Source organism: Dama dama, chromosome 6 (assembly GCF_033118175.1).
Source record: "Dama dama isolate Ldn47 chromosome 6, ASM3311817v1, whole genome shotgun sequence".
In the NCBI taxonomy this organism is placed as follows: Eukaryota; Metazoa; Chordata; class Mammalia; order Artiodactyla; family Cervidae; genus Dama; species Dama dama.
The window spans coordinates 19,454,631-19,565,000 of NC_083686.1; the positions used below are offsets into that span (position 1 = coordinate 19,454,631).

At 41.8% G+C, this 110,370-nt stretch overlaps 3 protein-coding genes and 2 pseudogenes across 9 annotated transcripts in view; 4 read left to right on the plus strand and 1 right to left on the minus strand.

Moving 5' to 3' along the window:
• Positions 1-9,470: 9,470 nt before the first annotated feature.
• Positions 9,471-45,051, minus strand: ENOPH1 (enolase-phosphatase 1). Of its 2 annotated transcripts, none has more exons than XM_061145698.1 (6): positions 44,752-45,051; positions 20,129-20,230; positions 18,216-18,418; positions 16,330-16,462; positions 13,931-14,054; positions 9,471-10,561 (listed from the first exon to the last, which is right to left on the minus strand). In XM_061145698.1, the coding sequence occupies exons 1-6, from the start codon at positions 44,833-44,835 to the stop codon at positions 10,422-10,424; spliced, it is 786 nt and encodes a 261-aa protein (XP_061001681.1). In that variant the 5' UTR covers positions 44,836-45,051; the 3' UTR covers positions 9,471-10,421. The 2 variants fall into 2 exon arrangements, with proteins under 2 accessions (XP_061001681.1, XP_061001682.1); XM_061145699.1 differs by lacking the exon at positions 44,752-45,051 and adding an exon at positions 44,428-44,539.
• Positions 45,052-45,755: 704 nt separating this feature from the next.
• HNRNPDL (heterogeneous nuclear ribonucleoprotein D like) lies at positions 45,756-52,609 on the plus strand. Of its 4 annotated transcripts, XR_009693371.1 has the most exons (9): positions 45,766-46,438; positions 47,248-47,416; positions 47,513-47,674; positions 48,163-48,294; positions 48,451-48,565; positions 49,092-49,262; positions 49,556-49,647; positions 50,020-50,124; positions 50,804-52,609. XR_009693371.1 is itself a non-coding variant. In XM_061145700.1 (8 exons), exons 1-7 carry the CDS (start codon positions 45,996-45,998, stop codon positions 49,624-49,626), a joined length of 1,263 nt encoding a protein of 420 aa, XP_061001683.1. In that variant the 5' UTR covers positions 45,768-45,995; the 3' UTR covers positions 49,627-49,647; positions 50,804-52,609. The 4 variants fall into 4 exon arrangements, 2 of the variants coding, with proteins under 2 accessions (XP_061001684.1, XP_061001683.1); XR_009693372.1 differs by lacking the exon at positions 49,092-49,262 and having other exon boundaries at positions 45,756-46,438; XM_061145700.1 differs by lacking the exon at positions 50,020-50,124 and having other exon boundaries at positions 45,768-46,438.
• Positions 52,610-61,518: 8,909 nt separating this feature from the next.
• LOC133058492 (ATP synthase F(0) complex subunit C1, mitochondrial-like) lies at positions 61,519-62,569 on the plus strand (annotated as a pseudogene).
• Positions 62,570-64,293: 1,724 nt separating this feature from the next.
• LOC133058678 (growth hormone-inducible transmembrane protein-like) lies at positions 64,294-65,172 on the plus strand (annotated as a pseudogene).
• Positions 65,173-96,557: 31,385 nt separating this feature from the next.
• The window catches only part of HNRNPD (heterogeneous nuclear ribonucleoprotein D), a 17,041-nt gene continuing 3,228 nt past the window's right edge, over positions 96,558-110,370 (plus strand). For 2 of the 3 annotated variants that reach the window (XM_061145703.1, XM_061145705.1), the window contains exons 1-4: positions 96,558-97,071; positions 107,820-107,988; positions 108,591-108,752; positions 109,977-110,108. In XM_061145703.1, coding sequence (XP_061001686.1) covers positions 96,839-97,071; positions 107,820-107,988; positions 108,591-108,752; positions 109,977-110,108 — 696 coding nt within the window. In that variant the 5' untranslated portion in view covers positions 96,558-96,838. Of the gene's footprint in view, positions 97,072-98,948; positions 99,006-107,819; positions 107,989-108,590; positions 108,753-109,976; positions 110,109-110,370 lie in introns of all 3 variants that reach the window. The other variant, XM_061145702.1, reaches the window with a different exon arrangement.

The window sequence follows — 110,370 nt, forward strand, 5'->3', positions numbered from 1 at the left end:
TATTTAGAAACAGAATTGTGGCAGATGCAATCAGTTAAGATGAGGTCATGCTGGAGGAGAGTCGGCCCCTAATCCAGTCTACTGGTGAGCCTGTAAGTCAGTCTGTGAAGACGCAGACACATGGGGAGAAAGCCACTGGAGATGGAGACAGAGATCAGAGTGATGCCTCTGCACGCCAAGTAACGCTGAGCATTGGCAGCTGTCAGGAGAAGCGAGAGACAAGGGGCGGATTCTCCTTCGGTGCCTCCAGCAGGAACCAACTCTGCCGACACCTTCATTTCAGAGTTTTGGCATCCAGAACTGTGAGAGAATAAAGTTCTGTTCTTTAAGCCACCCAATCCGCGGTTCTCTGCAGCCCTAGGGAACTAACACAATATTGATGTTGTTAAGTCGTTAAGTCATGTCTGACTCTTTTGCAACCTCATGGACTGCAGCCCACCACGGGATTTCCCAGGCAAGAATACTGGAGTGGGTTGCTATTTCCTTCTCCAGGGGATCTTCCCAACCCAGGGATCGAACCCATGGCTCCTGCCGCATCCCCTGCACTGCAGGCAGATTCTTTCCCACTGAGTCATTAAATGAAAATATAAACATAATTGCTGTTTGTAACTCCTTTTTTTTTTTCTCATATCTGGTTTAAAAGACAAGGGCATAAGGAAATGATTATAAATCTATGTTCATGGGCACACAATAAAGATGTAATTTGTGACCAAAATATAAGCAGAGGAATGGCAGAGAATGGAGTTATATATGAGCAGAGTTTTATATCTATTAAAATTAAGGTAGTGCTAATTAGAAATGGATTGTTGTAAGATGTTAATTATAACCACCCAGAGAAAATATAACCACCTAGGAAAATACAATAACTCAAGAACATAATGTAAAAGAAACAACAAGGGAATTAAAATGGCATACTAGAAAATACTTATTTAACACAAAGGAAGGCAACAATGGAGGACTGAGGAACAAAAATGATACAAGAAATACAGAAATGAATTTTGAAGTATATAATGCAGTATTGTTGACCATAATCACAATGTTACATGTCAGATCTCCAGAACTTATTCATCTTCTAATTACAAGTTTGTACCCAATAGAAAAATGACAGAAGAAAGTCCTTACCAGTAATTACATGAAATGTGGAGAAATGAACTTCAATCAAAAAGCAGAGACTGGCAGAATGGATTTTTAAAATATAAGCCACTATACACTATCTACACAAAACACATTTTCGATGCAAAGGTAAAAACAGATTGAAAAGAAAAGGAGGAAAAAAGTCATGCCGTGTAGACAGTAACCAAAACAGGACTGGAGTGGCTATACTGACATCAGGTAAAATAGAGGTTAAGACAAAACTGTAACAAGAGACAAAGAAGTTCACTCCTTATAATGAAGGGCCAATCTAGCAAGAAGATTATAAACACATATAGACCTAAAACAGAGCACCAAAGTAAACGAAGCAAAAACAGTCAGTGGAAGGAAGAAACGGTTCAACAATAATACACGGAGAATTGAATACTCCACATTCAACAATGGAAAAAAACAAGTAGAAGACTCAATACTACACACCAGTTAGACCCAGTGAACATCCATAGAGCACTCACTCCACCCAACAGTGGCAGAAAACAACATTCTTCTTCAGGGCACAGAGAACATTCTCCTGGATAGACCATATGTTAGGCCACAAAATAAGTCTCAATAAATTTTAAAAGATCAAAATCATACAAAGTTCTCCAAGTATAATGGAATGAAGTAAGACATCAATAACAGAAGGAAATTTAGAAAATTCACAAGTATGTGGAAATTCAACAACACACTCTTAAATGACTAATAAGTCAAAGAAGAAATCACAAGGGAAACCAGAAAATACTTCGAGATAAATGAAAATGAAAACACAAGATACCCAAACCTACAGGATGCAGTGAAAGCAGTATTCAGAGGGAAATTCCCAGCTATAAATGACTATATTTTTAAAAGAAAGATCTCAAAGCAGTAACCTAACTATCTACCTTAAGGAACTAGAAAAAGAAGAGCCAACTTCTGCTTCAATACAAGCAGAAGAAAAGAAATAATGAAGATTAGAGTGAAGATAAAACAGAGAATTAAAATACCCAAAAGTTTGTTCTTTGAAAAGATCCACTAAACTGCTAAGTCTGTAGACCTCATGTTCTCTCTTCAGCTTAAACTAATCTTACTTTTTAAAAAAAAAAATATTTATTTTTGCTGTATTGGGCCTTCATTGTGGCACGTGGGCATAGTTACCCCTTGGCATGTGGGATCTGAGTTCCCTAACCAGGGATCAAACCTGCGTCCCCTGCATTGGGAGGCAGATTCTTATCACTGGACCACCAGGGAAGTCCCTAAACTCATCTTACTTTTATGCCTACTACTCCCCTGAGACTGCATTTGTCTAATCCTAGTACCACTGCTATTCTCAACTGACTTGCTTACCAGTACCTAACACATCTGAGCACTCTCTTCTTCATCTGGCTCACATGTCACTCCCCTGACTTTCCTTCCTCCATGCCCAATCCTTTTCCAACTTCTTTGCTGACTTCTCTCCTTAGCTTGATCTGTAATGTTAGAGCCCAAGGGCTCGGTCTAGGCTTTCTATCAACATTCTTCTTACGTGTTATATTTTTAAAGGATAAATGACTTGGGTTTTGATAGCATCTTCAGGCCATTGAACTCACTAATCTGATTTCCAGCCAGGGCAAGACCCTCAATTCTGGGCTTGGGCATTGAACTCACTAATCTGATTTCCAGCCAGGGCAAGGCCCTCAATTCTGGGCTTAAATTCACTGCTTGTTAGTCATGTCTACAGTGGCATTTCACACTTGACATGCTACAACTCCTCAAGCTAAAAAATAGAAGTTTTTCTTCCAAATCCAATCAATAAACAAGTGCTATCATTGTTGCCTCTAAAACATACTCTCACTGTGTCCACTTCCATATATTTCCACTTCTGCCATCCTAAGCCAAGCCACCACCATCCTTTACCTGTATTACTGCAATAATCTTGTCTTAGATCTAGCAAATTGTCTCTCTCAAGCACCATTTTATTCACAAACTGGAGATGTTATAAACCTAAAAACATGTCCCAGACACTCTAATGTGTAGGAGCTCTAGGTTAGAATTCAATACTGTCCATTAAATGTACTAGCACAAAGTTAATAAAGAGAAGCAAGACCCAGAGGCAACCTTCCTATTGGTACTGCTGTTGGTAAGCAAAGTGACAGGGTACCAGTGTTTGGAAGCAGCTGTAACAGGCTAACTTGGGATTCCAGCGTCTGGCCAGCCCTGCGTAGCAATGTCAGTGGTGGCAGGATTCTCAAACTCTGGACTCAGCTACTGCGGGTTTCCGTCAACTCTGTAATCCAGCAACACCACCTGCCACTACTCCTCCTCTAGTCCTTCCCGTTGATTCCACAAATGTCTCACTCTGCGTTTGAAATCCCTCTCTGAATAAAATACCTAAAGCGGCTTCTGCCTTGGCATTCAACTCTGATACATCTAACTGGTTTTCCTATGTCCACTCTTGCCCACCCATTATCCATTCTCCATCCAACAGAGAATTCCCTTAAAAATATAACTTGCACCATGCCATCTTCCATTTAAAATTCTCTGGGAGCTTCCCACCACCTGCAGAAAACAACCCAAACTCCTTATTGTGGTACCAAGGCCTGACGACTTAGTTCCACCTGCTTCTCTGATGCCATCCAGCCACTGGCCTGCTCTCAATTTCTGAAATAAGCCAAGCTTTGCCCTAGATCTTTACTGCATGCTCTTCCATCTTCATGGAATATTCTTCCTTCCAGTTGCTTGTCTAGTCTTTCATGTTCAGATTAGATGGAAGAGCATCCTCCTTGTAAAAAGCCACTGTGTGCTATTTTCTCTTCAGGGCACTTACTGGTGTCTAATTTTCTCTCATTTATTGTCTATTGACTGCTTCCTCCAAAAATGAATGTACTGAGCCTTCCCTGGTGGTCCAGTGGTTAAGAATCTGCCTTGTAATGCAGGGAATACCAGTTCCATCCCTGATCAGGGAAGATCCCACGACTCTGGACAACCAAGCCCATGTGCCACAACTACTGAGCCCAAGCATGTAGGGCCCAGGAGCTGTAACCAGTGAAGCCTGAGTACCCCAGAGCCTGTCCTCCACAAGAGAAGCCTCCGCAATGAGAAGCCTGCGCCCCTCAACTGAGTAGCCCCTGCTTACCGAACCAGAGAAAGCCCTCTGGAAGCAGCGAAGACCCAGCACAGCCAAAAGTCAATGAATTAAAGTTTTTAAAAAAATGGATGTACCCTGAGAGTAGGGAGGGACTTTATCCCCTTACAATACACTGTAAATGCTTAATAAATATTTGTATGAATAACTTGGGTAAAATCTGCAGAGTGAATTTTATTTCTGTTAGAGTGACTCCAATGCTTTGGCGAAAACTACAAAATTATTCTTAAACATGAGGTTGAAGATAACAGCAGTTTACCATCTCGGCACGGGTGGTGGGAATAACAAACTCTTCTAGCACATAGTACATTCAACTTTGTACTCCAAGGTTTTGTTTTTTTACCCCAAACAAGTTCATTTTAACACTGCATCTAGAAAAACCAGTTATCCAAAATCACGGATTTTTTTTTTAATGTGACGTAGGGAACAAAGAAGGAAGAGAAATATTAGTGGCTAGATTTCATTATCACTGCTGTTTTTTCCCAAACTACTCTGACTTCCGCAACATCATGTTATGAATTTAAGGATAAATACTGTCATGGATTTAAGGATAAATACACTCATTTTAGGAGAAGGAAATGGCAACCCACTCCAGGATTCTTGCTTGGAGAGTCCCAAGGACAGAGGAGCCTGGCAGGCTACAGTCCCCGGGATCACAAGAGTCAAGACACGACTTAGCAACTAAACCACCACCACCACACTCATTTTGGGGCTTCCCTGGTGGTTCAGACAGAATCCGCCTGCGATTCAGGAGGCCCACGTTTGCTCTCTGAATCAGGAGGATCCCCTGGAGAAGGGACTGGCCACCCACTCCAGTATTTTTGCCTGGAGAATCCCATGGACAACAGAGCCTGGCGGGATAGTCCACAGGGTCTCAAAAAGTTAGACACGACTGACCGACCAACACACACACACACACACACACACACACACACGTCCTCTCTTAACGCTACCACACACACACACACACACACACGTTCTCTCAACGCTAACATACACACACACACACGTTCTCTCTTAACGCTCACACACACACGCTCTCTCTTAACGCTCACACACACACACACACACACACGCTCTCTCTTAACGCTCACACACACACACACACACACACACACACACATTCTCTCTCAACGCTACCTCCTAGCGCCATCTGCTGTTACTTTGGGAGGACGCACACTTCCTAGTCCCCAGAGAAACAGCACCCTCTGCTGGACAAAGGCTGCCGTGCACCTGTCTTGGTGAAAAGTCACCAGTTAAGCTCAGCAACTCAAGCCAGCCTTGCAGAAGGCCTAACAGGAAGCCCTGCTACCCCAGAAGTGCTGATAAGATTAGAGAAGCCCCTTCGTGGAAGGCTTCTCTTCTAAGAAACCAACTTTATCGACCTAAGATCGAAAGTGAGTGCTCCTGTGGGAGGGAGCACAACTAGGCTTCCCCGGTGGCTCAGATAGTAAAGAATCTGTCAGCAAAGTCGGAGACCTGGATTTGATCCCTGGGTCAGGAAGATGCCCTGGAGAAAGGAATGGCTACCCACTCCAGGATTCTTGCCTGGAGAATTCCATGGACAGAGGAGCCTAGTGGGCTAGAGTCCATGGGATTGGATATGACTGAGCGACTAACACAAGGCAGATCTGGATTAACAGGAATAAAAAGAGCCACAGCTTTAAGAGGCCTTTGTGCCCTGATATCTCTGCAGGCAAAAGCGAGGGGGAAAGTCAGTCATTTGAGTCCAACATTTTGTGACCCCCATCGACTATACAGTCCATGGAATTCCCCAGGCCAGAGTATGGGAGTGGGCAGCCTATCCCTTCTCCAGGGGATCTTCCTAACTCAGGAATCGAACCAGGGTCTCCTGCATTGCAGGGGACCAACTGAGCTATCAAGGAAGCAGGTAAGATGCTTAGCAAATTTAGTACCTTTGTCTCTTTCTGGAAATTCCAGAGGTGAGATTTTTCTCCTTTTTCTATTACTAAGGATCATGATTTGACCTGGACTCAGCTCCTAGCTCACTCCCTACTCTCCAGGCATTTTTTCTTCCTCAGAACCAGCCTATTTGATAACTCAAGTTCTTCTAAGATCCTTTTCCATCACATTAATTATGAATGCATTTCTTAGGACCTCAGAAAGACCCCACGCACCTTTTCTTTTTCCCCTTTGTTCCCAGCCCACGCTGACAAACTGAATCTGGTATTTCAGTTTTCTCTTAATTTTTTAATCTATTTCTATCCTCACCTACTCATCATGAATTAGTGTTTCTGGTACCCGTTTTAAAAACGTTTTAACTGGAGGATAATTGCTTTACAATATTGTGCTGGTTTCTGCCATACAACAACATGCATCAGCCCTCAGGTACACATATGTCCCCTCCCTTCGAAGTTCACTCCCACCCCTCACCCCACCCCTCCACGTTGTCACAGAGCACTGCGTTGAGCTCCCATGTTATACAGGAACTTCCCACAAGCTAGCTGTCTCACACGTGGTAGTGTATATACATCAATGCTGCTCCCTCAGTTCATCCCACCCTACCCTGCCCCCCACCACATCCACAAGTCTGTTCTCTGCATCTCTCTTCCTGACTTACAAATAGGCTCATCAGTACCACTTTTCTAGATTCCATGTACATGTGTTAATACCGTATCTAGTACCCTTTTTATTATGCATAGTAAATGCTTCTAGCTGCAGACTGAATACTTGTGTTCCCCCTTCCTACCCCAAATTCTTACGTTGAAGTTTAACCCCCAAGGTGATGCACTGGAGGCAGGACCTTTGAGAGGCCTTTGGGGCCATGAATGGGATTAGTGTCCTTATAAATGAGGCCCAAGAAGCTCCTCCACCACCACGTGCGGTGACAGCGACAAAGACAGCCAGCAGCGAGGGAACAGGCCTCTCCCCTTGTCTCTCATCTTCTCCTGCGAGAACACCAAAATCGCAACTAGCTGCTGAACCACCATCGACAGGGGGATGTTGGAACCCACCAAAAAAAAGATATCCCCTGTCCAAGGACAAAGGAGAAGCTGCAACGAGACAGTAGGAGGGGGGACAGCCAGGTTAAAATCAAACTCCATACCTGCTAGAGACTCTTGGAGGACACAAAGAAAACCTTCTGCACACCAGGACCCAGAGGAAAGAAGCCGTGACCCCACAAGAGACTGAGCCAGACCTGCCTGTGAGTGTCCAGGAGTCTCCTGTGGAGGCGTGGGTCAACAGTGGCCTGCTGCGGGGACAGGGCCACTGGCAGCAGCTGTCCTGGGAGGCTCAGTGTGTTGGCATAAGTCCTCTTGGAGGAGGTTGCCATCAGCCCTACCACAAAAGAAAAGTGAAAATGAAAATGAAAGTCGCTCAATAGAGTCCGACTCTTTGTGACCCCATGGACTATACAGTTCATGGAATTCTCCAGGCCAGAATACTGGAGTTGTTAGGGGAAGCACACTGATTGAAACTGCCCACCCTGGCCAGGCACCATAGTAACCATTTGCATGAGTTGTTTTATGACAGGAGATCCTGATAAGGAATATGGAACTAATAAGCCACCACCAGCTAGAAGAGTTTGGGAAAGGTCGAGAGGAGACACTGCCTGTCCGTCCACTTCCCAGAATCCCTCTCGCTAGCAACCATCTTGGCTGAGCAATGCGTGCGCCACCAGGAAAGACTCTGAATTAGAACGACTGGCCAAAGACAACCCGGAAACTTATCCCATCACCATAAAACCCGAGACTGTGAGCCACGTGGCAGAGCAGTTCTCCTGGGTTCCCTTACCTACTGCTCTCCACCCGGGTGCCCTTTCCCAATAAAATCTCTTGCTTTGTCAGCATGTGTCTCCTCGGACAATTCATTTCCGAGTGTTAGACAAGAGCCCAGCTTCGGGCCCTGGAAGGGGTCCCCCTTCCTGCAACAGAGTGGTAGCCTTTCCCTTTTCCAGGGGATCTTCCCAACCCAGGGATCGAACACAGGTCTCCCACATTGCTGGTGGATTTTTTACCAGCAGAGTCACAAGGGAAGCCCAAGCTCTACCATAGAGGTATCATATGACAGCTCGACCATAGAAACTGCAGACTCCAGGACTGGGCAGCCTCAGGCCCCACCCATCAGCAGAAAACTGGATTAAAGATTTACTGAGCATGGGCCCGCCCACCAGAGCAAGACAGCAAGCTCTCCCCAGATGATGAATTCACCAGCACCTTGGTCTTGGACTTCCCAGCCTTCAGAACTGTGAAAAATAAAGTTTTGCTGTTTCTAAGCTACCTAGTCTCTGTGATTTTGTTATAGCAGCCTAGAGGGACTAAGACACTCTCCAGCTCAGTTCTCCACTGGCTAGAAACTGAGCATTCTCCTTTTCATTTCTTTCTGATCTCGTCCCTGGTGCGTAACTTTCTCTCATTCCTTCCTGACTTTTCCAGTTGTTCCTCTATCATTAAGCCATCCCCTTTGTCTTCTCATAAGCTTTTTCAGAATCTGTATGAAGTTCATCCTTTATTACCATTTGTGGCTTTACTAACACAAATTACTCCCATTTCTAAGATTTGCTTACATTCATCTCCCTTTTACTACTCTTCTATATCTTCATATATCTTGCAAAGACCTTGAAGCTGGGGAAGACTGAAGGCAAGAGAAGGGGATGACAGAGGATGAGATAGTTGGATGGCATCACTGACTCAATGGACACGAGTTTGAGCATAGTCCGGGAGATGGTGAAGGACAGGGAAGCCTGGCGTGCTACAGTTCAAGGGGTCACAAAGAGTCAGACATGATTGAGCGACTGAACAATAATATCTTCACAGTCCTTAGATTTCTTAATGAGCTACTACAACACAGAAACTATCAACATAAAATCTTTTATGTTCCCTGTCTTCTCCTGTTTGCAAGGCTACTAAAATTATTACTCCACAATTCATTCATTTTTCTTGATTAATTGGGAGAATAGTTGCCTCCTCCAAGCATTATCTTATATACCTCAAACATAAGATTCTCAAAAATCTAAGAAATCCACTTATATCTTGAATGTTTACTATCCAAATGAAATAGTAACTACTAAGGCTACCCATATATATATATATATATATATATATAAAACTCAAATAATGGTCAATGATTTTCTACTGGCATCCATTAAAATGCATACACACATAAACACCCATATCACAAACAAACACTCACAAAAGCTAAACTAAAATTCTTATTTATCCAATCTCTCTTCAGCTACTTTTTTGCTTATGGCAGTAAGTAAGCTTCCATTAAAACTGAGTGAAGAAGAAAATGCTTTTATTAATCACATGAAACTGACATGCCATCCCATTAGGCTGAACCAGGATAAATAATGCTGTTATAAAATTTACATTTCTTGCATCCATTTCATATTAGATATCAGGGCTCTAGGTCTTTTGGACAAATTTCAGTAAACCATTTATTTTTTAATAGTAAATAGGAATTAACATATGTTCTCAAACTGTGCTAAGAAGTAGTTGGCTGGGCAACTCTGAAATCTGTAACAATGGGCAGGATTAGGGCTATTTGGTTAAACCTTAGGAAGCACATTTCTATTTCAGCTGTTACATTAGTGCATCTTTTCCACTGGTAAGGCAACTGCTTGCTATGGGTACCACAATGATCAGCAAGTTTCTTAAGTAGCAGACACTTGGTTAATCAAGACTTACATGCATTTTCTTTCCCAACTCTGCTCTCTTCTGGAGCAGAAACAAATAGCTTTGTCATTTGTAAATAGAGATTAATAGTTTCAAATTAGGTTGTTGTAATCTTAAACTCACAATTTAAAAGGGGAAGTAAATTATTATTAGGAATGTCTTTGAAAAACTTCTAGTTTCAAAATAACAAGGCTTCTGAGAAACCGCTCAAACCAAACTATTTTGATACTTGACTTGATAAACATTAACACATTTGACCTGTTCAGTCATAATTTCTTCTCTCAACTATACGTTGCCCTCCATAACGGTTAGGGTTGTGGTCCCAAACAATTTCTACACATAGAGCATCTTTAAAATAAGTTTCCTTTTTACTGAACAGAGATTCTTTTTCCCACTTATGTGCCTGTGAAAGTAAGTCTGAACATACACACACTTAACAAACCTTCCATGTGTGTTTATCTGTATTTTTTTAGCAAATGCCTTTTACCATTAGAATAAAACTAGACGACAGGGATGTGCTGTGAAGACAGTCTGGTCTCCTCGGGGCCCCTCCCCTAGGCTGAGGAAGGCAGGTACAGTTCGCTGAAGGATGTGATGAGGCTGAAGTGGGTCTTCTCATCATCAGTTAACCCTGCGTTGCCCGGTCTTACCACCACGGCCACATGCACGTCCGCCTCCTCAGCAGCGCTGGCCTCTGCGAGAAGCAAAAGACGTGTCGGAAACAGCAGAATAGGATGCTTGGGATTTGCTTCAAAGCAATCAGAGGGAGGTGGGAGTGCAAGAAACAAGTCTCGGGACTTCCCTGATGCTCTTAAGGGGTTAAGACTTTGCCTGCCAATGCACAGGGTTCGATCCTTGGTCAGGAAAGTAAGATCCCACACGCCTTGTGGCCAAAAAAACCAACACAATAAAACTGAAGCAATATCTTAAGAAATTCAACAAAGACTTTAAAAAAAAAAAAAGGTTCATCTCAAAAAAAAAAAAAATCTTAAAAAAAGAAAGAAATCTGGTCCAGATTCTATAACTGTTGAAGCTAAAAAATAGGCACATGGGGACTTTCCTGGTGGTCCAGTGGCTAAGCCTCCAAGCTCCCAATGCAGGGGGCCAGGGCTTGATCCCTGGGCAGGGAACTAGATCCCTCATGCTGCAACTAAGTCCCAACACAAATAACTAAATAATCTTAAAAAAAAAAAAAAAAAAAAGGCACATGGGGGTGGAATTATTGTTTTAAATAGTTTTAAACTTTTCCAGAAAACATTTTTTCAAACACGTAACTGTCTGACAGACTAGGAGGATGGCGTATCCTAGACTCCTGAGCTTTATTAACCGCTTATGAACGCACAAAGACAGAGCCGTGTCCTGCCGACAGCTTTCTTCCATTCCCTCCCATCAGTCCTCCAGAGACCTGAGCTGCTTCCCAGAGGACAGGCTGTCAGGAATAATTCCAATTGAACAGATATGGGACAAATGGAACCCCAGGATCTAATCAGGCTAAATACCTACTTATACCTGGAGCCCAAAGATGTTATAACCCTTGGCTAGACTGCCCCCCGTTTTCACCTGGCGGATTCCTACTCTTTGAAATTCAGCTCAAGTATTCTATCTTCTAGAGCCACCACCATCTGTGTTAGAGCATCCTAGGTGCTCCGTGTAAGTTCCATCGGGACAATATGAGGCACATCCCAAGTGGCGCTGGTGGTAAAGAACCCACCTGCCAATGCAGGAGACATTAGAGATCTGGGTCTGATTCCCTGGGTCGGGAAGATCCCCTGGAGGAGGAAATGGCAACCCACTCCAGTATGCTTGCCTGGAGAATCCGATGGACAGAGGAGTCTGGAGGGCTACAGTCCGTAGGGTTGCAGAAAGTCGGACATGACTGACGAGACTAAGTATGCACAGGACAATGTGACCCGACCCGTCACTACCTGCTGTCTCTCTTCTCACTGGGCTGTGAGTGCTTTAACATCAGTGACAGCATGGATGTGTTAGTCACTCAGTCATGTCCGACTCTTTCCAACCCCACGGCCCGCCAGCCTCCTCTGTCCATGGGGATTCTCCAGGCAAGAATACTGCACTGGGTTGCCATGCCCTCTTCCAGGGGATCTTCCCAAACCAGGGATCGAACTCAGGTCTCCTACATGGCAGGCAGATTCTTTACCATCTGACCCACCCGGGAAGCCCATAGCATGGATGGGTAGAAATAAAAACAGGATTAGTCAGAACTTCCGTGGTGGTCCACTGGTAAAGAATCTGCCTGTCAATGCAGGGGACATGGACTTGATCCCTGATCCAGCAAGATTCCACACGGCACAGGGCAACTAAGCCCTATGCCTCAACTACTGAGCCTGCAACCCTAGAGCCGGTGCTCTGCAACAAGAGAAAGCCCAAGGAAAGCAACAAAGACCCAGCCCAGCCAAAACAAACAAACAAAAAAAACAGGACTAGTCAAATGAAACCAAGTAAGCCACATATTGCGGGGGATATCTCTAACATGTCTCGGGTTACAATCCCCTGCTCCTTTTGTTTCTATCTGAAAGATAATAGCTAATACCTTGTGTTAAATTAGCAGCTACTATGTGCCAGGTACTATGCTAGGACCAGAAACAGGAACAAAGCAAAGGTCTTGTCTTCATGGAGTTTTCATTCCTATCTAAATCTTTCCAACAACCCTTAAGTAATTAGCTTTACACTACCATCCCCATTCTACAGACATGGAAACTGAGAGCTAGCCAGTGACAGACCTACAGGTGGAAATCATGTGTCAGGCTCTATGGTCTGTGCTCTAGAACGAAGGTCAGCAAATGACAGCCTACCGCGTGTCTTCGTGAACAGTTTTGTTGGAAACAGCCAGGCCCACTCACTTCTATACTGTCTATGGCTGCTTCTGCATTTCAAAGACCAGAGTTGAATAGCTGCATGGCCTGCAAAGCCTAAAATATTTACTGTCTGGCCCTTTACAGAACACTACTATCAACTCCTGCTCCAGAGCACTACTGCTCTGAGCGGTCCCTGGACCAGCAGTGTGGGAATCACCTGGAAGCTTGTTAAAAATGCAATGACTCAGGTCCTCAATGTGCAACTACTGAATTAGGACCCGCAATTTAACAAATGACTCCTCTGCACAGACTGTGAGCTTTGATCAGAAACTTCAAGGAAGGAAAACTGGCAAGAGAGGAGGCACTGCAGGCAGACATAAAATACACGTGCAAACAGTGGAAGGAGGAGACAGGACACAGGTCTGCGGTCAGAGAGATGGGCAAAACAGGGCAAGAATCTGAAACACATGCTCTGGAATTCAGATCTGGTGTAATAAGAATCCCCAGTAGTTTCTCAACCTGAGGAAAACAGAACAACAGAATGCATTAATTAAAGGGTGACGGGCTTCCCTCATGGCTCAGAAGGTGAAAACTCTGCCTGCAATGCAGGAGATCTGGGTTTGATCCGTGGGTCGGGAAAATCCTCTGGAGAACAGAATGGCAACCCACTCCGATTATTCTTGCCTGGAGAAACCCCATGGACAGAGGAGCCTGGCAGGCTACAGTCCATGGAGTCGCAAAGAGTTGAACACGACCGAGTGACTAACAGACTTTCGCTTTAAGTATGAGAAGTAAATGGGGCAGAGCAGTCTCTTCTATGTTCCCACCTTCTGTGAAAGGACTGTCACCTCCCCGAAAAAGAGTGCTCCACACTCCCCTCCTCAGATGCATTCACTCAGCAGCAGGGCCACTGCCTTCCATGCACCCCGAGTTCCCAAGCACAGTTCCCAAGCACCCCTGCCTCTAGCACAGTCCTCTCGACCAGCAACCCAGCTTCTCGACCAAGCTGAGTCATCACTGTCCACGTGGGACGTGACACTGGTTAATGACCGTTTAGCATTAGACCTCTTACCAAGATCACCACCAGGCAAGTTTTGTCCGTAAGCATCCATTTGCAGTTTCCTTTAGAAACCTGTTTCATTTCTCATGGCTCCCCATGGAAACCTTCTTTATGAAGGCTAAGTGTTTCCAGTGCCCGGCTCTGCTCCCAACCTGGAGTGTACAATGCAAGAAGTCAGATTACTCACCTCGGGAAACATCCGTCAGAAACAAGATGTTGTTGGTTGAACAGCCAATGCTGCTGGCAATCTTTCGGTAACTCTCACTCTCCACTTTGTGTCCAATCTTGGTATCAAAGTGACCATCCACAAGCTGAACACACAGGAGGGGAAAGAAGGATGCTATGAGCATATGTGCAATCCAGCCCCTCTGGTTCTCATCCCTTTTCTTTGAAATAACCATCATAGTCACTTCATCCACTCAAGAAATATTCCCTGTAGGTCTACTTCATAGAGAACTTTGTGGAGGCTATGAAAAATAAAGTAAGATTTTATAGAAATAAACATCTGGAAGAAGGAAACTACTGATCCAATGTATATAAGATCATTCTGTAATCTTTTCAGCTTTCTTTCATTTTCAATTTTATATCCAAAGTCTTTTACATATATATGCCCTATTTTCTACCATTACAATACTATATGCACTCAAACTACTTATGGACTAGGTTTTACCTCTGATGAAAAGGTTCTCCACATTGTCCTTTTGATGCCACCATGAACGGATTTCTCTAACCTGCCTCATTACTAAGCTGTTATCTTACTTCCAAGAAACTTTGATTTTCTAAATTAAACATTTTGAAATTCTATCTAACCCAATATTTTATCTAGCATTTTTGAGCAGTAATAGTGGCAGCCTTCCCAGGTAGCTCACTGGTAAAGAATCCACCTGCCAATGCAGGAACTGCAGGTTCGATCCCTGGGTCAGAAAGATCCCCTGGAGGAGGAAATGGCAACCTGCTCCAGTATTCTTGCCCAGGAAATCCCATGGACAGAAAAGCCTCGTGGGCTACAGTCCATGGTGTTACAAAGAGTTGGATACGACTGAGCACACATACACATTATATAATGTGATCTCTTGAATATTTTCAGAACTTTTCACAAACTAAAAATAAGCCTAACTAAAAACACTCAAACTAAGAACAATCACTCAAAGAAATTAAGGTATATTAATATTATGATTTTTAAAGTTAAGAATGGTTTTGCATATTTTCTTTCTCAAGTCTGTCCCACAATGAGCAAGTGGAGAATAAAGTATTCATTACTGAACCTAGCAGGTAATTATTACATCCTGTCTCCTATCACCTGATTGTTTTATCAGAGATAGCAGAAAAGAAGCTTAAATCTGTGTTCAGAGGAGAATAGTTACCAAACAATGAAAGGGTTTTATCAATGAAAGCATTTTATTTAATATTTGATTTAGAATTAAGATGAAAAGAAGGAAAGTAAAATGAGACTGTGACAGTCTCCAACCAAACCTTTCTCTGTGTATGCTAAAGGGTCAATAAATATTTATTTTTAAAAAATAGTTAGCTCAGTAAACTATTGTGCTACATTAAGTTTGGCCTGTATTCAATTACTCAGCATTTTTTCTCTTTTCCAATGACCATCCTGTCCACCAGGGGGCACAGGGACAGTGGGACAGAAAAGCTAGCCAGACTTTTCTCAGGTACAAGAAGTGTTCAAAGATGGCCTTAAGTTATTCTGTGCAATAACATGGCCAGTTCTCTTCAAGAAGAATGAGGATTCTGCTAAAATAAAATCCATCTCCAAAGTACCAGAAACAAAGGAAACTGCCGTGTCCTCTCAGGCACTCAAGAAGTCTGTGTGTCCTTTTCCGAGACCCAGGTTCCATCCCTGGGTCAGGAAGATCCCCTGGCGAAGGAAATGGCAACCCACTCCAGTATTTCTTTCCTGGAAATCCCATGGACAGAGGAGTCTGGTGGGCTGCCCCAGATGGGGTCGCCAGAGTTGGGCACGACTTAGCGAGTAAACCATCACCACAAAGTTATGCGCCACTACTATACATCTTACCTGATACCTTCAACAACCAAAAGAAGCCATCAGTTTCCCTTCCTGTAGGCTGACAATTTTCTAATACTGACAAGATAGCTGGTTGACAAGCTAACTCATGGCTTATTCAGCTGTGATAAATGTGTGTGTGTGGATGGATATATAGATAGGTCAATCTATATACATATATAAATAAGTATATATAGCTAGTTTCAATACTATGGTCAACAGAATCACTTAGGGTGGATATTTTAAAATGCACATGCGTGGCCCTCACCCCAGACCTGCTGAATCAAGATGTGCTACCAAGTGGGGCTCAGGGATCTATATTCTTAACAAACTTCTCAAGTTCCTTATGAGCAGCAAAGTATAACAACTTCTTACAAAGTGGTGCAAACTCTGGAACTATGGCTACAGTTCACCCTTCCATAATGTAATCCCCATTTTTTCCACTTTTTTCAACTCGCACATATGTAAAGGCAATTACCTGAATGCTGACTTAGTTTATAACTGTAGCACTCACAGTCACTATTTTATGCTTTGAGAGTGTCCAAAAAACAAAGTAATCGGCAACCTACCTCAAGAATATCTCCCTCTGTAGAATGCCCAAATAATAGTTTCTGTGCTTCCACGCTCCCTGAAGAATAGACATACACCTTCATTCCAGCCTCTCGCCACTTCCTGACGGCCGGAACCACGTCTTCAAAGAACCTAGAGGGAAGAGCACGGAGGTAAAATGCAGGAAAAGGTTATTCCAGCCAGACGAAAACCAGTCACACAGCTGTCACGAGCTTCTCTATTTGTGGACAAATGGACACCAGGAAAGCACCTCCATGAGGCTGAGAGCTCCTGCAAGGGTCATGAGCGTGTCCCCAGCGTGCCACCATCACAGCAGGTTAGGAGCAGTTTCAGGGGAGAGGGGAAGAGTTTCTGACACATAGCCACCCTAATGACAGTAAAAAGTGATTATGGACAGAGATAAAATAAGAAAGCAATTTTTTGATGTCCTAAGGAATTCCAAAAGCAAACAACAGTAATACTGCACTGCTGTGTAATCTTTAATTAGTTCATGACTAGAAAAGGTTATGTCCAGAGTGCCTTAAGAAAGCATGGAAATGCTTTTAGAAAGATCTGTACACAAACAACTAAAAAAAAAATTGGGGGGACTCAAAGCTATTCGTCTTCGATTAGCTAGCAAACAGAACTACATTTCTTGAAAACTAAGAAAACCTCAAGTTTTACTCTACAGAAAAAAATTATGGAACGAATCCGTTAAGAGACATGTACCATCTCACATATGCTAATCAGCAAAGTGTTGTGTCTGGTTTTCTGGGTCCTGACACTAACTTGTTCACCAATTCTGCGATGTATTCTGTTCAGGAAGGGAACATCACAGGAAATGGGTGAAAAGAGAAGCATGAGAAACTTGGGAGGTGGAGCCAGTCTGTTATAGAGGATTACCTGGAAAATGCTGGACAAGTCTTCTGCTGGATGAAACACAACTCAATATATTACACAAATTGAAGGAAAGGGATCAACGATTTAGTTAAAAACCAGTTCACATAACTGTGAGTTACTTCCTATGTTACTTTTCACTCAGAGGCAGGATTATTCTATGTTGAATCTATAGACTGATATTGCTCTAAAGCAGGGCTTAGAAGTCTAAGATGATTTACTTCAAGCCCTTGGTTTTATAATTAAGGAACGAAGAATACGAGAAGGCAGGGCTGACTCCTGTGACATGGTCTCCTGGCTCCACTCCTCTGGGTGTTTTACAGTGTGCACTAACTGATATTGATTTCCACATCACTGGCCTAGCCTGAAATTCTCAAGCATCCTTAAAAGGTAGAAGCCCCCTTGTAAAGCACCTAAAAGGAATGGCATCTCAATCGACAGAAGAAAGAAATATAAGCAGCTAGTAAGTCTTGGGTCTCAGGCTTTACATCAGGCAATGCCCTAAAATCCTAATAGATGTGACTTACTAAGACTCTCTTAGCAATACAGGACTCGGGAGTCTCCTTTGCAGGAGTGCTCAGACCCCAAGGTCTGTGGAAAAGTGCGGACACTGAGTAAGCCCGCAGTGGCGGGTGCATCATTTCACAGCATCCTTCCTTCTCCAACAGAGCGGAAGCAGGTGATCTAACAGTCCTGGGAAGCGCCCAACGGTGCCATCACTCACACCCTAAGGATCAGATATGACTGAGCTCAAGGAAGTCGCCGTTTTCTACAGCTGGGGTTAAAAGTTTCCAACCATCACACCAAGCCAGATATAGGCCTGGGCAATTTAGCTGGGTGAACCAGCTTTGAAAAAACAAAATAACACACTCACTTGTTGGAGTAAATAGAAGGTTGATTTTAGCTACTTTGCAAATCGTGCAACTAGCACCGGAGAGAGAAAAGCAGTGGAAAATGCATGTGCTTCAGGGGGCGGGTGAAGTGTTGAGTCACTTGAGGGGCTACGTACTCTGCTTTCATGTGCCCCGCCTTGAATGCCGCCCTCCACATGTGGCCCTGCAGCTGCTTCAGCGCCGTGGTCTTCCGGTCCAGCGACATCTGCCAGTACACGTTATCCACCACGGCCTGGATCATCCACTGCGGGTCGTCCGCCCCATTACCAGAGGCTGCCGGGATCGGAACAGCCCCATCCAGGTGGGAGTCCTCTTCAGCCTTTAAGTCAACAACAACACGAAATCTGTGAAGAGATCCCTTAAATGATACCTGAAAACTAGCAGACCCAACTTTCTCCAACTACCGTGAGCTCTGAGCCCTGTCACAAGTTAAAGTATCCTATGCTTTGGGACTGAAATGAATGATTCCTAAAAAATAGTGGATTATAATTCGTAAGTTTACAACAGCTTTCCTGTATCACTAAAGCTGAAACTTAAACCGAGAGGCATGTTGTGAGAAGAAAGAGCATAAAATGATAAAATGTTATAATAAGACCTGGTTTGTTGATTCACTTACTAGGATCAAACCAGGGCTTCAGTTAAATCTCATCATTTTCTCTGCACTATATCTAACTGAGGAAGAAATCAAGAAAATCTTAGTTTATGCTTGGAATTCAATGAAAAGAAACTAGTGAAGCAATGCCTGGGGTTGGTTCACATAGTCTCCTGCAATCAGCCCACATCTTGCAAAACCCTAGTAGCTATTGAGCCTGTGACAATGTGTATGCCCAACCCCTAAAGATGCAATGATTCATATACTACAATGGGGGAATACATATGTATGTTTCCACAACAAGAGTTGAGACACCAAAAAAGGTGAAGAGGGGAATGTTTCAGACTAACCCTGAGTTATCTGGAAAATTTAACAAACCCAAATGCCCCATGCCCCAAAGGCTGTGACTCTCTTCAATCCGAACTCCTCAAAGAACTTACAGAGCCTCCCACACTGTCTGATGTAGAAAATTAACTCTAAAAGGACTGCCAGAGAGCTTGCTCTGCACAGCATGTAAGACCTTTGCCAGTGAAGCAATTTTAATAAGAAAAACGACAGAACAAGAGCTCCACAGAGCACAGTCGTGGGGTCAGAGCAGAACAGAGCATGTACAACTAAAGGCAGGTATAAAGACTGGGCAGAGGGGCATTCCTGGTGACTCAGTGGCAGAGAATCCGCCTGCCAATGCAGGAGGCACAGGTTCGATCCCTGGCCCAGGAGGATCCCACATGCCACGGAGTAACTAAGCCTGTGAGCCACAACTACTGAGCCTGTGCTCTGGAGTCTGGGAGGCACGACGACTGAGGCCCACGCACCTTAAAACCCACGCTCTGCAGCAAGAGAAGCCACTGCAGTGAGAAGCTCTTGCACCACAAGAGAGTAGCCCCTGCTCACCGCAACTAGAGAAAAGCCCGTGTAGCAATGAAGACCCAGTGCAGGCAAAAAATAAAATAAATAATAAATAAAATTTTTTTAATTAAAAAAAAAAAGACGACGACTGGGCCGAGAGTGAGCTGGCGTGAGGGGTGCGGGCCCAGGAGTTCTTCGGCCGGGCAGCAGGGCCTTATGCCGTGGGGAGGAGACAGTGGAGAAGGAGGTTAAGAAGTGTAGTCACAAAGAGACATTCGTGAAAAATGTGACGAAATGGCCCAAGACCTTTCTGCATTCCACCCAGAAATGACTTAGTTTTATAAATACATGATATCTGCATGCAACTGAAACAGCTTCAGAAAGAGGCAACTGTAGAGACAATAAACTGCCATGATCTGGCCATTTAATTACATGGATTCCTAAGCAGGCAAGTCACGGCAACTTTCACGCCCTGTGAATATAGAGCGCTTATTTTAAAATAAGCCCAGAGCATATTCTAAGCCTTCAGGCATCCGCAGCTCTAACACCCTTGGGAATGTAGAAACAAGGGAACAGAAACATCCCAACCTGTTTCCTCAGAAGACTGACATCCTGTTGGCACTCCTCTTCTTCCCAATGTGTCTGCAGATACTCTTTAACATTTTCTTTGACGTAAGGAAATAAAATGTCCTAGATAGAAGTGCAAAAGAAAAAAAAAAGCATTAGCTTTTAGTTGTTTGCATGAGATCAAGTTCTTTAAAAATCACACCTCAGCTAATTCTAGCAAACAAGACACTGAAAGTTTCATTGAAAATATGAAAACTGTTGCTCTGGACATGAGTTAAAGACAGAGAAACGAACTAGATCAAGAGTCAGCGCCTACAGCCCATGTGCCAAATTCAATCTCCTCTTGTTTTTGTAAACGAAGTTGTATTGGAATATGGCCACACTCACTAGTTCACAGGGTGTCTGTGGCCACTTTGGGGTCACAATGCAAAGGTGAATACTTGTAACCAAGACCATATGGCCCTCAAATCTCAACATTTAGTATTTAGTCCTTTATAGAAAAAGTCAGCCGACCCCTAAACCAGATGGCTAGACCACATGTCCTTGAGGGTAGGGATCAAGACTATCCAGTTTACACTAAGCACCTGGGACCTCGACATAACAAATATCTGCTGACAGAATGATGTCCATGTATAACAAACATTTTAAAAATACCTGATCATCATGATTCCTGTTTGGAAATCAGAATACCTACAGAATATCCTATGTATTCTTTTTTTAATTTTAATTGGGGTATACTTGCTTTACAATGTTGTTAGTTTCTTCTGTACAACAAAGTGAATCAGTCATATGCATACATATATCCCCTCCCTCTTGGACTTTCTTTTTACTCCTCCATCCCATCCATCCTATTCTGATGTGCAAAACAATTCAGAAATAACCTGTCAGTAACCCATGCACTGGGAACAAGATTTCTCTTAGGTCAAAATTTTCATATTTACTTGCAATTGTAGCATATGTGTCTTTTCAAATCCAATGTGACACATTCAATAAAAACTGAGTGTCAACTATATGCCAAGTGGGGCTTCCCAAATGGCGCTAGTGGTAAAGAACTGGCGTGTCAATGCAGGAGACATGAAACTTGAGTTCAATCCCTGGGTAGGGAAGATCCCCAAGAGGAAGGCATGGCAACCCACTCCAGTACTATTGCCTAGAGAATCCCACGGACAGAGGAGCCTGGCAGGCTACAATCCATAGGGTCACACAGAGTCGGACACAACTGAAGCGACTTAGCATGCACGCATAAGCTAAGATAGGCTAGTGGGCCTTGGAGACGGGGACTGAAAAGATAAACAAGTCACAATCCCTTTTTTTTCCCCACAATCCCTTTTCTCAGTAAGTTTCTCAAGAATCTAGTTGGGGGGGAGGGGGGTGGTGATAAAATGATGCAGTCACTCTATAAAGGAGTCTGGCAGTTTCTTTAAAAGTTCAGCAGCTTATGATATGACTCAATGATTCCATTCAATGTTCCTTCCTAAGAGAAATGAAAACTGTTCACAAAGACTTGGATGTGAATGTGTCATGAAAAAGTAAAAGTGTTAGTCACTCAGGCGTGTCTGACTCTTTGTGATTCCATGGACTATAGCCACCGGGCTCCTCTGTCCATGGCATTCTCCACGCAAGAATATTGGAGTGGGTAGCCATTCCCTTCTGCAGGGAATCTTCCCGACCCAGGGATGAAACCTGGGTCTCCTGCATTGCAGGAAGATTCTTACTCAAGCCACCAGGAAATGAGTCATACTAGTGAAAAAGTGGAAACAATCCAAATGGCCATCAACTGGCAAATGGGTGAACAGAAAATTCATACAACAGAATACTGATACATGCTACTGAATGGATGAACCTCAGAAATATCATGCTAAGTAAGAGAAATCTGACACATAACCATATAAGATATGATCCCATTTATAATGAAATGACAAAAAAGGAAAATATCTAAAACAGATACTAAATTGGCGGTTACACTGGAGTGAGGAGCATGCAAATGCCCCCCATCTGTGGGGTCGTGAAACTTCCTCAACTACACTCTGATAGATTACCTCCAGGTGTAATAACTCTTTTCTCCTCTGAAAGTTAACACAGGTTTGCTCACAGAAATTTTGGAAAATACAGAAACGTATAAAATACAAATCATGATAATCTCATGATCATCTTTCTTTAGAGAATTTTTTAAATAAATAAATCAGAGACTTCTCTGGTTGTCTAGTGGCTAATGCTATGCTCTCGATGCAGGGGGCCCAGATGAGATTCCAGGTCAGGGAATTAGATTCCACATGCCGCAACTAAGACCCAACACAGCCAAGTGAATAAATAGATATTAAAAAAAAAAAATACTACTTTAAAAAAATTAGTGAGGGGGGTGGGGGAACTATAATGCAGCACAATGGGTGAGACAAGAGTATGAACAGAATGCTTGGCAGACCCAGGGCGTAATGGGCCTGCAACAATTTTAGCAAGGATCAGCCTGAAAAAAAAGGAAAGGAACAGATGCCGTGAATGTAGACACCAGATAGACAATTCAGACAAGGGCTTACATTTCAAAGCAAAGTCTATAATCAAGTTGAATCCAAGAAGTCTGCTTATTTAAACTGACTTACTCATTTATTTATTCAAACATGTCCTGAATGCCCAACACAGGGGCAGGCCCTTGCATAAAGGCTGAGGATATAATTGTGAGCAAAACCCACACATGATCCCAAATCTCAAGGAGCCAAGTAGCAGAAATAGAACATTATAAAGATGGTATTTTAATAAATTGTACAAACGAGAGGTATAATATTAAGGCATAAAATAGCAAAGTCTGACCTGGGAGGGAGGTCAGAGAAGGCGTCACTGGAGAAGTGACCACAGAACTGAGATCTAAAGCAATGATTCTCAAAGTGAAATTCAGGAGTCCTGGGGGTCCTAAGAACCCTTTTAGGGGGCTCCACAAGGTCAAGCTATTTTCATAAAAATACTAAGATTATTTGCCTTTTCCACTTTACTCTTTCCGGAGTGTACAACAGAGTCTTCCAGAGTCAACACAACGAGTAATGCTACGAGAGACCCAATGTAGATGAGAATCCAGCCATCTTCCAGCCAGCTTATAAAATGCAAAACACTGTCTAAAATAGTCTTCCAGCCACATTTTCCGAAACAAACAAAAGAAACATTTTTCATAAAATTATATTATTGGGGCTTTCCAGTTGGCACTAGTGGTAAAGAACCCACCTGACAATGTAGGAGATGTAAGAGATGCAGGCTTGATCCCTGGGTTGGGAAGATCCCCTGGAGGAGGGCATGGCAACCCACTCTGGTACCCTTGCCTGGACAAGCCCATGGACAGAGGAGCCTGGCAGGTCCATAGGGTCGCACAGAGTCAGACACAACTTAGCACACACATGCATATTATTTATTAATGTTAACAAAGCAAAGGGGTTTATTGTTTAAAATGAATAAATATTTTAAAATGTTTCGATTGCTAATATGGTAAATATTGATCGGTATAGCCCACATAAAAGTTCTTTGGGGCCGCGGTAATTTTTAAAAAATATTTATTATTTTTATTTGGCTGCGTTAGGTCTCAGTTGTGGGTCTTGGGCTTTCCCTGAAGCATATAAGATTGCAGTTCCCTGATCAGGGCTTGAACTCACATCCCCTGCATTGGAAGGTAGACTCTTAACCACTGGACCATCAGGGAAGTTGGGTCCTCAGTAAATTTTAAGTGTACAAAGAAATCTTGAGAATAAGAGGTCTGAGAACCACCAAAAGGAGATAGACCTAACCTGGAGAAGACAAGAGGAAAGAATTCCACACAGAGGAAATGGTGTGGGTAGGAAAAGGCTCCGGTAGGGTCATCACCTGATTGAAGCCGGGTGTTTTCAAATGTTTCAAATGTTTCTGGGGATGTGCAGAGGCCCTGAAGAAAAGCAATCCTCATCCCTGCAAAGCGGGCTCACTTACTGTAAAATAAGAACGGGCTCCAATTCATGAAGCACCAGCACGTGCCATCACAGGGTCATTGTGCCCGACAGAACGGCTGGCTTCTGCGGATTAGTGCTAGCTAGTACCAGCCCACCCCCCAGCTCCATGCTGAAAACCACTGATCTGTGTTGTCTCCCTTCCTTCCCTTCCCACTTCCTCCTTATTACTTCTGGATCATGAGATTTCTAACTAGTAACACTATTACAAGAGAGTAAACACGGGCAAAAAGAGAAGAAAGAGGCTGGTTGTGGGGGGGGGGGGGTGGAGGATGGGCAAAATAGATGGAGAGAATTAAGAGGTACAAACTTCCAGTAATAAAATAAATAATGGGAATGTACTGAATAGCATAGGAAATACAGTCAATATTAATGTAATAACTCTGTATGGTGACAGATGGAAACTAATCATGGTGATCATTTTGTAATGTACAGAAATATTAAATCACTACGTTGTACACCTGAAACTGATTTAATATTGTAAGTTTGTGATTCTTCAATTGAAAAACAAAAAAAGGAAGCTGGCAGACAACTTATTTCATTCCCTGCTAACAGGCCCAAGGGATGACATGATTAGGACATAGCTAACAGATTGTTATGAACAAAATCATGGGTTTTTTTTTTTTTGGTGTGCATAGCATTTTTCTGACTCAAACAAGGCTTGGCTCCATAATCAGAACTTTTTTTTAACATTTCAGAAGATTCAACTCTAAAGTTCAACTTAAATTGCACTCCCAAAAGAAAATATACAACACAAGAAAATTATTACGGATTTTTTTTTTTTTAATGGTAGGACTCTTCATACTATGTTATTCAAATTTCACCTGCCCTAGTAAAAACAAAGAAGTCATTCAGTTTGCTTGTTCTCATGTGGCATTCCAGTAGCACTCAGCAGATTCTGAAGCATACAAACTGTGTGATCAGGCAAAATTTTCAGCATATTTGACATAAAAGTTTTGTTTAAGCTCAATAAAAACTTTCTTGATCTTAAAGGAAAACAAGCTAAGATTGATAGCTTTCTTTTTCTGCAAGAGATTCCTTTTACTGTACTAATACATCTCTTAATTTTTTTTTATTGACATATAGTTGATTTACAATGCTGTGTTGGATTTTCTTCTTGGCCACACCCTGTGGCACGTGGGACCTTAGCTCCCCATCCAGGGATCAAACCTGTGCCCCCTGCGCTGGAAGGCAGAGTCCTAACAACTGGACCACCAGGGAAAGTGTTAGTCGCTCAGGCATATCCAACTCTTTGCGACCCCATGGACTGTAGCCCGCCAGGCTCCTCTGTCCATGGACTTCTCCAGGCAAGAACACTGGAGTGGGCAGCCATTTCATTCTCCAGGGGATCTTCCTGACCCAGGGATTGAACCCGTGTTTCCTGCATTGGTAGGTTTACCCTTTCTGATATATTTCTGATTTTCTTTAAATAGTCAAGTTTTCCTAGGATGTTCCTCCTCATGCCTTCCTCTCTCTGGCTTAGCATCTCTCCTACACTCATGCACCACGGCAGGACTGTAAACCAGCCCCTACTTGAGAGAGTGCTATCTGAGAAGATGTAGCAGCAGGAAGGTGCACATACACAGCTCTTCCGCTCCTAGGCAGACATACCTGTGCAGAGAGGAAAGCAAAAAAAGTGCTTACCGTCACACTGGGGAGGCTGCAAGTTAACAGAAACATCCTAAATCATCATCAGCTAGAGAATATAAGGGCATATTCACACTCTCACACTCTAAAACATTAGTTAGCAGTTAACAATGAATGTACTAAAATTGTATTTATCAAAAAAAAATTGTATGTATCAATATGAACAGAAACTCTAGCATATGAATAAAATTAATACAAAATGATATGTACCAAGGGCTTCAGGTATAGCTGTAATGTTTTATTTCTTTAAGATCTGCAATAAATATCATATGAGAGTTTAGTTAGCTTTGTGGATGGTGTGCAGTTATTACATTAGTCTTTATCCTTGCTTATTTTAAATGTATTAAAACAAACCAACTCTGATCCCTCATGCTACACCTTTCTCATCTGGTCCTTCTCCAGCATACTGCCTCCATCATTCCTCAACTTCTAAGCAACTGAAAATACTCCCCATGGAAAATTTTTGGTCAGATTCAGGGCCACTCAGAGTTGAAATCCTCAAAAACTTTTAAAACGCATACAGTGCTATACTCTTTGTGTGCCACAAAATCGAATTTCCTATATCCAGCTTTATTGGTACCAAGAACCACTCAAGAGCCTGTTGATCCTGAGAGCAGGTACAGACTCTGGGCAGTATGCCACGCCAGGGTTCCACCTCTTTCTTTCACTAACTGTGTTCAAGTAACTTATCCTCTTTGAGCCTATTTTCTCATCTGCTTATATGGCGATGATAATACCAAGCAAAGTCACTGCGGTCACTAGAGGTAATTAGATAGACAAAAACACCCAGTTCCTTACCACTAATTATATACTCCAGCATAAACATTTAAACACAGCAAGATCACCTTTCCCCTAATTTAATGACAAATGATAGCAGAGAAGTCCCCAGAGAACAAATCACAATGATAACCAATTCATTCCTTCAACATCTACTGAGGACTTACTGAGTGCCACACGTTTCTAATTATATATATTTTTATTTACTTCTTGGCTGCTCGGCATGTGGGATCTCAGTTCCCAGACCAGGGATCAAACCCGGACCCTCTGCAGTGGAAGCGCAAAGTCCTAACCACCGAACCGCCAGGGAAGTGCCACCAGACATTTCTGATAACGGAGTGATACACCACAGACCTCATCCTCGGAGAACTCACAGAAATAAAAGGTCCAGATTTCAAGCAATTCTGTTTAGAAGAAGCTTCAGAAATTAGAATCTATTTTGGAACTTCTGATCCTCCAACTTGCCTCTTTCCTCTACATGTAAAACTCCCCTCTGCACTGTCTGTCTGCACACAAAGGGAGGCAATGAAGTTAGAACTCAGGGTAACTGGAACTGGGAGGTTAGCAGACTGAAGTCTATTTTAGTGTGAGTGTTACTGCACAACATAAAACTACATGGGCCAAATAACTAAACTGTGAAGATTTTATCCATTCTTTCAACATCCTTACTGAGCATCTATCATGCAAAACTAATAAAATGCCTTCAAGATGCTTATTGTTATTTTTTTATTTTTAAAAGCCAACAATTACAGTCTGATAGGTACTATGGTACCAAACTGTTGTTGTTGTTCAGTCACCCAGGCGTGTCTAACTCTTTGCGACCCCATGGACTGCAGCATGCCAGGCCTCCCCGTCCCTCACCATCTTCTGAGGTTTGCCCAAGTTCATGTCCATTGCATTGGTGATGGCAACCAGCCATCTCATCCTCTGATGCTCTCTCCTCCGTCTGCCCTCAATCTTTTCCGGCATCAGCGACTTTTCCAATGAGTCGACAGTTCGCATCAGATGGTCAAAACACTGGAGCTTCAGCTTCAGCATCAGTCCTTCCAACAAGTATTCAGGGTTGATTTCCCTTAAGATTGACTGGTTTGATCTCCTTGCTGTCCAAGAGACTTGCAGGAGTCTTCTCCAGTACCACATTTCAAAGGCCTTAATTCTTTGGCATTCTGCCTTTTTTAGGGTTCAGGTCTCATAACCATACATCACCACTGGGAAGACCATAGCCTTGATTATATGGACCTTTGTCAGCAGAGTAATGTCTTTGCTTTTCAACACACTGTCTAGGTCTGTCATAGCTTTCCCGCCAAGAAGCAATCATCTTCTGATTTCATGGCTGTAGTCACCATCTGCAATGATTTCAGAGCCAGAAAGAGGAAATCTGTCATTACTTCCACCTATTCCCCTTCTATTTGCTTGAAGTAATGGGGCCAGATACCATGATCTTAGATTTTTAACTAATATTTAATTTTAAGCTGGCTTTTTCACTCTCTCCTTCACCCTCATCAAGAGGCTCTTTAGTTCCTCTTCGCTTTCTGCCAATAGAGCGCTATCATCCACATATCTGAGGTTGTTGATGTTTCTCCTGCCTATCTTGATTCCAGCTTGTAACTCATCCAGCCTGGCATTTCTCATGACGTGCTCAGAGGTTAAACAAACAGGCTGACAGCTGACAGCTGACAGTCCGGTCGTACACTTTCCTCAATCTTGAACCAATCAGCTGTTCCATACAGGGTTCTAACTGTTGCTTCTTGACCCGCACACAGGTTTCTCAGGAGACAGGTAAGATGGAGGAGGAGGAGGATTAAATGGAGAAGGAGGGAATAGCAAACCATTCCACCATACTTGCCATGAGAACCTCATGAACTGTATAAAAGGACAAAAAGATACGACACCGAAAGATGAGTCCCCCAGGTTGGAAAGTGTTCAATATGCTACTGGGGAACAGCAGAGAACTACTAACAGCCCCAGAAAGAATGAAACGTCTGGGTCAAAGCGGAAATGACGCTCAGCTGTGGATGTATGTGGTGAAGAAAATAAAATCCGATGCTGCAAAGAACAGTACTGCATGGGAACCTGGAATGTTAGGTCCATGAATCAAGGTAAATTGGACATTGTCAAGCAGGACATGGTAAGAATAAACACTGGCATCTTCGAAATCAGTGAACTAAAACTGGACAGGAATGGGTGGATTTAACTCAGACGACCATTATATCTACTACTGTGGGCAGGAATCCCATAGAATGAACAGAGCAGCCCTCATGGTAAGAGTCCGGAACGCAGCGCTCAGGTGCAACCTCAGAAGTGACGGGGTGGTCTCAGTTCACTTCTAAGGCAAGTCATTAAACATCACAGTAGTTCAAGTCTGTGCCCCAAACACCGGTGCTGAAGAAGCTGAAGTTGATTGGTTCTATGAAGACCCAGAAGACCTCCTAGAACTAACACCAAAAAATGTCATATTCATCACTGGGGACTGGAATACAAAAGCAGGAAATCAAGAGGTACCTGGAGTAACTGGCAAGTTACTTCAAGGCAAGTTTGGCCTTGGAGAACAAAATGGTACCAAATTAGAATGTTCTAAAAACAAATTTTTTAAAGCTGGTAGTAGGACTTCCCTGGTGATCCAGTTAAGACTCTGCTTACACTGCAAGGGGGCATGAGTTCAATCCCTGGTCAAGGAGCTAGGATCCCATAGTGCCACTGCAGCATGGCCAAAAAATAATAAAGAAAGAAAGAAATAAAGCTAATGCTTATCACCGAAACCTGCCCATTGAAAATTTTCAGGCTTTAAAAGTAATTCGAGACCAGCAATGATAAATTCTTTAACTTCAGTTATAATCCACTTATAGGCAATTCACAATTCTACCGTATGAAAACAGCTGCTGTAATAAACCCAAGATTCTACAAACATGTAAATATTTTTAGTACACCAGGCACCTAAAGGGTTGTTACAGTTTCAGTAGTATGTATGAGGCTTCCCTGGTGGCTCAGCTGGTAAGGAATCCCCCTGCAATGAGGGAGACCTGGGTTTGATCCCTGGGTTGGGAAGATCCCCTGGAGAAGGGAAAGGATACCCACTCCAGTATTCTGACCTGGAGAATTCCAGAGACTGTATACTCCATGTGGTCGCAAAGAGTGGGACACGACTGAGCGACTTCCACTTTCATAACAAAAGGGGCTTCCCTGTTGGCTCAGACAGTAAAGAATCTATCTGCAATGCAGGAGACCTGCGTTCAATCCCTGAGTCAGGAAGATCCCCTGAAAGAGGGCATGGCAACCCACTCCAGTATCTTTGTCTGGAGAATCCCATGGACAGAATAATCTAGTGGGCTACAGTCGATGGGGTCGCAATAAGCTGGACATAACCGAGACACTCACACACACATGACAAAAGGCTATAGAACTAAACAACAGTACCTGTCTTTCAGGGGACTATGATTATTAATAAATTCTACTAAATGCTAGTGGGGGTACTATGCAAGCAGCACTTTATATTACTCTGCACAGCTCAGTGATAGCATTCTGAAAGAACTCCATTAAGGGCCACAACATTTCTGAAGATCTAATTAAAGAAATTGCTGCATAAATGTTCAAAAGTCTAGATATGGATTTGCTTTATTGTCAAGTGGTTGTTTTAATGAAAAGGTCATAGAATCAATAAAAATAAAACTGTTGCTATATTTACTCATGTCTCCTTTGAAGAAAATGGGCAATAAAAAGGTAATGGGTGATACTTAAGAGTACTACAGCTATTTAAAGAAACTATTTTAAAAGCTTTCCAAAGGGACCACAGGGTGCAAATGATTTACAATATTTGAGAATTTAACATTTTCCAGCCGGAGAATTAAACACCACAAAGGCAATACTGGTGGACCTATTATTTCTGTATTAATCCCAGAGGATAAAAAACAAAGGAAAATCAAGTGGCTTGATGGGTCCTAAGAACCAATCACATTCTCTAAATAAGAAATGAAAAAACAGGGTAATCATAGTTTGGGGACTATCTAAACAGATAAAATGAAACCTAGGAGAATAAGGACATAACAGGTTACAAAGGTTTTCTCTGGGACAAGAGATACCAAGGGAGGGGGGAAACTTTTTTTTTTAACATATCTATTTCTACAATGAAAGAGTACAGTCTTTTTTTAAGTTGATATAATTGATACAAAGCATTACATTAGTCACAGGTATGCAATGTATTGGGTTTCCCATAGCTCAATGGCAAAGAATAGGCCCACCAATGCAAGAGATGCAGGTTCGATCCCTGAGTCAGGAAGATCCTCTGGAGAAGGGAATGGCAAAAACCTACTCCAGTATTCTTGCCTGGAGAATCCCACGGACAGAGGAGCCTGGTGGGCTATACTCCATGAGGTCGCAAGAGTCGGACATGATTTTGTGACTAAACAATGAAGACAATACATTGGTTCAATGTTTGTGTATATTGGGAAATGAGCACCACAGTGAGACTTGTTGACATCCATCACAATTAAGAAAATTTTTTTCTTGTGATGAGACCTTTTAAGATCTACTCTTTTCACAGTCTTCAGGTATACAATACAATATTATTAACTCTAGTCACTATGTTGTATATTACTTCTCCACAACTTACTTTATAACTGGATATTTGCACCTGCTTGAACATTTCTAACAATGAGGAATCTACTACTTCTTGGAGTGGTCCACACCATCCATCAGATAGATTCAACAGTTGTGGTATTAGAATTGCTCCTTAAATATCCTTCCTGAAGACCGTTACTAGGAACTACCAAGAGAAGTTTTGCCTCTCTGGCTGCTACAAAGGGTCACCAGGACTCAGAAATTGTAACTCTACTGTCTATTTTCATGGGTTAAGCAGAAATAATCATTCCCCTTTGAAAGCTGAAGCCTTTAGGAATGAACACTATCTTCATCTGCATTCAAAAAGAATATGCGTGATGCTGCAAGACAAACTTGTCTTCTAAATTCCATTAAGAAGATTAAACTGTAATTAAAGAAATATAAACTATAATCTAATTAACTTCAATGAATCACATCTCACAAGGGAAGGTTATCATTATTCACAAGGACTAGTAGTTGGGACAGGTCTTTAAAAGCAGCAGAGAGACAGAACATCAGTGTCTCATAAGTTTCCGAGCAGGAGCCCTGACTGGTCCTAGGACAGGGTCCTAGCCCCTGTGAGTGTGCAGGGGAGGGAACTGACATTTACTTCCTTGAATCCACCTACATTGGTGCAAGGTGACCCCCTCTGAATAAATGGAGAAGCTGAGATTCAAAAAGGTTTCACTGCTGGTAGAGTAACTGCTGCTGCCGCTAAGTCGCTTCAGTTGTGTCCAACTCTGTATGACCCCATAGACAGCAGCCCACCAGGCTCCTCCGTCCCTGGGATTCTCCAGGCAAGATCACTGGAGTGGGTTGCCATTTCCTTCTCCAATGCATGAAAATGAAAAGTGAAATGAAGTCGCTCAGTCGTGTCCAACTCTTCACAACCCCACAGACTGCAGCCCCCCAGGCTCCTCCATCCATGGGAGTTTCCAGCCAAGAGTACTGGAGTGGGGTGCCATTGCCTTCTCCGCTGGTAGGGTAAAGCCAGGACTAAAACCCAGATCAACTGAAGCCCAATGACTGAGCCTATCCAGCTCTGTGGGTGGATGACCTCAGGGAGCACAACTCACTAGGATCACCCAACCCCCCAGATCCTGATATTTTTTCCCCACAGAAATTTCTAATACTGCTTTTCTCAAAGAGATTTGCACTAAGAAAAGAAATGAGAGATTCTGGTTCACCTGGCAGTACTGTAACTGTTCCAATAAACAGGTATAATTAATAATTATAGTAACAGAGGGAAGAACTGCCAACACTAACAGCCTTCACCGTTCCAGGCACTTCTCCTTCTACCGTCAGTCCTTAGTGATCGTGTCTAATCCATGATTTTAAATGCCATCTGTTGCTGTGGTAAATCACTTCAGTTGTGTCTGATGCTGTGCAACCCATGGACTGCAAGCTGCCAGCTTCCTCCGTCCATGGGATTCTCCAGGCAAGAATACTGGAGTGGGTTGCCATTTCCTCCTCCAGGGGATCTTTCTGACCCAGGCTTCGAACTCGCGTCTCTGTCTCCTGCATTGGCAAGCAGGTTCTTTACCACTTAGTTGTTAGTTCAGTCGCTAAGTTGTGTCCGACTCTTTGCGACCCCATGGACTGCAGCACGCTTCCCTGTCCATCACCAACTCCCGGAGCTTGCTCAAACTCATGTTCATCGCATCGGTGATGCCATCCAACCACCTCATCCTCTGTCTTTACCGCTAGCACCATCCATATACCCATCTGTTGCCAATGACCCAAGTCCACAGCTTGAACCTGGACCTCTTCCCTGAACTCGACTGATTTTTTCTCAACTACCTTCCCCAAATCTCACTTGGATACCTGAAATTCAAACTCCTGTTTCTAGCCCTTAATCCTGCTCCTCCCACAGTCCCATCCCAGCCAAGTGGCAGCTCCATCCTTCCAAGATGCTCAGGCCGAAAGCCTTAGAGTCCTTTTCGACTCATCTTGCTCTCACACCCCACATCCCACCAATTCATCAGCAAATGCTGTCAGCCCTTATCTTCAAAACACATCCAGAATCTAATCACTTCTCACCATCTGCCACTGCTCCCAAGCCCTCCAAATCTACTAAATGCATTGATTAATGAATAACCTGAATTACATCATTTCAATCTTCAAAATAACCCTATGAAACCTCAATTTCACAAAGGCACATAAAGGTTAAGCATAAACTCGGAAACTATAGTTTATCAATCAGGTCTTTTTCCTTCTTTGGTTCGAAGAGTCAGATCCCCAGAGCCTGATCTTCTGGTCAAAGGGATCTGATTAGCTTAGACTTAGAACGACTTGGTCCCAGCCAAGGCCCAGGGCAGGAGTCAGCCAGCCTCTTGGAGGACGGCAGCACAAACACTAGTCTGACCACGAGCTCCTCTCCGAAATCCCACCCAGGTCCCACTGCCAGGACTCCTACTAGTTTTCAAACTATATGTGTTAGTCTCTTTTTACCCAGTAGCAGCTCCACACTTCTTAGGACTTAAGAAAAGGAACTTGTTAGAAGGTCACATAATGAATCACTGAAAATCAAGTTAAGAAATGAAGCCCTCACGTGCATACCCAGAAGACAAAGAACCCTTTTCTGTATTAAAGAATTCTGTCTTGGAAAAGCAATCCATGTTTTTGAAAGTGGAGTCCCCTGGGAAGGGGCCAACGAGGTTCCAGAAGGGCCTCTGAGGACAATACTACTGACTTTCCATGTGACGGAGGACCGGATACAGCAAGATAAGGGTGGGCTGGCTGCCACCCTTCTTCTGACCCCTACCTCTACCAAAACCGATAATGAAAACTAAATGCTAATAAACGTGAAAATCAAAAGCTGCATACAAAAATAAGCTTTACTGTAAAAAGAATAGCTTTTGTGTGTGTGTGGAGGAGTTACATGGGATGAGCTTTAAGGATAGAAAATTTAAGAACCACCAGAGAAGGGAGGTCTTTTCAGAGCTAAACACAGGATATCCTTAAAAAGTTTATCTGAGCAAAAGAAAGGCTTAGCTATCTATGTATTTTCAAAACAGGAGTTATATATTAGAATTGGTACTTTCGGGGAGTTGATCTGACTACATGTACTTCAAGAAACTAAGTGACTTTAGCCATAGGAAAAAAAAATCAGAATATTAACCAAACTTTTAATGATTACTGCTAGGTGGTGGGAGCAAAAGCAGCATTCATTCTCTACACTATACTCTTCTGTAATGTCTGCAGTTCATAACAAGCGTGAACTAATTTCTGTGGAAAAATTGGGGGGGGGGGACACTCTTCTATCCTCACATTAACAGATACAAGTTTCCAAAGAACAATGTATTTAGCTCTTTAGATACTTAATTGTTAATAAAATTTATTTTATGGTGTTTAACTTCCATTGTTAACTCATTTCTCTAAAACTCACCAGTTTTAGAAATGCTGGGTCAAAGTTCTAATACTACTCTAGAAATACGACAGTTACATCGCATGCTGTGCAAATAAGCTAAAATATCACCTTGAGGGAATCTGAAATAGCAAGGATAGCAGTAGTGGGAGCAAACAATGCCAGCCCCTCCTGGGCCCAGTCTGGAAGGCATCGCATCGCCATCAACAAGCATTTGCTGAACGCCGTATGCGCGAGCACTGTGCCAGGCTCTGCTCTCTGCCCTCACGGAGCTCTCAGCACGGCGGGGAGACAGCACCACAAGGCAGCATCTGCGATGATGGCAAACACACGGCACTGCAGAGCAGGGAGGGGGGGACTTGGAAATTCCTGCTTAAACCAAAGTCCTCTGAAAGCTGAAGTCGGTATCACCTGTATGTTCCCACGGCCTAGCACGAGAAATATGCTTTAAACATGTTTTAGGTCAACAGGGACATGGAACCAAGCTGCACTTGGAGAGGAAAAAGTATGACATCCCAAGCTGGAGGAACGGCGGTGGCATGAAAGACTGGCACGACCCAAAGGGGCATGATCGGGTATTTACCAAAAAAGGGTAAAGCAACAGAGGAACAGGAAGTTGGAAAACCCGACTCACTCAAGGTGAGGAGCTGAAACTATCTTTGAGCCAACAGGAAACCCAAAAGGATTTTGATGGTGCAAAGACAACTCGTTTATGTACCTGTCTTCCTTACTTGATTCCTTAAGGGTGGCAACTGCATCTTTAAGAATTTTGGTTTCCTGGCAGCACCTGGCACATGATAGGCATTCAAATAAATGTGGGGAAAAGGAAGGGAAGACTGATTAGCTGAAAACATTATGCATGTGCCATGACATGGAAGGTTCTAGAAGAGTAAGAGACCAGAAATTAAGGCTGGAAGTGTTTTCTAATCCCTCTCATGATATACTCAGGCCCAATACAGTGATTCTCCAAAGGTTCCTCCCCTTGTTTCAAGCTGAATCAACAAAAATCCTCTTGTATTCCACCATGAGTATATCTCCCTGTAGGAATCCAGAGCAAGGGGAGGTTTGGGGGAATAGTAATCAAACCAGGAAATCCTGCCATTTCAGTGCAAGCTGTCTGAGAGCAGTCATGTTCTGTGTCTCGTTCTTGACCTGTTTCTGCCCAGGGCCACAGAAGCACAGGTAGAAGTCATCACAGTGAGTTTCAGTACATGTTAGCTCCCCCTTCTCCATACTGACTCCTCCCAAATGCTTTCTGTCTCCAGTCTGGTATTTCCTACATTGTAATCAGTGTTTCTACTGGGCTTCGTATTTTTCAAAGTTTTTTTCTACCCCCCAGCTCATGACTAAGTTATTTATTTAAGCCATCTCCTGCCATAAGCAACAGGACAGAAGATTAACATAATGGTCATCAAGTATAATGGTGGTCACTGGATACAGAAAAGTATACAGGACCTTAAGCTCACCTTCATGGCAAACAGATGGGGAAACAGTGGAAACAGTCAAAGACTTTATTTTGGGGGGCTCCAAAATCACTACAGATGGTGACCACAGCCATGAAATTAAAAGACGTTTACTCCTTGGAAGAAAAGTTATGACCAACCTAGACAGCATACTAAAAAGCAGAAACATTATTTTGCCAACAAAGGTCCATCTAGTCAAGGCTATGGTTTTTCCAGTAGTCATATACGGATGTGAGAGTTGGACTATAAAGAAAGCTGAGCACCAAAGAATTGATGCTTTCAAACTGTGGTGTTGGAGAAGACTCTTGAGAGTCCCTTGGACTGCAAAGAGATCCAACCAACCCACCCTAAATGAAATCAGTCCTGAATGTTCATTGGAAGGACTGATGTTGAAGCTGAAACTCCAATACTTTGGCCACCTGATGTGAAGAACTGACTCATTTGAAAAGACCCTGATGCTGGAAAGATTGAAGGCAGGAGAAGGGGACGACAGAGGATGATGTGGTTGGATGGCATCACCAACTCAACGGACATGAGTTTCAGTCAGCTCTGGGAGTTGGTGATGGATAGGGAGGCCTGGTGTGCTCAGTCCATGGGGTCACAAAGAGTTGGACACGAATAAGCGACTGAACTGAACTGAACTGAGGCTCACCTTCTTGTATCCAGGGATCAAAGCTTTTTCTATCTATCTCATTTGATCTTCTTCTCTACCTTGTGAGCATGACAGATCCTACTCCCCCCATTCTTGGAGATGAAAAAGCCTGAATCCCTAGATTGAAGGAACCTAGGAAAAGTGACCCAATTACAGCATCAATAATAAACCACACAGGTGGAAAAAGCACCTGCGTGCTGTTTCTTGTGGGCAGTCTTGTAACAGTTTCATACTGAGGGTGGAGTCAGCACCCTATAGTTCTCAATGCTGAGAACATTAGAAATAATAATCCTTATTAAATGGATATTAAACTAAAGTTGGGAGATACTATCAAACAACACAAGCTCTCTTCCTAGAAAGACCATAAAATTAACATAATAGTTTTCATGAGAAAAAAAAAAACGTCAGCTTCAACATTTCCTCATTATTATCTTCCAAAATATACTTTTAGAATATAAGACAACATAAGAGTAAATTACAAGTATTATTAAACAATCGACTCTGTGAGCTATTTCTAAAAGCACTTTGGCATAAAATATAGTCCAAAGAAATTTACTAAACAAATGTCAGAAAAGCATACAAACAGGATTCCATTGTTAAACTGAATCAATATCTTTATCATTTTGACTTTCTATGAAATGAGTATCTGCTACTTCAAAAAAAAATACTACTGATAGGATCAAGGATTTGTCTGCTTAATTCAGATTTTCTAATGGAGAAGATTAAGTTTGAGACATCTTCTTTTCTCTTGGTCTTATTCAAAACACTGCCAAAAATTCTGTACTCTAAGGTAAAATTCCAGCTCCTAAGCAGTCTTTACCAACTTCCACACCACCACAGTCCTTAAACACAATCTTAAAAAAAAAAAAAAAAAAACTCAATTAAAAAAAAATGATAATCTCAGGACTTCCCTAGCAGTCCAGTGGTTTGGACTCAGTGTTTCCAATGCAGGGAGTGCAGGTTCTATCCCTGGTTGGGGAACTAAGATCCCAAATGCCACAGAGCAACTAAGCACGTGCAGCAATTAAGATCTGATGCAGCCAAATAAGTACATAAATATTTAAGAAAAAAATAAAATTGCTTTGGACTTCCCTGGTGGTCCAGGGGCTAAGACTTCACACTCCCCCTGCTGGAAGCCCAGGTTTGATCTCGGGTCGGGGAAGTGGATCTTGCATGCCGCAACTAAGACCCAGCACAGGCAAACACATAAATAATAAAACACTCTGAGCCTCCACTGCAGGGGATGCGGGTTCAATCTCTGGTTGGGGAAGTTCCACAAACAACGGAAAAAAAGTTATTGTTACAGTTCAGTTCCTAGAAGACAATTTGCAAAAGCTGGAGAAGTGGCCACTTGCTTATTGCTTTGTTGCTTACCAGTTTATTTCATTATCTTGCTCTTTTGTCAATTTACCTGACTTCTGAGAGGTTTTGGTTCTGTTAATGATAACAGACCTCCTTTAATTCACCTACACTCTTTTGGTCTGCTCTGTCACCTCCAGTGAGCCATTAGGAAAGAGGGACGCTCACAGACCTTGGCTTCTGTATACAGCCTAACTACTCAGAGTTCAGTCCATGGACTGGCAGCATCAGCATCACCCAGGAACCTGTTCAAAACTCAGCTTCCATTCCATACTATTCAGCCATTAAAAAAAAGAGTGAAATCTTGCCACTTGTGATAACATAGATGGACCTAGAGAGTATTATGCTAAGTGAAACAAGGCAAAGACAAATACCGTCTGATTTCACATAGCTAAAAAACCAAACAAATGCAGGAACATAACAAAACAGAACAGACTCGTAGATAGAATAAACAGGCGGCTGCCAGAAGGGAGGAATCTGGAGAAATTAATGAAATAGATGAGGGAGATTAAGAGGTACCAACTCCCAATTACAAAATAAATGAGGATGAAATGTACAGCATGAAGAATATAACCATTTATACTGTAGTATGTTTGTATGGTGACAGATGTTAACCAGACATATCATGGTGATCATTTTACAATGTACAGAAATATTGAATCACTATGACACCTGTAACTAACATAGCACTGTAGGTCAATTATACTTCCATTTAAAACACTACAGGATTTCACTGGCGGTCCAGTGGTTAAGACTCCGTACTCCCAATGCAGGGGGTACAGGTTCAATCCCTGGTCAGGGAACTAAGATCCTACATGCCACGTGGCCTGGCAAGAAAAAGAAAAAGAAAACAAACAAACATGTATACACTGGAAGGAAATGCACCAAAGTGCAAGTAACACTTATCTCTGGTGGGAAGGGGGTCAGTGTGAATTATGGGTGATTGTCAATTTTTACTTTATGCTTTTACGTATTTCTATTTTCAATGAACATGTACTGCTTGTAAAATCAGAAAACAACAAATGTCACTAAAAATGAAAAAAAAAAAGCACCATTCCAGATCTTCTGAATCAGAAGCTACATTTTAGCCAGATCTCTGGATTATCTGTCTACACATTCAGGCACAGATCTGAGAAGCACAGATATAAAAGGCCACTGGCAAGAGTACTCTCCAAGACCCACTTAATACACTCTGTAGGAACAAATATTCTAATCAGATTCATACTTTCAGTTAATAGAAGGTTCTTAATTATTACAAAGACTTTATCTTCAAGCACAAAAAGTCTTTCTAAGGCATAAATGAAAAATATACCTCCCCACTGCCACTCACCCACTACTCTCTGACAAGGTTTGCTGATAGCAAATGAAATACTGATGGAAATATATTTACTTATTTTATACAGGGGGCTGGTTAAATATTCATTCCTTGCTTCCCAGGTGGCTCAGTAGTCAAGAATTTGCCTGCCAAGGCAGGAGATGCAGGAGACTCGGGTTCGATCCCTGGGTCAGGAAGATCCCCTGAGGAGGAAATGGCAACCCACTTCAGTATTCTTGCCTGGAAAATCCCATGGGCAGAGAAGACTGGAGGGCTATAGTCCACAGGGTCACAAAGAGTCAGACATGACTGAGTGAGCACAATCCCTGAGCACAAATATTCATTAAATGTTCATGCCTTATGAGGTTGTTATCCCCACAATATAGGACATTGTACAGGACATTTGTACCCAGACACAAAAGACAATAACTAACTTGCCATAAATCATTCAGGGAGCCAGAAGCTAAGCCAGACTTGGTCACCAAGCTCATCCTGATAAATACTACACTGTCCAGCCAATCCCTGTTATTTAAAGATACTATATTTGAAAAGTTTCCTACCTACTAAAATTTATTCATAAATTAATCATTATTTATTGAACTTTCCCACTATTTTTGACGACAGGTACATACATGAGCAGAACAGCAAAACTTCTGAAAAACCACTTGCACACATTCCCATTATGAGGTGATGTTTTGCCTTACTTCACCTCTCATATTTTAAACAAGCATCCTTTTCAAGGTCTATTGGCCACTACATTTTCACATTTTGTGCTTTTTGTTGGTGATGTTGCAGTTTAAAATGGCCCCCGAAGTGTTGAGGTGCTGTCTAGTGTTCCTAAGGCAAGAAAACTACCTGCCTTTGGAGCAAGCACATGGGTTAGATAAGCTCCACTAAAAGCCTAAGTTATAGCGCCACTGGCAGTGAGTTCAATGTTAGGGAATCAATGATATGTATTAAATAAGACAAACAGAAACATGCAAAACAAGATTATCTATCCATCAGTTGTGACCAGAAGCTCACAGGAAACTTTCCCTTCATCTTCTCTATGGACAATGTTTCAGTATTTGCTAAGATGGTGTTTGCAGTGACTTCAGAGATCATAACTGCCCCAACTGTTGTTACAAGTACTAATTTGATGTGTAATGACAGGAAAAGCACCAAATTATAGAGCATTTTCTGAAACAAGAGATCATCTTCCCCAACTCAAAAACAATAGTTGAAGGTTCCTGACAGGATAACCACAGGACTGGTAATGGTGTTATTTCGCAGCTTACAGACCAAAATAATCGGAATAACACAATGCAAAAAGTCAGAAAATGAGTATTACACCACCATGGACAAAGATCTGTGACAGCTCCATGGGGTGCAGGCAAAATGATTCAAGGGGATGAGGGAAGAAAATACAATCCCATTCATTTATACTCATTTAAACCTCATCTTTAAATTCTAATTTACTTTATAACTTAATAACAGTACACAATAAATTCTACTGGTTACAATAAATTCTATTGGTTATGCCTACCCCAACTCTACTGACACTTTGTGTATATATGTGTGTGTGTAGTCACTCAGTCCTGTCTTACGCTTTGCAACCTTTTAGACTGTGGCCCCTCAAGCTCCTCTGTCCATGGGATTCTCCAGGCAAGAACACTGGAAAGGGTTGCCATGCCCTTCTCCAGGGCATCTTCCCAACCCAGGAGTTGAACCTTTGTTTCTTGTGTCTCCTACACTGCTGGCAGATTCTTCACCCATTGAGCCATCGGGAAAGCCCGCTGACAGTTTATATAACCTAAAAATGTTGAGTGATCACCACCATAGAGGATCAAAGTCAGTGCTTGAAAAGAAAAGAAACTCCAGAGGCACACGTTCTGCAGTGAGGGGCAGGACTGGTGTCTTTGAGGACTCAGATGCACTGAGAACCATCGAGGGAAAGCTGGGTTCTACTGCTGTTCTGCCCCCAGCAAGTTGTGATGATCCTCACAAAGACATGCCTCTAGGCATCCATTGATTTATATGAGAAATTAATTAGCTGGTTGTGACACTGACTAGATGACCCAAGGAAGGAACACATCTCGCTCCAGAAATTTGACCATTCTGACTCAAAGAAAATAAGATACATTAGCAGTTAAGTAAAACCATTGTTTATTATTGTCTGTAGCCTAAGGGTTAAAGGCATGCCCTGACAGAGCAACAGGCTGTCAACAACACATTTCCAGACTGGGAAGATTCTATGGAATCCTGTAAGGTATCTAGGAGTTAGTGTCATCTTTCATAGTTATAACCTGCATCATAGACACCTTCAACTCTAACTACTCAGCAAGGGGAAAAAGAGAGAGAGAAAGGGAAAAAATAAATATAACCAGTGCTGGTAACCTGTCTGCCATTCCACTCATAGAAGGTATTCTGTTCCCTGGGACAGTCTCAGTTCCCCAGTGTCTCTGACAGCATGAATGGTTCAGTTTGAGCCTAGTATTTGACACAATATATTTTTCATCTACGTCACCTAATCCCAAACCAACTACTTCCTCCGATGCTCAAGAGAAGCAGCAGCAATGTTTCAACTCTGAAGGAAAAATGGCTGCATGTGATCTACAGAAAGATGGACTCAGTCTCCAGAGAGGACTGGCTTCCTAACGCTATTTCAACGGCATTTTTTTGGTAAACCTTTTCTTTCGTATTGGGGTATAACCATTTAACAACGCTGTGATAGTTTTAGGTGGACAGCAAAGGGACCCAGCCATATACATACATGTATCCATTCTCCCCCAAGCTCCCCTCCCACCCATTGAGCAGAGTTCCTCCTGCTATACAGTAGGTCCTTGTTGGTTATCCATTTCAATTACAGCAGTGTGTACATGTCATCCCAAACTCCCTAACTATCCCTTCCTCCCCTCTCCCCCGCCGGAAACTGTTTGTTCTCAAGTCTATGAGTCTCTTTCTGTTTTGTAAGTTCATTTGTATCATTTCTCAGATTCCACATACAGGGAATGTCATAGGATATTGCTCCTTCTCAGATTTACTTCACTCAGTATGGATTTACTTCACTCAGTATGACAATCACAAAGGCAATTTTTGACAATACTCAATTTTCACAGTGTATACTGACGGCAGAACCAAACCCGCAAATAAAGTATAGTTACTCTGTTCCAAGGGTGTACTCCTAAACCTATCACCAAGAGGTGGTGTAAACTAAAATTTGCCACCATATACTTTTATGGTATTTCTTACTGATTAAAGTGCTCTCATGTCAGCTGTGTCATTTAACACCCAAAAGACCAGGCAAGGAAGATGGAACAAGCACTGTGGTTCCCATTTCAGAGATGGAGCGCAATAATGGAGAGAGTAAGACGTGCTGTGTCAAGACAACTTGGTTTCAAATCCCAGGCATACTGTTCAATTTTTCAGAGCCTCAGTTTCCTATCAGTAATATGCAAACAGTGCATACAACCTGAATTGTAGTCAAGTATACCAGTTGCATCTCAATGTTTCCTTTCATGATTCCAAGTTCACACACTAACATGACTAAAGCCCAAAGTAGAACAGAGGTCCAAGAAGGATATAATTTAGCATCTCTTTAAAGGGTATTCAAAAGATATAGACATTCTGCTAAAGGATTTTTTGGTTCAAATAAATTTGTGAAATGTTAGTCTCTTGATGGTTCACAAAGCATTATGTGTGTGCAAGTGTGTGTATGATATAAAGGATCTGAGGTGTGCAATAAAAAAAACCTGGTTGAATACGAACAGAACATTTTCTCAATGCATTTAGTAATCTTTTTCTGCATAGTTACAATAAACGTCCACAAAGACCTAACGTTCTTCTGAACATACTTTCAGAAACACTGGTTTTGATCATTTAATGCATAGCAAACAGACAACTGTAGTAATTAATATTAATACAAATAATAATAATAGGTTATAGTACAAAGCACAAGAAACTATCCTTTAAACAAGATCCTTGAATGATTTTTTTGCAGTCTGGTCTCAAGTGCAAAAAAAAATCTATTTAGACCATTAAGGCATTTTTATTCTCAGAAAGATTTCAGAATAAGTCTGTCATAAACAAAGATTCAAAGAAGTGGCTCAGGTCATCTTGCAGAAGACAGTGGATTTAAAAAGGTGAAAGAGCTGTATTATTTTTTGTTACAAAATTGATTTGGATGAGATATCTTCTCCCTAAATAGATTTTCCAAGAATGGTACATATGCCATATTACTACTTGTCATTACTCCTGGTCTTCTGATAACAGTGGAAAGCAAGACTGTGACTTGTAAACTATGAACCATAAAAATGCAGAATCCTTTTTTTTTTTTTTTAACTACAAGAAAGTAGTTATTTTGTCACAAACAACAAGAGAAAGAAAGTCCACTCGGTTATCAACATCTGGCCAATTCTGAGTATTTCTGCAGAGGCCTCACTTGTACTTAAAAACTTGGGGGAAAAAACGCCAAACTAGATTTCTTAAGAAACTTTGCTGGATGTCAAGATATTGTGATCCTTCTAAAGAATCTGTAAGTGGCTGTTACAGTGGAGACCTAAAAGTGTACACCAATTTTATATTATAACCTAGATCAAGAAAGACAGTCCTCACAGGTAACTTTAAAAATATAAATTAAAAAAATTAAAACTAAGACTTGCAGTTTGCTGGAAGATGGGTTTTCCCTACTTTGTAAACGGTATCTCAATTATTGCACGCAAGCACTTCTATGGGAACTTTCATCTTAAACCTCTAAAAGTCAAATAAACAGAAGATTAGGCTTGAGGGATTCTTTTAAAAATTATACTAATATCTGATATTTAATCATCTTGACAAATACAATATATGTAAAAAAAGAACCTGCACTAATGCAAAATTTTAAGTTTGTGAATTAGATGCAGACAACTGTTGGTAAGCACTGCCATCCTAGATGACTTTAGGTAAGAACTGTCTTTTTTTAAAAAAGGAAAATGGACGGAATCTAGACCGTTGCTAACCTAGTCCACGAACATTCAGTGAGAGGTTCGGCCACGAACAGCAGGAGTGGGAAAAGGTGAAGAATAACCATTACTGCCTAAGACACCAAGGCTACCTGAAAAGTCATCCTGACGCTTCAGTCTTTTCATTTTGCGGGACTGGAAGCCTCAGGGACCACTAGATCGCGGCCGCCGACTCCCCAGGTCCAAACTGGCACGAGGCAGTCGCTTACCTGCAGGGCGACGGGGCGCACACCTGCCCGGCGGGCGGCACCCATATCTCTTCGCCGCGGACCTGCCCTCCTCCGCCCTTCTTCACCACCACTTCCGTCCCTTCCCACCCACCTGCAAACAACCGAGGGCAGGGACGGGGGAAGGTGAAGATGAGAAGAAAAAGCATCCAGCAATCCGCCGCAGACTACCTCCTCCCACCCCAGAGTCGGTGCAAAGCCACACCGTCTCTCCCACGCCTCGGGTCTCTAGTGCAAGGTCTGCGATACCTTCAACATTTTTGGTTTAAAGCATAAGTAACTTCCCCGCCCCCTTCCGCCCCTCACCTTCACGAAAGCAATCGGGGTTGTGGTACCTTCGATATCTAACAGGATCACAGTGACTTCGGCGGGCACCGAAAGCACGACCATTTCCCCACCCCACCGACTGCTACCAAGAGAATCGGCCTACTGGTAGAGAGGGCGGAGGGCGGTGCCGGCAGCGCCCCCAGCAAAGGGCTGGGCTTCTGGTGGCCCCGAAAAAGAGTCCCGGAACGGATAACCGCAGGGCGGCCTGACGCAAGAGGCGGAGAGGACTCGTCCGAGCCTCCGGACGTAAAGAAATCCGCAGCCCAAGAACCCTGAACTCGCCAGCTGCCCGGGGCGGGAGGCCCAGACCACGTGGGCAGAAAGAGGGGGCGGTCCTCATGAGGTTCCGAGGGGGCGGGGCGAGGCACGGTGCCGACGTCGATTGGCCGCTAGAGGGCCTCGAATCCGATCCGTCAAAATGGGGCCTCGCGTGGGCGGGAACAAAGAAGCGAACGCGGGAGACGCGTGCGCGGGTGCGCGCTCTCCGCAGACTGGTTGAGCCAGCGGGAGAGGCTCGGGGCACGTGCAGACGGGAGCCCCGCGAGTGGCGCGCCGGGGATGTGAGTGCCCCTTGCCCTCTACGGCACCTAGCCCCCTCCTTCCCCGCCCACTGCTTCGGCTTTGGCATTTTTTACAGTAATCCGACCGGGTCCGCGTCCCTCCTCCCGTTCCTCAGCCACCGAAGGAGGCCGTTCGGGTCCCGGTCAGCTGGACGGCGTGGCCGATCGGCTAGCGCGAGGCCCGCCGCGCCCCCCTCGGCCTGCGCGCCTGGGGCGGCAGCGGAAGAGGCGTCCGCGCCGCGCGGTCGCCCGGAGAGGCCGCCGCGCGCCCGCTTCCTGTTCGGCTGGTTCCAGCCAGCTCGAGGACAAAACACGCGTGCGCGCGGCGGGCGGACGGCCGGCGCGCTCGCCGCCTCAGCCGCCGGCGCCGGGCGCAGTCCGCCTTTTTCTGGAGCGGCGCGGCCACGGTGCTAATCGATAGCAGCAGCTCTGCGCTGGGGGAACCGAGGGCGGAAAAAGGCGGGGTTGACGGCTCTTGGCTGGGAGTGGGCTGGACCGGACGCCAGAGACAAAAGGCTCTCAAGGCAAGAGGGACTGTGGCGTTGCTCGGGACTCTGACCCCAGGACTTCTCGCCCCGTCGTTGTTTCTCTTCTGACGCGTCTCTCTCTTCCCAAGCCCGCGTCCCCTCACCCGCGACCTCGCTTCTCAGCGGGAGGCCCGCGATGGAGGTCCCGCCCCGACTCTCCCATGTGCCGCCGCCATTGTTCCCCTCCGCTCCCGCTACTTTAGCCTCCCGCAGTCTCTCCCATTGGCGGCCGCGGGCGCCGCGGCAGCTTGCCCCGCTCCTCCCTTCGCTCGCTCCTAGCTCCGCCCGGCAGGGGGCGCGCCGGGCCCAGCGCCACGTCACCGCCCAGCAACCCTCCCGATTGGCGGGCGGGGCGGCTATAAAGGGAGGGCGCAGGCGGCGCCCGGATCTCTTCCGCCGCCATTTTAAATCCAGCTCCATACAACGCTCCGCCGCCGCTGCTGCCGCGACTCGGTCTGCGCGCCAGCACCCTCCGGCCGACCACTCCGCCGCTATGGAAGACATGAACGAGTACAGCAACATAGAGGAATTCGCAGAGGGATCCAAGATCAACGCGAGCAAGAACCAGCAGGATGACGGGTACCGCACGCTTCTCGCCTCTCCCCTCCTCTCCCTTCCCCCAGCGCGCCGCACGCGCCCTTCGTCACTCGGGAGCCGCGCGCTGCCCTTTCCCACCTCATCCCCCCATTGTTGGCCCGAGTCGATTCTCCCGCGTGCCCGCTGGACCTCACTAGGGCGAAGGAAAGAGGAAAGTAGGAGACGGAGGGGGGTGACTGGACAGCCCCGCGAAGATGGGGGGAAGGGCAGAGGGTTTGGAGGCGGAGGGCGGCGGCGGCGTCTGGGGCCAGAGTGCGCAGGCGCCGCGTGGGGCCTGGGGGGGAGGGGCCGGGCCGGCCGCGCAGCACGCTGCGGCTGCTGCCGCCTTATCATTGTATCTGTTAGGGCTCTGGGCAGTTTTTCTGGGGAGGATGCAGGGGGACCCTTGGTTTGGGAACCTGTAGGCGTCTTGTGCCCAGATCCCCTGTATACGTGATGATGAGTTCTTCAGGTAGAACGTTGACATGACAGCTGAGGAAGACGGTGAACCTGAGTAGTGGGCGTTCAGTTTAGAAAGTTGGATTTTCCTAGTTCGGAACGGTCTTTTAACGTGTTTCGTTGGCCTCGTTTAAACTTTGCCTTGTGCAGTGTGGAGAGCAAAGATTTGGATAAGTGACCTCGATGGAACTGGGGGCTTTTTGTGGTCTCTGGTTCCTGTGTGTTTGTAAACAGGTGGAATTACTTGTACATGGGTATGAATTTCCCTTTGCTTATAGTTTGTAGCAAACGTCACTTTAGAATTTAACCGTTTTCGCTACTGCTGTTTGTAAGTAAACAACTTTTATTTCTAGTAAAATGTTTATTGGAGGCTTGAGCTGGGATACAAGCAAGAAAGATCTGACTGAATATTTGTCTCGATTTGGGGAAGTTGTGGACTGCACGATTAAAACAGATCCTGTTACTGGAAGATCACGAGGATTTGGATTTGTGCTTTTCAAGGATGCTGCTAGTGTGGATAAGGTATGAACCTGTTCGCATCGTGCTTTTTGTGTGCGTTTTGCAAATCGTTCGGCGGGTTGGTTGTAAGTTGTCAGATCACATAAATCTGTCTTCTAGGTTTTGGAACTGAAAGAACACAAACTGGATGGCAAATTGATAGACCCCAAACGGGCCAAAGCTTTAAAGGGGAAGGAACCCCCAAAAAAGGTTTTCGTGGGTGGATTGAGCCCAGATACTTCGGAGGAACAAATTAAAGAATATTTTGGAGCCTTTGGAGAGGTGGGCTGTGCTTTTGTGTATTTTCATTCGATACGTTTATATAACGTTTTGTCCCTGGCCCAGTTCTTACAGAGTAAAGAGTTCGGTCAGGGTGGAATTAAATTATTGCTCAAGTCCCTCCCTTGTCACTATTTTATGTGTTACAATGGAAACGAGTATTTAAATTAATGGAATTTTTTTATTATTAATGGAAATTAATAGTTAATTTATTTCAGCAAAAAGGTGGATACTTTGGTGTGGTCCGGACTGGAGTGGCATTATGTGGGGTACAAAATGCTGTTGAGGTTTTCCTCTGCCTTCTAAATAAATGCTTTGTAGATAAGCCAGGTTACTCTAGTTTGATGATGATAATGAAACAGTTTATACAGAAGTCAATTCATGAGAGTAACATACTTTGTTGAAGCTTGTGAATGATTTGTGTCATTCTAAAACATTTTGATAGCTTTTTACCTTTACCGGCTGATCTTGAGTGTGCCTCTTATTTTCAGATTGAAAATATTGAACTTCCTATGGATACAAAAACAAATGAAAGAAGAGGGTTTTGCTTTATTACATATACAGACGAGGAGCCAGTAAAGAAATTGTTAGAAAGCAGATACCATCAAATTGGTTCTGGAAAGGTAAAGCCATTTGGATTCTATTTAGTGAACAGTGGGCTGGGTTGGTTGGTTTGTTTTTTAAGGGAAATTTCTCAACCTGTTTTGAGAAGGAAAAAAATGGCTTGACATTAGGAACAGTGGTAACAATTTTGTTTTCTTTTTACCTTTTGTTTATAGTGTGAAATCAAAGTTGCACAACCCAAAGAGGTATATAGACAGCAACAGCAACAACAAAAGGGAGGAAGAGGTGCTGCAGCTGGTGGGCGAGGAGGTACTAGGGGTCGCGGCCGAGGTGAGACTTAATTCCAGGGAAGTGAACATTGGTTTAAGCTATCAACCGCTAAATATGAATAAGCCCATAGGAGAGTAAAGCCAAATTTAAACGGTTACAGCATGCACAGTGCTCGTTTTAGTCCACGGGTTTTTGTTTTATTGGTTTCACTTCTTCAAAGAATAGTCACTCTGACAGTGTCAGTACTGATGGGAAAATAATACCATTGAATGTAATTAAGATTACATGATACACCTTGACATGATAGGTTTTTTATGGCAGGAGTCCTTGTTCTAAACATGCTTGCTGTCTTCTTGATTTTTTCCCCCTTTTAGATTTAGGAAGCCTGATACTGGCACAATTGGACTTTCTACACCCGTCCCCCCTTTTTTTTTATGACAACTGTAGTGATATTTTCTTGACCAGATAGCACTGTGGGTGTCCATTCTTTTTTAAGATTTGCAAAGTGAGGGACAGGAATGCATCATTTTATGTTAGGATTGGGGATCAGAAGTTGTTTCCTAACAATCATTGTGCATTGTTTCAGGTCAGGGCCAAAACTGGAACCAAGGATTTAATAACTATTATGATCAAGGATATGGAAATTACAATAGTGCCTATGGTGGTGATCAAAACTATAGTGGCTATGGCGGCTATGATTATACTGGGTATAACTATGGGAACTATGGATATGGACAGGGATATGCAGACTACAGTGGTAAGAATATTTACTTAATTTCATAAACCAATGGTATTAAGATTCATCTCAGTTCTGAGATTGTGTGTGTTCTATTTATAGAAGTGTTTAGAGTTAAATTTTTGAGATGTAATAGTCTCGGGGTTATACTGATTTAGTGACTGGTTATTATGAGCATTCTAGAATGTGGTATGTGCCTAATTTATAACGACTTAAAATATCTAATTCTACTATTTGGCCTGCAGAATTTTGCATATCTATAGAAAAACCATATCATTAAAGGCTAAGTATAATTTTTTGTCTTTTCAATATAGGCCAACAGAGCACTTATGGCAAGGCATCTCGAGGGGGTGGCAATCACCAAAATAATTACCAGCCATATTAAAAGGGACGCTGGAGAAAACAGGTGTGTATAAGAGTTCAAGAAACCAGTGGAAATGTCTAATTTAATTTAAAGATCAATAGACAAATGAAAATGAGTAAAAACAAAATACCATGTAGCGTGTTTTTACTAAATTGTTAAATTTTTACTTGGTTTATGAGCCTGTTTTGCCTAAAGTGTCTATAGATCTTTAACTTTAAAGTTTTATCTCACTTTCTTTAGTAATACAGAAAAACTTAAGAGTTTTTCTGTTTGCTTTGTGTACCAGGTGGTCTAGAGGAATAATTAAACTTTTTTAGAACTATTAACAGGTAAAGTACTGAAATGGGTACAACTTAAGGAAAACAAGAATGTTGTCTTCTAACTCTGACATTATACCTTGTTTGTACCCGCCAGCGGGAACTTCATTGCAGGCCGTGTGTCACCCTGACCACGTCTATCTCTGGGGGTCGCACGTTGCGGGCAGAGCGCAAGGCATACACCAGAAAACGCTGTCCTGTGGTATGGTCTCTTCCAACTTCATGTACCAGCGTAAAGATTAAAGTGGAAAACTTCAGACTTTGGCTTCTTTTTTAATCTTTTTGAAGATTAAGTGTCTAAACTTAACTTAAATGGTTTTTTACAGGAGTTAAAGTACATAAATGCCTTTTTACAGCTTAATCATTTTGGTCTTCTGTTTAGTGTTGTATTTCAATTGTGGAGCCTCATTTTAAGTGTTCATTCTTTAAGATTTAATGCTTGCTTTTTCTTTTTATAGCTAATAGTGAAATCTACAAACCAAAACAAGAACTTTAAAATCTGGGATTTAAATTAAAGATCATATGCACATAGCAATTTGTTGCCTTGCAATACAAGCGTGTTAGAAATTCATGTTGGTAATAGAATTTTACATGGCTTACTAGAGACACTTCTAGTAAACCTTGCATCTAGCACAGTTCAATCTGTGAATTTGAAAAGATTGTGTTCCCTGATTTTCTAAGTAAATTTTAACATCATTTGGGAACTTCAAGGTGAGATGATGATGATTACAATTACCCAAACTGCGTTTTGCCAATGAATTTGCATGTGATCTTTAATTATTGAAGAAAAGAATAAAGTGAGAACTTAATTCATGAAAGTGGACCTTAGAAAGCTTGCCGGAGTTGCACAAGTCTAATTGCCATTTTGTTTTTGTTTTTAGGAAGAGATTGCTAACGTAACCATCTTGCAGGAGGACATTGAAGATTGGTCTTCTGTTGATCTAAGATGATTATTTTGTAAAAGACTTTCTAGTGTACAAGACACAATTTGTGTCCAACTGTATATAGCCGCCAATTAGTTTTCTTTGTTTTTACTTTGTCTTTTGCTATCTGTGTTATGACTCTGTGGATTTGTGTTTATACAAACTTTATTTGTATAATTACATGTTAAACCTCAAATAAATGCTTCCTTATGTGATTGTTTTTCTGCGTCAGGTACTAAATAGCTCTGTAAAAGTGTAATTTTAAATAAGCAATAATTAACGCACAGTTTATTTTGTAGGGAGTTTTGCTCCATAGGAAGAGGAGAAAACTGTGGTCCTTTATGAATAGCCAGCTACAGTGTCTGCTCTGTTCCCCTTTTTTGTTAGATGTATTCTATGCTCTTTAGACTTCATTTCTGTCTCTTAACTGAGGCTTCCATCATAACCTTTAATGTTGTTTTCCTCTCTGCCTATCTGGAGACATTGTCATGAAAGTTTCTGTGGCATAATTATACTGCTGTGATTAGTGGGAGCTTTCTAGTAGACCATGAGTCTGTGGCTATATTTTGAAAAATAAATGTTTAATGGCACAAAGCATGCTGGTAGCTCCTTTTATGAAGAAAATGTTTTGCTTTGTTCTTGTCTCCGGAAAAGCATTTTTTAATGGTTTGCTGTACTCAGTGGTCTGCTAGAAAGAGCTTTGACTAATCATAATACAATAACTTTGTTTTCTTGATTAAAATGTCCAGATATACCCATTGCGGGGGGGGGGGGGGGGGGGCTAAACTGTGTTATAGGAGCTACAGGTTAAGAATATCAGATATAGTTAGATTTTACACAATTTTGGCAAATAGGTATGAAGTTTGAACAAAATTTAGATTACAAGATTTGAAGTAGTAAACTGAGTAAATTAATTGTATACTATTCTGTTGGTTTTATGTCACAGCAAGCACCAAACTGAACAAAATGTTTTCTCTTGGGGCATTGTTAGGAAGCTGTACTGGGTGTTAACTGTTACATGATGTGAGTTCTTAGAAGGCATGGGTAGTAGGTTTCAGTCATTTTTTTATGTGGTTAGTGCATGAGCTGAGTAGTTGAGCATATTCACATTCAGACAAAGAATAATGGAGAAGGATGACCCTTGATTCTTATGTAAATGTAAGTCTTCAGTGTGACCAAGTCATGTCATTACAACAGATCTTCCTGGTGCGTTAAAAAGAAAACCTTTTAGCTCTAGATTTGGGAGGATATCCTAGATAAGTTCAAGTTTTGAATTTCACATTCAGTGTAGTTAACTGAGTTTAATGTTTTCGGTTTTGTTGCTTTGGTTTCATATTCGCCATTAGGATTGGCATACATGTTTACTTGTGGAATAGTTCACCTCACCTTCAACCAAGTGTAAATTTTTTTATGCTAATGAACCTGCCTCTTGTTTTCTTTGGTGCCTGCAACTTTCTTTATTCCAGTGATGTTTGTACTTGATGGGCTATCAAGTTATAATGCTTTTGGCCTTGTTTTGCTATTTGACCTTAAACCTAAGCCAAGTATCACTGTTGGCTGTTGCAAGGGATTGTTTATTCTTTCAACGTGCAACCTTAGGGGACAGAAAGGAGATTTTCATTTTAAGTTATGTTGTCAAAAGTCAGGTGCAGTGTCTTTAGGGCAGTAAATCTTGTAAGTTCAAATTTATGATTAGGTGACAAGTTGACATTGAGATTGTCCTTTCCCTGATCAAAAATGAATAAAGGCTTTTTTTAAACAAAATCCATACTCTTCAGTCAAGTCTTGATATATATGATTTTGAAGAAATACACTACATCTAGAGATTGTCTGAGGTCTTTTAGAAAAATGAAGTACCTATGACAGACATAACTCAATTAGCCTGTATTTTTCTTAAATATACTTCCTGAGTAATTTTGACCAAGTTGTGTGTGTTGCTCCCTACCCTGAAAGACACATTAATTATTTAAGTTTTATTGATCAGCATGTTAATACTCTGTAGTCTCAGATATATTTACATGATTAAGAATTAAGAGTTAAGGCATTTACTCCATTCTCTTCCATGCATCTTTTTATAATGGTGAAGGGAACTGGATCCTTTGTCAAGATTTGATAGGATGTCAACCATAAGATGCTGTTTCACTAATTACATAATTGCATTTTTAATGCAGTTTTTAGTTAGAGGAGGTAGAACTAATGGTGTGTTTCTACCATTTGAATTTCTCCTACCAGTAATGCAAAATCAAGAAATGTCATTCTGTAAAAATAATTACCTCAGAATTTTCAACTTAACAGGACTTTCCTGGTAACTCAGCTGGTAAAGAATCTACCTGCAGTGCCGGAGACCTGGGTTCGATCCCTGGGTTGGGAATATCTCCTGGAGAAGGGAAAGGCTACCCACTCTCAGTATTCTTGCCTGGAGAATTCCATGGACTGTATGTAGTCCATGGGGTCGCAAAGAGTCAGACACAACTGAGTGCCTTTTGCTTCACTTTCAACGTAACAGAATTGCCATCTACTGTGGTCTCTAGTTTTGTGGCTGCCCTATTCTGCTCATGGCATTTTAATTTACGTTTAATAATGTATTTTTGTCTTGAAATAGTAAAATTAGGTGTGAGATTTCAGCTGTTTTGGCTGAAGCGAAAAAAGTTAATCACTTTTGCTCAACCACTGCATTTTATAAAATGTAGGGAAAAGAGTTTGCTGGTGTTGTGTGGATTTCAGGGAAATGCTGAACATTCTAAAGTTTGTGTAAAGTTTGTTACTTTAAATGGCAGTTATGGAGGAGTCACCCTATTTGGGGAGGTAGATCATAATTTCAGAGGGTTGACAGGGCTTAAGTGTGATTGAGAAGGACTATTCAATGATCTCTAATTTCTTAAAAATTTCAAGTAACAGTGCTTAAGGTTCTGGTTTATCAAAAACCACATTGTAGAAATACATGAGAAACACTGTACTGCAGACAAGTTCTCACACTGTTTCAATGCTTATCTCCTTTTGAGACTGACCAAAAATGATTTCAGACAACAGAAGAAATGGATGTCTATACATAAACACTAAAAAACACACACTTGTAATTGACTTGTGGGATCTTAGTTCCCTGACCAGGATTGAACCCAGATCCAAACAGCTGAACCGAAACCACTGGACCAGCAGGTAATTGCTAGCATTTGCTGTTGATTAGGTTGCCCAAAGGCAGTTTTGTTTAAAAGTATTTACTCAGAAATTGTGTTGACTGGTGAACACATACATGGGGTGGTGGATGAGACAGGAATGCCCAGCCCTGCAGAATAACCTCTGGAAAACAATCGCCTGATTTTTCTCAAGTTGAAGGAGTTAGCTACTAGAAAATTCGGGATCTATTACAGTCCCATCAGGCATCTCTGAGGCTTAGGTTCAGTGTTCAGGAGTGATCTTACTAAAGTTGGTGCCAAGATCTTTTGTAGGAAAGTAGGATTTTATTACAGTTGATTTATTCTGATGAAATGGGCCTAGATAAACGAGCAACTAAATTCCAGTGAGAGAGCTGTCCTATGGGATTGACTGATTACTTTGGTTGCCCTTGCAGGGTGAGACATTTGATACATAGAAGTTCTTCGTAGGCCATACAGACAGGGGCCAAGAGAGGGTGTGTCAGTGAAGACTAAAATACAGCGTAATTCCAGTATTTTTCATTACCAGGAAAGCCTTCCCATGGCCTATATGTTGAATGGTTTATGTGTCACATTGCTCTCATTATGTAGTGACATATCTATCAAAGGCATATGGCTGTCAGAACAGGTACAGTGATACTCAGCATTGTACCATCAATTTATTGACACCAGGTAAAAAGCATTTCCATTAGCTTTTACACATGTATTTTAATGTGTGGCTTTTTTCAACCAAAATTTTAAATTATTTTTGGTGGCACTGGGTGTTGGTTGCTGCCTGAGAATTTCTCTACCTGCAGTGAGTGGGGCTGCTCTCCACTGTGGTGCACAGACATTGTGGCGGCTTGTCCTGCTGTGGATGCAGGCTCTAAATGTAGGCTTAGTAGTTGTGGCTGAGGAGTTCAGCAGCGCTGTGGCATGTCTTACCTTCCCAAACCAGGGATCAAACCCTGCCTTGGCAGGCAGATTCTTAGCTACTGGACCACCAGGGAAATCCTCATCATGTGACTTGAGTGCGACTTTTAAAATACTGGAAATAGGGCTTCCCTGCTGGCCCAGTGGTAAGAATCTGCCTGCCAGTGCGGGGGAAACAGGTTTGATTCCTGGTCTGGGAAGATTTCATGTGCAGGGGAGCAACTTAAGCCTGCGTGCTCTACAGCCAACAAGCAGCAACTGCGCCCTTGGGCCGCAACTGCCGAAGCCCATGTGCCCTAGAGCCAGCAAGCTGCGAAAAGCCAGCAGCAAGCCTGCATGCTGCAGCCGCCGCAGCCCCTGTGCCCTAAAACCTGAACTCCAAAAGGAGAGAAGACACTGCAACTAGAGAGGAGCCCCTGTTCACTGCCTGAGTGCAGCAAGAATAGTTAGGAAGTAGTGTGCATATGTAAAAAAATATTTTTAATAAGATATTGAAAACAAGTCCAATAATTTTTTGCTACTCTCTAGGACTTAAGAACTATTCTCAGTACATCATTGGAGATAAGGAAAGAGAAAAGTCACTTTTTAGTATGTGTAATTTTTCATAAGTTGGAAAAATGATAAAATATTTGTACAGATACAATTATAATTTTTAAAAATTATGCATTTGAATGACCAGAAATAAACAGACCCCCGAATTACACCTTGACCTCATTTTAAATGTCTTTTTTCATATATATGTTTTTTAGTTACAATTATGTAAAAATAGAACTTAGAGCCTGTCATAACTAACTTCCCATATTCCTGCTTTGGCGGGGGGATGGGTAGTCATACCATTCTTAGTTACCTAATGATCAGAGATCAAACCTGTACCCCTTGCCTTAGCACCAGAGTCTTAACCACTGGACTGCCAGGAAAGTTACCAGACACTCTCAACCAGGAAATAACACAGGCATTAATTGCTGTTCTCTTGACAATTTCATGGGAAAATATGGAGACTCGTAGTATAACTGAAGAGCAACCATCACAGTTTATTAACTCCATTTAGGAGTTGCCATAGGAAAGAAAAAGCACTATGTGAAGATGTCAAAGTTTCTCAAAATTACTCCATAAATCACTGCTAAGATTCTATTATTTTTTGAATTTTTTTTTCTTTTCATTTATTTTTAATAGTTGGAGGCTAATTACTTTACAATATTGTAGTGGTTTTTGTCATACATTGACATGAATCAACCATGGAGTTACATGTATTCCCCATCCCTATCCCCCCTCCCACCTCTCTCTCCACCCCAATATATATTTACATTTCTGTGCATTAGTGCACTCCTACCTATAGTGTGAATAGTATCCAGATGTACATATATATAACTCCATGAGATATAAAAGGCATTCAGGCATACCTTGGCAATAACTGCAGGTACTGTTTCAGATTATCTCAAGCAATAAGGTGAGTCACACAAATTCTTTGGTTTCCCGGATCCTATAAAACTTACGTTTACACTATAATCAACTAAGTGTGTAATAGCATTATGTCTAAAAAATGTGTACATCTTATTAAAAATATTGCTAAAAAGCTCTAACCATCATTGGAGCCTTCAGCAAGTAGCCTTTTTGCTGCTGGAGGGTTTTGCCTCTGTTGCTGCTGACTGATCAGAGTGGTGGTTATTGAAGGCTGGGGAAAAAATGAGGTTTGCCATATTGAATGATTCTTCCTTTCATGATCAATTTCTCTATACCTCTTAATGCTGTTTAATATCATTTACTCACAGTAGAACTTTCAGAATTGGAGTCAATCCTCTCAGACTGTCACTGCTTTACCAACTAAGTTTATGTCATATTCTAAATTCTTTGACGCCATTTCAACAATCTTCACAGAATCTTCAACAGGAGTAGTTTACATCTCAAGAAACCACTGTATTTGTTCATCCATAAGAAGCAATTCATCTTCCATTTTATTATGAGACTGCAGTAATTCATCTTCCATTTTATTATGAGACTGCAGTAATTCAGACATATCCTCAGACTTCACTTCTAATTCTAAATCTCTTGCCATTTACACCACATCTCCCTGCTGAAGTTATGAACTCCTCAAAGTCATCCATGAGAGCTGGAATCAACTTCTTCCAAACTGGCATCTGACATTTTGACCTCATGAGGCACAGATGTTCTTTAATGACATCTAGAATGGTGGATCTTTTCGACAAGATTTTCCATTGACTTTGCCCAGATCCATCAGAGGAATCACAAAGCATGACAGCTACAGTCCTAACGAGGATGGACATTGCAGGGACTGATGCTGAAGCTCCAAAACCCTGGCCACCTGATGCAAAGAGCCAACTCATTGGAAAAGACCCTGATACTGGGAAAGATTGAAGGCAAGAGGGGAACGGGATGACAGAGGATATGATGGTTGGATGGCTTTGCTGACTGAATAGACGTGAGTTTGAGCAAACTCCAGGAGATGGTGAAGGACAGGGAGACCTGGCATGCTGCAGTCGATAGATTCGCAGAGTCAGACACCACTGAGCAACTGAACGACAACAGTAGCCTTACGAAATGGATTTCTTCAGTGAGACTTGAAATCGAAACTACTCCTTGATCCATGGGCTGCAGAATGGGTGATGTGTTAGCAGTCATGAAAATAGCAATTATCTCATTGTACATCTCCATCAGAGCTCTTGGGTGCATTGTCAGTAAGCAGTAATACTTTGAAAGGAATCGTCTCTTCTGAGTAGTTCTCTCAACAGTGGACTTAAAATAGGAAACCATGTTGTCAACAGATGTGCTGTCCTCCAGACTGTGGCCATCTATAGATCACAGGAGATGGCTTCTTTCCTTAAACATCAAGAACCAGCCTCTGCTGGCTTCAAACTTTTTTCCTGCAGCTTCCTCACCTCTCTCGACGTTCAGAGAACTGAAGAGAGTTAGGACTTTGGTCTGGAGTAGGCTCTGGCTTGAGAGAGACTTGTGGCTGGTTTGGTCTCCTGTCCAGACCACTCAGATTTTCTCCATAACAACAGCAAGGTTAGTGTTAGCTTATCATTCATGTGTTCACTGGAATAGCACTTCTAATTTTCTTCAAGAACTTTTCCTTTGCATTCACAACTTGGCTGTTTGATGCAAGAGATGCATTATTAATGCCTATCTCAGTTTTGGACATGCCTTCCTCATGAAGCTTAATCATGTTTAGCTTTTGGTTTAAACTGAGAGATGTGTAACTCTTGATTTCACCTGAACACTCAGAGGCTACTGTAGGATTGTTAACTGGCCTAATGTCAATACTGTTGTGTCTCAAACAGCAGAGAGGCCTGAGGAGAGGGAGAGAGATGGGGGACTAGATGGTCAGTGGAGCAATCAGAACACACACCTTAGGACTCCCCTGGTGGTCCAGTGGTTAAGAATCTGCCTGTCAATGTAGGCGACACAGGTTTGATCCCTGGTCCTGGGAGATTCCACATATCGCCAGGCAACCGAGCCTTTGCACAGCAACTGCTGATGCCTATGTGTCCTGGAGCCCATGCTCCACAGTAAGAGAAGTCACTGCAATGAGAAACCCAAGTACAGCAATAAAGACCCAGAGCAGCTAAAACTTAATTATTAAAAAAAAACAAAACCATGTATTGATTGCATTCTTAAATGGGCATGGTTCCCAGTGCCCAGAACAATTACAATTTTTAAATCGAGGAACACTGTTGGCATATCACCATAACAAATATGAAAGTAATTTTAAAAGTTTTCTGTCTTTTGACAATTACCAAAATGTCAAGCAGAGACACTAAGTGAGCAAATGCTATTGGAAAAATGGTACCAATAGTTGCTCAATGCAGGGTTGCCACAAACTGTCCATTAAAAAAGAAAAAAGGATTAATAACATCTGGAAAACACAATAAAGTGCAATAAAATGAGGTATTCATGTATAATTTTTCATAAAGTGTTTACTTGCCTCTGCAAGTAATGCTCTGAATGCTGCCTGCATTCAGCAACTATGGCCTAAATAGTTCAATCCTAAAGAAAATTAAGCAGGATAAATTTTTTTTTTTTTTAAGTCTTCTTAAGAGAACTGAGATCATGGCATCTAGTTCCATCACTTCATAGCAAATAGATGAGGAAAAAATGAAAACAGTGGCAGATTTTATTTTCTTGGGCTCCAAAATCACTGTGGACAGTGACTGCAGCCATGAAATTAAAAGAAGCTTGCTCATTGGAAGAAAAGCTGTGACAGACAAACCCAGACATTGCATTAAAAAGCAGGAACATCTTTGATGACAAAGGTACATCTAGTCAAATCTATGGTCTTTCCAGTAGTCATGTACAGATGTGAGAGTTGGACCATAAAGAAGGCTGAATGCTGAAGAACTGATGCTTTTGAACTGTGGTGTTGGAGAAGACTCTTGGGAGTCCCTTGGACAACAAGGAGATCACACCAGTCCTAAAGGAAATCAACCGTGAATATTCATTGGAAGGACTGATACTGAAGCTGAAACTCTAATACTTTGGGCCATCTGATGCAAAGAACTGACTCATTGGAAAAGACCCTGATGCTGGGAAAGATTGAAGGCAGGAGAAGGGGATGACAGAGGATGAGATGGTTGGATGGCATCACTGACTCAATGGGAATGAGTTTGAGCAAACTCTGGGAGGTAGTGGAGGACAGGGAAGCCTGGTGTGCTGCAGTCCATGGGGTAGCAAAGAGTCAGATATGACTTAGCAACTGAACAACAACAAGAGAACTGGAAGAGTTGAAAAGGTAACGGGAGTTTAGCTGGCTAAAATCTGAGAGAAGATTAAAACCTAGAGAAGCAAACCTAGCACTCAAATATGGGTTTGATGGCCTCATTGGACTAAGGGCACAGAAGCCAAAAATGTAGGTCCAGTCCCCAGTGGAAACTCTTGATACCCTATTACTCCATTAAACTAAGGGCTTCCAAAGGGCTACACTTTGCAGACGAGAGAGAACCTGGGTTCCTCATCTGGGTGGTTAAGGCAACTTCAGTCTCAGAATTTAGATTAAGATAGTGCTAGGAAAAGTAAAGGGGCTCAAGAGCTTGAAAGAATCAAATGAAAATCATTATTTCATCCTAGGTTTCTGGTTGTTTCTACAAATATTTATTCAAACATAATGTCCCATAAATAAAACCAGCATAAGTGAGAATCAGCACACACAATGTACAATTTCAGGAAGCATCAGGCCTCCATGCTTATCATGTTGAAATAATATATAAGCTTGAAAATACCTCCAGGGAAGAGGAAACTATAAAAACATGACAGTAGATCTGATAAAGAATCAAACAGGACTTACACAAATAAAACAGCACAATAAATGAAATTAAAAGCAAAAGATAGGTGGGTTGGTCTAACCACAGATTGGGCACAATTTAAGAATACGGAACTGAAGGATGAATAAGAAGTAACAATCCAAAATGTAGTATGGAAAGACAAAAACAAGAAAACTGCCTTAGAGAACCAGTGACATTAAGGATACAGTGGATAGATGTAAGATGTTTAATTGGAAGTTTAGAATATGAGGCAATATGGGGCTTCCCTGGTGGTTCAGTGGTAGAGAATCCACCTGCCAACGTAGGAAACGTGGGCTCAATCCCTGATCCTGGAAGATCCCACATGCCTCAGAGCAACTAAGCCGATGTGCCACAGCTATTGAGCCTGTGATCTAAAGCCTCGAAGCCACAACTACCAAAGCCCTTGTGCCCTAGAGCACGTGCTCTGCAACAAGAGAAGCCACCGCAACAAGAAGCCTGCTCACCAAAACTGGAGAGTATTCCTGCTCACCGGAAACTACAGGAAAGCCCATGCAGCAACAAAGACCCAGCACAGAATAAAAGACAATGAAGAGATAAATGGCTGACATTTTTTCAGAAGTGTTGGAAGACAATCTACTGACTCAGGGTACCAGCAAACTGTAAGTAACAAAAAATACTGAGAAATCTTTACAAAGACGCATCATGGTGAAAGCAAAATATTCAACAACAAAGAGAAAATCCTTAATACATCTACATCTAGATCCAACCACCAGTAAGCAGGAAATACAAGAAATAGAGGCACATGTTAAACTACCATGAGGATGCAATGATCCAAATCTAGATTGTGGGAAATTCAGCTATTAGAATATCCCACATCTTCAAAAAATAAATAACTGGGGAGTGGAGGTGGTTCAACTGTAAAAGACTTATGGTAATCAATATATATTATGGTAAGCAAGCATTTAAAGTACAAATCACTATTTCTTTAATTATGACATAGCATGGGTTTCCCTGGTGGCACAGTGGTAAACAATCTGCCTGCCAGTGCAGGAGACAGGAGTTCAATCCCTCCTCTGGGAAGATCCCCTAGAGAAGGAACTAGCAATCCACTCCAGTATTCTTGTCTGGGAAATCCCACGGACATAGGAGCCTGGCAGGCTACAGTCCATGGGGTCACAAAAGAGTGGGACATGACTGAGCGACTGAACAAGTATGGATTTTATGGAAAATGGAGACTGCCTCCCCATGTTTGGGGAATTCCCATCATAGGAGTCTTGGCATACCACTTAACGAACTATTGAAAAAAATCAACTTTCCAAGTCCCAGAGCTAAAGCCGGGAGATTGAAAAACATGCAGACCCCTGGGGCATTACTCATTCCTCCTGCTCTTATCTGCTCTTTCTGTTGTTCAGTTGCTAAGTCCTGTCCAAATCTCTGTGACCCCACAAACTGCAGCATACCAGGCTTCCCTGTCCTTCACTGTCTCCCAGAGTTTGCTCAAACTCATGTCTACTGAGTCAGTGATGCCATCTCAACCTGTTGCCCCCTTCTCCTCCTGCCTTCAATCTTTCCCAGCATCGGGGTCTTTTCCAATGAGTCAGCTCTTCAAATCAAGTGGCCAGAGTTTTGGAGCTTCGGCATCAGCCCTTCTGATGAATATTCAGGACAGATTTCCTTTAGGATTGACTGGTTTGATATTCTTGCAGTCCAAGGGACTCTCAAGAGTCTTCTCCAGTACTACAATCTAAAAGCATCAGTTCTTCAGCGTTCAGCCAACTCTCACATCCATTCATGACTCCTGAAAAACACATAGTTTTGACTATATGGACCTTTGTCAGCAAAATGATGTCTCTGCTTTTCAATATGCTGTCTAGGTTTGTCATAGCTTCATCTTCCAAGGAGTAAGCGTCATTTAATTTTGTGGCTACAGTCACCATCCACAGTAACTTTGGAGCCCAAGAAAATAAAATCTGTCACTGTTTCCATCACTTCATGGCAAACAGATTCAGAAAAAAGTGGAAACAGTGACCGATGTACTCTTGTCCCAGGGGTCTGATCAGGCTTGTGTCTACCTCCTTCCTGAAGAAGCCAGAGGTCCCATCTGAACAGCCTTCCCACAGCAGTGTCCCACTCTAGGGGGCCAGGCAGGAGTCCCAGACCAGTGCTATCTCCCGGAATATTGACACAGAAGCCAAGTTTATTGGCGCCGGGGCTGCCACAGTTGGCGTGGCTGGTTCAGGAGCCAGCATTGGAACAGTCTTTGGCAGCTTGACTGCTGACTATGCCAGGAATCTGTCCCTGAAGCAGCGACTCTTCCCTGTGCCATTCTGGGCTTTGCCGTGTCTGAGGCTAGGAGGCTCTTCTGTCCGATGGCCCCCTTCCTCATCTTCTTCACCGTGTGAGACTCTGTGGAGGGCACCTTATCCCTGCTGCTCAACTCCAGGCCATGCCCAGTGCTTTACCATTAAACACAGCATTTCTGGGACTTCCCTGGTGGTCCAGTGGTTAAGTCTTCACCTTCCAATGCAGGGGAGAGAGTTCCATCCCTGACTGGGGAGCTAAAATCCCATATTCCTCCAGGCCAAAAAACCAAAACAGAGGACAAAGGCAATACTGTAACAAATTCAGTGAAGACTTTTTCTTAGAGTCTGGTCCACAGAATAAATTTTTAAAAAATAATAATATTGAAAAAAAGGACTATACATCATACATTGAGTCACTTTATAATTTTATCTCTAAAGATCACTGATTATAATTAAACCTTGTGTAAATAAAAATAAATAAATAAATGCAAAAAATACAGTCCACAGGAAGAAAAAAAGTCTTAAGAAAAAGTTTCTCTAAAAATAAAAAAACTTTCCCAGCCTCTCTCACAGCCAGAGCACAGATTTACGACCTCAACTCAATCAGTCAGGCTTCTCCTATAGCAGACATTGAAACAGGCAGAAGTGAATTGATTCAGCGGGATCAGTGCTAGGACAGGTGGCCACTGTGGTGGTAATCCTCTTCCAAGAGAGCAGTGGTGTATTAGCAGCAGCATCCAGATTCCAGCATTGATGGCATCAGTGCCGAAAGCAGCAGGTTCGTGGACAGCAGGAGCAGCAGGAGAAACAAGGGGAGCTTTATGGAGCCCATTCTGCGGTGTGATTTTGGAAATAATTCCTGGATGAGAGTTCCCAGTGTGGCTTTCCAACTCTCCTAGAGAGTCTAAGTACTAAAATAGTCATTATTAAATTCACTTTTAGTTTAAAAAAAAAAGAAAAAGAGGAAAGGATATATAACAGATGAATTAATGGAAGCAGTGCCAGAATAGCAGATTGAGGACATCCAAAATTTCACTACTTCATAAAAGAAATGAGAACAGTAGCCAAAGTTGTCAAAATCAACTTCTTCAGAACTCTGGAAATAAAGTCTTGCAAGGATCCAAGGAGAGGTCTTTTGGCTTAAAGCTCAACATTCAGAAAACAATAGATCATGGCATCTGGTCCCATCTACTTCACAGCAAATAGATGGGTAAACAACAGAAACAGTGAGAGACTTTATTTTCCTGGGCTCCAAAATAACTGCAGATGGTGACTGCAGCCATGAAATTAAAAGATGCTTACTCCTTGGAAGAAAAGCTATGACCAACCTAGACAGCGTATTGAAAAGCAGAAACATTACTTTGCCAACAAAGATCCGTCTAGTCAAAGCTATGGTTTTTCCAGTAGTCATGTATGGATGTGAGAGTTGGACTCTGAAGAAAGCTGAGTGCCAAAGAATTGATGCTTTTGAACTGTGGTGTTGGAGAAGACTCTTGAGAGTCCCTTGGACTGCAAGGAGACCAAGCCAGTGAATCCTAAAGGAAATCAGTCCTGAATATTCATTGGAAGGACTGATACTGAGGCTGAAACTCCAATACTTTGGCCACCTGATGTGAAGAGCTGACTTCTTGGAAAAGACCCTAATGCTGGGAAAGATTGAAGGCAGGAGCAGAAGGGGATGACAGAGTATGAGATGGTTGGATGCCATCACTGACTCGATGGACATCAGTTTGAGCAAGCTCCAGGAGTTGGTGATGGACAGGGAAGCCTGGCATGCTGCAGTTTTGGGGGTCGCAAAGAGTCAGACAGGACTGAGCGACTGAACCGATGGGAGAGCTGGCCAAGAACTTGAGTAGGCAACTTTGGAACCATCATTGGGAAAACATTTAAAACCAGTCAGATGGGAAGATGTTTTTATGGCTGGAAGAGCTGCTGTTGGTCTTGGTGCTTTGTGCTTTGATGACTTGGGAATGTCCAATGAGATTAGAGCTATTGAAAAGGCTATAATTTGGCCTCAGTATGTGAAAGGTAGAATTCCACTGTATGTATTAACTCTTAGCAGGAAGTATTGGCTTAACAGCTTCATCTGCTTTGGCAGTGAGCAGAACTCTGTCTCTCAAGAACTTCATGATGAAAGGCTCTTCGGTGTTGATTGGTGCAACCTTTGCAGCCATACCTGGAGCTGGAATGCTGGTACAGTCAGTATCCTATTCTTGGAACCCAGGCCCAAAACATCTTGCTTGGTTATTACTATCAAGTGTGATCAGTGCAGTGGTGGCTCCTCAAAATATTATGAGGGCTTCTTCTCATCAGAGCAGAGGGGTACACTGCTGCCATTGTGGGAGACCTTTCCACCGTGGCCATGTGCCCACCCAGTGAGAAGTTTCTGAACATGGGAGCACCCTTGGGCATGGGCCTAGATCTTAATCTTTGTGTTCTCACTGGCATCTGGGTTTCTTCCACCAACCATGGTGGCTGTTGCCACTGTATACTCAGTAGCAATTTATAGTAGATTAGTTCGTTTCAGCATGTTTCTTATGTATGATAGGCAGGAATCAATCAAGTGTGCAGAAGTAGTACCAGTGTATACGGTTCAAAAATATGACCCTATCAATTCAATGCTGGGAATCTACAAGGAGACATTAAATATATTTATGCTGGTTGTCAGTATCCTACCAACTGAAGGCAACAGAAAGAAGTGAAGTGACTCAGCTTCTGACTTCCTTAATACTTCAGATATCTGGCTTAAGAGGGGAAGATTTTCCCTAAATAGGGGCTTCCCAGGTTGCTCTAATGATAAAGAACCTGCCTGCCTCCATCATGCAGGAGATGTAAGAGACATGGGTTCAATCCCTGGGTTGGGGAGATCCCCTGGAGGAGTGTGTGGCAACACACTCCAGTATTCTTGCCTGGAGAATCTCATGGACAGAGGACCCTGGCAAGCTATAGTCCATAGGGTTGCAAAGAGTCGGACACAACTGAAGCGACTTAGCTCACATTCATGCACGTTAATTAAATAGTTTGTGCAAGCAGCTTTCATTGAAGTTTAGAAGACAAGAAACTGTCAACATGTTTCAGGTGTTACAGCAATGTGATGCTTCAGGTCTGCTTTTTCTTCTGGAGAATAAATTCAGGAGTTCTCTTCCAAATAGCTCACTCATTTTCAATTCTCATGTTTGAATAATTCTAAAATGTTCTGATGAATGTGAAAACCGGTTTGTGTTGCAGGAATTAAAGTGTTTTATCGATTTTTAAATTTATTTGGTTAAGTGATATTTAGGAAACTCGTGTGCCTGCATTTGTTTTTGTTTTTTAGTGTGGGATATTAATAAGTAATGTTTTTTTATATTAATAAATAATGTTGTAAGTGACGTAAGGGTTTGGTAAAAGGATGAGAGAGAAGTAAAGGGTCAGCTGTGGTCTTTCTGTGAATACTTAGAACTTGGCACATATGTAATTGTGGTGAGCCAGGGAGGGAGTCTGGATGTTTGAAAATAAGTTATGGCTGTACATCTGCTAAGTTATCAGAAGCATTGAGCAGAAAGCAAAGACATAGATGATTCTCAGGACTCTGCTTACAACATAGATGTGGTCGTGTTTGACTTCTCATTGTTTGACAGTGTTAGGGAGTCCACAATGTTAAATATATGGAGAATTCCAGTTACATAATATATATTAAAAACAAAAAAAGAACAAGAGGGCGGCAGAGGATGAGATGGTTAGGTAGCATTACTGACTCCCCTTGGATGTGAACTTGAGCAAACGCTAGAAGATAGTGGAGGGTGGGGAAGTCTGGCGAGCCTCAGTCCATGGAGTTGCAGTCGGACACAACTTACTGACTGAACAACAGCCATATATATTACATATGTGTGTTGAAGTCTTGAATCGTCTAGAACAAAATATCCTTAAAACACTCAGGACAAAATATTCAAATCATGAAAATTCTTGCATTTTTAAGTATACAAAACAGACTCACAGATATAGAGAACAAATTAATGGTTACCAGTGGGGAGGGGGATGGGGCAGAGGCAATATAGGGATGGGAGAGTAAAAGGTACCAATTAAAAAAAAAAAAAAAAAAAAAAAGGTACCAATTATCATATATAAAATAAGCTGCAAGGATATATTGTATAATCCAGGAAATATAGCCAATATTCTATGGTAAGTATAAATGGAGCCTAATCTTTAAAAATTATACTGTGAATCACTATATTGTAATATGTAACATATAATATTGTATATCAACTGTATAACTGTAAGTTAAGAAGTTATAACTATATAACTAAATTTAAAAGTATACAAACAATATGTGCATAATTGCTAAATAGTTTTGCAAATTTATTGAAATGTTTAAAGGAATACATGCTTGCCTTTCTCCTCTCTTCAAGTTTTAAAGCTTTTATCAAAAAGCCTGTTTGTATTACACTTGAGATTATGAAAGCAGTTTTCCCCCTCAGATTTGGTTTCTTGAATTTCATCTCAGAGGAATCACTAAAAAAAGGAAGGCAAAGTGAGGCTTTTTTCATGAACTGTATCAATCAAAAATGTAATGGAGATGGGGTGGGAGTTGGGAGGGAGGTTTAAGAGGGAGGGGACATACATAAACTTATGGCTGATTCATGTGGATATACGGCAGAAATGAACACAATATTGTAAAGCAGTTATCCTCCAATTAAAAATAAAAAAAGAAACAATGAGTCTACCAAAAAAAAAAGGAAATAAAAAATGCTTTGTTCGAGTTTCACATAGCAGAATTTTCCTTCTCTACTCCATAGACCATTACTTAACTCTCCCATGCAATTTTTAAGTTTTTCTTTGATACAAGAGTTATTTTTGGAAGTTCTTATGAATGAAATAACTGTGTGATTATTGAGATGGTTGGTAATTTTTTGTAATTTATTTTTAACTAGAGGATAATTGCTTTACAATGTTGTGTTGGTTTCTGCCATACACCAACTGGAGTCAGCTCTAAGTATACATATGTCCCCTCCCTCTTGAACGTCCCTCCCACCCATGGTTGGTGGTTTTGACAAATATTTATTATAGTAATCCAGAAATAACTATTCTAGCCATTTCAATTTACATAGGATGCTTATTTCTGAAATAATAAATGGTTCAGCCAGGAAAAAAAAAACAGATAAATTGGATTTTATTAAAATTAAAAATGTCTGTGCTTCAAAGTACACCATCAAATGAGTGAAAACAATCTACAGAATGGGAAAATATTGCAAAACATATATCTGATGGAAAAAAAAAAAACACCTTGTAACTGGAGTATTAAAAAAATACAACTCGATGAAGCTGGGGGGAAAGACAAATAACACAATTTTAAGACAGGCAAAGAATCCAAATAGAAGTTTTCCCAAAGAATATATACAAATGGGTCAAAAGTACATGAAAATATGCTGAACATCAGTAGTCATTGCGTGCATGCCTACTAAGTCACTTCAGCCGTGTCCAACTCTTTGCAACCCTATGGACTATAGCTGCCAGGCTTCTCTGTCCATGGGATTCTCCAGGCAAGATACTGGAGTGGGTTGCTATGCCCTCTTCCAGTGGATCTTTCTAACCCAGGGATCTAACTGGAGTTTCTTACCTCTCCTGCATTGGCAGGCAGATTCTTGACCACTAGTGCCACCTGGGAAGCCCTCAGTAGTCATTAGGGAAATGCAAATATCAAAACTTTGCTTTGATACTGCTTTGAACTAGTTAGTTCCTAAAATGCATGTGGAAGTAGTAGATTCACCAAATGTTAGACCATCTAGGACAATGGAAGAATCCTGAATGATCACAAGTTACTCTCATAATTTCCTCATGTATTTTCTAAGAAAGAAACATAAATTATCAGCCTTATACCAAATTAAAAATGAATATCAGTGGTATGAATGACATCAAATTGATTCCACCTAAAACTGCATGTGACAAAATTAGTGATACACATTTTATTTTTTAAAAATCCCATCTCTTTTTTTCCTTTTTAAATTTCTCTATGCAGTCGTAGAGGTACAAGAGCAGTTTTATTTTTATATTTTGGTTGTGCTGTGTCTTCATTGTAGCCCATGGGCTTAGTTCCCTGATCAGGGATGGAACCCACATCCCCGGGGTTAGAAGGCGGATTCTTAACCACTGGAGCACCAGGGAAGTCCCACATCTCTTTTTACATCACTGCAACTAATAAAAATAAATGGTAAAAAAAAAAAAATGAAAACTTTGAATATTGACTTAAGAAAGCTTAGGAAGCCACGAGTCAGGCCAGTGGAGCCTCGAGGTGACTGCTGCTGTGGGTGGATTCCGGGGCCCAAAGCAGAACTGTGTGGGAGAACTCTACGTGCCCAACTCCACATAAAGGCAATAGCCAAATGGGCCCTGGGAAAAGTGATTGGGACAACAATTCAACAAACTGCTACAGTGAGAGTAACCAGGCTTGTTCTGGATCGCTACTTATTAAAGCATTTTATTTTGTTCATTATGTTTTCTTATTTTTAATTGATTGATGACTGCTTTACAATATTGGTTTGATTTCTATCATACATCAGCAGGAATTAACCATAGTTGTACATATGTTCCCCTCTCTCTTGAACCTTCTTCCCATCTCCCACCCCTTTCTACCCCTCCCAAGTTGTTACAGAGCCCCAGTTTTGAGTTCCTGAGTCATAGAGCACATTTCCATTGACTATCTATTTTACATATGTTAGTGTATAGACAGCATTTTCTTTTTTATTCTTAAAAAACATTTATTTATTTTTGACTGCCATCACCATCTTAGTCGTGGTGCACAAGCTCTCAAGTGGTGGCATGTGGGCTTACTCGCCCCTCAGCATGTGGAATCTTCCCCAACCGGGGATCGAACCCACATCCTCTGCATTGATAGGCAGACAACCAACCCCTGCACCACCATGGAAGGCCCCATTAAGGTGTTTTAGTAAGTGAAAAACCCATCTCGTTCATGATGCTCTTTAGCAGCATGAAGCCGGAGTACTGTTTCTCACTGCTTTATTTGTCACATGAACAAAGCACGTGAAACACGAACTGCCTGAGATCATTTTCAAAGCTGGATGAGTCATAGATCTAGTGACCAGGAAACTGTGAGCAGGAATTCCTTACCTGGAGAGTCCAGTCAGTTTGGAAACCACTCATTTAACCAAAAATTGCACAGAATTTGGTGCCTCTTTAACACAGTGAAGGAAGGTTGGAAGACAGAGACACGAGCAAAGATTTCTAAGTTTGCTTCATGGAAAAAGTTTTCTAAGTTTCACCACAAACTGTCCAATTCATCCTCTGATATTCATGAAATACCAGAAGTAAATGAAATAAAGGCCTTGTTACAATTTTTCATGTTTCAAGTTTCTTTATCGGTGACATCTTTTCTATTACACTGAGACTCAGCCTGATGCTGGGAAAGATTGAAGGCAGGAGGAGAAGGGTACGACAGAGGATGAGATGGTTGGATGGCATCACTGACTGGATGGACCTGAGTTTGAGATAGCTCTGGGAGTTGGTGAAGGACAGGGAGACCTGGCATGCTGCAGTCTATGGGGTCCCAAAGAGTCAGACACGACTGAGCGACTGAACAGAAATGAAGTGCATCTAGTAATCCACAGCATTATTTTATAAGGTTTTATAATGTTTATAATCTTTGTATAATTTTATAATGTTTTGTTTTAGAAGGTGCATTATTTTCATTCAAAGAAATCTTGAATGCATCTTAGAATCTTTATTTGGAAGAAGAGAATCTACCTTTTGAGATCATAAACAGATAAGGCCACATTAAGTGAATTGTTATTTTTGAGGGTATGTAATACAATACTGTGTTCGTAGTGATGCTTTCTAATGTCCACTTAACTTCACATTCCAGGATGTCTGGTTCTAGGTGAATGATCACACCATGGTGATTATCTGGGTCATGAAGATCTTTTTTGTACAGTTCTTTTGTGTATTCTTGTCACATCTTCTTAATATCTTCTGCTTCTGTTAGGTCCATACCATTTCTGTCCTTTATCGAGCCCATCTTTGCATGAAGTGTTTCCTTGGTATCTCTAATTTTCTTGAAGAGCAAATCTGGAAAACTCAGCAGTGGCCACAGGACTGGAAAAGGTCAGTTTTCATTCCAATCCCCAAGAAAGGCAATGCCAAAGAATGCTCAAACTACTGCACAGTTACACTCATCTCACATGCTAGTAAAGTAATGCTCAAAATTCTCCAAGCCAAAAAAAAAAAAAATTCTCCAAGCCAGGCTTCAGCAATACGTGAACCGTGAACTTCCAGATGTTCAAGCTGCTTTTAGAAAAGGCAGAGGAACCGGAGATCAAATTGCCAACATCCGCTGGATCATTGAAAAAGTAAGAGAGTTCCAGTAAAACATCTATTTCTGCTTTATTGGCTATGCCAAAGCCTTTGACTGTGTGGATCACAATAAACTGTGGGAAATTCTGAAAGAGACAGGAATACCAGACCACCTAACCTGCCTCTTGAGAAACCTGTATGCAGGTCAGGAAGCAACAGTTACAACTGGACATGGAACAACAGACTGGCTCCAAATAAAAAAAGGAGTATGTCAAGGTTGTGTATTGTCACCCTGCTTATTTAACTTATATGCAGAGTACATCATGAGAAATGCTGGGCTGGAAGAAGCACAAGCTGGAATTGCCAGGAGAAATATCAATCACCTCAGATATGCAGAGGACACCACCCTTATGGCAAAAAGTGAAGAGGAACCAAAAAGCCTCTTGAAGAAAGTGAAGAAGGAGAGTGGAAAAGTTGGCTTAAAGCTCAACATTCAGAAAACTAAGATCATGGCATACGGCCCCATCACTTCATGGCAAATAGATGGGGAAACAGTGTCAGACTTTATTTTTCTGGTCTCCAAAATCAGTGCAGATGGTGATTGCAGCCATGAACTTAAAAGATGCTTACTCATTGGAAGGAAAGTTATGACCAACCTGGATAGCATATTTAAAAGCAGAGACATTACTTTGCCAACAAAGGTCCGTCTAGTCAAGGCTATGGTTTTCTCAGTAGTCATGTATGGATGTGATAGTTGGATGGTGAAGAAAGCTGAGCACCGAAGAATTGATGCTTTGGAACTGTGGTGTTGGAGAAGACTCTTGAGAGTCCCTTGGACTGCAAGAAGATCCAACCAGTCCATCCTAAAGGAGATCAGTCCTGGGTGTTCATTGGAAGGACTGATGCTGAAGCTGAAACTCCAGTACTTTGGCCACCTCAGGAGAAGAGTTGACTCATTGGAAAAGACCCTGATGCTGGGAAGGATTGGGGGCAGGAGGAGAAGGGGATGACAGAGGATGAGATGGCTGGATGGCATCACTGACTTGATGGACATGGGTTTGTAGACTCCAGGAGTTGGTGATGGACAGGGAGGCCTGGCGTGCTACAATTCATGGGGTCGCAAAGAGTCGGACACGACTGAGCGACTGAACTGAACTAAACTGAATACAATACTAAATTTTTTCTCTGACTTAACCAGTTCTAAGTTGAAATATTTAACATGCTTGGGTCAGACCTTATCAGATTCAGATCTGTATTAATAAGAATGTTGACCCTTAGAAAATAAAACTTAAAAATTAACAAAAGGAAACCTTTGAAATAATGAACACAAAACAAAACTTTGAACAGACCAAAGAAAAAGACTTTAGTAACTAAAAATCAAAGAGTGAAATCTTTTGACAAAATTTAGATATGCAAAGTTATGACTGGGAAATTTTTATTTGGTGGAAATTATGGTCATAAAAAGAAATTATAGGGAATTCCCTGATGGAACAGTGGTTAGGACTCTGCACTTTCACTGCTGAGGGCCTGAATGCAATCCCTAGTTAAGGAATTAAGATCCCACACAAGGCTAAAAAAAGAAAAAAATTATAGTGGCAAAATCTTCAGTGGTAAAATTAGATATGGGCAAGATGTGACCAAATCTTCAAAACAAAGAACTGATTCTGATTAAATAATTTCAGAGAAATAAAATGAAAAACACTGAAAATGACTTTCCTGCTCTCCATATCAAATTAAGCAAAGATTTAAATTTACTTTATATTTAGCTATAGGAAAAATTTGGTAATTCGTCAGAGTATCATTCTATTGAAATATTTTTATTGATAAAATATGTAATAAAATGTTACTAATCACAAAACAGCAGCATAAAAAGTACTCAATTTCATATTAGATGTGCACTGGGGAAAGGGGTGAATGGGTTAGAAAATACTATTTTCAGTTGTTAGTTTTTCCTTTTGTCTGTATTTCCCCATGACAATTTTGTGAAATAAATTCAAAAATTTACTTCTTAACACAATTCAGGTGTACAGGGAAAAAACAAGAAGTTCTTGGGGTTTTGTTTTTCTTTCATACTAGACCTTTTATTTAGTAGAAATAGGGCACTGCAGTCCATCCTGACATTCTGAGATTCTGTAACTTATTTTCCCAAAGCAAGGTTTTAGTCACATAATAAATTATCCTAAGACTGTACCATAATGCTTTTGTTACCCCATTGATTTATAATTAAGTTTGTTTGGTCAGTTACCCACTAATAAAATAACCCTGTGAGGTATAACATATGGGTTTTCTCAAGCTAAAACTATTCTGACTTTCCTCTTAGTTAGTGGGAGAGAAAATTATTAAACATCGAATCCAATTTTTGTCTACCCCGACAACCTAAATGATCCATTTAGTCCTCCAAGAATGGAAACCATGCCTGTGGAATATTTAAAGTAGAAAAAGAAAACTGCTATTGGAACTAGAGTAATCATATTTGGATATTTCAAGGACTGTTATGTGGAGGCATGATTATATTTATTCTCTGTAACCAAAGACTGGGACTGGGATACATAAAATCACGGAAAGGGAGATTCTACTCTGTTTAAGAAAGAACTAATATTTGGAGCTGTCCGCGAATTGAATGGGGCTTCCCTCATGGCTCAGCTGGTAAAGAATCCGCCTGCAATGCGGGAGACCTGGATTTGATCCCTGGGTTGGGAAGATCCCTTGGAGAAGGAAAAGTTTACCCACTCCAGTATTATGGTCTGGAGAATTCCATGGACTGTATAGTCCACGGGGTCACAAAGAGTTGGATACGACGCTTATGAGAGACGAGATTTACATCATCAGGAATAGTCAAGCTGAGGTTCTGGGGTGTTGAAAGAAGCATCTTTGGTTGAGATCAATCCTTGAGATCAGTCACAGGGAAATTGTTATCTGTGGTTTAAGGAGGGCCAGTGTTTGCAGTTTCAGCATTAGTTCTACAATCATATCTCTTTCAACTACTTGCAGTTCACTGATGTTAGTTGAAGTGGAAAGACAGGAACAGGGTTTTGGTGCAAATACATCCTTGGAAGTATGTTTTGCAGGAGAAAATCACCATGTCTTTAATACCAAAAAAAGGATTAAAAAGACCACTGGTCTGATAATCTTAAAAATGTCTTCAATTTTTGAGAATCCAAGGTTCTGCATCTGGAAAGCTGTGTAGCTTCAGTCTGGAGAACTGGTTGGAGACACCTGCAGAGGTTGAGGGAAGAAAGAGCTGGTGTCTGAAGTAAAGAGTGATTTGGCCACATGCGAGTCCTCAAGAGGGAAAAGTGGGAACTGGGTTAATAAACAATCCAGCCAAGGTAAAGACAGAAGGTGGAGTTTGGTCACCAGGAAGAAAGCCAGAGACTAACTTCTCTAAGTAGGGTTCAATGAAACCAAGACCCCTCATGGTCTCGAGGGGTCAGTCTTTCCAGAGAGTCCAGAGAGTCAGGACCCTCTCCCTGTCAACACCAGACTCTCTGCACACACAGGCCCCTCTGCCTGGAACACTGCTTCCTCCCTTATCTACCTGGGGTTCACAGTCTCCTCCAGACAGAGCTTACAGTCAGCTCCTCTGTGAAGTCTTCCCAGGCCTCTCCAGACGGGGGGAGAGACTTGATCCTCCGTGTTCCAACAGCACCCTCCACATCAGGATGAACTACCCATGGCCTGTAGCCTACCAGGCTCCTCTGTCCATGGGATTCTCCAGGTAAGAATACTGGAGTCGGTAGCCATTCCCTTCTCCAGGGGATCTTCCCAATCCAGGGATTGAACCTGGGTCTCCTGCATTGCAGGCAGATTCTTTACCATCTGAGCCACCAGGGAAGCCCAATATAATTATTGTCATGATGTCTGACTCTCTCACTAGACCATGAGCCTCTTGAAGCTAGGAGCCATGTCCTGTTGATTTTTCTGTCATCAGAATTAAAATCGTGTCAAGCACATTTGTACCTCAATAGATATTTGACAAATGAGTAAGTGAATGAGTGAATGAGTCCAAGTGCAGCAGCACAGCTGAGCCCATTCTGCGGATGTAGATGCTCGGTTCCTCTGGTTCACCAGCAAGAGCAAGCTCTCGCATGATAGCTGAGTAGCTCCAACTATGAGATCAAAATATTCCTGGGATGGAGAGCCAGGCATGCCATTACAAGGGTTCTCATATTACCCTGAAATCCTCTAGAGACTCTGGCACACTGTTTTGTCTAATAAATATGATGATTTGCACTATATGTATATGTATTTGTTCAACTGAGTGCACAAGTATATGAATAAATGAATGAAAACCTCCAAAATTAAAAAAAAGATCCATTAGATTCATGAAGCCAGTGAGAAGAATATCTGGAGTGAGTACAAAAGTAAGACAGTCTTAGGCAAAGTGAGGTGATCTTACTTTGAGTGACAGCTTATCACCTTTGCCATATTCTACTGGTTGCAGAAGCAAGCCAGAAGTCCCACCACGCTCAAGTGTAACTGATTACACAAAGGCATGAATGTGAGAAATGATTTTCTACCCAGCTTCAGAGAACCACATTCCACCTTTACCTTAACTTTGTCGTTTCCAAGGAAACAAGCCTGTTCATTTTGGCAGGCCAGATCTAAGTATATTACATTGTGTGTTTATTTTTGGTTGTGCTGGGTCTTTGTTGCTGGGTGCGGGCCTTCTATAGTTGCTGCAAGTTGGGTCTTGCAGAGTGATGACTTCTCATCGTGGTGGCTTCTCTTGTTGGGAAGCACAGGCTCTCGGTGCTCAGGCTCAGTAGTTGTGGCGCACAGACTTAGTGGCCCTGCGGCATGTGGGATCTTCCCTGACCAGGGACTGAACTTGTGTCCCCTTGATGGAAGGCAGATTCTTAACCACTGGACCACCAGGGACGTCCTGGCAGGCCACAACTGATGCTGTCACCTTTACCTACAGCCCTGCTTTGTTTTGATCCCATCACAACATTTGACTTTCCTTTAAATTTCACCTAAATATGGCGATCTCTCCATTCCTGTAACTCTTTTCCTTTGAGACACCTATAATTTCTCCCATGTGCAATCTCTCTTGTTGCAACATGTGTGTTTGACTACAGGTTTGTTCCTAGCTGTCTTAGGCTTGACTGGCCTGGAACAATTGCCATCAAGGTATGGACAAGTCCTTTGCTGCCACAAACCAGGACCTCAACTCAGTAGCAATAAACACATCTGAGACCCCTTGTGTTTCCCCTGCCAAGCGCTCCCTGTCCTTAACTGCAGGGTTTTATGCTGAATCTGGACTTTTATATTCTTTTTGGACTTCAGAGACACACCGGTTTTTTGAGTAAGCAGGCAGGGCAACTAATCCTTGGGGTTAGGGCCCAAAACTCTTTTAAGTTCTGTTTTTATTTTTGACCAAATGTCAGCCAACTTCTCATGGGTTGTCTGCTAATAAACTTGCACTACTTTCTGATATAGCTTCATAGAAGATGGTTTGGAATTGTACTGGCTACTCTGCGGAACTTTGACCTAAATAAGATGGTTCACTTTAGGGACACGTTAGAATAAAAAAAGAGAAAGAGAAAACAACTCTGTCTTGAAGGGACTGTCTATCTTAGCCGTCTGAAAGATCATTTGGTTTCAAGAAAAACTTCTTCCCTCCTCAAACATCCTTCATGTCCATTCTGATGGGATTAATATTGGCTGTTTTATTCTGTAACTTGATAAAATTGTCAAGAGTCTGAGTTACTGTTTAAGTCAGTTAAAAGGATTTGTGTGTGTGTTTTGAAATGGGTTTTTTTTTCTTTCTTTTTCTCTCTCTTTCTCTGCACCAGGTTTTAGTTGTCTCATGTGGGATCTAGTTCCCTGACCAGGGATTGAACCCAGGCTACCTGCATTGGAAGCATGGAATCTTAGCCACTGGACACCAGGGAAATCCCAAAGCTAACTTTTCTAAATCTATTTTTTTCCCTCTCTTTGGAGCAGAAATATTATTAAGCTTTCTCCAATGATGATTTTTTTTTTAATTTTTAATTTTTTTTCCAATGATGATTTTATGTTTGTCTAAAGCTTATTCCCTTTCCCTTTTTTCCCCTTCTGTCTCCTCCTTCTTTGCTCCTCTCTCTTAAAGGTGAATTGATGAGAAAGGAAATAAAGCTATCCATTTTCAAAAGTATTGCCTATGATCAAACTGGTGATGGGTTAAGTCTCTGGGTATACATGACACCAGCAATCCATAATCGCCAAGTGAGTGAAGGAGCAGAATGTTTGAGGAAAGGCACTGTACTGAACATCAGGAGCCAAGGGCTGTAGTCCAGCTCTGACACTTCGTGACTATCAGCAGGACAATTAGTCTCCTGGCCTCATTTTCCTCATCTGCAAAAAGGGAAGCTCAGACCAGCTGATCTCTGATCTCTCTTCTGCTCTCACATGTTTCGCTTCTTTGCATTGCATGATCTCTATCATACTGATGCATTGAAGATTTTTCTACCTTTTTAAAAAAAATTTTGGCCACATCACAAAGCATGCGGGATCTTAGTTCCCCAACCAGGCAGCAAACCCATGCCCTCTGTCGTGGAAGCATGGAGTCTTATCCACTGAACCATGGTGGGATTCCCTTTTCTTTTTTTAATGATTTGTTTTTGGCTGTGCTGGGTCTTCGCTGCTGCGGGCAGGCTTTTTCTCTAGTTGTGACATGCAGGCTTCTCGTTGCGGTGGCTTCTCTTGCTGTGGAGCATGGGCTTTAGGCCAGGGGCTTCAGAAGTTGCGGCTCCCAGGCTCTAGGGCACAGGCTCAATGGTTGCAGCACCCAGGCTTAGTTGCTCCACAGTATGTGGGATTTTCCCAGATTGAAAATCTGGGATTTTCAGGGATTGAACCCGTGTCTCCTGCATCGGCAGTCAGATTCTTTACCACTGAGCCATCAGAGAAGCCCTGCTTTCTTTTCTTAGGTTTCAAATTTTGGATTCAAATATCTCTTTTTTTTAAAGAAATTTGACTTATTTCGGCCACGTGAAGAGCATGTGAGAACTTAACTTCCTGGATCAGGCATCAAACCCACATCCCATGCAGCGGAAGTGTGGAGTCTTAACCACTGGAGCACCAGAGAAGTCCCTTTCTGTCTCTTGTACCTCATTTCTTCCTTCTGGGTTCAGTTTTTTTTTTATCGTGAAGCTGAGATAATCACATTAATATTTGAAAAAAGTGAACTTTGAGGGATAAAAAGGAACAACATAGGGGCGTTTGGGGCAGGCTTCCCCAGAACGTGCTACTTTCACATGTGGATTATTTTGAGCTGAAGATAATCAAGGCCCAGCAGAGTCAGGAAGACCCTTCTTTTTAACCTTCTCCTTAACTGTCTAAAAGAGTTTAAACAGGGGGCCTGTACCAGAAAAAGAGTAATTACCAAAGATAATTTTTTTAATATCAGAAGGACTTATCTGCATGTCAGAGTAAACATTTACTCTCTTCTTCATCCTATGACTTGTCCTCCTCCGCTTTGAGGGCCCACACCCTACCCCCTTCTTAGCTTAGAATAGTATGTAAGCCTCAATTGCCTCTGAGTCTCATGTCTTTAGGGCTACCCGCATAGCTCTGCTGGTAAAGAATCTGCCTGCAATGCAGGAGATCCATTCAATTCCTGGGTCAGGAAGATCCCCTGGAGAAGGAATAGGCTACCCACTCCAGTATTCTTGGGTTTCCCAGGTGGCTCAGATGGTAAAAAATCTACCTGCAACGTGGGAGACCTGCGTTTGATACCTGGGTTGGGAAGATCCCCTGGAGGAGGGCATGGCAATCCACTCCAGTATTCTTGCCTGGAGAATCCACTGACAGAGGAGCCTGGCGGGCTACAGTCCATGGGGTCGCCAAGAGTCAGACACGACTCCGTGACCAAGCACAGCACAGCATTCATGTCTTTATGGGCATCCTGAACATACAAAGTTATGCTTGTTTTTCTTCTGTTAATCTGTTTTATGTCAGCTAGTTATTATTCCAGCCAACAAACTTAGAAGGGAAGAAGAGAAAGCTTTTCCTCTCCAGGTACATAATGATAAAATGTTGATGAATCCAATTCAATGAATGATGCTGGGGCAACTGGACCTTGATGGGCAAAAAACAGAATCTCAACCTAAACCTCACAGCTTATGCAAAAATAAACTCAAAATTAGTCACAGACTTATATAAAAAACATGAAACTTTTAGACAAAAATATAGGAGAAAATCTTTGGGAACTCAGGCTAGGCAAAGCCTACTTGAGCTTGATACCAAAAGCAAAATTTATAACAGGAAAAATCGACAAACTGGACTTCATCAAAATTAAAACTTTTGTTCTGTGACAGCACCTAGGAAGAAAAGACAAGACACAAACTTGGATAAATATCTGCAAGCCACACAAAAGAAAAAGGACTAGTACTTAGAATATATTGAGTTGGTCAAAAGATTGTTCAGGTTTTTCTGTAACATATCTGAACAACCTTTTGGCCAACTCAATATAAAGATTATAAAGACCAGAGTTCAGTCATAAAAGATAAAGAACTGAGCAGTTCCCTGGTGGCCCAGTGGTTAGGATTCAGGGTTTTCATTACCATGCCCCAGGTTCAATCCCTGGTTGGAGAACTGAGATCCCATAAGTGCATCAATGTGTGTGGGGGATGGGTCTCAGAGAAAGGGTAACAAATTAGAATATGGGCAAAAGACATCATGGTATTGTGATTTATGATATTTTTGTCCCTTCCTGGCACATAATTCCTAAAACACTTGTAATTTTCTAGCTGAACAGAGCAACAGAGGCATCTTTTGTTATAATAATGACATCTTTTTGTTTCTGAAATAGCTTTAGAGCAATAAAGGTGAAATATGTGTCTTCTGTTATTCATAAAAATTCCCTTTCCCCCATCTGTGTACGATAGTAAAGTGATTTTTGGAAAACTCCTAGATAATCATGTGATGGGAGCTGGTTGTCGGGGAACCAACCATGTGATTAGATAGTTGGAACTTTTGCCCACCTCCTGATCTCCAAGGAGGGGAGAGGGGCTGAATTCTTCATAAAAGACTGATGATTCAATTGACCACACCTACGAGAGAAGGCCTCTATACAAATCCAAAAGGACAAGGTCAGGGGAGCTTCTAGGTTGGTGGAAACAGAGATGCTGGGAGAGCGATGCATTCAGAGAAGGCTTGGGTGCGCTGTGCCTCTCCCCCACCTTGTCCTCTGCATCTCTTCCATCTGGTTGTTCCTGAGTCGTATCCTTTTATATTAAACTGGTGATCAAGTAAACTGTTCTCCCGAGTCCTGTGAGCCACTTCAGCAAACTAATGGAAACTGAGAAAGGGTTGTGGGAAACTCTGATTTACAGCTGGTTGGTCAAAAGAATAGATAAAGACCTGGACTTGCAATCGGCATCTGAAGTGGCCAGGGGCAGCATTGTGGGTCCGAGCCCTTAATCTGTGGGAGCTGTTGCTATCTACAAGTCAACAGTGTCAGAACTGAGTTAAACTGTAAACACCCAGCTGGTGTCGGGAGGAACTGAGAACTGCTTGGTGTTGAGGAAAAACACATGCATCTCTGGTCAAAGTGTTGTGAATGTAAGTAAAGAGGAAATAAGGTGTTTTTTTCCATTAGATTGAGTGTCAGAGGTGTTGTGAACTGTGAAAGTGTGAGAACAGTGGAAGTAGGGTAGAGCAGAAACACAAGAAGTGCTTTCCCTATAAACACATACAGACATCCCACCGAAGTGGGTATCAGTTCAATTGCCCAGTCCTGTCCAACTCTTTGCAACCCCATGGACTGCAGCACACCAGGCCTCCCTGTCCATCACCAACTCCCGGAGCTTGCTCAAACTCGTGCCCATTGAGTCAGTGATGCCATCCAACCATCTCATCCTCTGTCGTCCCCTTCTCCTCCTGCCTTCAATCTTTCCCAGCATCAGGGTCTTTTCCAAGGAGTCAGTTCTTTGCATCAGGTGGCCAAAGGATTGGAGTTTCAGCTTCAGCATCAGTCCGTCCAATGAATATTCAGGACTGATTTCCTTGAGGATGGACTGTTTGGATCTCTTTGCAGTCCAAGGGACTCTCAAGAGCCTTCTCCAACACCACAGTTCAAAAGCATCAACTCTTCAGTGCTCAGCTTTCTTTATAGTCCAACTCTCACATCCATACATGACTACAGGAAAAATCATAGTTTTGACTAGACAGACCTTTGTTGGCAACGTAATGTCTCTGCTTTTTAATAGGCTGTCTAGGTTGGTCATAGCTGTTCTTCCACGGAGCAAGTATCTTTAATTTCATGGCTGCAGTCACCATCTGCAGTGATTTTGGAGTCAAAGAAAAGAAAGTCTCTCACTGTTTCCATTGTTTTCGCATCTATTTGCCATGAAGTGATGACTGGAAGGTATGATCTTAGTTTTCTAAATGTTGAGTTTTAGGCCAACTTTTTCACTCTCCTCTTTCACTTTCATCAAGAAGCACTTTAGTTCTTTTTTGCTTTCTGCCATAAGGGTGGTGTCATCTGCGTATCTGAGGTTAATATTTCTCCTGGCAATCTTGATTCCAGCTTGTGCTTCATTCAGCCCAGCATTTCACATGATGTACTCTGCATATAAGTTAAATAAGCAGGGTGACAATATACAGCCTTGACGTACTCCTTTCCCAATTTGGAACAAGTCTGTTGTTCCATGTCTAGTTCTAACTGTTGCTTCTCGACCTGCATACAGATTTCTCAGGAGGCAGGTAAGGTGGTCTGGTATTCGCATTTCTTTAAGAATTTTCCACATTTTTTTGTGATCCACACAGTCAAAGGCTTTGACATAGTCAATGAAGCAGAAGTAGATGTTTTTCTGGAACTCTCTTGCTTTTTTGTGCAAGGTAAATAATCACATGAAAAGATGTATGACATCACCAGACATGAGGAAATGCAAATTAAAACCACAATGAGCAATCACTACATACCTCTCAGGATGGCTGAAATAAATAGTGATAATATCAAATACTGGTGAAGATGCAGAAGTGCATCATTAGAGTGTTGGTGAGAATGTAAAATGGTACAGTCACCCTGAAAAAGTTTGGCAGTTTTTTATAAAACAAAATACGCACGTACTGTTTGAACCAGCAATTACACTCTTGGGTGTTTATTCTAAAGAAATGAACATTTATGTTCATAGAAGACGTGTACATGAATGTTCATAGTGGCTTTACTTGTTGTAATCCTAAACTGGAAATGGCTCAGATGAACTTAAACAGCTGAATGCTTTAAATAAACTGTCCTGCATTCACATCAGGGTATACCATGCAACAATAAAAAGGAATAAACTTTTAAAAAAAATTTGCTGTGCTTGGTCTTATTTGTGGCATGTGGGATATAGTTCCCTGAAAATGAAAGTGAAGTCGCTCAGTCATGTCCGACTCTTTGCGACCCCATGGACTGTAGCCTACCAGGCTCCTCCAGCCATGGGATTTTCCAGGCAAGGGTACTGGAATGGGTTGCTATTTCCTTCTCCAGGGGATCTTCCCGACCCAGGAATCGAACCCAGGTCTCCCACATTTCAGGCAGATGCTTTACCATTTGAGCCACCAATAAAAAGGAATAAACTTAAAAAAAATTTGCTGTGCTTGGTCCTAGTTGTGGCATATGGGATCTTTCTAGTTCCTTGACCAGGGATCAAACCTGGGCCCCTTGCTGTGGGAGTACTGAGTCTTAACCACTGGACCACCAGGGAAGTTCCATGAACATAAAACTTGAGAGATGCAAAATGGTAAAGTCTAACTATCTCCAACCCTATAAAAAAGAACTTCTTTCTTATGATAAAAATAGCTATATATACTCAGTTAGGAATTTCTTTTCAGAATTTCAAACTGGAGAGAACTAGATCTGCAGTCTTGTTTTTATAGTATAACTGATCAGTAAATATTAGGTAGCCATGAAAACTTTAGTTATGAAGATTATGCAGCAACACAGGAAATATATATGGCATAATATCTGATGAAAAAAAGGAGAACATGTAGTTTCACTGTTAAAACTCCACACATAAGGGAAAAATCACATGAAACATAGCAAAATGCTCAGAGTGGTTATATTAGGAAGGCAGTCATATGAATGATTTCTTTTCTTTCCTTTGATTGCTTTTCAGACTAAGATTATTTTTAATGACTAAAAAAAATTACAACTGGATCTTATGTAGTGACTACTGCATTTTTCTTCTCAAATCTCCCGAGTTTGCATATAGTCATTAAATAATCCCTCAGCCTCAGGTCACTTCTTTTCTGACAGAAATGGTTATTCGATTAGATTAGTGAAATGCTATAGGCACAATATATCCTGACTTCTGCTTAGCATTTAATAAATCTTTGCTTTTGGTCAAGGTTCTTTGGGTCACAATAACAAATGTGCTCAGATTTGCTCATGCAAAGTGTGAATCTTCGGGAATAGGACCATTGTATATAACCCAAGGGAGGAAGTTCAGCTGAGGACAGCAGTCAGTGACTAGTATGTGGTGAAGAACCAAGGCAGATACCATCTTTCAGGATCATGTGGTCTCCGGTTCTTTCTACACATCTGTTCATTCTCTCTCTCTCCTTCTTCACACTCAAAACGTATCTTCTCAGCTTCTCTGATTTACATGGTGCAAAAAGGCTGCTCACTCTCATAATCAGACTTCCCCCCTAGCTCTAGCCCTCTAGTCAAATGCTTCAGCTCAGTTCAGTTCAGTTGCTCAGTCGTGTCCGACTCTTTTGTGACCCCATGAGTTGCAGCACGCCAGGCCTCCCTGTCCATCACCAACTCCTGGAGTTTACCCAAATTCATGTCCATCTAGTCGGTGATGCCATCCAGCCATCTCATCCTCTGTTGTCCCCTTCTCCTCCTGCCCCCAATCCCCCCCAGCGTCAAATGCTTAGAGTCCCAGTATTCGAATTTATATTCAATTTTAATTCCCAGGAGAGAAAATCCAATTGATCAGTGAGTCAACTGTCTACCCCAGCTTTGATTTTGTTTGGCATTGGAGGTGGGGGTGGGGATTGTATAATATAAATTTGGCTGCAAAGGGTCCACCCTTGGTTGAGGAGAGGATTTGGAGAAAGGGGCCTTGGTTTGGCAGACAACTTAAAAGATATTTACCACTTGGGTTTTTTAATTTATGAATTTATTGGACTGTGCTGAGTCTTCATTGTTTTTGTGCAGGATTTCTTGAGTTATGGCGAGCAGGGGCTACTCTTCGTTTGGTGTGTGGGCTTCTCATTGTGGTGGCTTCTCTTGTTGTGGAGCACAGGCTCTAGGCGAGTGGACTTCAGTAGTTGCAGCACACAGACAGGCTCAGTAGGGCTTCCCTGGTGGTTCAGTGGGTGAGGAATCTGTCTGCAATACAGGAGACCCAGGTTCAATCCCTGGGTTGGGAAGATCCCCTGGAGAAGGGAATGGCTCCCACTCCAGTATTCTCGCCTGGAGAACCCCATGGACAGAGGAGTCTGGTGGGCTAAAGTTCAAGAGCCAGACACGACTTAATGACTAAATCACCACCACCAGGCAAAGTCGCTGTGGTGCATGGACCTAGTCACTGTGTCATGTGGAATCTTCCTGGACCAGGGATTGAATTCGTGTTCCTTACATTTGCAAGTGGATTCCTATTCACTGCACCAACGGGGAAGTCCACCACCTGGGTTTCTCATGAGTCCTCAGCATCAAGCTGGAGAAACAGGAGTTGGTTGAATACACAAGAAGGTATACTGTAACTGGGTAAACGACCACACCCACAGAAGGTAAATCAGTGACACCCTGCCTAAGATTTCTGGAGAAAGTGGCTTTCAAATCTTATGAGTAGATCTATGATAGCTTCTAGTAAAGGCTCTATGAGGGCTCTGTCCTGATCAACATTTTTTCTTAAAGTCTTGAATTCCCTGGGCCTGGGGAACTTGTGTTTCCATTTTCCTTAACATTCTTAAATCTCTGCCTCCATCCCTGCCTGCGTGGATGTGTGCTAAGCTGCTTCAGTCATGTCCAACTCTGTGACCCCATGGACTGTAGCCCGCCAGGCTCCTCTGTCCATGGGATTCTCTAGGCAAGAATACCGAAGTGGGTTGCCATGCACTCCTCCAGCGGATCTTTCCAACCCAGTGATTGAACCTGCATCTCTTATGTCTCCTGCATTGGCAGGCAGGTTCTTTACCACTAGCGCAACCTGGGAAGCCCCCACCCCTGTCTACTCTCTGCTAATGATAGACTTTTTTATTTTTAATTGTAGTTGATTTACAATGTTATGTTAATTACTGCTGTATAGCAAAGTGATTCAGTTTTTCTTTTTAAATATTCTTTTCCATCATAGGACACTGAATATAGCTCTCTTTGCTATACAACAGGACCTTGTTGTTTATCCGTTCTATGTATAAAACCTTACATCTGGCTAACCCAACCTCCCACTCCACCTCTCCCCCATCCGCCTCCCTCTTGGCAACCACAAGTCCGTTCTCTGCTAACGGCTGACTTCTTAACCAGAAGAGAAGAATAGAAGCAATCAGAACTGTTTATCACCAAACCTAATGATTTACCTACATCTGGACTCATATAATCGTCCTTCCCTCTTATACCACATGTGAATCATATCTACCCCAACGTGTGCATTGATCCCATCTTCCCTCACCTACTTAAGAACCTGGCTTCTGCAATTATCCCATTTCTATGCTACATCACCAGTTTTTGTACTTCTACTGTATTATTACCATAATCATACAACCATGCTAAAATATAAAAAGAAATCAGCCCCCACAAATAGAGTTATATGTCATCTAGACTGCCAGTTAGCTATAATGTCAAGCTATCAGCAGACCAAAAAACCTTTATGGTCTGGTCCTCTTGAACAAATACTGTATCCTTTGTATCAAATACTTTGAGAAATGTTTTAGTAATCTTCACAAATGTCCTTTCAAATTTGTTAAATGACGGTCAACACCATAGAATAACATGCAATGTACTTGTTCCACTGGGGTCTTTCAGGATTTGAGTCTAGTTGTTAGTCTAGAAGCAAGGAAAGAAGAAGTGATATGGGTCTTGAGGAGAATCAGCATTCATCTGCAAAGCACCTACTTCAGGATAGGTCATTACAGGTTCTTCAGGCAAGGGGACCCTAATCTCCAGACAGTTAGATGGATCAGATTGAAACGGATCAGGACCATATGGTCCCTGTCCCCTAACCAAGTCCTCTGCCTGCCTTTTGCCTGTGGAAAACTTCAGTCAAAGAGTGTTTAATCAGAGAAGTGAGAAATGCTGAAACAAAGGAAAACAGTCATCAAAGGAGACTAAATAATAATTATGTAGTCATTAAGCGTAGTCAAGGATCTTTAGTTCTTTTTCAAGGGCTGTAGATAATATTCTGAGCCACCTCCTGTGAGCTGTCTTATAGACACCAAAACACCAGGTGGAGAAGTTAACTAAAAGATGATCAGATTGTACCAAGGACGTGAGATGCCACAATTCCAAGAATTGACTGTAAAAAAAATGGGAACAAGTTCACACTGGAAGTGAAGATTAACTGTACCTAAAACAACCAAAATGATGCTGGTCAGACCACTGATGACCAATCGAAGATGGCTGTTAGAGATGACTGTGCTGTTTCTGCATGTAACCCCCTCAACTCTGTCTATAGAAGCTCTCACCCTCTGCTTATCGTGGGGGGAGTCGGCCTTTGGACAGATGTCTACCACTCTCCCCCACGAGTTGTTGGCATCTGAAATAAAGCAAACTTTCCTTTCCACCAACCTGGCCAGTTTATTGGCTTTTGAGCAGAGAGCAGCGAGACCTCCCACACATACCCTTCAGTAACAAGATTCCTATTGCTGCTGGAACAAATTACTACAAATCTAGAGGCTTAAAACAACACAAATTTATTATTTTACATTTTGGAAAATCTCATTGGGCTAAACAAGGGATCACATGGCTTCATTCCTTTTGGAAGCTTTAGGGGAGATTTTCTTTCCTAGGTTCTAGGGGAAATGAATGTATACTGGCTTTTCTCAAAGCCAGTAGTGAACCTTCATATTTTTTGTATTTCTCTTCCTGCCTATGACCTTTTGCCTCTTGTAAAGATCCCTGTGATTACACTGGGCCCACCTGGATAATCCAGGATAATCTTTCCAGTAAAGGAGACTTTATTTAATTAAACTGCACAATCCCTTCCACAATCCCTGCATTCAGTTGGGAAAGGTACACCCAACTGAATGCTGAGTTCCAGAGAAAGACAAGGAGAGACAAGATGGCCTTCTTCAATGAACAGTGCAAAGAAATAGAGGAAAACAACAGAAAGGGAAAGACTAGAGATCTCCTCAAGAAAACTGGAGATATCAAAGGAACATTTCATGCAAAGATGGGCACAAAAAAGGACAGAAACGGGGAAGACCTAGTAGAAGCAGAACAGATCAAGAAGAGATGGCAAGAATATAGAGAACTGTACAAAAAAAAGATCTTAATGACCCAGATAACCACCATGGGGTGGTCACTCACCTAGAGCCAGACATTCTGGAGTGTGAAGTCAAGTGGGCCTTAGGAAGCACTGATGCCAATAAAGCTCATGGAGGTGATAGGATTTCAGCAAAGCTATTTAAAAACACTAAAAGATGTGTTGTTATAGTGCTGTCTTCATTATGTCAGCAAATCTGGAAAACCCAGCAGTGGCTACAGGACTGGAAAAGGTCAATCTTCATCCCAATTCCCAAGAAGAGCATACTAAAGAATGTTCAAACTACTACACAATTGTGCTCATTTCCCATGCTAGGGAGGTTATGTTCAACCACCCTAATAGCAGAAAGTGAAGAGGAACTAAAGAGTCCCTTGATGAAGGTGAAAGAAGATAGTGAAAAACCTGGCTTAAAACTCAATTTTCAAAAAACGAAGATCTGGTATCTGGTCCCATCATTTCATGGCAAATAGATTGGGGAAAAAATGGAAACAGTGAGAGATTTTATTTTCTTGACTCCAAAGTCACTGCAGATGATTATTGCAGCCACGGGATTAAAAGATGCTTGCTCCTTGGAAGAAAAACTATGACCAACCTAGACAGCATATTAAAAAGCAGAGACATCACTTTGCCCAGTCATGATTTTTCTAGTAGTCATGTATGGTTGTGAGAGCTGGACCATAAAGAAAGCTGAGTGTTGAAGAATTGATGCTTTTGAACTGTGGTGTTGGAAAAGACTCTTGAGTCCCTTGGACTGCAAGGAGATCAAAGCAGTCAATCCTCAGTTCAGTTCAGTTCAGTTGCTCGACAGTATCCGACTTTGTGACCCCATGGACTGCAGCATGCCAGACTTTCCTGTCTATCACCAGAGTGATGACAGGAGTTTACTCAACTCCCGGAGTTTACTCAAGCTCAAGTTCATCGAGTCGGTGATGCCATCCAACCATCTCTTCCTCAGTCGTCCCCTTCTCCTCCTGCCTTCAATCTTTCTCAGCATCAGGGTCTTTTCCAAGGATCAGTTCTTCGCATCAGGTGGCCAAAGGATTGGGAGTTTCAGCTTCAGCATCAGTCCATCCAATGAATATTCAGGACTGATTTCCTTTAGAATTGACTGGTTGGATCTCCCTGCAGTCCAAGAGACTCTCAAGAGTCTTCTCCAACACCACAGTTCAAAAGCATCAATTCTTTGGTGCTCAGCTTTCTTTAGAGTCCAACTCTCACATCCATACATGACTATTGGAAAAGCCATAGCTTTGACTAGACGGACCTTTGTTGGCAAAGTAATGTCTCTGCTTTTTAGTATGCTATCTAGGTTGGTCATAGCTGTTCTTCCAAGGAGCAAGCATCTTTTAATTTCATGGCTGCGGTCACCATCTGCAATGATTTTGGAGCCCAAGAAAAGAAAGTCTCTCAGTTTCCATTGTTTCCTCATCTATTAGCCATGAAGTGATAGGACCAGATGCCCTGACCTTGGTTTTCTGAATGTTGAATTTTAAGACTTTTTCACTCTCCTCTTTCACTTTCCTCAAGAAGCTCTTTAGTTCTTCTTTGTTTTCTGCCATAAGAGTGGTGGCATCTGCATATCTGAGGTTATTGATATTTCTCCCAGCATCTTGACTCTAGCTTGTGCTTTATCCAGCCTGGCATTTTGCATGATGTACTCTGCATATAAGTTAAACAAGGAGGGTGACAATATACAGCCTTGACATACTGTTTTCCTAATTCAGCCCCAGGATAGAAGCAGAAGATATTAAAAAGAGGTGACAAGAGTACACAGAAGAACTATACAAAAAAGATCATGACCCAGATAACCATGATGATATGATCACTCACCTAGCATTAGATATCCTGGAATGTGAAGTCAAGTGGGCCTTAGGAAGCATCAGTATAAACAAAGCTAGTGGAGGTGATGGAATTCCAGGTGAGCTATTTCAAATCCTAAAAGATGATGCTGTGAAAGTGCTGCACTCAATATGCCAGCAAATTTGGAAAACTCAGCAGTGGCCACAGGACAGGAAATGGTCAGTTTTCATTCCAATCCCAAAGAAAGGCAATGCCAAAGAATGTTCAAACTACCGCACTCATCTCACACGCTAGCAAATGCTCAAAATTCTACAAGCCAGGCTTCAACAGTATGTGAACCGTGAACTTCCAGATGTTCAAGCTGAATTTAGAAAAGGCAGAGGAACCAGAGATCAAATTGCCAACATGTTGGATCATTGAAAAAGGAAGAGAGTTTCATAAAAACATCTACTTCTTTATTGACTACGCCAAAGCCTTTGACTGTGTAGATCACAACAAACTGTGGAAAATTCTTCAAGAGATGGGAATACCAGACCACCTTACCTGACTCCTGAGAAATCTTCATGCAGGTCAAGAAGCAACAGTTAGAACTGGACATGGAACAACAGACTGGTTCCAAATCTGAAAAGGAGTACATCAAGGTTGTATATTGTCACCCTGCTTACTTAACTCATATGCAGAGTACATCATGCGAAATGCTGGGCTTGATGAAGCACAAGCCAGTCAGTCCTAAAGGAAATCAACCCTGAATATTCATTGGAAGGACTGATGCTGAAGTTAAAGCTCCAGTAATTTAGCCACTGGATGTGAAGAGCTGACTTATTGGAAAAGACCCTGATGCCAGGAAAGATTGACGGCAGGAGGAGAAGGGGGTGACAGAGGATGAGGTGGCTAGATGGCATCACCGACTTGATGGAAATGAGTCTGAGCAAGTTCTGGGAGATTCTAAAGGATAGGGAAGGCTGGCATGCTGCAGTCCCTGAGGTTGCAGTCAGACACGACTTAGCTACTGAACAAGAACCTTGAGTCTGAGCACCTGAGAACTCCCAAATAGGGTGTAAGAAGGTGACTGTTCTCAGGCAGCTGGTACAGGATGAGGCATATCAAATGACTCAGAGCCACTGCAATAAAGGCCTGGCTCCAAACAGCCCCAGGACAATAAACTCATTCCTAAACTTTTGAAGCTTTCAATACTTGTTAGTTGAACCCTAACCTGAAACCCCAGAGAAGGCAATGGCAATTCACTCCAGTACTCTTGCCTGGAAAATCCCACGGACGGAGGAGCCTGGTAGGCTGCAGTCCAAGGGGTCGCTAGGAGTTGGACACGACTGAGCGACTTCACTTTCACTTTTCACTCTCATGCATTGGAGAACGAAATGGCAACCCACTCCAGTGTTCTTGCCTGGAGAATCCCAGGGACGGGGGAGCCTGGTGGGCTGCCGTCTATGGGGTCACACAGAGTCGGACACGACTGAAGTGACTTAGCAGCAGCAGCAGCAGCAACCTGAAACCCACAACTTGTCTATATTCTGTTCTCTTTCAAGAATTATTCCCTTGAACTGTAGCTGCTAAAAACCAAAGAAGGGTCTTCCCTGGTGGTCTAGTGGTTAAGACTCCGAGCTTCCAATGCAGGGGGCTTGGGTTTGATCCCTAGTCAGGGAACTAAGATCCCACATGCTGAGCAGCATGATCAAAAAAAAAAAAAAAGAAAAAAAACACCGAAGTAGGACAACTATAAAATTAGTTAAAAGAAACTTACAGGTAGTTTATGAAGCAAAACCCGCTATTCTTTGGCTTCAGCCTGGGAAAAGAAAGAATCTGGAGGATCCAAGATGCCAGAACTCAGTTCAAGTCTGGATAAACCCTATCCACAGCAGTTAAGCACAATTTCACCCCAGGGCTTCAGAAAGGGGCAGGGAAAAAAGGAAAAAGTACTGAATTTAATGAAAATGTTCATCTTATTCTTTATGGGAAATGTTATTATTAACCCAATTCTTGGTTTTATTTGCAATGATCCTTTGCTGTATCAAAGCATGTTTTTCTTCGCAGAAAATGTCGCTCTAGGAAAAAAATTAACTCATATGACCGCACATAAAAAACACTTTATTTGGAGATTAGCCTGTCATCAGAAGAAATCAGCGGTGAGAGGCCCCTCATGACAACCGCCTTCTGACTCATCTTCCTGCTACCCTTCCACGGTTTGTGGTCCATACAACATTCAGAATGATCTAGATGACTGGAATCCAGATTATCGTTATCTGGATTCTTCTGGCCACTTTTTTTTTTTTTTCTTTCTGGCCATTTTAAGTGAGGTCACATCCTCCCCCTGCTCAAAACCCTACTATAGTTTCTCATCACATTGATAATAAAAGCAAAGTGCTAACTACTGCAGCTTACAAAGTCCTGGGTGACCTGGTTTCTGGGTCTCTTTTAGGTATGATCTATTATGCTTTCTTGCCTTCACTCTGTCCATCCACGTTGGCCTCTATTGTTCACTGAAAGTGCCCAGCACAGTTCTGTCTTTGTTTTGTAAAGTCTTCCCTGAGCTGTGTATGACTTTCTTCCTCACCTCCTTCAGGGCTCTATTTAAAATAGTACCTCCTTGAAGGGTCTTCTGAACACTGTATCTAAAATAGCACAAAATCAGGACTTCCCTGATAGTCTGAGCGCTAAGATTCTGAACTCCCAATGCAGGGAACCTGGGTTTGATCCCTGGTCAGGGAACTAGATCTCACATGCTGCAACTAAGAGTTTGCATGCTGCAACTAAAGCCAAAACAAACACATACCCTATCTCTGTGTGCATATTTAGTTGCTCAGTCGTGTCCGACTCTGCAACCCTATAGACTGTAGACCGCCAGGTTCCTCTGTCCATGGAGTTTTTCAGGCAAGAATACTGTGGTGGCTTGCCATTTCCTATTTCAGGGGATTTTTCCCCACCCAGGGAGAGAACCCAGGTCTCTTGCATCTCCTGCATTGGCAGGCGGAGTCTTTACTGCTGTGCCACCTGGAAAGCCCCTACTCTATCTCTAGCACCTTGCTAATTCTTCCTATCACTAACTAAGATTATACTACATTTTGCCTACTGTTTGTCTCTCCCACTAGAATGTCAGCTCCGTAAGATCAAAGACATCTGCTTTGGTCACTGTTACATTGCCAGTGCCAGAAATGTACCTTGTCATGTGTTACATGGTTGAATGTGAATAAATCTAGCTTTAATAACCCACCATCAATGTTATAAGAAGCATTTGGATGAATGCAGACATATTTTGGAGGTAGGAGTTGGTGACTGATTGGAGATGCAGGGTGAAGGTGGGGGTGGTATCAAGGATTCCCCGATTTTTTCAGGAACTCACCAGTGGGTGGAAGCATCAGTTACCAAGACGAGGAGGAAGACCAAAGAAGCTGATTTGTAGGGAGGGTGAGCTCAGTTTTGTACACCTAAACCTTGAGATGCCTGTGGGACAACCAGGTGTAGAAGTTAAGTAGGCAGTTGGATATGGGATAATTAATTTTTAAAATTGTTTGAATCTTTGAGCTAGGTTTTAACTGAATTAAAAGGCACCCTACTGACATCTCTGTGGTCAAGCATAACTCAAACTCTATGACAGACTTGCTAAAGTTAAAATCTGACAGTTTACAATGACAGGGACTCTATTTTTTTCTAAGTGAAAAGAGAGCTTCCTGGTAACCAAGAATGATGATTGAGAATGTTCACTTTTTGGCAAATGGTTACTTCACCTAAAATCACGAGCTAATTCTTTTAAGAAAAAGCTTAAATCCTCCTGAGGCTGTCCTGCAAGTGAGTAAATGTTTAACATGGATGCAGAAGAGGCTCAACTGTGTGTATCTTGCATAAGAAACGGGTTCTTCTTGCATTTTCTTCTGGACAGTTTATTCTAGGTTGTTGAATGGAATGTGTATTCCACTTCTGAGCACAAATTTGCTTACTCCATTTGTAGAGTGTATTTATTTATTTTAAAAAATTTTTGGCCATGCCACACAGCTTGCAGGATCTGTTTCCTGCCAGGAACTGAACCTGGGCCAAGGCGGTGAAAGCATGGAATCCTAACCTGTGGAGTGTATTTATTAGATTAAAACTGTGATTTCTTGACTTAAGTGTGTATATCCTGTTCTGGACAAAAGTGATTTGTTTAAAATCTCAAATGAACTCTGCCTTTCATAAATACTGCAGGTTTTGCTTCATAAATGCTGATTTCAACGAGGCTCTAGCATTTCAGTGTTATGTGAAACACTGGGAACCTCCTGAGGCATGGAATTTCTGATGTCAACACGGAGAGGGGATACTAGTTTTCCGCAGGGTTGGCACCAGTCTAACATACTGCCAGTACACAATCTTCAGTCACTTAAATATCAAACTCTTACCAATGACTACAAAATACAAATTTGGTTTTCCCTCTTAAGAAATGTCACACGTCAGAAAAAAAAAAAAATTTCACACGTCAGCAAGTGGTTTGAGGAAGTGATTTTATGGCAGAGATTAAGTGAGATGGTTCAGTTTAATTGCTCAGGCATGTCCAACTCTTTGCAACCCCATGAACCGCAGCACGCCAGGCCTCCCCGTCTATCACCAACTCCCAGAGTTCACCCAAACCCATGTCCACTGAGTCGGTGATGCCATCCAACCATCTCATCCTCTGTCGTCCCCTTCTCCTCCTGCCTTCAATCTTTCCCAGCATCAGGGTCTTTTCATTAAAAAAAAAAAATGTATTTATTTATATACAGGGTCTTTTCAAATGAGTCAGTTCTTTGCATCAGGTGGCCAAAGTATTGGAGTTTCAGCTGCAACATCGGCCCTATCAATGAACACCCAGGACTGATCTCCTTTAGGATGGACTGGTTGGATCTCTTTGCAGTCCAAGGGTCTCTCAAGAGTCTTCTCCAAAACCACAGTTCAAAAGGATCAATTCTTCGGCGCTCTGTTTTCTTTATAGTCCAACTGTCACATTCATACATGACCACTGGAAAAACCAGTGAGATGGTAGTAAGAGACTTTTAAGTCTCTGGAAGAATACCTAGTTTACCCGAAAGATCCTAAAGCTAAATTGTCATTCAATAATTCAACCAGCAGTTAGTTTACTTGTGTGCATATGGGCATAAGGGAGGAAGGATGCTTAGAACACATATCTTTACTCTCCAGAAACTCAAGGTCTAGTAAAATCATATATTTAGAAAAACAGAAGAAAAGATCAAGATTGTGACAATATATGATTAATTCTACCTCAGGTAGTCTGGGAAGGATTCACAGAAGTAGAAACATTTAATTGGAGTTTTGAAGGACAAATACGTGTTTTACTAGGCAGATAACGAACATTAGAGAACTAGGGTTGAAGTTAAATGAGTTCTAAGAAGAATGTTGGGTGGATGTGGGAGCATAAGATGCAGAGATCTGGACCACAATACGTAGGGATATGAGTTTTAAGGCATCATATATACTCACATAACACATAGTAAAAGTGTTAGCTTTAAAATCACTCCTAGGTTTCCTGGCATTTTTAATATAAACTGCAAGAACTCCTGGAGAAGGAAATGGAAACCCACTCCAGTATTCTTGCCTGGAGAATCCCACGGACAAAGGAGCCTTGCGGGCTACAAGTCCATGGGATCACGAGAGTCAGACACCACTTAGAAACTAAACCACCAAGAAGTCCAGAAGCGACAGGGCTATATGTGAACTAAAATAAACCTTTTGGGAGTCTTTTACTAAAAAGCAGGCACGTGATAAGTTGTCTGAAGAGCAAAAGAATCCTCCCTTTTAGACAGAAGAGATTCAAAAGACACCCCCTTCAGATCATCTTCTTAGTCATCTCTAAATTGGAATATTTGGTTTGAGCACAAGACTCACTTTCTTCTTGGCTACTTTTATTTTTTTGGCTCATATGGCTGGGCATCTGGGATTTTAGCTCCCTGACTAGGAATTTAATTCCACATCCCCTCCCCCACCACCCGCGGCAGTGGAAATGCAGTCTTAACCACTGAACCACCAGGGAAGTCCCTTGGCTACTATTTTGACAGGTGGAGACAGACCTGAAGTCATTACCACCTGATCAAAGATGCATATTCTTGGCATTGCCTGGGTATGACTTACTTAATATAGTTCAGTAAGATTATATGTTTAAGACGTTTTCAGAAATTGATCCGTAGTCTTGGGTTTTAATTATTCTGTAACGCTATTTCTAACTTGACTAATTATTAAGGATAAAAAAAAGTTTTTAGTCTTCCTTTGAGAACTTTGGATGGTGTTAATACAAATTCATTTAATTACAAAATGGAAAACAAATATTTAAACTCTTCAGAGTTCTTAGCTATACTTCACACTAGTCTTCGTTTCTCCAGCGCCTAGGCACACGCTAAACATGCAAATAAATCACTTGTTGACTAAAGAAGTACCTAAAATCTTCGTATTCTTCTAAATGTAATTGCAAGAAGCTGCAAATTGCAAAGCCCGAATAAACCAGCTTCCAGTCAAGGCGCTTGAGATTTCTCATAGGTCTATTAAAGAACTTGATTGTTACCAGCATAACACTCCGAGCGGTGTTTAACAACAACAAAAACTCCCCTAGTCCACAACACACCGAGAAACCTTGTAAAGATGACTCACAGCATTTATAAACTCTCTATAGCACAAATGCTAAATAACATTAACATTAAATGAACCCTTGGTTGATTTGACACACTTCCCAACTCCTAGCATTTTCAAAGAATCGTGGTAGGTTTCAGGATCCTCAATGACAGCAAAGCAAAACCACCCCGTTCCTTAGGATACGTAAGTTACCTACTTCTGGCGAAAAATTTCAGAAGAAAAGCAGGCAAGCAAGTATCTTATTTGGAAAGTACATCTTAAAAGGCAAGCAGCCCTGATCGTCAACAACCTCAGCCGGCCCGTCACGGGTTGGGAAGCAGGGGCAGCTGGGGAACCCTCAAAATGTCACCCGGTCGCCAGCGGCTACGGCGGCTGGAGGAGCTGCCGCAGTCCGTGCCCGCGCGCGGCCAGCCGGGGCGCCTCGCTCAGGCCACCCCGACCCAGGCGTCCCCAGGAGCCCGCGGGACGGGGTCGAGAGCTCTGGGCCGACTCCCTTTCCTGGCGGGCACCGCTGACACCCAGGGAGCCGCCGGCTGCGCGCCTCCCCTCCCCCACTCCAAATCCGCAGGCGCACAGGGCACAGCTGCCTTCCGGGAGGTGCTACCACACCCCGGCCCGACGCCTCGCCTCCCGCCCGCAGCTGGGCTGTGCGGGAGGGGCTGCTGGGAGAGCCGACCAGGAACCCTCGGAAAAGCGGGGGCGGAGGAAGGGGCCCCTCTAGCCGCGCCTTCGAAACAGCGCTCCTTGTTCTCGATGGTCCCCGCGCGGCCGTCTTATCGAACGCCATTTCCGGTTCCTTTTAAAGGCCCCACGCTGTGCGGCGCTGCGCGTGCGAGGAAGGTATAAAAGGGAGCGAGAGGGCGGGACCGAAGAGGAAGGGGGGGAAGAAGAAAACTAGCGGTAAAGGGGGCGGGGGAGGTGCAAAGGGCGCGCTCGCGCGTCACGTGACCGGGACGCGCCGTTCTTCCGTCGGCCATTTTAGGTGGTCCGCGGCGGCGCCATTAAAGCGAGGAGGAGGCAAGAGCGGCCGCCGCTGCTTATTCTTTTTTAGTGCAGCGGGCGAGAGCGGGAGTGCGCGCCGCGCGAGAGTGGGAGGCGAGGGGGGCAGGCCAGGGAGAGGCGCGGGAGCCTTTGCAGCCACGCGCGCCTTCTCTGCCTTGTTGTGTGCTTCGCGCGGTAGAGCGGGCGCGCGGCGGCGGCGGCGGGGATTACTTTGCTGCTAGTTTCGGTTCGCGGCAGCGGAGGGTGTAGTCTCGGCGGCGGCGGAGGCAGTAACACCATGTCGGAGGAGCAGTTCGGCGGGGACGGGGCGGCGGCGGCGGCAACAACGGCGGTAGGCGGCTCGGCGGGCGAGCAGGAGGGAGCCATGGTGGCGGCGGCGCAGGGGGCAGCGGCGGCGGCGGGAAGTGGAGCCGGGACCGGGGGCGGAACCGCGGCCGGCGGCACCGAAGGGAGCAGCGCCGAGTCGGAGGGGGCGAAGATCGATGCCAGTAAGAACGAGGAGGATGAAGGGTGAGTAAGGGGCGGCCCGGGATAGTCAGGCCCAACTATCCCCCCTCCCCCTCCCTACCCCCCCGCCATTAGGCCTCGTTCCCGCTCTCCGCCCGCCCTCCAGGCGCCCGTGCAGCCTCTTTGCACTGTCCTCCCTTCTCTACCCTGGTCTCCCCGGGGCTTTCATTTCCTTCTCCCCCCAGCGTGCTAATCGCCCCCTCCCCCATCACACACGTTTCCACCTTTAGCCGTCACCATGCTGCTCCCCGGCCCGCCCTCCTTCCCTCCCTTGCCTCGGGTCTCCTCCCACCGACTTAGCCGCCGGAATTTTTTCCCGCCTGTCGAGGGGGTAGCCTTTTTTCTAGCCCCGGTGTCTTCTCGCTGCCCAGTTTTCTTAAAAGTCCTGGGCATAAAAAACGCAATCAGACAGAAAGGCTTGTATGCCTGGACACCTAAGGGTTATTGGGTGCTTCTCACTGCAGCATCCCGAGACGATGCTTTTCTTCTCAAAACACATGCTTCGGGGAATGTGTAGGCTGTCCAGCTCTGCTCCTTTCCCGTCTCGGCTTCAGGCCGAATTTTTTTTTTTTTTTTTTTTTAAGTATTTTGAGTAAGTTTCGCCTCGATCTTCGCCTTTTTTCTCTATGCATCATCGCCCGACGGCTTGCTCACATAGTCCCTACTTTTCAGCTTTACGGAACCCAGTGGGCCCGGTAAAATTGCCCGATCGCCTGTTGGTACGTTGGTTTTGCTGCCAGGGCTTTCCTGAAGTTCCTGGTCGGCGGGCCTGCGCTTGACTGGAGCTGTTCTACCTCCGTCTAGCAGGCTGCCCTTCCCCCACCCCGCTGAGTTATTCTAACCGCGCACCTTTTTCGCGCCCTCGGCTATTGGATTCCCCGACTGTTGGTACAGATAGTACTTTTACCTTACCTCTTCTGGGCGGTTTTCAGTTTTTAAAAACCCACCTTGTGCCCGGGATCCTTTTTTTGGTCTCTCTTGATTTCTCCTTCCCGCTCTCACCCACTTAAGTTAGAGGAGGCCTACCAGCCTTTTTTCATAAAACGAACAAATCCTGTATTGTGCTATGGCTTTTTTTTTTTTGCAGGTTTTTAAGTAGTAAGTTGTTTGCTCCATTTGGAATACGTTGTGTGTATTACTTAAAGCTGCATAGTATTTATTAGAACGCAGCCTTTGGGAGCCGGGAGCATAATACAGGAGTTAGCAGGAGGGACTAAATCGAGGTTCTTGCTTGAGTTTTATTCCCGTTACTGATCGCTCATGTTGGGTTAACGCTTCCATTACTTTTTGTGGTTGGGGCGGGGGGTGTGTCTGTAAACTTTTTTCCGCTGTAACAAGGAGAAAGGTGTTGGTAGAAGGTAAAAACAGTAAAATGTCGCTTTAACCCAATATTAGAAAACACGGTTTCCTTTATTGGGGAAAAGCACCAGCTTTGCAGCGGGAGAGAGATAAGCCCTTTGGATCCAGGATTTAATATTCTCAGCCGAGGCAGACTTGTGTGGGGCTGTTTTGCTGATTGCTGGCTTTGGGAGAGTAGAGGTGGGATGGGGAACTTCATTTATCTTGAATTATGTACGACTTAGTTTAAGAAAGGGATATGTTAAATGTTTGGCAACTTAAGCCTTTAACATTTTGGTTTTTTTTTTTTTTTTTTTTTTCTGAATTCTGTTCTTTGGACAGAGGCAGCCAAATGATTAATTGCTTAACTTACTGTTTGGGGCAGGCTTTCTGTTCTGATTTTTCAAATCACAAAGGAGCTGCCTTTGTAGTTTATCTACTATTGAACTAGAGTGTAAATGAATTAAAGTTTTTAACCCTAACGTGTCAAACACTAAAACTAGAATTTTGATTGGTTGCTGTACCGGTTGTTAATTCCCTAGCCATTCAAACTCCTCCCCACGACACTCTGAAGCAGCGACGGCACAGCGGGAAGAATGGTAAAACTTTTACATTTTATTTCTGTATTATAAAGGTTTCAGTAGTCGTAACATGTGGAGGCTGTGAATTGGTTAGTTGCCCATTGATTCCCAGGAAATTCTAGACTTTAGTACAGTAGGATATTGTACCTGGGATATAAAACCTTTTAGGCATCGTGTGTGATCTTTGGGCAAAATTGATGCCATTACATGGTTTTTGGTCTGTGGTAATGCATGTATTTGTGGTTTGGCCAATTAAAGCTTAATATAATTAATAATGATGTTTTCTATGTGAGCAAGAAAAAGTAAATTTAAAGTTGATTTGTTTTTGTTAAGACAAAATTTTTTTGTTGTATTTCTAACTTTAATGCTATGTGTGAAGGTTATCTGATATGAAGTATTGTGTGTTTAAAATATATTGCATGTTATACTGAAGTATTCTGGACATGTCAATAGTAAAACTATTTTTAAAGTAGTATTGTGTATATGTATGCAAAAATGAAGTTTCTTTTTTTTTAAATCACCAAACATTTGTAAACACAACTTTAATAAGAATTGCACATTCATATTAAAGCATACTGATGTGGCTTTCCACTACAGCTTAAATCAGATTTTTAGATGTTTAGTGTGATTTGGCTGGAATGTTAATTACAGTTGGTTTACATGTATTCACAATTGCATGACTTTTTGGAAGTCTGGTAGATTATTGTTCTTTTTATCCTTCCCTTTCTCCAAATGTCACTATTTCAGCCTTTGGGTTATATCTAAGAGTTTGTATTTACTACCACTGGTGTTTAGAGGGCAGGTAAATTGCAGGTAGTTGACTGATAGCTGTAGAAACTACATTCTAAGAGCCCAGTTGGAATAACATTTAAGTCTTACAGGAGCTTATTACTGTTATTTTCTTTCACTGAAATCTGTCCAGTATTATATTGGAGATGAAGTTTGACATACCAAATAAAAGTTTTTTGATGCAAATTAATCTGGCCATTTGATAGTTGAATTTTATTTCTAGGTAATAGTGGCAAACTAAAATAAGTATAAATTATAACTGTACTTGACTTTACTGCTCCATTACTTATTTCATCTTATGTAAGCAATTATTTTTAGTAATTTGAAAGGACCATACACTTAGGTATAAAGGTTTCTTGTTTTTTTTTACTTTAAGATAATTTTTATGTTCTGTTACCTAATACTATAACTTTGCAAGTTTTTTGAGTGATCCCTTAGGAAAATTGGACAATTGAATATTTACAGTTAACAATTTTAGATTATGAAATTTACTTTGTACATTTAACAAATATTTTCATTTTTAAAGTCTAATAATTTGACTTAAAAAAATTACTGTCTCATTAGTTAGCCTTGTGCTTTACACATACTGTTTCTTAGACAAAAAAAATCCCTCAAAATTTCTGATCTTTTTGGTGTCTGCACTTGCCACCCTATATGTTCTTCTCTGTGTCCCAATTTGAGGAAAACTGGGGAAAAGTTTCATAATAGTAGTGAAATAGTGGTTACTACATACAAAATTATCTAAATTTCTTAAACACATCTTTTTGTGTGTTTCTTTTTACAATTCTAACTTGAGACTAAAGTGACTACGATTTCATCTTAAAAGTATTTTAAATTATTGTAGACTGAAGTGTTGTTTATTTTTAATATAAGAATAAACAGGTATTTTGAGGAGGGCATGCTTGTTAAATCTCTAGTGGAATAAAGGGTTTCCACAATTTACTGTGGGCCTTTAGAGTATTTCCATAGTAAAATGCCTGCCTGAGTTCACCTCATTTTAATTTTTAACTTTAACGTCCCAAGTTTTTACTTAGAAACTACTACACTGGGATTGCCCATTTTGGTGTGGACTCCTCCTTCTCTGTAGGGCTACAGTCCTTTTAGATGCTCTAAAATTAGTGTCCGGTAAAAGAACACATCCTATGTACAGCAAGCTGCCTGGAGACGGAGTTTTTACATTCTAATGATTCATGGGGAGCTGTAATAACTGTGTTAACCTTCAGACAGTTTTACAGGGTAGGTGCATTGACTTGCCTTCACTGGATTAGACAAGAAGCAGAATAATCCCCCATTCATCTATCAGCCAAAGTACAGCAATACTTTCCTGTTAATAGGGCGATTGATCTAGTACTGTAACTATTAGTGTAGAAACTTAAGTATGATTCTTCCTGTTTGAGGATATTGTAAATTAAATGTGCTATAGGTTGTCACCCATCTAATTTTTAAGAAATGGGTCTACCTAACAAGTTTTTGTTTTAATATTTGAGATTATAATTTATACCCTGGGGCTTCTGGGGCATCTTGAGCATTGCTTTGTAGAACAGTTACTTTTAGATAAAGTAGTCTCACGCCAAATTGACTGGCCTTTGATTCAGTACATTGGATTTACTATAAAGTTGAGACCCTGAGTAGACTGAGTTTTAGCATTCTTTGGGACCTTTGACAGCTTTCCAGGGCTAAAATTGCAGAAATGGATGCCCCCAGATCTTAAGATGATGAACCTCTAAGGAAGGAGTACTCAATTCTCTTCGTTTCACATTCTTACTCTAATACACAGGATACTAAAATCACCTGACCTTTTGGGTTTGAAATTGGAGAATATCATTGAATATCAGTTTTTAAGTGCTGCTTTTTGAGATGAATATACTTGTGGCCCCTTCTATAAATTAAGTATGTTTACTGTGGGTTTTTTTTTTTTTTTTTTAACATTACCTGGGTACTCTGTCATCTGTAAGGGTGCCCTAATAGAGTTTTGAATTTACCATTGTGTGTGATTTCATGGCCAATATTGAGGGTGATTAGTTTTAGCTTGAAAGCATTCAAAAAGGAATAGAATTAATTTTTCCCCCATTCCAGTTAAAATTGCACCTTGAGAGTGTGCAGATTCACAAATGGAGTGATGAACAACTTTTGTTAGTTGAAGTTTTATTTGACTTTAGTTCTGCTTCAACGTTCTAGTAGATAGGGCACTGAACGGGATGCTGGAAGCGTGGGATCTGTCTCTGTTACTTCACTCCCAACAGTGTGGTCTCAGGTAACACAACATGCTTTTACTTGGTTTGCTGATCTGTGTGATGGAAACACTGCTCCTCACAGGAAGATTGACTCCATAGCCTGCTTTCATAGCTTGTGTATTTATCCTGTGCCTTAATAGTTGGTACTGCCAGTGGTTTACTCCTGTGGAGTAAAGGTAAGCATGTTTTAGTTTCTGGAGTATTATATTGTACATTGGAACTAGACATTTAAGACTATTTGGGGGTGGATTGGGGAAACTCATTACTGGCAGTGTTTGGCCAATAATCAAGGTGATAGTTTTAAGTATTGGGTCATGTTCTGTAAGCTCCTGCTTATCTAAACTTGAAGCTATCACAAAGCCCAAACAGCTCTGTCTCCCTACCTCAAGTCTCGTGAGAAAGATAGATGAAACTATCAGCCAGTATACTCAAAAAGCAATCAACAGTGTCATGGAATGAATCTTATATACTTTTCCCCTTACATTATTAAAAAGTAATGTGATTTTAAAGCATTGCAAGATTCTGAAGTTCCATCAAGAAAGGTGAAAATTATTTGATGAGTTTAGTGTTGATAAAGAATTGTGAATGTGTAGTAATCTCAGTTAACCAGAATCTTAACCTCTAGGTAGAACAGTGTTTACCTTACAAAGTTGATTGAGAGTTTATTTTAAAAGCAAAAATACAAGATGTCGTTCTTGCTTGGGAATGAAATGGGGAAATTTTGGGTCAAACATTTAAAGTTTGTTCAAAAGCTCTCATGTTTATTAGCTGTTATGTTTCAACTCAGTTGTCTTTTTTAGTCATTTAGGTTCATTCAAAGTATGAAGAAATAAGATCTGATACATTAGCTAGAAGAATTTTTTTTTATTTACTTGCTAAAAGTTTGTCAAGCCATTTCCAGGGGTATTTTTTTTATACAGATTCTGAAATGATACCATATGATATCTAGTTGCCAAAAATGAACCCCTCCCTGTTTAGGTAACTGCTGACTTAATTCTAAACTAAATCTGTATTTTATAAGGAAGAATAAATACTTATTTTTTTTATCTATTGGTAAGATTCTTATTATCAATAACTTTTAATATTTTAGGATTGTAAAGACATATGATAAAATAGCAGAAATTTTATTTAAATAAGGATTAGTGTTTATGCTTGAGTGACATTACTCTAAAAGGTGACAGTGATTGGCTAGTCATGTTACATACTTGAGATGTATTATCAGTTTGACATTCTGTTGTAGTTTTTAAACTGTCAGAATTTGTTATGAAATTACATATGGAAGATTACAAGTTGTTGGGAAGTTTTAAAAGTTAAGAGAACTTTGTTTGCCCTTTTCCAAAATTGGAAAGAAGTGTAATAATTGTATTACTCTGAAAAGGGTATTTGACGGTAAAGCCTTGTTAGGGGAAGTATCTTTATATAAAAAGTACTCTTGAGTTTGGAGTGTAACCCTAGGGGCCTCAGTAGTATAGAGAATAAAGTTCTTAGATGGGAAGAGACAGAACAGCTTCCTGCAACCAGTACTGCTCCTTCCATACTGCTTTTTATATCAGAAATGCTTCTTTATTGAAGGTACTGGCATTTATGTGGAGTACAGACAAGTCGTTAGTGTGAATTTGGAACTACATTTACGAGTTTCAGACAACCTAATTTCCTGTCTGTATTTTTTATATGGGATATTTAAAGTTTGAGGCTAAGTCTTCAGCATTAAAAATAATCGTAGGATCCATTTATATAAAACTCATCCTGGCCTATACCCCTTTAATGTTGGAAACTTTCATTAGCTCATGCAGATTAAAAAAATTCAAGTCATTGAATAAATGAAAAAGTTATTTAATAATTAGATATAGTTTGTGTTCTACCCTTCTAAATAGTAATTTGTTTTTATGGAGCACTTAGAGTGTGTCATACCATGTTCTGTGCCATTTAAATCCTTATTGCAGATAGCTGAGGTAAGCTTTTAGTAAGTTCTGGAAGAAGGATTTAAACCCCAAGTAGCTTGGCTCACTGCCTCTAAATTTACTTCCTTTAGAGGAGAATGTCCCACAAAGCACCCTCAAGTCTCTTTTGGAGAGTTATCTGCAGTGCTTGTCATTTAATATTACAGTATGGTATAATGTCAGTATCTATAAGGCAAGGGTATTTTAATTGCTCAGTAGGTGTTGTAAGTTGTATACTGTATTGCCTCTGGGGTGCTAAATAACTTTATAGATAGGATTAAAAAATTAAACTTTGTTGATGCTGTAGATGAAGTTCTCCACTTCAGTTGGGATTATTGATTCACTTAGAGGTAAGGATCAGATTTAAAACTTGTAGTATCAGGGACCCATTTTTGCTACTTGAACAAGTCCTGTGCTGTAGTTTTAACTTCACTGCTCAGGATTTTTATGAAAGTCCAGCTCTCCTTCATTGTAAAATGTTTGCCTGTCTCTGCAGGCATGTAAGTAACTTTAAAGTCAGTCTTTACATTCAAGGCCGCAAAGGTAATCTGTGCTTTAAGTAAGATACAGTAATATAAAATATAGTTTAAATTGATATCTTACACCATCTCATAATTTGAGGCAGGGCATGTGGGAATGCTCATATTATAGAGACGCTAAAATAAGTTTCCATTTATCCAGAATTAAGATAACAGGCTTTTTTTATCTGTTATGTTTATATTTTTGGTATGTCTACTGAATAAAAATGGGATGGATTTAATATGTTAAAGATGGGATGGATTTGGTACAGTATCTTTATTGTAGTATATCCACCTGTCTGGTTATCAGTTTTGTGCAGCAACCTTATTAGAGGAGCAGATGAGCGTTTTGGGACTGCCAAAATGGTAATGAATTTGTCTCAAAAAAAGCCAGTTAAACTCTTGGTCAGAGGCTGTTTACTGTTGTTACTTTACCAAAAATTAGAAAAAAATCAAGTGCCAACGAACTTCCCCCAAAATGGAGTAGGGAGCATTTTAGAATAGCGGCTGCTGATTAATCTGGCAAAAATGAAAACTAGAACTAAGAAAGCTAGAGCCAAGAAATAAGGTGTATTTAATTCATTAATAAAAAGTTGAGGCGATCGCAGGCATGCTACAAGTCGCATGAGTCAGTGGTGACTGACTCTTGGCATGTTAAATCATGATTACACAGGAGTATGTGCAGTGTGCTGTAGGGCGAACAGAAAAAAATTGGATGCAGTGTGTTCACTGCTCAGTCATGTCCGACTCTGGGACCCCACGGACTGCAGCCGGCCAGACTCCTCTGTCCATGGGATTCTCCAGGCAAGAATACTGGAGTGGGTTGCCATTCCATCCAGGGGCATTCCAAGTAATTGAACGTTAAACAATTGAGAGGCTAGGAAAACAGGCAATACTTGAAGGAAGGTGGGCTATCTGGCTCATTCTCTAAAGGTGCTGGATGGCTAAAGTTTTATTGCTACATATTTTGCTCTAATTTTTTGGCAAACAGTAATCATTCTCTGGAATATCTATAAATTACAGTTGTCTAGGACATTAGCTGTTCTGGATAAATGGGATTTGACTGTTAGTTTAAGAAGGATAGCCTCTTCAGTTACCTTTCAACTCTTAAGGTAGGCACATTTAACTACTTTTTGATCCTCAGGACTCTTATTAAATGTGCAAAGTTTCTCTAGGGAACACTTAATGGGCCAATTGATGAATTAGTATGCTTATGTAGTTAAGAAAACTGATATCTAATGTTGACAAAAAGTTTGGGGTTTGTGAATAATAGAATGTGCCTCATTCTTGGTGTTATAATTTATTTCTTTGTAACTATTTTTCATTAATTTTAAATTGAGGACACAACTCAATAAAAACATTGCCTTGGGTAAATAAAACATTACCTTGCGTAAATAAAATCAAAACCAGTTTTGCCTCAGTATCTGAGGAACAGGCCAGACAGCCACAGGATTTTCTTGCCTTTCAATTTTAGTTTTTTAAAAAAGGTTTCTTTTATTTATTCTCTTCAGGTTGAAGTAATTTCAAACTGTTAAATTATTGATGGAAAGTTTCTGTAGTAATCACAATAGTAATTTGATAGTTAAATTTTAGCATAATTGAAATTGTGTCTATCAAGAACATCCCATGAATATCGGAGTAAGAGGCCATTGCTGTATAGTCAGATTCTTTCTCATGAAAAAGATAGCAGTGTCCTCTTCACCTTGAAAGAGTAAATGTTGATAATGTACTTTCATCTATGAAGGTAGGTACTCAGGATCTTTAGGTTAAAAATAAAAGTGCTTAAAGCAATTTAAGTAACTTTGACTGTATATTATTTCACTGGATATGAAAGAAAATGTCATTGAAAATACCTCAACTTTTTCCCCATGGAATTAGCTATAAACATTAAAAGTACCTGTACATTATGAGTGTTTTGTTACACTCCTTTGATTATAAAATACAAAAAGGGTTAATAAAAGTTACTTAGAGTGTGGAAATTTTATTAGAATTCTGAATGTTAAGCATATAAATAATCCAACTCTAGAATACAGGTACAAGTTGAAAACCTAACTTAAATGGGAAGCACACTGTATGCCTAAAAACGACTTCTTTTGTGTTACATTTATCATTAGAAGTGAGAACAAGACTGATAATAGTAAGATCAGTAACACCTCAGTTAATCTGGCATTTTTAGGTTAAGCGGAAGCAGGATCTTATTCTAGAGATAAGACTTTGTCCTTTAGTTGAAAGAATTGGTTTTAGTGGCAAAATTCTAAGAAGCCCACAAGATGGAGATGTTCTTGCTTTAATTTCTTTCCAGAGCTGAAAGTTAGCACCACATTCCCCCGCTGCCCCTACCTCTGACCCACTGCAGTTAGAAAGACAGAAGTCGTTGACCAAGCATGATTTTGTTCCCGTGTTGAAATTGATTTTTAGTCCTCACATAACAAATTCTGACAGTTTACCCTTAAAGTAACAATCTTCAGTCTCTCCAAAGGGTAGGAGGTACTGTTAGCTCTTCTGTGGGAGTGGGTAAAGAGGGCAGAAGTCAGGGGGCTCACAGAGCTGCCAGATCTGAGCTTTATGACCTTTTGCTGTAATAAAAATAAGATTTCATGTTAAGTTTTCTTTTGGGGGGGGGTGTAGTTTGGTTTTAAAGTGTCTTGGTGGTTTCCACTTACCGCCTGTCACTTGTAGCATTTTAAAGATTTAAATATCTTATTGCTGGTTAACTGAGGTTCTACTGGAAATAAATCATCTAGGTTAATTAGTGGGTTTTGCTTCAGTGGATAATTCTTTTTGTTTATTAAATTGCTTATGTGATTACTTTTGTCTTTATTAAGGATTCTTAGCACATCCAAAAACTTGGTTTACAACTTAACTGTGAGACTCTCTTTTTTTGTGCTAAGAGTTTTATTAATGAGAGAACTGTTAGAAAAGAAACTTCAGCGTAAGCACATGGTAGCTGCTGTGATTAGCGGGGACTGCATAGTCTTTTTATAAGTTTAATAAAGATTTGGAAGAGAAATTTCAAGGTGAAATTCTGTATTTTGCTATTACCAGTATTGTAATTTAAGAAAGACGGTATACACTCTTTTTACGTTGGGGATGCACTTATCTTTTTGATAAGTCAAAAGACTTAATCTGCTGCTTGCTCACTATCTTGTAATTATGCAGGCGCAGTAGTGATAAAACTCTCCAAAACTGTAAATAGGATGTTCTTGATATGTGGTTATGTAGGAAGAGTGACATTTTAATATACTGCCCAGTAAATCGGTGCAGTTTGGGGAAAGTATTATTATTGATGTGGATACTTAAGGCAAAATCAGAAACTTTTTAGCATTTTAATACTGCTTTTTGTCTTTACAGGAAAATGTTTATAGGAGGCCTTAGCTGGGACACTACAAAGAAAGATCTGAAGGACTACTTCTCCAAATTTGGTGAAGTCGTAGACTGCACTCTGAAGTTAGATCCTATCACAGGGCGATCAAGGGGTTTTGGCTTTGTGCTATTTAAAGAGTCGGAGAGTGTAGATAAGGTAGTGTGCTATGTGTTCTAATCAGTTAATAAAATATGTGAATAGTTTGATACAATTAATATGCCCATTATTTGTGATTTCCCTCTTTGTGCTTATATGAAGAAAAAGATAACGGTGTTTGCCAATACATTTTAAGAATCAGATTGAAGAATTGTTTCCTGAATACTTCATGTGCCAGGCTCTACTACATTAAAATTAAATTTAAAAACCTTTAAAGATGCTTGATTGTAAAGACGTGCTGTGACACGTTCACAGAAGTACAGACGTTGAAATCTGTAGGCAGGAAACTGGACTGAATCATTTTACATTTCAGTCTTTAGTCCTCGGGGAAGTAGCAGTCATGCTTATAATGCTGATAGATAGAGGCATGATGATTTTCTGGTAGTTGATTAACCCTTCTCATTCTTAACTGACCTTGAGGTTTAGACACTAGTATGTATTAGCAGATATCCCATCACCACAATTGGCACTTTGTGAGCTGGTCAACATATGTCTGGCATTAGCTACATTTATTTAACTATAGTTATTCTTAAGTAAGTTAATAATCTGTGAACTTTAGTTAAGATACACATCTTTCAAATGAAAAACTTCAATTTCCTTAGGTCATGGATCAGAAAGAACATAAATTGAATGGGAAGGTGATTGATCCTAAGAGGGCCAAAGCCATGAAAACAAAAGAGCCTGTTAAAAAAATTTTTGTTGGTGGCCTTTCTCCAGATACACCTGAAGAGAAAATAAGGGAGTACTTTGGTGGTTTTGGTGAGGTATGTGATAATATTTTGACCCTTTTTTTTTTTGTCAAATTTAGTATAAATACAGTTATCACATTACAGATTTCTCACTGGGTTTTCCCAAATTGTTTTGAAGTTTGGATAGACAATGTGATTTGTTTTGAAATAAGGATAGTATAGATACGTTATTAGCAGTATTTTCAGAGCAGTATCTTGGAAGGTTAGAAGACTGCCTTGTTGTGGTTTACTGAGGCGCTGTTGTGGGCACAGTGGCCACAAAGACTTTCAGAGTAGAAATTGACTGGATTAGTAGAAGGAATAAAACTGTAAATGAAGAAGAAATCCAGATCGGATTACCTGAGATGTACAAGGAGATGCTTCAGTTGAGAATAGGAAAGAAAGAAAATACGGTGTAGTGCCTTCTCAATTTAGGTACATGTATATGTGCAGATTTTATGAACCTAATTACAGACTTGGTGAGAGTCTGTTTGTGAATTAATGATTTAAAGTTGAGAAATTTGAGTCTTTAGACCCACATACAGTCAGCAGACATCGTTGGTATGATTCAGACAGATATATTGTTTGTTTTGTTGTTAGTATTTAGGAGCTGAAATGCCTGCAAAAATCTGAGCATTTACCTTTTCTTCAATATTTGTAAGATCGAGCAATATTGGGATTGCCTTCTTTGCAATCATCCAACCGTGGCTTGGTTACAGCCATCTTAAGATTTAAGTGTAGCAGCTTCCACTTTCGATTGCTTGAATGTTCTTTATAGTTTTTAGCAGTTCTCACCATTCCTCCATATTCTCCCAAACACAGTTACTTTAATTCTTTTTCTCTTAAAATGGACTGGGGATGTTCCTGGTGGTCCATTGGTTAAGACTTTGCTCTTGCCATACGGGGGGCGTGGGTTTGCTCCTTGGTCAGGGAACTAAGATCCCACATGCTGAGCAGCACGGCCAAAATTTTTAAAAAATGTATTGTTTCCTTCTGCTTGTGCTTAGTGGGCATTTGAGTTTGTGATCCTTGAATTAGATAATAGATATCAGTGCCCTGGGAAGCTGTTTTTTAATAAAAAGTTTAAAAACTAGGTGGAGTGCATATTCTAATATGAAGACTTTTTTTAAAAGAGTAAAGTAAACGGAGAGATAGCAGAATAAAGCTTAAGTGCCAAATGCTTGTTTTCTGTGTGCATTTTCACCACTAAACTTGGAAACTAAAGTATTATAACTTATTTTTTTTTTTTTAAATAATCAGGTTGAATCCATAGAGCTCCCCATGGACAACAAGACCAATAAGAGGCGTGGATTCTGCTTTATTACCTTTAAGGAAGAGGAACCAGTGAAGAAGATAATGGAAAAGAAATATCACAATGTTGGTCTTAGTAAAGTAAGTTAAGCAGCTACTTACATAGATAACACTAGGTGGTGTTGGGAGTTAATAATTTAAACTTTGTATAAAAGGTTCAGTTTGTGTGCTTCTGCTTTAAAGATGTTTTACTGGCTCCTTATTTGTCAGTCTTTTTTTGACTTTTTGCTTTTATTTGGGGAATATTTTGTTGTTAAGTGAATTTTTGTCTAGACTTTACCAGGAGATACTTTCTGAGGACCCAACAAATAGAATATAGTAACATACTGAAGCAAATACTTGG

Excerpts from the sequence above, each read along its gene's own strand:
- HNRNPDL (XM_061145700.1), top strand. The coding sequence starts at position 45,996 with ATGGAGGTCCCGCCCCGACTCTCCCATGTGCCGCCGCCATTGTTCCCC. Across the intron at positions 47,675-48,162 it reads ATTTTGGAGCCTTTGGAGAG|ATTGAAAATATTGAACTTCC; the intron begins GTGGGCTGTGCT and ends TCTTATTTTCAG. Across the intron at positions 48,295-48,450 it reads ATCAAATTGGTTCTGGAAAG|TGTGAAATCAAAGTTGCACA; the intron begins GTAAAGCCATTT and ends TTTTGTTTATAG.
- ENOPH1 (XM_061145698.1), bottom strand. The coding sequence starts at position 44,835 with ATGGTCGTGCTTTCGGTGCCCGCCGAAGTCACTGTGATCCTGTTAGAT. Across the intron at positions 16,463-18,215 it reads GCGGGGCACATGAAAGCAGA|GTTCTTTGAAGACGTGGTTC; the intron begins GTACGTAGCCCC and ends TCTTCCCTCTAG. Across the intron at positions 10,562-13,930 it reads TCTGACGGATGTTTCCCGAG|AGGCCAGCGCTGCTGAGGAG; the intron begins GTGAGTAATCTG and ends TGCTTCTCGCAG.